Source organism: Mytilus galloprovincialis, chromosome 12 (assembly GCF_965363235.1).
Source record: "Mytilus galloprovincialis chromosome 12, xbMytGall1.hap1.1, whole genome shotgun sequence".
Taxonomy (NCBI): Eukaryota; Metazoa; Mollusca; class Bivalvia; order Mytilida; family Mytilidae; genus Mytilus; species Mytilus galloprovincialis.
The window spans coordinates 25,503,212-25,647,390 of NC_134849.1; the positions used below are offsets into that span (position 1 = coordinate 25,503,212).

Here is a 144,179-nt window from a genome sequence, read left to right on the forward strand (position 1 = left end):
ATTTATGCAATTTTTATTCTGAAATAACTCTATATTTATCAAATGTTCATGAATAGAGAAAAAAACGTCATTTTTTGCTGCATGTTTATTAAAATTAAAAAAATTGCGCTATTTACAGTTTTATAAAATTTGGGTCACATAATCTCCTTGCAAAATGAAACAAATTGCTGTTTTAAAAAATAGGGGTCCATGCACTCGTTTTCAAATTAAATCAGTTTGAATGATAAAAATCAGTCGAAAAATGCATCTTTTCCCGATATGTCATAGTTTGACGTCGCGAAAATAACATTTTACGTTAGCAACGTCATTACCTTCCCTGTAACTGTATCGTATGCCCTTAAGGGCAAAAATACAAGGAATTAATAGATATCACATAGACCATCAAAGACTATTATCTGAAATTCTAAAATATGTAAATGGAGAATAATGGACAAAAAGTATAAAGAATTAAAATTTTTATTGAGAAACTGAGCCTGGCATAAAAAAAAAAAAACTCAGTAAAAAGAATACGAAATCATCATGAAGCCCACCTCCCACCAAAATAAAAAAATCAAAAACAGACCTCTATTACCTTAGCTGTATTTGGCAAAACTTTAAGGGATTTTGGTTCTCAATGCTCTTCAACTTCGTACTTTATTTGGCCTTTTTAACTTTTTTGGATTCGAGCGTCACTGATGAGTCTTTTGTAGACGAAACGCGCGTCTGGCGTATTTGCTAAATATAGTCCTGGTATCTATGATGAGTTTATTTACACTCACTGGCATGATATTCACATACATGTTGTAGAAGTGTCACAGCTACAGATCTGTGACAACTATCATTTATAAAAGAAATCCTGCGTCAAAGTACTTTAAAATCTGACAGTTTAACTCAATGTTATAAAATTCATAGTCTTAGGAAAAATACACTAGACATTTTGTATTGACCTGTATTGTATATCAAGTTTCAACTTTTTCAGTCAAGGTGATAATAAAAAAATTAAAAAATGAAAACAACTAATGTATAAGTCTCATGCATCTGAAGCGCGTTTTTCTGCTTTAACTATGAAATGTTTAACTTCATCGGGACCTTAACAATATTACTCAGTGGAATTTCTACGTTATTCAAGTTCATTATTATTGCTTGGTGGTAGAGTATGCCCCTTTAATCCGAACACATTATGAATATGATTGACAAACACAAAGAACTATTATTTGTCTTTTACAACAAAACGGACTTTGTTTAAAAAGAAGTATATCCGATATATAGCAGATCACAGTACACGATATATATATAGTGTTGCTTACAAGTTCATGCACTGCCAGAACAATTATACTGTTATTTTACTTCATTAAAACGGTAATAATTAAATCTACAAATTACGATTTTTTAAGAAAATCTATGTATTGGTAATTGAATATCATTTATGATTTTAAGACAAATTTCAGGACTTTTTGCCGATTTATATACCCATGTGCATCATCGAGTTTTAAAAGAACTAATTCTATATTGATTAACTGAAAATCGAAAAAAAAAATGAACGCATTCATCTCTTTCGAATTTTTGAAATTCCAAAATTCGAAAGAGATGAATGAATTCATTTTTTTTTTTTTTTTTGATTTTCAGTTATAGTTAAACGAGCCAAAGTTGTATGCAAAGTTTTACAAAAGTTTTGACATAGCTCATTTATTGTATTTGGCAACATGCCACTGGAAACCTTTCTCAAAAATAGTTGTTGCAATGGACATTTTCTTATTTATGTTTTCTTTAACGACCACGAATGGCGATGAAGCCCTCGCATGGTCGGAATGGTAATTTGACGCGGTATAGCTTTGTATTTATACATATTGAACACTAATAGAATGTATTTTAAACTGACAGCGCCGAATATGAAATCCATTTTCTTTTTAAATGTCAAATATAGAATTAATTGGTTGCTGTTGCTCAATATCCAGTGGCAAATCTTTCATGTACGAGAACAGACTAACAATACATTCGATATGAAGGTTCTGCAAAGTGTTTCGATGTGAATGAAGGGCGAGAAATTATACCATTACCGAAAACATAATGAAATAGTGTATCAGGACAGAAATTGCACGTCGCAACAGTTAACGCACAGAGAGCGTTGCTCTCTCATATACGAAGCATATAATTTAAAACCAATTAGGTTGGCACTTGTTTAACGTGCCTATTCCAACCGATTACTGCTGAGCATTTAAATCCACACAATAAATTGGACTCCAATAGGAAATATGAAAATAAATAGAATCTTTCATAAATGTGAAGACGGACATTGATTCCATTCATTTATATCAAATATCGGAATCTCCATAATAAAAAAAAAAAAAAAACGCTGATATTGTCAATATTATGCAGACTATGCACACTTGTCTTTTTAATGAATTTCATCCGAACCAGAGGACTGCAACAAAAAAGAGAAATAACTTGTGTAGTTTCATATGGCATCTTTGTTATTTGGCTGTTTTTAGACCTTTTGTTTCCTAACTGTAAATGTGTCTTATCTATATGCTTTAATTCAATTGTAAGCATGGCTTCTGCCAGTATATTGAATGTATGGCTTATGTCAGTCAACGCCAATGTTTGCATGTTTGTCTTTTAATGAAGTATTCTCTTTTCATATTTAATTGTTCGAAGATTCCAACAGTCAAATTGGGCATATAGTCTTACCCCTATTCAACCGTCGGATTTCTATAGTACTGAAAAGGCCAACGAATGCTTTACAAACGAGTTACCTTTTTCAAATACTGAAAATAATTTAAGGTATTAAAGATATCATGTGATATTTTGGCGATATCATGATATAAATATACTCGTAGAAGATCCACATATACTACTTTAACTTACAGAAGTAACTTGTTTTGAACAAATTATTTTTCTTGAGATTGATAATAAAAACAGCACTTCAACTCTGTGTTTTTATTAGATGTATTTCTATTTGTATCTATCTGATGAGTTAAGCCTTTTTCACCTGATTTTTATAGTTCGTACTTATGTTGTACTATTATACCACTGTCCCAGGTTAGAGGAGGGTTGGGATCTCGCTAACATGTTTAACCCCGTCACATTCTGTATGTATATGCAGGGGCGGATCCAGCCATTTAAAAAAGGGGGGTCCCAATCCAGGACAAACGGGGGTTCCAACTATATGTCCCCATTCAAATGCATTGATCGGCCAAACAAAGGGGTTCCACACCCCGGACCCCCTCCTGGATCCGCCACTGAGGTGCCTGTCCCAAGTCTGGAGCCTGTTATTCAGTGGTTGTCGTTTGTTGATATGTTATTTATTTGTTTTTCGTTCATTTTATGTACATTAATTAGGCCGTTAGTTTTCTCGTTTTAATTGTTTTAAATTTGTCATTTCAAGGCCTTTTATAGCGGACTATGCAGTATGGGCTTTGCTCATTGTTGAAAGCCGTACGGTGACCTATAGTTGTAAATTGCTGTGTCATTTGATCTTTTGTGGAGAAATGTCTCATTGGCAATCATACAACATGTTTTTTTTTTAATATTGAATGAGCATCAACCTATGCTGTCTAAACTCACATTAGACCCATTTTAAAGATCCCTATTATTAATGGAAGTTAACACAATCAAAACATGGAGAACTACCAACTTGTGTTTTGTAATAGTCCAGCGGATATCAGAATAATTGATCACTTTATGGTAAAAACATGAAACTTGGCATAGTGAAAGATTAAGGGGTATAGACAAAATTCAGATATGGAGCCACGAAAAAAAATCCAATATGGCCGCTAAATTCAAGATGGCCGACATAAGTATAACATAATTCACTTGACGAAGTCTTCCAATTTTAATGAGTTCAGAAGATATCACAAACATAAGGAAGTACAATTAAGATATGCCAATTATTTTTTATTTAACCTTATAATACAGAAATCATCAAAATGGCGTCCAAATTCAAATTGGCGTGTCAAAGTGTCTAAGTTTGACAGTATTCATATGTATACACCATCATTGTATGATAGAAAGTCACTTTATCTGTGAAACTGATCATTTGATATCGACAAAGGCCTACAATGTATCATTAATACCTGGGTGCATATATAATATTTCAAAATGGCGGCAATATTCAAAATGACGCCGTTTAACATGTAAAAATTTGACGTTTGTTTTTAAAAATGGTATAAAAATGATTAAAAAAAAATGGATCATTTATTTTAATACAAGCACGTATATACAAACATATTATTATTTAATGTAACAGGTGACATTAACTATGAAATAAAAATGGCCGATACAACTCAAAATGGCGTCTTTGACGAGTTCTTATTTTTTCACAGTTACAGGAAATGACACAATTTCCCTGAAATGAAACAAAAACAACATATGCAGTATTGAATCAGTGCAAAGAGTATTTCTTTTTTAGAAATGAGATAAAAAAAAAATCTCACAAGTAACTATTTAACATAACAACAGATTAAAATTGTAATTAAAATATGATACAAATGCAGGAAAATCAAAAGAAAGCACAGTCTCAATTAGTTTTTCTTTCACAGTCCGGTGAGCAGTTGCATAATGCTGTGCATTTAAATGCTGCTTTCAAGAATTTACATGCTCCTCGACATCCTTTCTTACAGCCACAGTGGATGAGCTCTTGGCGTGACATTGAAGCTTCAGCAAACACAACCCAGAATGGTACCCAAGTACCATCAAGATTTTACCAACCAAATAAATCTGGTGATGGCATACTTGGATTTGCAACTAAACAATTGCCCCAAATAACACTACCTTGGTAAGCTGCACGTTCGTATGTTCAATGAAGAAGTGCATCTCGTGTTGGAGGAATATCGTCAATTGTTCTTGTCTTCTGCGTGAATCACTGTTTTCTTAACTAATTCACCATATAAGCTGTACTAGACCGATCACACAAAAGCACAACTTTTCGTTCTATTACTTTTAACACTTTTAAAATTTCCACTTCATTTGGATTCTCAATAACCTGCAGAAATGCTTCTGGCAACTCCTCATATACAGACCATGTGTCCCAAGCTGATTTCTTACCTTTCCCAGAAAAAGCTGAGACTGTGTCACAACCGGTAAATGAATTGAACAGTGGAAAGACTTTGAATTTCAATGGTCCTAGAGCAAGGCACAATTCATGAATTGAAATATATCGCAAGTTATTTCCAGTGCCAAAACCTATCCACAGCTGTTCAGCCATTTGAATTCCCCTTTTAATGCAACTGGGAATGAGGACATATCAATTGAAATTTAACCTTCAACTAATGGGATATCTGGTTCGCTGAATCTTAGTACAGCTGGTGGAAGATTTGAATAACTCTCTGGTAAAAGAGACACACTCTTTGACTGACATTTCAACATAGGTTCAGATTGGTCAAATGTTTGAACAACGCCTTGAACATCCTCTGAAATATGTTGGAATAAAGATATACCTGTGCCATGGAATGAATCTTTTAACGAGATACTGCTTGGATTGTGATCAATGTTGTCTACAGACGATGATGTAAATATATTTTGTAGTAGACTGGTAGGGCAAACACTATCTTCTTGGACATAACGACGACAATCATCATTGGCCATGGAAGTAGGAATTTCTAACACTCGGTCGTAGGGGACAGACAGTCAAAGTTTGAAGAAAGTATCTACTAGATCACGTTTTCTAGTCTTACATGGATCATGATTCCAAAATAAGCACAAAGCATTGACTAGGGTACAGAAGCTTCCTGAAATCCCTTTGGGAAGGTTCTTTTAAATTCTGAATTTGATGCGAAAATATCTTTACGAACAAACGTAGCTGCTTTTGAAATGTCGACGAACCCATTATCAAAGTCCTTTAAGCAAACTCTCTTCAATGCAGGACCAATGTCATCTTTGAAAGCAAGAATGTTTTCAAGGCCTTGTGTATAAGCATCTAAGTTATGGAAATTGGATACAATTCTGTGTTTCAGTCGTGTACTATTAACTCAAGATGAAACATCTGCACCTAGACATGTTATTCTTTCCGTATAAAGTTTACATAGATCTGACAACTTGTAAATACTTATGGTCTCATTGCATGACCTTGTTTCATTTATATAAGAGACTAGTTCTCATAATACAATACCATGGATTTGTCTTTCCTTCATAGATTCGACATTATCATTTTTCATTTCAATTCGAGATGCACGATTATATAAGGAAACTAATAATTTAGAGTGGTACTTTGCTTCTGTGCAATTAGATCACCTGCACTTAACTTTGCAAGTTACAACGTGTCATTTAATTTTACTGCACATTCTCTCACACGTGTATCTCGTTTGGGATCTATGATAACGCGAATATTCTGTACACACCAGAAAGATTGTAGAAATGTGCAGTGACATGTGTAGTCTTGGTTCAAACGTTTGAATAAAGAAATCATCTAAATACATAACACTTTATAGTAAAATAATTTTCATAAGAACTTTACAGAATAAACTGTATTTTTTATAGATCTAGAAAAATATTCCTATTACTTTAAAGAATATAGAATTTATGGACCCCATCAAGACCCTCATATGTAATTTTGTTGAGATCTTGTACGTTATAGCAATAGCTTTACTCGTTCGAAAATTGGTCGATACTTTAGCAAAGAATATGACAACCGATCAAGCCCAGATGAAAGACCACTTTCATTCAAGATGTGAAAATCGTTTGTTTTTATGGTGTACTGTTACACTTCTGTCCCTGGTTATGGGGAGGATTAGGCCTCGCTTCATTCTGTATGTGCCTGTCCAAAGTCAGTGTAATTCAGTCGATTGTTTATGTATATCATATTTGTTTTTCATTCATTATAAAACATACATCGGGCCCCCGTTTGAATTGTTTTACATTTGATACTTTAGGGACTTATATAGCTGACTATATGCTACAAGAGTTTTATTCGTTGTTGAAGACCGTATGATGATGATGACGTGTAGTTTTTATTTCTTTGTCATTTTGTCTTTTGTGCATGGAGAGTTGTCTCATTTGCAATCATACCACATCTTCTATGCCATAAACTAGATATGAAGATACACTACGAACAATGAAACAATAACTATCGAAGATAAGGAGGACAGTTAAAAATGCACATCGATTTTACAGACAAGACGACGAAAGATGATTATGAAAAGTTCTTTGGACGCATACAATTAAGAAAGATCAGAGGATTATTATCACAAACAAAATACTACAGTTGAGTACATGAGTAATGCATTATGGTGTTTATAAAAGGAGATGAGGGGTTTATGCGGCAATAATAAACAATCAAACAACAAAAAAATCAATCAAAAGTCCCCTAAATATATTTTAACAAGAGAAACACAACGGATATCGTAAATTGGACATGATCTGCTGCATATCCAGGGCACTTGTGATCGACCATGCAGTTAAGGTTGGGTTCGATGTTACTCAGTGTCTTTTTTGTAGTGTTTGATGAATTTATTTGTCTTCTCGTCGTCGTCAATTTTCTTTGTTTTGTCAAGACGTTAGGCAGCAACCATTTGATTTTCTGGGGGGGGCTATGGTTTTTTTTGGAAAAAAAAGTTTGTTTCCAGGTTTTGGTGAAAAAAATAATTTGTTTTGGACCCTGAGTAAAAAAAAATTGTTTGTTTCACCCTCAGCTGCCACTATATGTAATGCTAAAATTGAAAGAAAAAAATTGTCTTCGTTTTGTCGCTAAAAAAATAGATTGTTCTTCGCTGAAGGCGAAAAAAAAAGTTTGCACAGAAAAAAAAACCATAGCCCCCCCCCAGAAAATCAAATGGTTGCTGCCTTAACCATTTATATCGACTTATGAGTTTCAAGTGCTCCTTGGCTTCTTTCCCCTCTTTTTTAAGATCTTTTCCAAATGGGGCATTGTTTTGTGGAGACGTCTTTTAATATTTGACAGATCAGTGAGACATACAATATATATACTTATTTTCCTGATGACGTTACAGATTTGATACACGCTTTCTTTTTTGTTGTTGTTTTGTTTCCTTCCTCTTCTGAACTATTTCAATTTACATGTATATATGTAGAATATTTTTGATTTGTCTACCGCCAGATGTAGCTATAGGTTGTGTTAGCCGTAGTTAATACAACTTTGAGAATCTTTTGTTTTGATTCTCTGCAACTATGTCTTTAATTTAGCCTTTCAATTGTTTTGAATCGAGCGCTACTGATTTGCCTTATGTAAACGGAAAAATTGTACGGCGTACGAATGTAATATCTTAAGGGACGACATCAAAAGTAAATGTAGGATACAAAACTTAATTCACATAGTTTTTTCACTGACCCACCCACTCTCTTAACTTAATTTGGGAAAAATTGATTTACCAATAGGGATATTATATATATAAAATTGATTTTAGATATACAAAACTTGCAGAATTTTACCCCCCCCCCCCCTCCACCCCCAAACTATTTGATTTAAGTTTTTTTTATCCTACATCGATCTTTTGATGTCGTCCCTAAATGAGTTTTTACAAACACTGCGTCGATTACACTGCTGGTGAACATCTCGACGGAAACACCAGCCAAGTAGTCAGCACTTTCGTGTTGACCATAACTATCATTGATTTGCCAATTTCCTGTTAATGTACTGTTATTAAAATGTTTAAATGGGCATCTATGAGAAAACCATGCAGATGGTGCTCCATGCAAAGTTGTTTGATTTTGATGAAACTTTGCTGACATGTTCAGGTTGACCTCATATGAAAGTCATGCAAGTTTGAAGCCCTTACACTGCTGGTAACCATGGCAACGATAGGGATTTAGGGTATTTTCGAGTTTATTTATAAATGCATTTACTGAAATGCATAGATTTCATAAATTTCTCAAATAGAAATAAATACTATAATACTTCTGAGTGTTTAAATAATTTAATAGCACAGATAGGATGTGTATGAAGTCTAAATCACATAATTTTATTAAACATAATGATATATATAGAAAATAAGGGTGTGGCAAAACACATAAAATGATAAAAAATATGGCCTTTTCATCTAATCACACTAAAACAGACACTACAGCCCAAAAGTCGCTTTAATTTACCCTAAATTTCAGAAATGCTTTGCATTTTCTTTGGTTCAAAATATTTTGAAGGGATTTCGGTTGCAAATTTATTTTATAGATTTTATTGATCATTTAGATAGCCTCCCCCCTTTTTTTTTGTATTTTCGCAATAAATTGAGGAAAGTCTCATATTTTAATGAAACCAAGCATTCAAAAATAAATACTTGAATTATACAGATTGTAACATGCAATATAGGTAAATCAAATAGAAAATTCAAAGTGAAATGGATTTTTGTGTCACAAACAATAGTAAGCATAAGGCTTAAAAAAAGGGGGGAGCTGCCAAAGACAATTTTTTTTTTGGTATTTTTTTTTATTCCAAATTCCTTTAGTACACTTGTCCCTATTACTTTAAAGAGTAAAATCCATTCATTTCTTCCTAGTAATCCCATTTTTGGTTATTGCAGCTTGCTAATTACTAAAGTTGTATTCTGGTTACTGAAAAATGATATGAAATTCAATTTTAAGTTCATCATATTGAAAAATCTTAAGTATTGACATTCAGCAGTTGTGTCTGACAGGTAGACAAAATTAAGACAGGTTGCAACCTTTTACTTGCATGCTGGTTACCATATAAGTCATTTTGATCATGAGTACCTGAGACAGTGTGGATAAAATCTGAATTTCTATTGTACAAAGGGAGATAATCCAACAAAAATGCTGATTTTTAAAACCTTAAAATTGCATGTACATATTAATTTAAACTAACATACACTTCATCAATTTAATAAAATATAAACATATATCTATTTGGTTATCTGGAGAGAATTAATAGTGCATTTGAGCATATACTCTTGGTTTGCTTTTGTTGTAGTACTTTCTAAAATTCTCCTAAAAAAAGGTCTAAATTTATAAATTCTCTTTTAGCATTGATACATTTTTAAATATCTCAATCTGTATAAATGATCATAAATGTTATTATTTTTTATAGCATTAGTATTATATTTAACAATCAATGAAGATGATACAATAACACTAAATGGTGCTTACATGCAAGAATAAGATTATTATAAACATACATAAAAGTTAATTCTAATTGACTTAGCAGCACAAGACAATTGTTGCATTAGGTATAGAATTTAGGGAAGTATTAAATTGTTTCCATACTATCTTATAAGAATTTACATACATGTAACTACATGAACTATGAAAGGTAATTTACTAATAATTCAATGAATAAAACTAGTTAGTCAATCTAAGAAACAATTTCTGACAAATGAAAATATTATTATGTTGATCAAATGGCCAAGTACATTTGTAATCTTCTTGATTGTCTTCAATACTGATGACCTTTTAATACAGAAGTAATTTTAGACTTCTTCTTCGCTGATGAGAAAGCCTTGCTGATGGTGAGACAGTGAGAACATTCTATTTCCTAGCAAATATCTCTCTCTTCTCATTTGTGTTGCAAACTTACCAGAACCAACTGAAACTGAAAGTTTTGCTTTTGAAATTTCCGTTGCTAGATTTGGAAGGGTCATGAAAGGATGGCAGCAACTCATTTTGTCTTCTTGTCTACTGCAATCCAACTCCTGTCCATGTTTGCAGCATATGCATTTTAAAATGTGAGTCTGAAACCTAGACATGATAGTGCTAGTCTAGACTCATGAGTCATGTCGAGACTATCTGATCAGGATCAGACTTATCCCAGTGGAAGTGGGAATGTCTTTGCCACATGGTTTGCTATGTCTTTGTTACACTCTTTCAATAAAAATCAGTTTTTGGCTACACCATATTCATCAAAAATATCATTATTTCCTATCCTTCTGCACATTTGTTGATTTCCCTCCTTCTGTTATTGACACTAAATCTACCTTTTATTGTGAAGAGTTTTACAAAGGGAGATAATTTTAGCTATATTTTTCAGTTTTTCATCTTTTATTCAAATAAGCTTATATCAATTTGCAACCAAAATCCCGTTAAGGAATACTAGTTTGTAGTAAACCATAACATTTAACAAAATATTTTTTCAATTTGAGTGACTTTTGAGGTTTTATGGACATTTTCAGTACAGGCTGATTTCAAATTTAAGAAAAACACAATTATGTCAATAAAAATAAAAACAAAAATAAAGGTTGAAATAAGATCCAAATTACAGTTTATTTTAGTAGAAAGTCTGAATTTTAAGGCCAAACAATTTTTTTTGTCATATAATACTTTGAACTATTCAATAAAAAAAAAAACCAAAAATGTCCATTTTCAACCACATTTTCCAGCAAATTTGGTACTAAACTAGAATTGCCCTGGATTCACATAATTTGAGATAAAGTGTCATTTTTTAACCATAGAACTATTAGATGTACTTAATACTTTACTAGGAACCCAAAATCAGCTGAAAATTCCACAACCCCTTTCATAATTTTTTTTGGATTTTGCATGGTTTTCTCGTAGACATCCATTTAATTATTCAAAAGTCCAAGTTTTACTAGTACTACATCAACAAAGGCTTTCTTAGTCCTACCAACAAGTAAAATAACAAACAAAACAAAAAAACGCACTCCGAAGAAAATTCAAAAACTTTAAACAGAACTTTTCAATTTTAATTTGGCCATTTAATGGTTTTGTTTCGAATGCCACGGATAAGTCTAATGTAGACGAAAGTAAAATCACATACTTACCGATCTCTTAGGATAATTCAAAAGGCAAAATCAAAAGCTCAAACACTTTGAACGAATGAATAACAACAGTCATATTCCTATTTAGTACAGAAATTTTCTTATGTAGAAAATGGTGGATTAAACCTTGTTTTATAGCGAGCTAAACCTTTTTATTTACAACGACGTGTGAACAAATAGACATAATATGTTAAAATGTCGAAATAGGGGTACACCAGTCAAAATTGAGTTATAATCATAATCACTATAAAAACAAACACATATATAATAAAGAAACACAAAATACTATTTAGACACATCACATAATTAAAAAGAAATACAACAATACAAAAATTAACTATAGCACAATAACACAATGACGGGATGCACAAGTACCCAGAATCTATACTTCAAGACCATTGTGTATTATTTGTTAAGTTGAAACGGAATATTTATCAACAAGGTCTTGGTTTCATCCGATAAACTTTTTTCTATTAATGCATGTATGGCATACAGAAATAAAAGTCTGGTATCTTTGATGATATTTCATACATGGAATAATGTTCTTGTTATATCAAGCAATCTGATATTTTCATGCTGTCAATTGCCGCATATGGATTATAATAATCGTCATATACAAATGTTGCCTCAAATGTGATCTGAAAACAAAAAAATGTCGAAACATGTAACAACACAACTTTATTTAATATTATTATTGGATGTTAAAGAAATGTGAACACACGGAACAGTCTGAATTTGTTTACCTTTTAACTGAAAATGATAAACCATATTTATAAAAGGACTAGACTTGTTATCCCACATGTTTAACAGGTTTTCTCTCCACTAATCGCGTATTGTGGAAATGTCACTTTTTACGTACAGTTACACAAATTTCCAGTTTAAAAAATAAGTCATTAGTTTCTTTAAAATAACTTTCTTTTATACAGTTCTAAATATTGTACACATTTATTGTACTTTATTTTTTGAACACGGAAGATCAGGTGTCGAAGTAACCCGTTTTTCTTTCTACTTGTAAATTTAGGATAGTAATATGACATTTCAGACAGTTTTAAAACATTTATTTTATCACCTATGATTTTCTCGTTTTGAAATCATATAGAAAAGAAAGCCTATTACCTTTATTCATCACGTACTTCATAAAAACTGCTGAGTTATAGCTGTGAAGCAATTTTTACTACCATGAATGTAGAAAAATTTATAAAAGTATATTTACGGTAACCGTTGTGTTTTGGAAATTTTATAATATAATAAAAAAGGATTTTTAACCGTTATCTATCAATGCAAGCTTAAGATGACTGTTATTGCGGATTTATTTCTTTGGTGCTTCATGGTTTTTTTTTGTATAACGAAGATGATTTTGCTTGATTAAGGCTAGGTTGGCTCATTATTTTCTACCTTAAATTATGAGATAAAAATCTGTTAATGTACTTCATTTTCAAATTTATTTCTTGAAGTTGGAGATCTATATCTATATCAAATTACTGTTTTACCTACCTTGTTAGTCTCGACAGGAACCAAAATGATAGCAAGTCGCCAATAGTTCACAGCTGTATCACCAAACAAGCTAAGCGATATGTTTCTGTTTGTATAAACTTTAAGATGAAGACCATATAGATAGTACTTAAATGATAAACATTTAGCCGAGTCTAGAAACAGAAATCAAAAGGTCATTGTCAAATATTCATAACAGCAGTAGTAACATTCCTAGCAGGATTATGGATAATAAGTACTTATTCTCCCTTTTTGAATTTGTTAGTAGAGGTATTCAAATTTTTTATATAATTTTTCTAGTCATAAGAGGTGGACATTAGAATTTAAGAAATAGACATTAGCCTGTAATTCAGTGGTTGTCGTTTGTTTTATGTGTTACATATTTGTTTTTGTTCATTTTTTTTATATAAATAAGGCCGTTATTTTTCTCGTTTGAATTGTTTTACATTGTCTTATCGGGGCCTTTTATAGCTGACTATGCGGTATGGGCTTTGCTCATTGTTGAAGGCCGTACGGTGACCTATAGTTGTTAATATCTGTGTCATTCTGGTCTCTTGTGGACAGTTGTCTCATTGGCAATCATACCACCTCTTTTTTTTTTTTATATTAAAGGCTATTTTGGTAAAGATGAAATGGATCAACCGAACAGCAAGCTATACAGGGCCCCAAAATGACTAGTGTAAAACCACCCAAACAAGAAAACCAACGGTATAATCTATATAAGAAAACGAGAAACGAGAAACACTTATGAACCACATCGACAAACGACAACCACTGCAAATCAGGTTCCTGATTTAGGACAAATGCAAGCAAATGCAGCGGGTTGAAACGTTTTAATAGGCGTCAACCTTCACCCAACCTGACACAATAATGTAACATCACAACATAGTAAGACACACTATAAACTATCAATCAAAATATGTATATTACATCACAACGCAATCGTATTCAATTAAATAGTAGTCGACACATCAATGTGTAAATTAACCACATACATTCGATAACATTCATTTCCAGCAAAAAAAACAATATACAATTAATACAAGCAAAGACATGATTAAAACTGATAAATAATTGCTTACTGGTAATAGTTTTTGCCATCAAGATATTGGTAGTCCTAGGAGGACAACATACCGATATAATAATCATCTTCCTAGCTGTTTATTGTGAAAATATGTCTTTTGGCTACTAAAAGTTAAGTCAACTAAAAAATTGATAATACTGTCGTTTCCTTGCTTTGACCCATAGTGGTTTATAAATGCACTTTGAAAACTGTTATTTGGATGTTTACCTAAAATTATATTCCTTGAAACAAATCGTACAGGTACAGTGGACGCCGGATTATAATCCGCAAACAAAGAGTTATAATATTTTCCATCAGCAGCTCGAATCGGCACATTTATTCTGGGAATGCTACCCTGAAAACAAATTGCCTGTGGTTCACATTAATTGGAATGTGACAAACTACACTGATTCCAACAAGAAAAAATTAGAACACAATAACTTTTAAATTATAGATTTTTCATGGACAATATATCTTTATAGTAAATTGAATCTGCGAGTGGATATCACAGCAAGAAGGAATTCAAATTGTAGCCAACTAATAGCAGACTTGTATTTATATTCACATAATACACAGTCCATGGGCTAAATCTCAAAGACAATCACAATAATTATCTTCCCGCCCTAGTTCTTTAATGTCTTTAATATCGTGCTGAGATATTGTCTCTCAGTTACCCATATGCCAGCGAGTGTTTGCACCCCATATATCCCAATGGACTTTAATGTATTGGTACTTCTGCTACTAGAAAGTTTTCTTAATACATGTAATATCTAGGTTTTTATTTTGAGATTGAAACAAATAAACGACTTTAATATTACGATTTATGACAGGATAAGTATTTCAAGTATTTGAGTTTCTCCAATCTTAACTTCTTCAGTGCTGTAGTACTGACATGCTGTATAAAAAAGTAAAATCACTAAAAACGGAAAGGCCCTAATCAAATGGCAAAATCAAAAGCCCAAACACATCAAACGAATGAACAACAACTGTTATATTCCTGACTTGGTACAGACATTTTCGTATGAAGAAAATGGTGGATTAAACCTAAATTTATAACACATACCTTTCTTAAATTCATAAAGGTTCAAACGCCTTCCAGAAAAATCGACCCCAAATGATTTCGATTAATATTTGTATGTCTCTTTTTGTCATATAGCTCATAACTTATCCACATGTTAATACACTCTTTGCTTTAACACTGTTGGGTTTGGGGCGTTACTGATTAAGGTTTATATGGAGGATAAATAAATAGTCACCGATACGTTAGCATTATACGAAAATGCAAAAAAAAAATCACCATTCAGCTAGGTAACGAGGTAATCACAAATTGGTTTGCCGATACATTTGCCTGTGTCTTAACCAACGAGAGGGATGTTTCCGAGGTCTTAAATCTTTGAATCGTGATCTCATCAACTAATTAACGTATTTGGTCCATTTTTTAATGCCATTTTTCTGAGAGAGAATTTCAAAGACGAGGAATGTTACACTGTCGACTCACCTTGTCGCGGTCCATTGAAAATTCTTGCGTTTCCTCGTTTTTTTATATTTTTTTTCTCTCAAAACATCGGTATACTACTGTCGTATCTTGCATTCCTGGCATTTGGATCCATACAGAATATAGGACGAATGAATCTATTGTTTTGTTTTACATCAAAATTTAATGTACGATATACTTACTTGTTTGTTGTGATAGTGACGCTGGGTTTCCATAATAATAATCATAACTCCAAAAATATGTTTAAAAGTTTAAAAAACTAAAAAAATCCACAATCTATCAAACGCCACCAGAGCTTACCGGAAGTTAAACATTTTGAATGATTCAACAATGTAGAACAAGTAAGTAAAGACACGCATAATTTTATATTTTAAAGAGCGCCATGGTATAGTGGTTAGTGCATCATACTACTAACACAAAAGTTCCTGGTTCGATTCCCATTTCGGGATGAAAATTTCAGGGACTGAATTTTCGGCTCTCCCTTGACACCGTTTGCGAGTATGGTCTTGAGGAAACGATGATAGTCCGTCGGAAGGGGACGATAAATGGCCAACCCGTGTTAAGAGAGAGCCATATCTCTTGCACGTTAAAGACACCCTTGTAGATTTTGAAAAAGAGCGGACTAAAACCGATACAAGGCAGCACTCGCACCCGCAAAGTGGAAAGGGATTAATATAAGTTGCGAAACTTGTTTCCCAATCCACTATAAATTAATATGTTTAAATTAAAAAATATTTTTAATTTTCCAAAAACTGTCTTTGAAAATATGTAATTGTGATAATTTTAACAGTCACACTTACGGATCTTCTTTGCCACTGGCGGTTATGAGAATATTCTTGTTCAAACACGCACAATTGCGGATCGTTGAGTTCAAAGTCACACATATAATCTGAAACAATGATGTTTACATTAACATTCCAAAAGAGTACGAGAAATGAAATTTAAAAACAATTTTCTTTATTTGTTAAGTAAAGCATCTTCAAAATTTCTAGAAATGGTTAAAAGTATATCTGCCTAATGTTTAATTTAATGCAATTGATTATATAGATTGTCAGTTTTGAACTATAGCTGTTTATATTTTTACAACTTATACATTAGAACTAAACCAAAATGATGCTTTTAGTGATTTTGAACAAATGTGATCGTATCGAGGACAGCATTTACTATTTACTACACCATCGTTTTAGTTGGCCTCTTTGTTAGTATTATTTGTATGTTATTTGTAAGCTAGTTTTAATTAGCTGTGATGTATGTTTACAAAATCAAAACTCAATATATTCTCTGGAAAAAATCTAAACAAAGTCAGGAATATGACAGTTTGTATTTTACTTGTTCCGTCAATTGATAGGGAAAAAGTAAAATAAAAAAAAAAACTATACTCCGAGATTGGCAAAATTTGGACCTTATGAATTATATATATCTGCATTTTTCTCACTAGAGCTCAGATAGACATATATCTGGCGTTCATATACATTACATCATGCATGGTACTTTTATAGCAGTTTATAGCAGGTCCGTAAACTGAAGCATGATACCATTTGTAGAATGATCTACCGTTGTATAGTAGCTAATAAGCTACGACTAAATGACAATCGCCCTTTAGGGAGTAAGTCAAAGTAACGTAAACAAATTAGCTGACAAAACAAAGCGCACTGATATATTGTAGCGACAAACAGTACACGCCATTTTTCGTTTTTGTCATTGCATTGTCTGTTTGTATTTGACTTTGGTATCTTGTTTTAGCTACAATATCTCACTTTAGAGTACAATTCTATTGTGTATAATTGCCCGACATAAATACATGAAGTAACTAAAAGAATGTACTATTTGACTTACCGGTACAGTTTTCTCCCGAAAACCAGTCTACACAAGTACAATTGTACCCGGATTCCAAAATATTACACTTTCCATGGTTTTGACATGGAGAATTGGTGCATGGTGGAACTACAAAGAAAAAAAATAATTGTTATCAAATGTATCAACTAATACCCATTTATGTATGCTTTTGTAATGATTGTTAATTTTATGAAGGAATACTTTCCGGTATTTGATCATCAAAGAACTGGAAAAAACAGAATACATGACAAAATGTTTCTAGGGTTGTCAAACTGTAATTATTACATTGGTTGCAATGAATTACATTGATTTCCCAGTTAGATAAAAACCGATAATTTCACATGTGAAATAAACGTGGTTATTTCACTCTCTGACGTCATACAACAATAGGCGTTGTCAAGACGTCGATAACGTCGGATCAAAACAAATTGTCAATGCGTAGGAAAAATATATAGTTCCTTACATTTTCTACATTAATTTCATAAAGAAAAGGCCATTTGCCAATGTAATAAAAAGAATAACTAATCGCCGTATTTGAATATCAAAAATAAGACAACTTGTGACCGAACGCCGCTATGGATTAAACTCGTGCTGCGCACTCGTTTAATCCATGCGTCGTTCGGTCACGCGTTGTCTTATTTTTGATATTCAAATACTTCGATTAGTTATACTATAATTATTTAACCAACTATACATATACAAGACAATACTTGCATGTTACTGTTTCGATATCTGAAACTTTTCGCAGAATTGATTGTTCATCCTTATATAAATAGTTATTAAAGGTACCAGGATTATAAAATATGACAAGAAAAGCTATATTTCTATGATTGTTTCATTGTACCAAAATCTAACAAAATGAAAGTAAAAATTGACGGCCAATCGTTTCTAAAGCTCAAAACTATCTATGATCTATAAGCTCAAATATTTGTTACAAAAGATACTGGAAAAATATCCATATAAGGAAAATCAAAACACAAATAAATGCTAATAATAAACAACATTAAACCACATTATTTTTATTTTGATTGGTATGGATGTTTCCTACTTTAATAGAAAAACAAGGGTTATGGGGTATTAATCCATTACGCTATATCAGTAAATGCACATCAAAAACTTACAAAAAGCAAAGAAACAGTGCTTTCTTTGCTGGCCTTCATCTCAAAGTCCCAGTGAGACCTGAACACGGAACAGAAAAACCCTCACCTCACTGCATGTTTAAGACGGCCCATAGCACTGGTGATCATTTTAGAGCACACACTTTACTGATATTGATACTAAACGAAAATCAATTATAAGGAGTGGGAACCAAAAACATTCAATGACCAAATGTTCATTGCTTAGAACAAAAGAAGTAAGGATATAACGTGTTTTTCTATGTTTTTGAGCAATTATTCTACCGTCTATATATCTTTTTAAGGAATGCAGCATATGTAATTTGGAATGTCTTATATTTTGATCCATTTTTAAAAGACATAAACCATCAATTTAACTACAAAAGCTTACCTACAGATAAATCTAACATGTAACATCTAACAGAATTAAAAAAAAAGTTAGCCAAAAAACCCTGAAATCTGTAAACTACAAAGTGGTCAAAATGTAGAATACTTACTCTGACAAAATTCTCCAGAAACTCCATCTGGACATTTATTTATTGGTATATCACCAGTTATCAAACAGGTACCACCGTTATCGCAGTTAATGTCCGTTCAAGGCAAACCATTAAGGCAGCTAGAGAGATTTACAAATTAGTATAAAAAGTAAATGGGTAAAAACCCTACTGGTGCATTCAATTACTTGATTTATTATTCAAATGCATAGCTTGGTGAGGTTAACGAAACATTATTACCTTGACAATTATTTCCAGAATAACCATCTCTACATTCACATGATGGTTTCGAACTGTTATTACTGTATGTAAACGTTCCTCTGTTCTGACACGGGTCAACTGTGCATGGTGTTACTGTGAAAGAAATAGACAAAACCTGCTTTGTTCAAACGTTTTTAACCTTGTTTTGAGATCAATATTAGAAAATATATGTACAAATATATATATTGTAACTACCACAACAGTTATATGCGGTTATATAAAAAATAATTTGCGGTTATATAAAAAATGATTTTAAAAAACAAAACACACTTATAAAAATAAGGAGATATGGTATGATTGTCAATTAAACAACTATCCACCAAAGTTTAAATGAAGTGAATATAAGCAATTATAGTCAACCGTACGGACCTGATCGATGAGAAAACCCCTACCATACGGTTGGCTTTAAAATGCCCTGACATGAAGAATATGAAACAATTCTTTTGAGAGAACAAACGGCCTAATTTTTAACAAAACAGTTTACGAAAACCAAATATGACAAACAAGAACCAGCGACAACCACCGAACTAGAGGACACTAACGAAAGACAGACACATACAGAATGTTGTATGGTTAACATGTCTGTGAGCGCTAAACCATCCCCTAACCTAGTACAGTTGTGTAACAGTACAACCAGGGGTAAAGAAATCCACCAGCCCGACGCCCGGGACTACAACATTTAGACCTCGGGCAACCACAACTTGTAACCCAATATGCCCGACGGACTAGTAACAAAAATCTTGGCGTTTCTAAAATAGAAAAGGGGAAGCCCCCTCATCACTTTTCTATCTTAGCCTATCAGATTCGACTACATTATCCGGGATTCCCAGAATTTAAACTGATTTTGTACAAGTTTTTAAATAGAACAAATAACTCTGGGTGGATCCCGTACTTTCAATATCGATGTGTCTGTACAGGGGGTGGTATTATAAATTGCTTATGCAACCTGATTGTACCTCCTTTTGATTAATTTATTGCAATATAAATGTGAATCCCTTTTGACAGAAGAAACCTGACTTTGTCAGATATTAATTTGAAACATGTGTATGGCACGCCGTTATTATATTTATTCAATTTCGAGATATCTTATTTAGTTAATTCTTTTACACAAACGTGATGATGTACAAAATGTATCTGATAAAAACCCCTTCAATCCTTTTATATACACATGTATAGCAGTGGTCAAGACTTGTATCATCTCCGGATTTGGTCAACTTAATATATCAGAATATTCAGTGAATATTCAATTGTCGATTAATTGAATATATCTGCTAATGGGATATTTTTTGCTGACATAAGTTTTTGGTATCCAATTTGCAAAACTCTACGGTACAATGGATAAAAATTGTTAAGTTTATAGAATTCATTGTTATTGCAGCAAACTCTAATTTTGTAAGGCATTCTAGGGCTAGCAGGTCAGTTTTGTTGGGCTAGTAGTTTTTCCAACAGGGATAGCAAAATCCTGCTACCAATAATACTAGTACATCTAACAAAAACACCAAGTAGACTTGAACAGATACTTTTATATCCTTGAAGCAAAATGACACTGGAACACATATTTATAATTCATAATTTATAAGACAAAAATATGAATCACTACACATCCAACATCCAATAGATTAAGTGTACAAACGTCATTAGCACCTAGAAAAAACACATGTATTTATATCCGCATTTTATTTTAAACTAAAGTTTTGCATATTTAGCGTAGTTCCTTTGCTTATAAGACGCGTAACATAACAGAACGAAATGCCAATGTAAATAAAAAAATGTGGTATGCGTGAGAATGACACAACTTTCAATCAACGTCAAAATAAACAATTTTAGGTCACAGTACGCACTTTAAAACGATGCCTTGGCTCGCACGAAAAGCAATATAGTAAGGGGTTCAATATGACTAATGTAAATCAATTCAAACAGGAAAAAATAATAGATAAAAAAAAAACGAGAAGCAAGAGAAACACTTATGAGAGTTACTGATGAGTCTATTTCTACAAAATTTCAAACCTGGTATCTATGATCAGTTTATTTATAAACCACACCAACAAACTACAACCACTGAACAATAAGATCCAGACGTATGATACTTGCATACAAATTACACAGTGTATATAAAGTGCGAATCCAGCTAGTTCATTTTCACTATCATATGCGAGTATGTCTATAGTAGAATAAAGGATCATGGGAAAACTGTATTTGTTTACGTTTCGAAAATACCAAAATAATTGATTTGAAGCTAAGTTTCAACATATGTACAAACATAGCATTAAAGTTCAAATAAGTGTTATAAAAGCAACTTAATAGAGCATATCGATTATTGAAACGGTCCATTATAACTATAGATGCGATGAATTAACATTATTAGCGCTATCATTGATGTAGAATTTTTGAAGATGCGAGGAATTTTTATTGTAGATTTATGTGATAAATGGACTTGCAACAAATGAAAAAACTTAGTTGATGACGTAAGTATTTATGATATTTTCAAATTGAAATACAAACTCCTCATTCATTCTTTATCAAATATATAGCTATTCAAACTGGTAACAGAAACGCTTCTCAAAATGTCATATTGTATTCTTAACATTACATTTTCCTTGATTTTAACAAACATTTAAAAGACCTCTTTTTTATATTTTTTTGCAGTAAAAGATTGAGTTTAAGCGCACTGTTTTTTTTTAGAATTTACTACATTATTTTATTTTTGATCTAATATTGCGTAGACCTACATCTGAATGTGCAAGGCTTTGTCATACTATAAACGAAATGTCAATTTAAAAAAAATGTACTTAAATCAAGGTGAATGTAAATAATGTATACTTGATGCAACTGGCTTAATAATTTCAAATTGAAACACCCCACATTATTTTCTGAGACATCACGAGAAAGCGAAAGAATCATTTTAATTCGACGAGATCAAGAAGTTTTTTTTTATTTTTTCGATATGAAGATATTTAAAACTCCATAGCATATACGGTGGTATTAGATTATCAAAAGTCAAACTTCGCCAGTATTCCTCACAGACAATCTTTATAACATGTATAATGTGTAAAGGACAAACGACTCATGAGTGGCTGTTATCTGCTCTTTGGTTTTGGTTGTTGTCTTTTTGGCATATTCCCCATTTCAATTCTCTAATTTTTTAAAAAAATTCATCGTATTATGAAAACGAACATTTGTAGTGTATTATAGGTAAGGCTCTCAAACATGAACTAAAACTACCGGTAAACCGGTTTATCAGTCGAACGACTACCCGAGTAACCGGTTAGGCAAAATTGTACGATTTGACAAACTAGTATTAAGCCTATTATAAATATATTAGAAAAGCAGTGTGTTTTTTTTTCTTTTCGGTTTGAGCCATAGATACTGAGATATAAGAAGATGTCATATGTGACAATGAGATAAATCTCCATCCGATTCACAATTTATAAAAGTAAAACAATTATAGGTCTAAATACGGTCTTCAACATGTAGTCTTGGCTCACACCGAACAGCAAGTAATAAAGGGCCCCAGTGTAAATTCTTTCAAACGGGAAAACCAGACGGTTTAATCTATATCAAGATGTACGTCATTAGTGATGAAGTGTCATGGAAATGGATAAATAAAACCAAGGATAAAGATCCCTACTACATGTATTTAAAAGAAATTAAATGGTTTATTTGAAATAAATGTTATTTCTATTGAATCTATCAGAGTGTTAAATCAAACTTTCCTCCGCAAGTTAAACTTTATCAAATCCTTCGCTCTTTGAGCAAGTCGGCTAAACTAAGGCTTTAACAGATAAAAAAATAATCATATAGTGAAAATGCACCGCATATACAATACTAATGAATCGCTTTACAGTGAAAATGAAAGTATAGTATCATTATTCGACAGTAAACATGACTCGCATAAAGAAAGCATCATAGTGGAATTTAGTTCAATATGAAGAAACTGAATGACAAAACCTATTCTACGTTATACAACTTTTAATACTTGTTTTGAAATGAATATTTTTCTTCATTAACATCTTACCTGCTATATTTAAATCACCTGCACGATCTGTTTGTGAAATGTCCAAAATATTCACCTATTTCGGTATATATTTCACAGCTGGGTGGCTTTAGACGCGATAAAACCCCGTTCGCATCTCTTACATTTCTTACTAGTATTATCTATTTTTAAACATATATACATTTTAACTCATTTTCTTAATTTTCTTCAAAAATCAAAAAAAAAAAAAATATAATAAAATCGTCTGTTTATTCATCATTCTACATCAGAAATTTATGACATATACAGAAATGATACTTTAGGATCCGCACTTTACATACACTGTTACAGCGATTATTTATTAACAATATTATTAATTAAATAACGTAAAAATATTTTCTCTTACATGTAGACGGGGTCACGGCTACAGATATTAATGCCACAACTAGTATACAACAGATCGTAGCTAAAAGACCAAGTCCTATTCTGAAGTGTCTATAACTGACTTTTTTCGAAGATGAAATGATAGGTAGTTTTGATTCAAGATAGTTGATTTGTTTCATTTCCTGTATTACATCCTGTAATGTCTGATCATTATTTTCATACATGTGATTAGTAGGATCTTGCCTGTCTTTAATTTGAGAATATTCATTCGCCTTCTGATATTTTATTTCAGAAGCTGTGTTGTCAAGCTGCTCATAATAGGGTTGAAGTTTTCCTTCCCATTGAACACATGAAGCCTCTGATGTGTTAACATATATTGTCTTGATAGTAATCTTTTCTGTCGTTATGTTTCTCGTTTTCAAATTTAAAGCCATGCTTACGATATTGTTCATTCGGAAATGTCGGTAAAATATAGAAAAAATCTTTCACTTTATATCCAATTTCTTCTTCCGTGCTCATATTGTTTTATGATTCAAATATGTAAATTACACTTCCGCAACGGATGAGATTAAAAAAATACCACACAATAAAACTTTGAGATGAAATATTTATAACTTTGCTACGTGAATATGCATTTATCATGGCTAACAAAAATCACCGATAGAAGTATAGGATGTAAAGTAGGTATCTTTATATAATTATTACCATACTAACATGATCATAACTCAAAAATGAAAATGGCAATTCGAATGACCATGCATATCATCTACAACTATATCCTATTTGGAAAAAGTCAGATAACAAAAACAACGCACTCTAATGAAAATTTAAAACGGAAAGTCCCTTATCAAATACCCAAACGCATCAAAAGATTGAAAAAAAAACCTGTAATGTTCCTGAATTTGTAGAGGACTTTCCTGCTGTAGGCAATGGTTTATTGAACATGTTTGTATATCTAGCTAAACCTCTTACTTCTATGATAGACGCATATAATTTCTTTATATTGACAACGATGTGTCTAAAAATCCAAAACATACGTAATAAGTAAAAATGTAGAAAATAGGGAACAAAAGTAAAAAATGTGTTATAATCTTAATCACTATAAAACAAAACGACTATGTGGACAAAGAAAATTAAAATGATATTGTAACCTATAGTAATATTGTTAACTTCTATTTCATTTTTATCTCTTGTTGAGAGTAGTCTCATCGACAATCAAACCACTTCTTCCTATATGTATACTCTATAGACAATGCACATAAAACAAGAGACGATATCACAATAACACAATGGCGAGATGTAGAAATACCGAGTCACACCAAAAAGATTATTTTTGAATGTGAGTTTGTTTTTCATATAATTCTTAAAGTGAAGTAACATGATAAAAATATAGAACAGAAAATACGCTTTCATATAAAGTAAATCTAAATAATTTCCGTCGTTGAAGGCTGAATTAATTGAGTTGGCCATAGATTAGCTGCGGAACCGTAGCTCTTATGTCCCTATACTAATTTTTGATAATTTTCGGACCATAGAGCTACGATTTATTCTTATGTTTTAACGTTCGGAATTGCAACTTTTGATTGAAATATTAGTAAATTAATGTCATTCTTTCTATTCTTTCTATCTATCATTTGATAATATATTATTATTTTATTTTGTTGAACAATTGTATAATAAACTTTGTTAAAAACAAGTGCAAAGAAGAAACTATATTGTATTATTTTGTATAAAACATTTCCTAATATTTTGTCTCTTGTAATTTTTAGAAAATTATTGAACCAATGGAATCATATATAATATCATATGTAGTCTGTGAAAGACTTTTAAATTCATAACGAATCTATAACGTATTATCAACTATAATATTTCATTCAGTAATGGTTGGTTGCAAACTAATAAACTTAATGTTGTGTTTGTTGCGAATTTCATCAGATACTGAAATTGCTAAATAATCAGCACAGAAGCAGGAAACACATTACAAGTAAGTGAAGTTATAGAAGAGGGCGAAAGATACCAGAGGGACGGTCTAACTCATAAATCGAAAATAAACCGTCAATTCTCTTTAAAACAAATAAATCTTGTATTTCTGTAAACTTTCCCGGTAATGGGATTTAACATGAAATATTATATTAGTAAATTTCTAAAAGACTGCAATGAAACGCTATTTACAAGAATCTGAGTTTAGTTAATTGTACCCAAACTCTTTTTTAGAACTTGTCCTAAGGAGGACACATTTTAAACAAGAATGTGTCGAAAGTACACGGATTCCCCACTCGCACTATCATTTTCTATGTTCAGTGGACTGTGATATTGGGGTAAAAATTCTAATTTGGCATTAAAATTAGAAAGATCATATCATAAGGAACATGTGTACTAAGTTTCAAGTTGATTGGACTTCAAACTTCATCAAAAACTACCTTGACCAAAAACTTTAACCTGTAGCGGGACAGCTGGACGAACGGACGGACGGACGGAAAAACGAACGGACGCACAGACAAGAAAACATAATGCCCCTCTTCTATCGTAGGTGGGGCATAAAAATGAATGAAGATAACATTTTGAAATTATTAAGGTTCTTTTCCTGCTTTCTTTCTGACTTTGTTGTATGACATGTCTTCAACGCCGATACTGATAAGACTGTTTTATCATAGTCGTCAGAATTGATACTGTTATTTAAATGTTTTATTTTCATCGTACTTCCTTACTTGAGTAATGTAACAGTTGGATTGTTTTGCATTATTTGTCATAAAATCAAGTCAACATCACGCATATTGAACTATTTATTAAAAACTTTTAATAAAATTACTGACCTCCATGGTTATTTCAAAATTGAGGAAATCTATAAAACCTGACAAAAAGCACACCCAATAAATAAATATACCAACCAATTAAACGGCAGGAAAACAACTGTCATATTTTCGACTTTTCTTCTTGTTACAGGAATGTTTCGATGAAAATTTTATGCTTAATAAAATTGAGAATGGAAATGGGGAATGTGCCAAAGAGACAACAACCCGACCATAGAGCAGACAACAACAGAAGGTCACCAACAGGTCTTCAATGCAACGAGAAATTCTCGCACCCGGAGGCGTCCTTCAGCTGACCCCTTAACAAATATATACTGGTTCAGTGATAATGATTAAACTTGTCTATTAGCTAGATTAACCTCCGACCTAATTAAATGCCAGTATTTAAACATTGACACAATTTGGTGAGCACGCCCAACATAAATATTAGGTTAATGTGACACTAATAGGGGAGTCAACACTGCGTTGAAATACACCATATACATACACTAAAACAAACTTAACAATAAGAAGAACAACATACGGATAAATTTAACAAATACTTCAACAAAAATAGGTTTTTCTAGTTGATAGTATAGACGTTTTTAAAATTACACATAATGACATAATTATACACGTTCCTGATGAATTACAATGAAAGTAAAATATGAGTACAAGGCTTTATAAAATGAAAACAACACTATAAAGAAACATCATGCGTTCCCGCAGACCTAAATACATTAGGAAAGCCGTAATCCAAAATCACGAAAGCTGGGTTTTTAAACAACGAGTTACGCCATGATTCATACGACCAAAAGGAACATACTAGTACAAAAGAATGAAGGGATCATTGTAAAGGTAATTATATTATACACACAGCTTCCACCTAAAATCTAGAAAGCAGAATCATTCTGTATTGTTTGTGAAGTATATGATTAATATTTATCTTGTAACTCTTCGTACTTTGTGATGAACATGTTGATAAAAAGGAAAACATTGTTTTTTTTAAAGAACTTAGGAACTTAAGCAATTTCTGTTAAGAATTCTTCTCGAAATTGTGGTATATTTTTTTGCCACTGTCTACAACTTGTACAAATAGTTATTAAAAGTACCAGGATTATAGTTCAGTACGCCAGACAACATCCTGGTTTATTATATGTTTTTATGCCAAAAACAAATGACGTTTTACAAAGTCTGTGTAGCTCTGAAATATCGTATGTCTTTAGAAATATTTTCTCCACTATTGGTTGTTGATAGAATTTTTACATTGACTATTTAAGAAAGGCGTTTATGTTTTTGTAACATGCTACTGAAATACACCTTTTGATAAATGTTAACCTATGTCTTTTAAAAATCGATACTCGGATTATCATCTTGATTTCTTTTTAAATATTGTTTAACTTTTTTTTTACATATATTTACATTTTATACACGAATGAACCTATATCGACATACATTCTGACCACAATTTCATTGAAATCTGAAAATGAAATGGCTCAATTTCGTGTACCTTGTCTACTTCGTGTTATTAGGTGAAACAAGTTTCACAAACAGCTTCGTCCTGGATGTAAGAGTTGTTGACCCATACATAATATGCCGTGAACATATAAACTAAAATATTAAGATTTTTTTTAGAATGGTTTTCAAACACCAAAGTGGTTAAAAGCATTATACGTTTGATCTACCGGTATCAGAAACAAAAGTCGATTAAAACAAACGCTAACATCCTCTTCACTTGTTGCTATTTATGTTTCTCCCTTTTTCGAAAATATGATTCTCATTTTTTCTCAATAATGTATGTCTAAATATTAATATGCAGCTTTTGTAGACTTTTAAATTGACCATTTTGGTGCCCAATGTTTTAATAGAAGTTTTCAAAGAATTAACTTGACTTGTTGGTATTGTCATGGTGTTAATTTAAATTATGATATACATTAAGGCATACGTAGTTTACTTTATGTGAATATCCCAAAAGTCAATGAATGAATGGACAAAATAGACATTTAAACTATTTTTGTCAGATACGATCTATTGTAATAATAAAAAAAGGACTACCAATGTGCTATCGCACCCATGCTTTTTCATATGTGTCAGTGTAATTTAAGAAAATATTCAAGTTTTCATAAAACACAGTCAGAAAAAAAAATCCATTGAAAAGAAAGAAGATTTTATTATTGATAACATATTTTTAGTAACACACATTTTTACATTTCTAGTCATTGTACGCATGATGTGCTGAACAAGTCCATTTCTAAAAAGTAAAATCATAAACAAACAGAAATCCGAGGAAAATTCTAAACGGAAAATTTCTATAATCAATTTGCAAAATATAACGCTAAAACACATCGAACTAATGAAACATATTGTTACAGAAGTGTTATTATGTTTGATTCGTCTATTGTATGGTGAACATTTTAAATGGGTTTATTAAAAAATCAATTCTTACAGAAATAATTACAAAAATAATTACAGAAATAATCAGCTTGAATCATCAATATGCAATAGATGTTTTCAACCTCAGTATTTGGTTAAGACGTTTATTTCTGTAGTGTCAGTAATGTAATGCAATAGGTATGAGTTTCTACTGCAGCTAAACCTCAAGGGTGTTTTAGCATGCGCTTGGAGTAATTGTTATATTGTCAATTGCAATATCACTGTAGATATTAGATCCCTTTTGAGCATGGAAGGTTATCTACAAAAGACAAAAAAAAAAATAATCATAAAAAATGGATTGACGGATATTTTGTGCATGTGTAATATTAAATACCAAAGTTCAAAGTCATTTAAAGTTCAGATCTTTTTAACATCGAATATATAATATTTAATTATGATGAAACATACTTTCTCAATTATAAGCAAAATATACAATATCCTAAGCAATGAGAAACCCCATTCTAATTCATATTTTACACTAAAATGAAAAAAAAATATTCACTGCAGCGTAGCTTCAATTATCTACAACACTCTTTGGTATACTAAGTGAATTTAACATTTAAATTTCAATCACAAAGAGAACATTTGGTGTTAATTTTGGGGACTATATATATTTACAATATTTTTGCAACAAAAGGCTATTATTTTCTGAGAAATCTTCGGATAGTTTTTTTTACATTTCAATGATGTAAAAAAAAGTTTATGTTACTTTGAACAAGCTTAGAAGAATGAATGAACTTAAATGATAAACTTTTACTATCACGCATAACTTTCTGGTGCTGAATATGATTACAAAAAGCAGCAAATTAATTAAATTAAGAATTTTGTCACCTATTGAGACGGGGTGACAATGTTTTCGTTGGTAGGGTTACATGAGATAACAATTGGGGATGTTAGATATAGGGTGTAACAAAAATTGGGATCTTGCAAAAGAAGGAAAACATTGAGAAGTGAAAAAAAAAAAACTAAAACAAAAGCGGGAATCGGAAAAGAAGAAGCCGTGTAGACCTCTCTACAGAGAAATCATATCATCGTTTTCCCGAAATTTATTGCTTGGTGCATAAATCTGTCACTGACTAAATTTTATCTGTGATTGAAAAATTCCTGATCATAATTTTTCTTAGTATTGGTTTATACTGTCTATTGGGGCCGTCATACAGTTGTGTATAGGATGCATTATATTTTTGAAAAGAGTATCTTTTATAGAAAACATATATTGAACAGTACCACTTGGAATAATTGATGCAATAGGTTTTCATGGTTACAGCAGCCCTTTATCAAGAAAATGAACTCGCTGCATTATCATATGAGATATAAACTCCAAATTCAGGCATATCTGAAATGTTGTATATAATGAAGTTCTATGTATTTAAATATAAGTAGTATATCTTATATACTTAAGTTCAGACATAACCAGGGTTGTTTTATTCAAACTCATTATCTGTTTTCCTCAATATAGAGAACTTATGTGCCTACTTTCATCAACATGTCTTTATACCTTTGACACAGAAGACGAAATGGTAAGTGTTTGGAAATACCAAATATTGTTACGATTTCCCGATCTTCCCCAAATATATCTATTGTCTCCATATACATATAATAATCCCATGGTTGATCCATACATGTGGTAGTTAAATGACAAACACTTTGTATAACCTGCAATATAAACAATAATTCTTTGAACTGTAACGAATATTTAATCAAAAAATATTTTCATCAGTTTACCGTTTTAAAAAAATTCAATCAGAAATCTAATGTAGTAAATGAAGAGTAATAGAACAATAATGCCTTAAATAAACGATATAAAAAAAGAAAATGGCTGAATATAAAAAATTATATGAAGTATTGTGATCAATAACTAATAACTGCGATCAAAGAATTTGTTTTTTTTTAAATGTGAAAATGCAAAACCAATAAAATATGAAGATGTTGCATTATTCGTTAATGAGATAACTATTTACCAAAATGACAAAGGAAAATGTCGATTATTTTACACAGGCATTTGACAGTCATCAATAGCAACATTCACAAGTGCATCAATTATCAACCTCTAACAAGATTCATAGAGAAGAAATTTGCTCACCTGAATGGATGTTTGTGCATCTTCAACAATGGCAACTAGGTAAACTTTGTAATATTGTAAACTAGAAATTCTTGACAAGGATATGTTTTCTGTTGACCGTGTCTTGTTGATCTTTTTTTTTTACTGTGTACAGTTTCTGTTTATTATTCATAATCCCCTCGAATCTCCCCTTCCCCCTCCCCTCCAAAAAAAAAAATTTGACATTTAAGGTCAATGACTTTTCCATAAGGAAGTCATTTGAAGAATCCGAGTATGCAATATTATTGACAATCTTGACCTGCTAATATTTTTGATGTTTGTAGTTTTCTTTATCGGGTACTGTTTTCGCTTAATTGCAGACATTGATAAAAACCATCATTAAAGAACAAACACTCACTTAAAGTGTTAAGTACAATTTTGTCTATCGCAACCGATCTGTTCAATTAATTTCAAAGATGTATCTTCCAATTAAAATTTAAAACCCAAATTACTTCTATGAAATGTCGACCAACGATTTCGGTAATGTTATCAATTTGCAGATCTTATCTTGTGAATAATTTTTGCCATTGAAAGATTTACATTTTATTAAAAGGTCAGGTTGTCATATAAATTAATGTTGTTTTGTTTATAAATATTTGCCAATATTAAACGGTTATGTCAGGGTAAAGCAGATTTTCCAAGAAAAATCGACTTGCAAAATGTAGATATTAGAAATGAAATAAAGAAGAATCGGAGTAAATATTTTTTTACGCGTGAAACGTTGGTAATTAAAACTCTAGTATACAAAGCACTAGTTGACAAAGAAGACAGAAGAAATGTTTTAAAATACAGGACATAAAAACCAAAGAAAGACACGATAAAAATCTAAAAGACATTTTATTTCGTAAAACGCAGAATGCTATGTATTTCAAGAACATAAAAATGGGGGACAGAACTGTGCAATATGATGTGCTAGATTATTTACTGAGTAAATGAATATAACACTTAACAATTTTAAAGCGTCCCTTGATTTTCTCTGTATTTTCGTGGAAAGGATAAAACACGACTAACTAAAGGCTAATAAAGGAAACATGTATAGTTCTTGATAATGTTTCTTCCATAGTTCAGTACGAACAAAAGACTGACCATTTCTCTTTTTATTAAACATATATCGTTCCAAAAGAATGTACTAGCTGTGTTATATTTTACAATTCTTTAAGTGATTGAAAATTTCGATTTTTTCCACATTCGCATTTTGGTTCTTTATAATATTTAAAGCATTAGAAAAGATACATCTTGAAGAAAAAAAAAATCATTGTTAGGACACTTTATATTAACGAAGTTGGCTTCTCAGTTTCAAAATAACTAACTTTTCAAAACACTATCATATATTGATAGGGGATTAATAAAGGAATCAAAATAGCAAACAAAATATATAGGTCACCGTGCCTGTTTTCGCGATGTTAGCCATTGAAATTTTGGCGGGAAAATGTTCTCTCTTGACTTTTCATAGCTTTATCATTTTTTCACATTCGCATTTGTTTCTTTATATTATATCAAGAATGACAAAAGAAATATGTAGAAGAAAAGATAATCAGGGTTCGGAAATTTGATTGTGATATTTGTTGCTTTTGAAAAAAAATTATATTGAAATCCAATCATTAGATATGAGAGTGGCATGAGTGCCCATTGGAAAACTCTCCATCCTAGTCAAAATCTACAAAAGCAAATCATTATAGCTAAAGGTACGGTCTTCAACACGGAGCCTTGGCACACATCGAGCAGCAAGCTATAAAGGGCCCCACAAATTACTTGTGTAAAACCAATCAAACGGGAATACCAACGGTAATCTAAATTAAAATAAAACGAGAAACGAGAAACACTTATGAACCACATCAACAAAGGGCAACAACTGAACATCAGATTGAGGACAGGTGCAAACAATTGCAGCGAGTTTAAACGTTTTAATGGTACCAAACCTTTCCCCCTATCTGAAACAATAGTATAACATCACAACATAAAAATAATATATTTATTTGAAACTTCCGAATACAGCTCAATATGTTTTTGAAGAGAAACTAATAAGAGACAAAATATATATTTAAGTATCGATTCAAATTAATTTTGTTAGTGTATTTCCTTAAATTCAATAATGAAAAATACGTTACCAGTTTTCATAGTTCTTGAAATTAATCGTGCTGTCGAACCAGATGAATGTCCTTCGTAATAAAAGTAGTAATTACCCTCTGCAGCTTGTGATGGACCAGTAAACGATGTAGGTGTGCTACCCTTAATATGAACAAAGTTGATAAACAAGGATACACAATTGTAATGCATAATGATCATAATGTACAAGTGGTATCAAAAATTGCAAAAAAAAAAATCTATTTTCATTATAAGTGTTTGGAACTTTTTTTAAGTGTTACTTTGCTGTCTTTTAGTGATTCTATTTTTTCTATTTTCAAATTGATCATTTTGTCAAAATTACATTTCACAAGATTTATTTACTATGAGTAGTCTATTATATAAAATAATAGTATATCTTGATACCGATATGCAGTTCATTATATGTAGAAATATGTTTTCGTTCAATTCCTCTAAAGAAATTATAATTAACAAGCTTACTGATCTGCGAATCCAATCGACATTATCGCTTATGCGATCTTGCTCCAATATACAGTTGAAGTCATTGTTATATTCTGCATTGCATATGTAATCTAAAAAATAATTTTAATCTATTTATTTGTATTTATTTGTTTTTTGTATGATTAAAGTTTTATCAAGACTACCGAGAGATCTATTTTTGGTGCAAGTTCCGCAAATCTGAAAATTTTGAAAATCGACCAAATTGTATGTCAACATTGCAAGTAGATTTTTAATAGGTTGTGTAAAAGAGCTATTGATAAAGTTTATACGCTCGTGAATATTTTGAGCTTGGGATATTATTAAGACACAATTTCTGTGTTCCATGTTTCAATCACAGATCTTTGACCATGAGTACTGATTAAAGTTTTTTTTAACTAAAGCCCTTGATTTCAACGATGACACTTACAACATATTGTGAACACGTTGTTTACTTTACTACTGTTCCATGAAATATTATCCGTACCGCATGGGTTTCTCATACAGTGTCCAAAAAATCCGTAAAGATAAAAAATGTATCCAATAAAACAGCTGATAGTTTATTTGATGCAGAGTTTATATACCATAGACTATGTAGCAGAACGTGGGCTTACGGTCGTGATTAAAATAATTAATCCATCGCCTACTTTCCCATAAACAATTAACTGTACATCATTCTTACAGCCCCGAACCAATTCAATTCATGCTCATCTTTTGTGTATTTCGTAAATGGTTGTAAGTATTTTAACACTGTTAACTTAAATTTCATAAAATTTATATAAATACGAATTCACGCATTCTTATTCTTATCATGTCATTTTTTTCTTAGTCGGTTTGAAAGTCATAAATTATAAAAAAAAATGTACATCAGCGTTTCATTTGTTTTTGAATGATATTTTTGTCGGTAGAATAAGTCAACAATTGATGTTTTTGATGGCAATTGTAAATATTGACATTCTTAAATCCTTAAATCCATGTTAATGACCTAATTAAAGTGTGCATGAATGCGGATTTAAATGGGTTGAATTATTGACTTGTGAGATAATAATATACCATCAATGCTTTTGAGATTTTGTTTGACAACATTGATTTAACAATGACTGCCTTAAGGTTTTTTTTATTCTCAATGTAGCTCTCATAATTGATTGAAAACATGTTATTTCGATTTTTTCTCAATGTCGTAGCTAATGCTCAACCAAACTTTACCTGTACAGTTTTTATTAGCGAAGCCTTCAAGACATACGCAATTGTATGTATATCCGACAACATTGCAGATTCCATTGTTTTGACAGGGAGTGCTACTACATGGTGTTACTAAAATAAAACAAAATTATAAGTATTTAAAATATACAATAAAATGTTACTGTTATTGCATGAACCCAGTATAAACTACTTGTTGCGGTGTATGAACTAGAGGTTCTAAAAGTACAAAACCACTAATTCACGCCCGGTCGGAAAGAAGATACAAGAAAGTATTACATATTTTAAACAAAATAGTTCCTACGCATAGCTGTATCTTTGTCAATAGTGTGAATATTTTGGTAGTTTTGTATCAAATGAAAGTTTGGACACTTGGCATCACTGCAGATCCCTTGTTAAAAATTTTACTTGAATAATAAAGAAGTATATGAAAATTTAATAGGAGAGAACATTTAGCCTGTTGTTCAGATCAGAAGTTCCTGTTTTTGTACTATCAAACTTCGGGGAACCAGTACGCTCTAATATGCAATTAAAGGTATGTTGATTCTATCAGCACAAGTCAGGATAAGGTACAGTTTTGACATGAAATAACTGCCACTTTTTTTGAAATTAAGATAAAGTAGCCATAAATGCTTGAAATTGCAGAATTTAACATAGAAAGCAATGGAGCCTATATGAATAAGTGATTTTATACCTAAAGAGCCTTTGTCGCCCATCTTGGTCTATGTGCATATCTAACGAAGGACATACATTTACTTGTGTCCTTTGTTTAATAAGAAAATAGACCAAGGTGAGCGACATAATTTTGTTATGAATTCTATTCTTGTCTTTAGAATAGAACACATGACAAAATGTTGTTTTGGTGATGGTAACGCGTTTTGTAGATTTTTCTTAACCGAACGTTCTTGATTATTATAATTACCGCTATCTTTAATGAACTTGACCCAGTAGTTTTAGAGGAAAATATGTTCGTAAATATTTACCAAAGTTTTACAAAAACATGTGAAAAATTGACTTTAAAGGGCAATAACTCTGGAATCAATCAACAATTTTGATCATATCGACTTATTTGAAGAGCTTACTTTGATGAACAATTTTGCTGTTTACAGTTTATCTCCATCTATTATTATAATCAAGATAACCACAACAAACTGCAAAATGTCCATAAATCTATCACCTCAGTGCCAGCAACCAAACAAGGGGTAGTTTGATGCGGCTAACAATTTCTTGTCCTGAAGAAAAATGTTCCTCCTGCTCAGATTTGAACTTAATGCTTTATTTTCAAATATTGAGCCAAATTAAGGTCAAGTAACAGTAAATGAACGCCGTCTAGCGGATTACGCGAAGTATTGCGACGTTTTATACGAATTACGTCCCTTTGACCAGATTTTGCAATGTTAAAATTGCACCCGTCGATTTTTCGATGGGACAACGTCAACGGTAAATTTGACGGAAAGTATGTTACTTCTAGGAGAATGAACTTGTTTTTCTAAAATAAAAAAATGAAAATGAATATGAAAACAGTCCTGAAGACGATCTTCAAAATGAAAATCAGGACGTATAGGGTGGTAGATTTTGTATATCTGCCGACCAGTTAAACATGTTAAAACAAGTGTTAAAACTGTTGCTAACTACTATTTCTACATAATTGTGATGAGAAAAAACAGTGTGGTCTCGGAAGTATTCTATATGTAGTATGTCAAAACTGTCCTTTCAAAAAACCATAATTTCACTGGGAAAAGACATCGTCTAGCAGAAAATAAGCAGAAGGGGTGCAAGTTTGGGACATTATTAATACTAAAGTTCAAACTTAGTATTGTACGGCAAGACTATAATATCTCCCATATTTTGAAAATTATCACACCAGTCGGAACAAGTAAAAATATTTTCAAATTAGAGAAAAGGAAATGAACCACATAAACTAATACTGGTCATAAATTCGCGCTGCTGTCAGTCAGTCATAGATGGCACTAAACTATAATACAAATTAATTAACCTTGTTCACGGTTGGAACGATAGTTTAATATTCATACACAGTTTTTAGACTATAACAAATTAAAAATAAGCAAAAATGATGTTTCACGATCATTAATCCATCGCTACATTTTGTAATCTAACGTTGTTTTTTTGTTTTTGTAATGGTGCTCTCTTTCACGTCCGCAATTTCTATGTTAAAAATAGAACACAAATCTTTGAATAGATACATGTATAAATAGTATATGGTTTGAAGATTTATACAGGGCTGAGTATCCTAATAGTATTGATTCGTATGGTTGTCTCCTCAAAGGAAATTGTTATATATATATATATATATATATATATGGGTAAAAATTAACCGAATACAAAAAATTTACCCTAGCTGAAAGTAGCATCTCAAATATACAATAGAACTGTTCTCAATTCTATTTCACTCATAAAACTTAAAGGTTGAGAACCAGATTATATCGATCACCTCTATATCATAGCACTACTATATATACCAACTGAAAAATATGCACAGTGTTACAGACTTTTAGTACCTAAAGTTAAATGTAAATCCCGTAAGTAGTCAGTACTTCAATAAGACAGCAACCAGACAACAACAAAAGGTGAAAAGAAAATTAAAAAGGAAAAGACATCTTATGATATGCATTTGACGGAGGGTTTTTTTTTTTTTTGGGGGGGGGGGGGAGGGGGGGTGCAGGGGTCTTGATCCCGAAATCACGGACTTAAAAACATGAAATCCTGAGGTCCCGAATTTACAGAAATTTCAATCCCGCCATACCGAAATTCGAAAAAAATAGCCGGATCAATAAAGGATCAATCCCGAAATCCCGTGCTGAAAAACACCCGATCCCGGAGTCCCGTGTAAGGTCCCCCCTCATTTGTGTAGATGGACTAAATAACAAAACACAATAATACCAGTCATGTCTCAGCCTGTGTACGATTGTTTTTTTTCTTGTTTTTTTTCGGTTTGGGGGGGGGGGGGGGTGGGGGTGGGTGTAGACATATCAAACATAAATATGTACATCTGTTTTTATGTCATATCTCAACCTCCGTTAATTTGGTTTCCTGATTCTATATATACTTCGAGCATACATATGTACACTTATGGAACAATAACCATTTAGTAAACTTTTTAAAACGTTTTTGTAGACTTGTATACAATAAATTTTATACAGAACAAAAAAGATATTAACAAAGATGTCAGTTTGTCTGCGTGTTTTACTTGTTAACTTGAAGATGTATAAATAACCACACGACACTCTTTCAAGAATTTGTAGAATCATTGATATAATGTTTGTTTATATATGCGATGTTAAGTAGCAGTATATGGACAGAACACGTTCTGTCGTGATATAGTTCCAAAACACAAGCTTTTACATGTTCCGCTGCTACTTTTTCAAAAGTGACCAAATCTTATTTCGGAACGGAAAAAAAGACTTACAAGATAGTCTAAGAGATTTATGAATTGATTACCCAAAAAAGACAAAGTTCAACTATCTCTCTTTGAGCAAATATTAATAAAGATCAAAACCCTGACCACATGCAAGCAGACAGCAAAGTACGTTCTAGGATTCAAACTGTAGATGTTTTGCGGAATAACTATAAACTATAAAGGGGGACGGACGGACGGAAGGACGGACGACCAGACGGAATGACGGATGGACAGACGTACAGGGGTAGTTGAGGGGGCATAAAAAAATATAGCTTCAATAACATCTTTTATTGCGTCAACTTGTAGACAGTAACCCTGATGATTTCTATTTTTAAGATTTTACCATTTTTGCGTTCATGTACTTACAACGTATTTTTGTCTGAATTAGTAATTGTTTTAGATATGTATATTGATAATGAACATACATGTATCACATTTTTTACAACGTATAATTTCTTTTTAAAATGTTCCATATAAGAGGGTCTGATTGAGGTTTACGGAATACAGAATAATGGGTAAAAATTGCAGAATAAAATGCAAAAAAGAAAAAGTGTATAATGATCTCGAGGTGCTAAAATATAAAGAATAAAGAATATTGATAATACTAAATAAAAATTTATGATAATTATCCAGACTCTTATGATAAAAAGAAGGCAGTTGCTATTTGTCCGGCTAGCCGGACGAATAGTACCAGGACTATTTGTCCGGCCAATACAATGCGCATGTCACTATACTATTTGTGTGTGCGTGTAATATTATCTTTAGCATCACCAGGGGGTAGCACATGTTTGAAATCTTTAGTGTTAGGGCCTAATCTTGTTACTGGTAATTGAAATTGTTTTCTTCATACTAGTATATAGTCCAATGTGGATAACGAATAATTAGAATAAAATCATATATATCCCATATTTTTTTATATAAGAAGAGAGAAGAATTTACTTGTAAAACAAACTCGGGTAGTGTTTGACTCGTGCATTTTAAGTTAACGTAAAGGATTTTGTCTAGCTGAAAAGGGTACAAAACTAGTATGTCTGTAGCTGTCAAAGAGAATTATAGACCCCTTGACATAAAGTTATCCATATTTTGAGTGAGGGGATCGGGTGTCACAGTGTACTCCTTTTCTTTTCTTGTCTTGCAAGACTAATTTTGGGTTATAACTAAGCTAAATTTCATTCAGTTAGACCTGCAATTGTAAAGGCCTTTTTCAACTACACTTGCTTTGAGCATCTTTTCCACCTATACACAGCTGTAGCGAATCAAATAGTTTTGTAAAACTAATTCTCCGATCAGTTATATATAATTATCTTTTATTTCCCATTTTCCTTGTGATTTCAATTCTTTAGAGTCCCTTTCATAAGATTATATCATTCTTGGAAGCTCATAATATCGTGTTCCATTGTCAAATTCCGAAAACTGCAAAATTAAACACACATATTTCAGCCATGATCTTAAAATTGAAAATCAGTGATCAGATTACACGCGCCCCCTTGGTGCTATTGAAGATAATGTTACACGCACTTCCGAACGCACATTATATGACATGCGCATTACAATGGCCGGACAAATAGCCCTGGCACTTTTAGCCGGACAAATAGCCACTCCGTAAAAATAATCTATCAACACGAAACACATAATCATCGTGCATAATCAACACGAAGAACGTTGGAAATTAATAGCATGATAACTTGACGTTATAATAAAAATTACGACGTCACGAATTTTAATGTTTTTTTTCTGTCAAAATGTTGGGTTTGCGTCGCTTCTACAGGGAAAACGAAGTCGGTGACCATATTTTTTTTTAATATCATCTAATTCGTAAGACGAAGAGGAAAAACATATTAATTTAAAAAAAATTCTATGGAGCGGTTCTCGTGATTTATACCAGAAACCGAAAATTGTAGAAGAAAAATATAGATTTACCCTATATATTCAATGTAATTTAGTACCCTCTCGGACCATTTTAAAAATGGATTTTTCTTGAAAACGAAGTCGGTGACAACATATACTTTTTTTTACATTTTCTGATGTTTATTTTCAATATCTAATTGAGTTCTAAGTTTTAAAAAAAATCTATGGACTAGTTTATTTACTGATCCTTGACCTTAAGGATGATTTAGGAGAAGTTTGGTGAATATTGACCATGAAGAAAACATGAGAATTATTTTAAAAAAGTTTACGAAAGACGAAGGACGACGAACGATGGACACCAAGTGATAAGAAAAGCTCTCGTGGCCCTGTTGGGCCAAGTGAGCTAATAATACAAGTTTCATGGTATTAAAGTAATTTATTATGTAATAATCAACAATGGTGTATACTTCCATTCCTTCACATAAATGTGATAAAACTGTTATGTGTTAAATTATTAGATTTATTTCACATATCATTCCCCTTAGCATAGCGATAAATCAACAACACTTCAGATTTTTTGTTTCCAAAAATAAGAAGAGGACGATTTCTGCTTAAAACAATCAACGAAAATTTTCGATTTCCTCCTCTAGAAACAAGTCTACGATTATTAGATATGCAGTTGAAATTGTTCTTTTTAAATGATTCTGATTTTAAGCGAACTCAGTGGTTTTAATTTTTTTTTAGAACTGGACATTCGTATAAAGACTGTAGCAGCGCCCAAGTTATCTGCGAAGTGTATCGTATCTTTCTGAGTATAATATATGGTTGCAAGTTAGCATTGCTTCATTCATAGTAAGCATTCCCACAGGTATAATATAAGACTATTATATTACAGCTTGTGGTTCCGAGCATGCCTATAGATCGGTAGTGGAAATATTCATTAAACATGTTTAACAATTTCACAATATATTTACGAATTCCCTTCCTTAACTACTTAGATCTTACGGATACCAGGTAAAAAATGTAAATAGAACTAATGAACATTGTAAAACCACCAAGTTGAACATAAAATAAAAACAAACCAACAAACAAATATAACTGATAGCTTCTAAATATTTCAGTTCATTGATGAATGAGCATTTTTAAATTTTCTACCGCGTTACTTTTGAAGGAACATTTTCCTAATATATACTCACCACATTGCATCTAAAAGTTACGATTGTATCTCTTTTATCAGTGTTTATACCTTGACAGTTTCTACCAGAAAAACCTCTAGGACATGTACAATTGTACAGGTTGCTGTTTGTTGTGTATGTACACACTCCGTTGTTGTTGCATGGATCGCTGGAGCACGGTGTCTCTGATAAAAGATTGATATCAATGACATTAAATGAATAAAGGATAAAGCGATATCTAAACACACATATAAGAACCCCATCCCACCTGAATAATATCAATATGACGTCATTCCTTTGGTTTGTAATGAAAGTCGTATTCCAATTCCAATAAAACAGGTGTTAACTCGTTTTACGCAAATTTTAACATCCATTCAGTAATATTATGGAGGACACTGGAGATATAAATGGAAATATATACTCTGGTATTGTTAGTATAAAAAGTCAATAGAATATTTAAAACGTCTCTTTTAGTTTGTGTACCTAAAATCATATTTGAAAGTAACAAGTTCTGAGTTCATTATGATAATCCTTTATCATTTTTATTTTAGGCTGTATGGTACAACATTTCGGCGTAAACCTGAAAATTTACATAATCTTTAATAACCAGAAGTTAAAACACATTAGGAAAGCAAACCATAATACGTATAACAATATGCATACAATAAAACATACCTTACTGTAAGAAACCTTAATAAGCAAAAAAAAAAAAAAGATAGTTAACCAATATACCAGTTTTCAAAGAAGCTGAACATCTAGTCAGTATGTGGCATTATTATTCCCAATAATATGTATTACGTAATATTCCCTCGTTTTATCACTTGTGAAGCATGTTGGGTTCGTATTGCTTATTCTTTAGTTTTCTATGTTGTGTCGTGTGTACTATTGTGTGTCTGTTTGTCTTTTTCATTTTTATCTAGGCGTTGTCAGTTTATTATCGATTTATGAGTGTGACTGTCCCTCTGGTATCTCTCGTCCATCTTTTAGCATTGACAGTTTAATTTATTATTATGTCTTTTTGTCAATACATTCGGGTTAAATTAAATTTCTTTTGAGCATCGACCGCTATTTTGTTAATCTGAACAGTTAGGCGAGTGATATGAGAGCCAAATTTACATTTTTAATGCACCTACCTAACACACGGCTATATTATATATCACTGGAAACCTAAGAATGTGTACTTTCTAAATATCCCGGTCGTCAAAAGAAATTCTGGTGCATTTTTTTTAAATCGAGGTCAAAGGTCATGGTTGCAATTTCATTTCACGGATACTTTCAGTAGAAAAATCGAGTCAAAACAAATGCAAAAACGAAACATTTTAATAGGAATGCTGTATTACTATTGGGAAAACATATTTCTATCATAGTATTAATTAATTTTGGTTGATTTTAACGGTAACGCATGTTACGTAACGTTTTCACTCGGAGTCTTTGCAAATCAACCATTAGGTCACACAAATGTATCTATAGTCGCCCTTGTATTATCTAAATCTTATAATACCTCCATATTATTTGATTGCACGTATTTACAAACATATATCTGTAAATTTGATATAAATAATCCGAAACAAAATATTTGAAGCAAGGGGAAACTATAACATATGACGTATCTTTAAATTGTTCAGAAAAGTCCCATGATCAGCTGTACATTAAAATTGAGGAAGCGTATGGTCTCCTGTTAGTTTGAAAGCCTGCCAACCGATTCAAGATCAGACAACCACAGGGCAGATTTTTTTTATTATTGTAGTGCAATATTTTGTGTCTGGATCATACCGCAATTTTATTTACATCACTTAATCAGATATGATAAGAGTACTAACTAACATTACTAAAATGAGTAAAGTGCTACTAGTATATGTATATCAACAAATTGACAATTTTTATTAAAAACAACACAAGGAAAATATGACCACTCATTGTACGTCAAACTGTTTTCGATTTTAATTTAGTCGGCCGCCGTGTATCTTGATATATTTAATTAATCAAACAACACTTGGCAAAGTAGTTTGTACTTTTTTTTAAATTACGCTAGTGATGACGTTCAGCTACTTTGGCACTAAGTATTACCTTTTTATATCTTGTTTCACCGCTTCAAACGGAGGACAAGGTTATCCTAATATTGAACCTTTTATTTGGCTTTTTCATGTTAAAATCCCGTTAGCGTATAACCTAAATGATCCAAACGTCGGACCAAGGGGATGTTGGACCATTTAGGTGTCGGAATATTGCGATATCAGATTAATATAGCTTCATTTTAACTTGTAATCTCATCATTCTTATCGGTCAACATATCCATACAAAGACAACTTCCCTGGCATGGGCATATATCAGTACAGCAGAGGTTTTGCTCAAAGCGGACACAAGATCTACAGTATACAGATTTAATTAAAAATTGGGAATGGACATGAGGGGTTTGTCAAAGACACCAACCCGTTCAAAAAGCAGGCAACGGCCGAAGACCACCAATGGGTCATCAATGCAGCAAGAAACTCCCAAATCCGGAGGCGTTCTTCAGCTGGCCCCTAAACAAAAATGTACTAGGTTGAAATGATAATGGACGTCATACTAAGCTTCGGAATATACTCAAGAAATTAAAATAAAAAATCATACAAAACTAAGAAAGACCAGAGGCTCCGGACTTAGGACAGGCGCAAAATTGCGGCGGGGTTTAACATGTTTTTTTAGAAATCTCAACCCTCCCCCTATACCTAAACCAATGCGTAAACAGATCAAATCTTGTAGAAAGTTGGATGACATCATATCGGACCTATGTTGCCTTTTAGCCAACCAAAGTCATACGGAGAACTTTTGTTTCTGTAGTTAGGTCGACATTGTCTTGGATAAAATTTTGACCCCCAGAAGAAAAATAATGCCATGTAGAATGTATGCCCCATTTTCATTTTTTCTAATCTCCTGATCAGTCAAACTTGTTAATAGTTATCAAAGGTGTGTCCATAAATACGGTATACTTGTAATGATAAACCTAAATGAAAAAGAGTAAAAAAAATATTTATAGATAATATACATTCTACTAAAGCCATACATCTAAGAACTTCGTCAATAGGAATATCGTACGCTTTATTACCTGCCGCAGATGCGCCATCATCCAAAAGACAATACAGAAATGTTTTTAAAGCAGGTGGCATAATTTCAATTGAATAGTCCAGTGACATGTTTTTAAATAATGGACATTCATCTGATTGGATTATAACTTTACCCTATATCTGCTTCCCTAAAATACTAGTACCATAAAGTGCTTGCAACCAGTTTCGCAGTCACTGATCAGATCTTTAAATTTGACAGACTGTATATCACAGTCATTTTAAACGGGTAATTTTTTGTCATTACGACATAAGACAAAATTATAGAGCTACTGTATACAATATTGGATGTACCTTGGCCTTGTTGAGGCTGTATACATGTAACTATAAATTGACCATATATTTTTAGTTTTTGTTGAAGCTGATAATATGTTGTGTAGTTTTCTCTTTGGCGATCCTCGGGCAGAAATTAAGCCCGGTTAACTGATCAAGTAATTAAAGTTGTTAACCAGAATACTTCCTTGTGTACAGGCACGTCATCTTTAATCGTCGAAATGTTAGTAAAAGCTGTTTTATGTTCAGAATTAAATATCTCTTTACCATCTGATTTCAAATTTTGTAGCAAATATTTAGCGATGCAAGCTCGATGGTATAAAGATTAAATAGTATAATTATCATGTGTTATTTTGTAAATCAGATCATTGTAGGAGATATATGTAGTAACACTCAATACAGCCTGAGTTTGCTCCTCAGAGGATACCTTATGAAGTTGTGTAACTTGCTTATAGGCTTTATACATTTGCAAAATATACAAACCGAGACAAATCAGAATGAGTTGTAGATCTACTGCCCTCGTTGATATATTAGAAGAGACTGGTCGGTAGAATGTGTACATGTAGTACAAAGTCTTTGTACAGACAAAACAGAAGATGATAGGTTGTGCTTACTTTTGAAGTATTTATAGCTACTCTTATGATATTTTGTATTTTCAAATGGGATGTTTTAATTTTTTTCATATTCATCGACCAGTTTTTATGTAAACTTCATTTTTTTCCCACTGCGGCAATACAACTGTATCTTCATTTACGTGTTTAACTTCATAGTTTCTATGTAGTAAATACATGACAGACTAACATCTGTGTATGGATAGCTTTTGCCTTTTAGCATAGAAAGGGTTTCATTGTGAACTGGACTGTGAAAATTTGACACGACTCGGAAGATTTTCTACAATTTTCCGATACGATTCCTTTTTTAGAAAGGGGTGAATTCTACAGAACTCAAAAACTATGTTTTACTTTGATTTTATCTTAATTTCGGACGATTTTATATCTATTTAAGCTACACTGAAGTTAAAGATAGAAATAGAACCGTTTAAATATGATTTATTGTACTCTAATAGCACTATTAAGTACACGGAAATCGACTAATATATTTAGTAAAAAAAAACGATAACGAAACGGATGAGGGATTCCGGAAACTATAGTGATTTTACCCAACATCATAAAATTACAGAAATTCGTGATTTTAAGAAATGTTGAGATAAAGTCTTGACTTTGAATGAAAAAAAGATAACTGGTGAGTAATTTGGTGTGTTCTAAAACGGATAGAGTGTAAAAGCATTTAATAAAAATTTAATTGTAGTTCCGAAAAGGTCAGGATTATGAAAATTTTCGTACAAAATGTCAAATATTTAGAAGGAATGCAAAAGCATGCGGACTTACAGTTGTAAATATTGTTTTTCATTATTTTAAGAATCTAATTCACTTAATTATTCTGTCTAAAAGAAGAGATACGACTAATTTCCTTTGCTTGAAAAACATGTCGTAATTTTATTATTTTCAACTAATTTCTGAAATAAACGTCAATTTTACAAAAACTGCACCGTACGATTTTGTGACGACTGCGCAAAAATCAAAGTTAAATCATTATTTTTTCATTTAAAAAAGAAATTAGCCGTGTGTTAGGTGGGTGCATTAAAGTCCTTAACTAGACGTCTTTTTCAAATATTAAACTCGCCTAAGTGTCTTATTCATTTAATTTCACCGTCCGGTATCTTTAGAACCGTCGGATACCGCCTGTAATTATGTATATAAGGGGATGCGAGAGATATCAGAGAAGGCATTGAGATAGTTAGTTAGATGAATTGAGAGGATATTTAGAGAATGAAAGGACAGTGAATCAGGATTATTGTTCAGCTGTGTTATTGTGCTAAACTGATATTATGCATTTAACAGATTACATTGTGTGATTTTAATTGAGACTTTGTGTTGTGGTTTGTTTTCTTTTTGCTATTTGAACTTGGATTTTACGTAATTTTGATATGAGCGTCACTGATGAGTCTAAAGTAGACGAAACGCGCGTCTGGCGTACTAAATTATAATCCTGGTACCTTTGATAACTATTTACGCTACCTTAAAATAACACATCGACATACAAGAATTCATAAAAGAACGACGACGCTACACTTGCATGATTATAAATGTGCAATTATAAAGCTTCATGATTTGATTGAATGCAATAATTGTTATTATTACATGTATGTTAAAGTTCTTACCTTGACAATTTGCACCAGTAAAACCTGCTGGACAAGAACATAAATAGTCTGACGTATTGAGACCTAGGGTACACTCTCCAGTATGAAGACATGGATTACTTGAGCAAGGTGTTACTAAACAGAAACGATTAAAAGTTAAGTAATATATTGCAAAATTGGCAAATGCTGTCTGTTTTTCATTTAAAAAAAAAAAAGCTCTTTGGGGTTTTTGCCCTGTAACATTTGATTCCAATCAGGGACCATAACTCCTAAATTAACAAGATACAATGTACCTTACTACCATTGGACATAAAGTAAAATTCATCAACATCAACCTTAACTGTAATTATTCATCAGTAAAACAAAATTAAAGCATTTGTTAAATAGTTCATTTAAGTAATTACAGGTACACGAAATTAATAAAAGCAGTAGAAAAGACGAGAGATAAAGTATTTGATGGCTGTCATGTTGAATTTTACTTATCTGTTTGAAACAGGATTTGTTCTTTATATTTAATGAACCGGTACGTTTACTTCCTGAATATTAAACCTAAATATACATATATATTTATATTGTAGTGCTAAAACCCACAATAACACGTATTTACCACTATATAAACGTCAAAGATATCACAAAACAACTTTAAATTAAAATTAAAAACCAATTGTTCTCTAATTGTTCAGAGAACAATTGAAGGTCTTTCCACATCAAAGAAATTTTGAAAAGAAACTAGTTACTTTATACTGATGCTATACATAACTGGTTTCGATATACTTCTTGAGTGAAAAAAGGGAGATCATTTACTAACTCAGGTGAAGAAAATGTCTCTTCCGGTTTCATATGATCATGATGATATCTTATTTCACACTTATTCCAAAATTATAAAGTTTTTAAAATTCTATAGCCTTTAAGCCACTTCCGGTTGATCGAAAGTAATTTCTAGTCTTAAGTGATAGGTTAATGTCTGAATAACAAAATCTATGAGTTCCCGAGTACTTTTTCATGAAAAATGTGCAAAAATGGCTACTTCCGGTTTAATCAAGGTCACTTCCGGTTGTTATTTTTCAAGGTCAGATGTCACCCAACCTTTTGTAAAAGATCATATTGCTTAATAATGAACCAAGTTGAAGTTATAATAAATTAACCTTATAATTAAACATTTCATAACACCTATAAGATGCCATTGGATTGTTTCAGACCAAATGAAACATATCTTCATTACAATACAGCAAACATTTTACACTTGTTTTTTTATATATATCTTTGAAAGTGTTGGAAAAAATAAAAAAAATAAGCAAAAGTCAACATTTAGAGCTTGACCTTGACCTTTGACCTTGACCTCATTTTTTTAGTTTGGACCAAGGGGCTTCAAATAGAAAAGTTCCAGGTTATACGGTTTAAGGTTTATGAGTTAAAAAAACAAACCGACAAATTTATTGTATGAAGGTAGATAATTCGTATAAAATTTCATCAAATCGCTTCGATCAAAATTAGCCAAAAATGTCTGAGGATGTAATCAACAATTTGTAAAAAGAATTTTGTTGCTATCTCTTTTTGTTACGAAGGAAATGCACACAGATAGTAAACAGTGAATAGGGAGATAACTCTTAAAAAGAAAATGGGTCGGCTTAGCAGGGTAAAATTAAAAAGCGCATAAACTCTACGATACAATATGAGAAATATCTAAGCGACATATTGCGAAACAAACATTTATCACAAGAACAAAATGTGGCGGAAAAAAAAGTAATAATAATCAGAACAAATACAAAAGGTCTTTCCACAGAAAAGTGGAAAGACTTAATAAGATGAATGCTCCTAAAATAGATATGAACCAGTAGACATTGTTACAACCTCTATCCACCCACATTTGTGCTGTCATCAATCACATCATGTCTCAGTTGTTCAGTCTATCAAAAGCATAACACGAGCAAAGATATCACAGATCTTTAAATAATCGATAAACCGTTATATGTGTATACTTAAAATTACTTTATAGTCAAGGCACTTATTTCATTATCCTCAGTAGTCATAAATCAATTTTATAAATATGCACTACACTTCAAAATATTGACTAAATTTTAATAAGACTTTGATATACGATTTTCACAATCGACTTTCTTGATATACCTGTATGTTAGTCGTTTTGCGTTACCACCACTTTTTGTGTGATGGATTTGAAAACAAAAATTTGGCTGATAATAATGGTTGAACTTAACTATGTTTCTACGTAATAGGAAGTGGTACTTAAGACACATACTAAAAAATCATAAAAATCATAAAAATATATGTTTGAAAAATAGAAAAATGTTATTGAACTTGCAAATTAGCTAAATTACTTATATGTGCTGAACATCAATAGCAAACTATGAGAACAATATTAATAAGAAGATACAGATTATTAACGCTATAGTTGTTTATAGGGTGACACATCTTTATTCTTTACACCAAGAGAAGTTGCATGATAAAGGTTTATTCAAGAAGTGTTTTTTTAGAATAGTATACATTTATTTTTATGAATTCTTATTGCATTCATTATTAAAACATAAAGTTGCGGTCTTTTTATCTGGTTATGTCTCATACTTGTATACAAACGCATCATTTTAACCAGGATTTAAATTTTATATTTGCGTCAATTTTACTAAACGTCATGAAAATGCACATCCGTCAGCAAGTCGTTTAAGAACGGATATAATCTGAATAAAAATCATTATATAGGAGCACTATTAAGATAAATTGAAAGTAACATCAAATTTAATATGACGACCAAAACAACATTAGTTCTTTTCATTATATAATTTCTTATTATATGGCATAATAACTTTTAAAAAGAAAAAGCAATCTTACAACACTTAATGTTTTAACAAGACGATATTTATAACTAATTTCAAAATTGAGGCAGGGTTAACCTTACTGATCATGCTTTTGTCTATAATTAGTTTAAAACAAATTGGTAATGTTTTCTTTCTTTGATTTATGATTTAAATTCCTTTGTCAGTTTTTGTTACAAATAACTAACAGAGTGCTATTTTGAAGAAAGAAAAAAAAATATATAGATACATCTGCCAAAGCATTGATTAATATTTTGTTTAGCGTTGGATATTGCGTCTTTCACCATTAACAGTTTTGTATTGACGACTGATGTTTGCAAGGGAAAATTATAAAATATCCCATAACAATGCCGGTAGTTCATGCAGAGAATAATGAACATTTTATGATAAAAGGACGTTAAAACTCTTGTGTATACTCACCGGTACAGTTTTCTCCATCAAATCCGAGTCGACATGAACATTTTGACTGAAAATCATTTAGATAGCACTCCCCTCCGTTTTCGCAAATTTTGGTGTCACATGGGGTAACTGTGTAAAAACACATATTGAATTGAGAAATGTTAAGTCAAAAAGATAAAGTCATTCTCATATATATACAATGGTATAGGAGTAGATCAACATCTCGATGTTAAGGTAATGTTTTTCTCAAGCCTGTTAAACTCACTAGTGAAATGTTTATTTCCTGTTTACACAACTTTGAATTTTTCGAAAAACTAGGGATTTTCTTATCCCAGGCTGGATTACCTTAGCTGTATTTGGCACAACTTTTTGGAAATTTTGGACCTTCAATGCTCTTCAACTTTGAACTAGTTTGGCTTTTTAAATATTTTGATATGAGCTTCACTGATGAGTCTTATGTAGACGAAACGCGCGTCTGCCGTACTAAATTATAATCTTGGTACATTTGATAACTATTTACAAGATCTTTAGATGACAGTAAAGTGGTCTGATCTGTAATGTTACCGATTAAATCAGATTAACGATTTTTATATTTTTACTGAGTGTGAATTGGAATGGTGGTTCGTCTTATTGGAGGAGCTTGTCCCGTTGACGCACACAATCTTGCTCCTTTTATAGCTCATGCAATTCTTTCAGTTTCTGTGTGTATCCTTAGTTTGTCTGAATTTAAGTTATATTATCAAAACGTTACTTAAACATGACGATTCACTTGATGGTCAACATATATCATTTTCAACGATGATCATTGATATGCGCTATATGTCGTAGCTATATTTGTGTTAATGTATAATAATTCGAGTTTTCAGTCAGTTTTTAAGCTGTAACAAACATCATAGACCTATTGAACCATTGTGGATTGTTGTCTCACCGAAAATCATAACACACCTCCTTATGTTTACAATAATTATAGACGTCACTTATATAATAAAAACCTGCTTAACCTTCTCTAGTATCAGGGTAATAATGAAATTGTATTTTTCAAAGAAATGTTTATTAGGATTATTTTTGTCTAATAAAACACATTTTAGTTTGTCTTTAACTTCTAACTCATCGGTGATTCATGGCCGGTTCAAAAAAAGACTTTAAAATTGACATATGGTGCTTCATTGCTTAGCAAGCATAATACTCATAATAATAGAGTAAGGCAAAGACTCAACAACTCAGGGATAGAATTTTGTTTTCAGATATTGTATAAATCTTTAGATTATCAACTTATGAACAAGCATGATTAAAATTAAGGTCTGTCACTTGAACTGAATGTGTTGTCATTGATACATATAACATGAAATCACTCAAGTACTTTACCTTCACATCTTAAACCAACAAAACCCGCTTGGCATTCACAATAAAAGTCTCCGTCGACTACTTTGCATATTCCATTATTTAGGCATCCTCGACCCTCACACGGGGATCCTTTATGTAAAAACATATTTTACTGTAATAAATGTCGCACTTTGATTTTAACCGTTTTATTAATGTGTTTTATGTAGCATTGATGACATTAGATTTTTTTTTCTAAATTAACGAAACCAAAAGCGTCACTTAAGGTTCGAATATCAATTAACGACAATAGGGTCATGAATTGTTTTATCCAAACTGATCACAAAATATTTTTATAAAAATCTGGAAATCCTCCTAATATACAAATTGCAAGATCTTCGATTTATTGCGATACCAAGAAGTGTTAATGACAATTTGTTGAATTTGTATAACTGCATTCCCTTGCAGTTTTGAATCTTTACTTTGTAATTCAGGATGATTAAAATCCAGCAAATTAGGGGGCCTAGTCCACCTAGCCAAATTAAATCTCTTTAATACTAATATATGTAATTACAATTCTTATAGACATTCACTATAAGTCAATTATTTAAACACCGTCGTTTCATCCAATAACACAATTTTAAAGTTTAGAAAAGTTGATATTTCGTTGACTAGTACACTTGCATAGTATAGTGTCGTCTTTTTCTGTTGTGATGTTACACTATTGTTTCAGATAAGGGAGAAGGTTGGTACCTAATATAAAGTATAAACCCGCTGCATTTGTTTGGACCTTTGTAGTGTGTTGATGTGGTTTATAAGTGTTTCTCGTTTCTCTATTTTTATAAAGATCAGACGGATGCTTTTCCCGTTTGAATGGTTTTACACAAGTCATTTTCGGGGCCCTTTATAGCTTGCTGTTTGGTGTGAGCTAGTACTCCGTGTTGAAGACCGCACTTTGACCTATAATAGTTTACTTTTACAGATTGGAATATGGATAGAGAGTTGTCTCATTGGCACTCATCCAACATCTTCTTATATCTATTATTTGTTTTTCAAGAACTTATAAATAGTAAGTCTTACTTGCAGACAGAACTACCGCTACAGATATTAATGCAACAACTAGTATTACACATATCACAGCTAAAACAACAATTCCGATTTTGCAGTGTCTTATACTGGGTTCCTTCGAAGAATGTTGAATAGGCAGTTTTGGTTCCAAATGGTTTATTGCCTTTTGCTGTAAAACTCTGTTGACCGACTGCTCATTATTTTCATATATTTCATCGGCAGAAATCTGCCTGTCTTCCCATTGAGAATATTCGTTTGGTTTCGCTTTTTGATTATTGACTTCGAGATCTTTGTGATCTAGCTGATCATAATATGGTTGATCGTTTTCATCACAATGTACATTACGTGAAACGTCTTTTGTTGTAAATGCTGTGTTCACATAATCATTTTGATCAACTTCATCTTTTCTGTATTTCGCCATTATTTTTTTAGCCTTCACAGTTAATGCCATCCTAACGATGTATTATTCATTTGTAAATATCAGTTAAATCTCCTTGCATATTTTACATTATTTCGTCTTCCTTGTTATCTTTTTATGAGTACATGATTTCAATTACACTTGCCAAAGCAGTAATATAAAATATTGATTAAGCAAACAAACTTAAACTTTGATATATTTATAACATTTCAACATGAGTATGCAAAATTAATGTCTTATTAGAAAAGAACACTAACTTTAATACTAGGAAGCAAAGTTTCGGTTTAGGAGACGTGAATACTAAAATAAACAAAAGCCTCAATTAGGTACTATACAGTTTTTATGACATATATGTATGATGTCAAAACTGATACAATTTATAACATATCATATCATACAATCTTAATTTTATTCTTATTTAAGAAAGTACTTTTGGGTGTGTGTGCTTGTGATATAATTCACAAATTTAGGTTATATCTATTTAATTTTATAGTGTAGTATATTGGGAAGATATTAACGAAATAAAGATATTTGCATTTCATTGAGTTCCTTACCTGGATTTCAAGGATTGGCTGCACAACAATTAAGTCAATGTCAAAAGTTAACTTTTATGTTATTTATACTGGCTTGATTTACTGTGGCTAAAAAAATACAAAAAGGGGATTACTGTCTTGTTCTCAACTTTGTTTCTTAGAGGGTTTGAAAAGTTGTGCAATATAGTTATAGATTTGTTATTCAACTTCATCTGGAAAACTCAAGTGCTAAACATAAGAGTAATTGATACTTAAGTATTTAACTAATTGACGGGATATATGACCACAAAAGCGGACCTAAAGAGAATAGTGAAATCCATCTAACTATGCCTGAGGGATTTAGAAACTTAGTTTTTAGATGGTTTCGATCCTTATCATCAGAGATGTAAAGAACAGACAAATAATGTTAATGTCAGAAACACTGACTTCAGAGCTAAGTATTGCATTGAAGACTAGCAATCAATCCAGCAGAAGCAGTGTCAATTATGTGTTACTAAATCACGTTTTATAAATTTTATACGTGTGCAATGATTTATACTAAAAAAGGGCACAACCCCTCCGTCCCCATAATAAAAACAGTTCCATAAACCTTTGAATACTTGAGGAGATATTTGACAAATAAATTAGATTGAACACCGCTGAAGTTGATGTATCTATTTATAAGTAAGCATACAATTGAGAATGGAAATGGGGAATGTGCTAAAGAGACAACAACCTGACCATATAGCAGACAGCAGCAGAAGGTCACCAACAGGTCTTCAATGCAACGAGAAATTCCTGCACCCGGAGGCGTCCTTTAGCTGGCCTCTAAACAAATATATACTAGTTCAGTGATAATGAACGCCATACTAAACTCCAAATTGTACACAAGAAACTAAAAGTTCAAATAATACAAGACTAACAAAGGCCAAAGGATCCTGACTTGGGACAGTCGCAAAAATGCGGCGGGGTTAAACTTGTTTGTGAGATCTCAACCCTCCCCCTATTCCTCTAGCCAATGCAGAAAAGTAAACGCATAACAATATGCACATTAAAATTCAGTTCAAGAGAAGTCCGAGTCTGATGTCAGAAGATGTAACCAAAGAAAATAAACAAAATGACAATAATACATAAATAACATCAGACTACTAGCAGTTAACTGACATGCCAGCTCCAGACTTCAATTAAACTGATTGAAAAATTATGTCTTCATCATATGAATATCAGGCACAATCCTCCCCGTGAGGGGTTTAGTATCATACCATCATAACATATATGAGAAGAACATAACCCGTGTCATGCCAACAACTTGTTTATTAATAATAAATGTGTTTAGTTCCGATGCAAAGACCCTATAAGTGAATCAATATTAAGCCAAAATATGCAATATTTAATGACCTGACAACAGGATCGTAACTATATCCCTTCTTAAGGTAGCACTACAGTCTAACGATGATTTTTTGAAGATATTTTTTTTATCACATAATTTTGAAGTAAGAACTATTCTGCACAGTTTATAAAAATCCCAGAGTCATTATCATATCACAACAGGGAGTAAATTGATAATGAACTTAATGTAAATAAAAGCACATGGTAATTAATCTCAATATATAGGCATTTGGGAGGGGCTAATATGTCAATCATCTGTTGATACCAGTGTCCAGCTGTTAATCCCTGACCACAAGATAAATATTGTAGTCTTATCTTATTGTTTTGCAACAAAAATAATTAATATAACAATGAAAGTGAACAAAGAAAAAGAAAAAATCTACAAGGAAAAAATCTACAAAAAATGAAATAAAGTTAATATGGTACTATGGAAAAGAGTGGGAAAATATATTTGAATGCCTCTGACTGTCTGTATAAATGTCTTCTCTTTTGTCTTATTCATTTAAATCCAGTTTGATGCATTTTAACTAATTTTCAGTTGAAATGTAATTTAAAAAAAACATGTGGGAAAGTGGATTTTCAAGAATTAAAGAGTGTGGTCTAACTCTTGATCTTTTTATGAACATGTTTTTTGATCAACACTTTTAATGTTCTAGCTTATTTCAGACAGTTTATTTCTTTTTTTAAATTCAAATGAAAGTTATTCTTTATATATAGAGAATAATGATGTTAAACATTGATTATATGCAGCTGGTCAATCATGTTATCTTAGACTGTCTGGAAAGAGGCGGAGCTCTGTCTATATTTAATTACTACATCACAGATGTTGGTCAAATCTGTGACGTCAAACCCCCGCCAAATGCCAAGTTAGTGTTGGACAGTTCACATATAATGCAAAATTTACAGCATTAGAGCATCAAAGACACAAAGTGTGTGGTTCTATTGATATAGTAATGGTATCAGAACACTCCTGGGGTGTTCCCAGTTGAATTTTTGTATTCATATTGTCTTTATAGGGGTTCTAAGGGGGAAATTCAGTTTTTAGGTCATTTCTCAGAACAATTTTTCATGAGAATTGTAAGAAAAAAATGAAAATAGAAACTTAATGATTACCCCCTTTGGCCTGACTTTGATATATATGATTAAAGGGTGTATTTTCTACAATACCGTGTCCCAGTTTTTGGATAATTTGTTTCTAAATGAATTTATAGGTCTTCAAAGATGAAAGGTGAAATGAGTTTTGGAACCCAGCAGTTAAATCAATATATCTTCTTACTGGAGTCATATATCAAAAATCTAAAACACGGTTTTGTTGATTGTATATGGTTGATTTAAGGGATGAAAACAAATTTTTACTACTATTTGACATGAATGAGCCATTTTCATCCAAGTTGGAAGACCACGTTTTGGGCAATTAATGTGCTATATTTTGAAATTATTCAAACCAAAACTAACATTATATATAGATTAAGAAAGAGTTATATTTCAGCTTTAAAATGAGTTAAAGATTTTAAAAATCCATTGAGTAGTTTTGAAGAAATTAATCTTTAAACACTGTTGGTTGGAGTCAGAAAATTTTGACTGTAGTGCTACCTTAATAAGTCTATTTAATGGTTTTGTTAACTTCTGAGGTGAATACTGACAATTTTATGCTTTATAAAGAATATTTACATAAAATATTGGATGTTAAATACCTGAACGTATAAGAAGTCTGCATGTTGAGCTATATTTCCGAATGATGTCCTTATACCGATAATAAAAGTAAGTAAATGTTTTGACTAGTTTGTGAAAACCCTGGTGTTATAATTTTTCAGTAATACATAAATTTCTCTCGTTAAAATCTAAAACATTGTTACATTATTAACAAATTGCTGAGTATCAGTGAATGAAGTCGTGTTGCTTTCTATGCAATTCTCACGTTAAATGAATGTAGGAGGAAATACTAAGGTTGTGAGTTATAATCCCAAACGTTACACAGAGTTTGACTCCGATCTTCATTAATTAGGATTGACAGTTTATCTGTCAGAGAATAGTGGTTCTCTCATACAACTTAGAAGGCTGAAATTGGCTTTAAACATCTGCAATCGAATCAATATATCTGGCTTAATGTCATATTTAATGACAGATTGCGTTCAGAAACCATGAATTGTACATTGTATTAAGATATGATAATTTTCAAGGCTTAATTTGCATTTTATTCAAAATAACACCTACTGTGGATTCATTATTTTTCGTAGGATCCTATTTTCGTGGATGTCGTAGGTAAGGGGGAACCACGACATCGAATGTTCAATGAAGTACTAATCTTCTAAAGAATTGTGTGCAGACTATTGCAAAACCTCGAGACCAAATACCCTAGAAAATACGATTTCCCAAAATACGGAAATTGGTACTAACGAATATATCTGAATGCAGAGTATTCAATATCCAGGACAACCAAAACAGAGCAATTTTCATTGTTTTTTTAGGACGAGAACTATACAAAATATGCGTCGATGAAAATGAATTTGATATTATGTTTGTTTGAACGAAATACATGATTGATCAATCATAAGTTTGTCAAACGCACTATCTTTCCTAAGCCATAATTTGGATTAATCAAACATTGTTTAATTCCTTTTTTAGACGGTAAATGTGAATGCTTGATACAAAACACTCGACAAGAATAGTTGTATGTCATTTTTCCAACATAATGGACCTTATAATCGGGACCTTTCAGGAATACCAATCAACGTTCTTTCAACTGAAACAATATTCATATTTGATAGGAATTGTGTTGTGCACGAAAAGAATCAATACGACTATTATCCATTTATTACTTCTGTAAAGTTTGATTAGAAATTATATGTCTTTTTTGTCGAAATAACTACAGTAAACTGCACTTGTTTCGGCACAAAAGATGGACGTTACAAAAATGAGTTAAGATAAAGTTTACTACACCCGCACTATTTATGAATGACCTTCTATTTTGAAATGCGCCTTTCATTCGGATTTATCTTGCTGCTACAATGTTATTCTACATTTGATTTATTAAATGCTCTACAAATGTTTAATATTGGTTATTTTAATTTGATTCTTAATTTTTGTATTCATTCTTCATAGCTATACGAAGATGTTGTATGAGTGCCAATGAGACAACTCTCCATCCTAGTAACAATTTGTAAAAGTTGTAAATAATAGGTCAAGAACGGTTTGTATATTTAACATATATCCTCAATTCACGCGTAGTTTGTATTTTTTATCAGTATATCGTTTAAATATTGTGCTTTATTATCCTGATTTTATAAGTAGTCAGTTAACTCGACTAGTTGTTTGACAGACTTTATTTTATTCTATTTTATATTTACAGTGTAGCATAACATTATGATATTTTTTTGCTCGGTTTTCTTTGTAACCCATATTGTTTTTTTCTCAATTGATTTATGACTTTGGAACTTTGGTATACTACTGTTGCCTTTATGTATCGAATGCGTCGACAGGGTAAGCATCTCCTGATCTTAGATTTGAAATCAGGTGGAAAGACAGCATTTTGTTGTTGTTTTTTTTATAGTTATATACAAAAATGAACCAAGAGATACAGAATTAGAATAAAAATAAGAGAGAATCTTATAAGACGGAGATAAACTATTATATATCATATATGACAAAAGAGAAAAACCGAAATGACAGTGCACAAACGTCACACATGAAAATTTATTAGGTTGTCGATAGATTTCTTCTAACTGCATGTATCCCTATTGTAATGTAAAATACATTTGTAATTTGGCCATCCAAACGATAATCAAAAGAGAAGTAAAGGACATCAAAGGGCTCTTTTTTATTTCATAATAGACAATAAACTGACAACACTATGAGTGAAAGCGCATAATGACAAAAAGGTAACCAACAATTTATTAAACGCATATTGGAAAAGACTGAGCAATACAAACGCCACCAAAATATAACTGGGAAAAAGGGGGGAGGGTTTTTGTTCCGGAAGGGTATAAACATCTTGTCACGCATTGTTTTGCTCATGTAAATATAAACCCGGTGATAGGTCAAAATCGTATTTTAATAAAAATTATAGGTTATGAGTTTTCTTTATATTTATTTATTAGATATGAGTTTGAACTTAAATTTATCTCAGTGGAGGTGTTGCAAACCTTGTTTGTGAGAATATGTATTATAAAGATCAAACCATCGTTTCAATAATAAGTAGTTAATAATCACTTACTCATTTCATCCTTGAAAAGTATTATTGTGAAACAGGCTTAATATTTGAAATGCAAGCATCTTTTTAAAGAGTCCTGTCAGTATAAGAATAAAAGTTGTGAAAAGGGAAATATGTATAATAATGTTCATATGTCAAATTTAAGCAACATTAGTTTTACGATGCTCAAACCTCATTAATCGAATAAGAAGACATATAAAAAAGGGGACCATGAAAACTTTAAAAGGAGAAAGGAAAGGTCAAATAAACCAAAAGAGGGGCGAAAGATACAAGAGGAACAGTCAAACTCATAAATTGGGAATAAACTAAAACGCCATGGCTGAAAATGAAACAGACAAACAGACAAATAATAGTAAACAAGAAACAACATAGAAAACTAAAGATTGAGCCACACGAACCCCACCAAAAACTAGGGGTGATACATTTTCAAAGTTAAGATGCAGTATTTTTGAGGTAAAATAACATATTAATTTGTTAACCCCTTTGCAATTTTCGATTGCTGAGCGATGACGCAATGTTGTTTTAATGTAGTTTATTATTACTCTGTTGTATATTTACCCTATTGACCACATCAACTTAATGAATATGAAAGGAAAAGTTACAGGAAATACATAGATAAAATCTAAATATAAAAAAAATATAATTCTAAGATTATCATCAACAGAAACCTGCTGTTATTGTTATATTGTCAATAGCTATGTCGCTTTCAGAACCATATCCTGTCAGTGCTTCAAAAGTAATCTGAAAAACAAAGAAAAACATTACAAATAAACAGAAAAACAAACTAGATAATGCAATGATAATGAAAATTAAAAAAGTTTAAAATTAACGTTTAAATTGAACATATACTAGTAATAGATATTATCTTACCTCCTTGACATTTCTAGGAATATGATTGGTTAAAAGCAACCGCGTGGAGACTTTGTATATTTCAAATTAGGTTAATAGGTGGAGCTTATTTCAATACACGATTAGTAGTGGTGTTACATCTCTTTATTAAAACAAAACGGTACTGTGACAAAATCTTAAAGGTTTCAACAGACGAAGCAATTGATGATGAAAGATTAAAATAAATTAATAAAACACATTTTACAGCTAACAAGTTGTTATTGGTGGAATTCGTTCTTATTAATGCTAACGGTTAGGATAACTAGCTCACTATGATAGGTCACTAATACGAATACCACATGCTAAGATTGTCGGTAAGATAAATTTGTTACATAGTCTGCTAGTGACCTTATATGCTCTCACCTCATATAGAATTTACCGTATTAGTTCACTAGCACACTATGTAACTAATGATATTTTTTCTTTTTTGTTCCATGTTCATGATGTTGACGCCTCACTGTGACTTTGAGACGAAGAACAGCAACAGCGCTGTTTCTTTGCTTTTGTTTTGGTTTTTTTTTTTATTTATAAATACTGATTTCGTGTCATGGATAGGTTATATTGATTTGACATACCTTTGTTTGAAAAAAAGAAGATTGCATGACATGTTGTTGAAATTCATACTAGGCATAGGAAGATGTGGCATGAGTACCAATGAGACAACTCTCCATCCGTGTAACAATTTATAAAAGTAAATCATTATAGGTTAAGGTACGGCCTTCAACACGGAGACTTGGCTCACACCGAACAGCAAGCTATAAAGGGCCCAAAAAATTACTAGTGTAAAACCATTCAAACGGGAAACCCAACAGTCTAATCCATATAAAAATGAAAATCACGTATGGACAGACGACAACTACTGTAATCAGATTCCTGATAAATTATTTTAAATAAACTTATTTAAAAAAACAACATTATTCGTTAAAATTGATTTTATTGTGATTATTCCTTAAATGGTCAGTCCATTGATCACATGCAATTGTCTAGGTCGAATTGAATTGAAATACGTAGAAAGATTAAACTCATAGAATTTTAAAAGAAACTATTTTACATTTATATCAACAAAAATGAATACCAAGTTTTTAACAAAATCTTATAATTGGAATAATATCCCGACTATTTTTATTGAATCTCCACTAATGATTCTTGCTGAAACACTACGTGTTTTGAAAACTTATCATTAAGCCTTTGATTTTCATGAATTATTATAGGATAAGTCAGACGAAAGTGTTATTGCAGACATAGAAAAAATAGCTTTGTCTATAAATCAATCTATTACACCATCGCAATACAATAATTAAAATAACTGTCAAGCAACCTTATTATTTGCTGAGGAGTGTTTTCTCCCTTTTTATCCAACAAAATTTAATTGCCGGTTAATGAAGAAGACTGTTTTACCTTGTAAGCCTATGATATATATTAAAATTATTTGAAATAAAAATTTCATACTCTTGAAATATATGGCAGAATAGAAATTTGTTGGAAATGCCATTTGTTGCCTTGATTTTTGGATTTCATCCAATCTTGTTTATTATCCTGATAAACCAATAAACTTCCCATAGTTGATCCATACATGTGATAGTTGAATGACAAACACGTATAATTATCTGAAACGTAAAAAATGCATTTTAATACATTAGAACCAATGAAATAAAGATTGACTCAAGTAAGAAATGCGACGACATGGAGTGTCTTTTTGGCCTTATATCGAAAAAAATCCGATCATTTAGTGGAATGTCGAATTGCTCCACGTGCTGTGATGTGTATAACTTAAACATTCGATACTTTACTTAAAAAATAATTGATGCAAGCTATCTTTATTGTAGTTTTAACATGGGTAGTCATTATATTCGTGTTATTTTAGCTCTCACTATCGATCAGGCAAATATAATCACGAATATAATGTCTACCCGTGTTAAAACTACAATAAAGTATAGCTTGCATCAATTATTTCGATTCTGATTAGGATATTTAAGGTAATTTCTATGTACTATATGTATAAGTGTAGAGCGTCTGTGTAGGCTCTTTCATGAACCTTCCTGTTTTGTTTGTAAAGAAGCAAACGACTGGCAATGTGATTTTTCAGAGGGAGGAATTTTGAACAGCCAACATGAACGGTTGTCGTATCTTGGTCAAATATGTCAATTTCGAATTGCAACACATTACAGTCATAATAATTGAATCTGAACAACATGTGCATCTATAAAGAGTTTGGAAGTGTTTTAAGTTAATGAAGTATATTAATAGTTATCAAAGATACCAGGATTATAATTTAGTACGCCAGACGCGCGTTTCGTCTACATAAGACTCATCAGTGACGCTCATATCAAAATATTTATCAAGCCAAACAAGTACAAAGTTGAAGAGCATTGAGGATTCAAAATTCCAAAAAGTTGTGCCAAATATGGCTAAGGTAATCTATGCCTGGGATAAGAAAATCCTTAGTTTTTCGTAAAATTCAATGTTTTGTAAACAGGCAATTTATAAAAATGACCACATTATTGATATTCATGTCAACACCGAAATGTTGACTACTGGGCTGGTGATACCCTCGGGGACGAAACGTCCACCAGCAGTGGCATCGACCCAGTGGTGTAAATAGTTATCAAAGGTACCAGGATTATAATTTAGTACGCCAGACGCGCGTTTCGTCTACATAAGACTCATCAGTGACGCTCATATCAAAATATTTATCAAGCCAAACAAGTACAAAGTTGAAGAGCATTGAGGATCCAAAATTCCAAAAAGTTGTGCCAAATATGGCTAAGGTAATCTATGCCAATTTGATACAATTAATTATTCTGCAGTAGTCAATATACGCATGTGCAAAAAAATATTATTAGATTAAGAACAAGGGTTTATTCACAAAGCAAAAGAAGCACGTCGTATTAGAATGTTATTTCATTTTAAATTGAGCAATGCTAGAGAGCAGAGCAAGGCGACAGCAATCCAAGTAAAGAACTGATAACAGCAGAACGCAATAAAGAGATATTGCTATCAAGATACAAACACATGTGAAATATTCTTTATTTGGTATCAACCTAACAAATCTCTATTGGGAAACTGTCAACATTAGTATGTTAAATGAACGCGACAGTGCAGCGTGGTTCACAGAAACTAACTGAAATTCGCTAGCATAGTTATTAAAGAAAAAATAAAGAATTTCAATATGTTATTTTGTAAATACGTTTTTCGTTAAAATCCGTAACAATCAGACAAAACACCCATTTTTTGAACTGTCTAAATCAGAGACTCACTAAAGAATAATAACCAGCTGTAATTACATTTTCGTTAAACTGTATCTGATAAAAGCTGTACAATTCTCTATTAAAAGGATTTCAAAATCTCAAACTGTACTTGAAGCTGAAATTTGTGGATGTACCAATACAGGTACCGTATGGCGGGTTATTTTCGCTTATTTTCGCGGATAGAACAAAATTTACCACAATAAATTTCGCCAATTGAAAAGAGCACATGAAAAAAGGTATTGATGAAAGTTTCGAATCCACCAAAATAATAACCGTCAATTTTTTTCGTAAACCTTATTCAATGAAAACCGCGAATTTTACCCCAGCGTAAATAACCCGCTATATGGAATTATAGACCGTGTATAATGCGTTCTTGTATGTCTTTGTCAATGTATGATATTGAAAAGACAAGCTGTATAAATCTATAGGTAATTATTAAGGTTTGTTGACCAGTTCTTATATGTTGGAATAAAACAAAAAAATGAAATGCCACGACTGTCATGTCTAAAAAATCCCTCTATAGTTGTCATTATCATAGTCCTAACAACTGACAATCCCTTTTACAACATGTGGACAGATTAACAATTATATAACACAATACCATTTAATTTATAATACAGGTCTACTACCAGTATTGGAAAATATCAATGGTACGTTACCAGTTTGCAGAGGTTTTGAAACAAATCTTGCTTTTGATGAATTTGGAATACCACTACTTGTAACATAGAAGTAAAATGAGCCCTCTGCAGCCGATGAGGGTCCAGTGAAAGACGATGGTGTTTTATCCTGTAACAGAAAATTTAATTCAAGGGCATTTATAACAAAATTTCATCGAAGGCACCAAGGTCACAATTTGGTTAAAAAAACCTCTCGTTTTCAAAGAATCAACAGCGACGCCCAATTCAAAGCAGTTATAAAATGTAAAATAGTATTCGAAGTTATAGAACTCGCATGATCAAAATATTGAGGATTTGTGCTACACAGTAAATGTTCAACATATTAGGAAATAAATTGAAACAATGTTAGGTGATTCGTGCATGTTTGAGGGACTTTACCATTGCCATATAACACATTATATGGTTTAATTAATGATCTTAATATTTATAAGTATAACATTTTAGTAAGATTAGAAAATACATGTTATATGAGTATTGTTTGTTTATATTTGCAATCTTCAATAGCAACACTGTATATACTTAGAAGCGTTATTTTTGTTTTTTTTTAATTATGTGTCAGTATAATGTGCTGATTTCTGAGATAAAATGATATGTGGATGATCCTATCAGTATGTTTTCTAATATAAAATACCTGCCAACGAATCCAGTCTGTATCATCACACCAGACATCCTGGTCTAGAAAACAGGTCTGGTTAACATAATTGTCAGCATCGCATTTGTAATCTGTAAGGAGTTTAGTATTGCCAATAACTTAGAATTCAAAGGGAAAGTAGGAAATGTTTGAAAATAATATAATATTACTACATATATAAAAATGTTCACAGTCAAATAAGAATCAACTAAATCCAATTAAAATATGTTGGTTTCACATCTTCCATGCAGCAACTGTTTCCCAGACATGAGGAGTAAAATCATGTTGCACAGAGTATTGTTTTGATTTAAATGAACACTAGAAAATAGGAAAAGGATAGGTTCCACATTTTGCATACAAGAAATGTTTTCCAGACATAAAATGTAAACTCGTGTTGTATTGTTTTATTTTAATAAACACTAAAAGAGTAGGAAAAGCAAGGGAAATACAATTGCAAGCATAATAAACCGAAAATGTCACACGTGTAGAATAATTTATTAAATTCGCCATTTTTGCAATACAAAATGTTTCCATTACACAAATGCCAATCAAATACAAATATAATTTGAATCTTAGTATACATGTTTCATGTTTCTCTGCTAATCATTGTCACATGCCCTCGATTCAATCAAGGCTGGCTACTACTAAACAAAACCATTAAATTGGAATTGAAAAATTTGGTGGCACGAGTTGCTTTACCTGAGTAGATACACTTCACAATGATACGTTAAACACTTAATTACTGCAATTAAAAACTACACCACATTAAACATATAGTGTGTTCGTTATGATTTGTACATCAAATCTCAATATCAGTAGATTAACAAAACTACATTAAAGCATTTTAACTAACAGAAACACAACAAGAAAATCAATAGGAACTCTACATTTCTGTTTGACTATTAAAATACTACTGTTTATATGACTATCATCCATGTCATTTTCAATATTAAATAAATACCTGTATAGTCATTTCCGTTACATTCTGTGATACATGTACATATGTACCCAGATCCATTGACTATGCACTTCGAATCGTTCTCACAGGGAGAGCTATCACAAGGTGTCTCTGAAATCAATTATCAATAAAACAAAGACGTGTTGATATTATCGTTAGTATAATTAGATGTTCACACTTATATGACTCATGACTCACTCATCTTTTACGTGATGCAATAAGAAACATCCTTGTATAACAACACCTTTACCTTTAAAGCAAAAGAGGAATTTTATTTTCTTTTGTCTACCGAAATACATATGATAGGTTTTGTTTGAAAGAAGAACTTAGAGTGTACTAACAATATGGTCATCAACGCAGTGTATCAACTGTTTCAAGTAATGATAAGAGTTTAAGCATTTTAATTAGGTAATCACCAAACAAAATTATACACATATATAAAGGACTATATTGTATGCCTTATACATTTTCATAAAGAAGAATGTACGACCTGCGGAACAATTACTATTTTATTCAAATAGTCTTCAAATTATTTTTAACTTTACAAATTCAAAAGTAAATCCATGTACTACAGCCGTTTTGGTATAAATGTCCATTTATCATTGGGTAATGCAGCAGATAAGTTAATTCAGTACAATACATGTATAGTTTTAGAAATAATATGGAGCACACCGGCGCCCGAATAGGGATTGATAACCATAACTGTATTTGATGTTTATCAGTTAACTGACACGAACTATTGTTATTACTTGTAAATGTGTTCTTTGTTCAGTTTCCCAAAAAGTAAGCGTTTATGTGTAAAAATAAATATATATCTCCTGATTCTTGAACATGTGTTTTATTATTATATCCTGCTTGTATTTGTAAAGTAAACTCGGTATTTTTGTGATTTTACATTTTACTGTATCTTTACTGTCACTTTCTCTCAACTTCTTATATTTACCTTCGCAATCTTTTCCAGAGAAACCGTCCAAACATTTGCATTTGTAGTACGGATCATTCAAAGAATATTTACAAATTCCGTTATTTTGACATGGAAAACTTGTACATGAAGTACCTATAAAAAAACGTCGTAAAGAGAGTGTATCTATAGTTGGTATAGTAACATTAATTCCCTGTTGATAAGACACCTAAACATTTAATGAGTGTCGGTATTGTGTTATATGTATTTTTAAAACATTGCAAGGTTGAGGTCAATTCAACTCGAAGTCCTTGTACTAAATTATAACAATGGCAATATTCAATGTATTTTCTTGACTTTTCCAAATACTATGTATATTTTGTTAAACCATGCAAATTTCACCGTTATTTTAAAATATGTAAGAATATAAGCTTATTCAATACTTGGCACTCTTTGGTAACTGTTACTTGTAATGAAGAATTACATATGAATCGATACATGGACAAACAAAAAGATTATAAGAAACAAATTAGCATACAAAATGTTCTTTAATTGGTTTTTTCTTTATTTTGTAAACCTTTGAAAACATTTTCATGATCATGAATATATAAAAAAAACCTAGCTAGTTCAATACTAGTATCTGTCTTGATTTTGCTGTTATCATGTATCATGAGGACAAAGCATATATGCATTAACACAAATTTAAGTTACTACTTTAAATTGAATTTGAATACCTATCTGATGCCAATACTACCTTCACATTCCGGCCCAGAAGAACCACTCTGACAATTACATTGGTAATATGGATATTCAAGAGAATATTCACACTCTCCATGATTAAGACAGGGATTACTTGTGTTACATTGAGTAACTAAAAAATAATGCAAAATGAAATGTTTGGTTGAAAGTCTTTATAACTTAATAGTACATAAAAAAAACTCAATTTGAAAAGATAATAATGAGAATTGTTTTATCATCATTATGGTTTAAGTTATTATTTCTTGTTGGTGCATTTATGCTTTCGAATTTGTTTTGATGAAAGAGCTATGAATATTGTACAAACTTCTGATCAAAACTAATCAACAAGATAATTTATATGTAATTGGAGTTTATAATAGATACACACCAAACTTGCTAAAGGCATTTTTTCAAAATTGGTTAAAACATAAAATCATGTTTGAAACTGCATTCATGTTTAAATCAGCGTATAAGTACAACAAGAGGAATTTATGTTGTATCCATCGTAGACTTCGAACGACATAATTATACGCATCAAACGCAAAACGTAAAGCTCGGAATTTACATCAGATATAACTATGAAAAAGATAAAAACAGAACGTAAATCAGACATTTCTGAATTTATTCGTTTATAGATTGACAAAGATCAGGGCCATTTTCCCCGGAGTTCTTTTCATTCGATTAGGTAGGTAAATCATGTTTTAAATAGCCCGATTGACGCTTAATATAGTACATGATAATATGTCACATCATCTATTTTCATACATTGAACAGGTATTCCTACAAAAAACAAGGCCAAGACCATTTTTCCCGGAGTTCTTTTCATTCGATTAGGTAGGTAAATCATGTTTTAAATAGCCCGATTGACGCTTAATATAGTACATGATAATATGTCACATCATCTATTTTCATACATTGAACAGGTATTCCTACAAAAAACAAGGCCAAGACCATTAATTTTTGTTTAGTGATTTTGTTTAATTGTTAAGACCCCTTATGCGCATAAGGTACCATACCACGTAACTTGTCAGGAAGAAAAAAAATATCGTGCAAATTCAAATGTGATGTTGTTTTTCTCATTCTGAATATATGTATATCTTTATTTGTCCTGGCCACCGTTTCACAAAGCCTTCGTAAGTCTACGTGTCATCGTAAGTCCATCGTAAATAAATCGTAGGATTTACAGCCGTTTCACAAAGCCGTCGTAAGTTAAGATGATCGTAAATAATGCGTAAATCCTGGTGTAACTTACTACAGCTATACCCAGTCGTAACTCCATCGTAGTTTTTTCTACGAAAATGAATTAATCCATCTAACATGGCTGCAGCGTTCTTTATTCTTGGTCAAGATGCCTCAAATGTTAGAAGACGAAGAAGAATCTTCAATATTATAGAACTACACTTAAAGTCTTTCTTCGTTTGTTTATTTGTATATGCAAGCAACTTACTTAATGAAAATCTAAGGTATTAATCATTGTTTACTCATCTTATTTCATACCGGCGTACGTCTTAACAATTTAATAAATAGGCTTTCAAAAACGTCCGCGTTCTGAAATCTATTTATTATTCTATCACTACAGGCACAGTGGTAATCGATAAAACGTTTAAAGAAGGATGTTTTATTCCCATTTTTAAAGTTATGTGTACAATATAAATCTGAAATCAGTGTTTCACAGTCAAACCAGATAATAATAATTTTTTTGTTATTTCGGCCAAAAAAGAAATGTATTTTAATTAGAATATCGAAATGAATATTTGACTGTAATTAGTTTCGTGGTTAATGGAATTTATTGCAACTATTTAGATATGTTACTGTATGCCTTTCTAGTGACTATTTTTGGATCGAATTTAATGTAGATGGGAGGGGTAAGCTGCAGATCAATAAGACTTTGTGTAGATGCGACATGTCTTAAAAAAATAATACAGTAGAAAAAAAATTGGAAGGGGGAGGGGAAGTCGGAGATTGAAAAGTGAAGCATTTTTTTCTGTTTACTTTATATTTTGTTTTTAATTTAGGGACATTGCCACATGCACCTGTTTCTATCAATAGGAAGGTCGACTATCAATATGTGATATATCTATGGATTGTCGACCTTCCCATTGGTAGATCGAAACATGTGCCTGTGCACATCTCTCCTCGGTCCATCTTCTTTTAAGCATATTATTTAGGGAAAGAAAGACAATTATTCTATACACAATAGCCATTTTAGCTATACAAAACTGTTGGAAATGTAGGTTTTACGTTATTAAGACAGCAATCAAATGACAAAGACAAACTAAGGACATCAAGAAGGCAACACAGTATAGCATAATATTCTCATGCACCGACTTTTAAAAGAGACCACCAAAACTCTCTTTGTGGATACTCTTATAGTATTAAGCATCCTATCCCGCTAATAGGCGCTTGAATATCAGATATTTATTTGAAATAACACAAGATATATGAGGTTGTGAATGAGGTTTACAGAATAGAGAATAATGCCCCTCCCCCTCCCCCCCGAAAAAAAGAGAGAATATAAAGTAAAGTTGATTAACAAAATAACTAAACTCTGCGTTTTCTGCATACAAATTAAATATTGATATATAGTGGGAGATATTATGGATATAATTGTGCAAATCGTGATACAAGCATGAAATTTGGTATAAAGGTTGACTAAATGATACTAAAAAAAAATCCGCTGCTGGCCAGAAAAAAAAAATCATTTTTTCAAGATGGCCTCCACACATTTCGGAAATGGCGTCATTACAAATTGACAATAATTCGTTAATCCTTTAAAAGGTGTGTTATATGTAAAATCCAATGTTAGATTTGATAAAAAGTAAATGACAGTTCCTAAATTACGACTAGACAATACATTAATGAAACTAAAGGTGACTTCCGGTTTCAAAATGCCGGCAAAAAAGTCAAAAATTTCAATTTTTATACTTTCAAGCAACTTCACAAGGGATGTATAATCCAATGTAAGTTATGATAAAACGTTAAAAACAAGTTCCTAAGTACGACGAAACAACACATAAATGAAGAAAAATAGTGATTTCCGGTTCCAAAATGGCGGCAAATACGTAGAAAATATTTTTATAATTTCCATCAACTTAACATTAAATGCCTAGTTTGGTTAGAAAGACAGGTTGCTTAGTTTATAATTATCTGATAGTTGCTCATTCAGCAACCCGTACAAGGAAGGCCAGAACGGTAGCATCTACAGTTACCAACACAGCTTGGTTTTCAGCTCCGCATTTCAAAATTCTCTGACACGACGATGGAACGGCAGTCGAAGAAGTCCATTTTGGTTTCCAACTGTCATTGCTTCTTTCTTTCATCCAACCACAGTGTTCATGACTTGGAACATGTACCTGTCGAATACATGAATCAGGCTGAGCCCTAGCAACTCCTCCTTGATATACTTCTCTTTTGATGTGCTCTGGAAAAGAACCTCTTGTAGGTGGAATTGCATCACAATGCCGCTGCTTCCTGGCAAACAATTCACATCGTGCCTCGCTCCATACTTAAGCCTAAAAACATCCTTTACATCTGGAAAACCTTCCATTGTTAGCCAAGCTGACATTTTGCCTTTCTCATGACAATTCGACAAAGTGCCACATCCACTAAATGCATGGACGAAAGGAAAAGCAGCAACACAAGGACCAAACACATTTGATATGTCACGTGCAAGAAGCCATCACAAGTCGTTATTCCTTCCATAACCTATCCGCAAGTTGTTCTACCTAATTTTGCGATTGCTGCAATTACATTTTACAACACTTTTCATAATCATGCCGAACATGGACAAACATTCGTGTATCTGCTTCTTCATGATTACAAGGGGATAGATAGCAAGTATCTTTATTGAAATTGCAAAGAATATTTTCACCATGAGTAACATACACATTTGTATTAGTCTCTTAAGAAGCAATTTTGTCAGCACGAAACTTAACCAATTTCGTTTTGTTGTCATCTTCACAGATAAAACTACTCCATACCCTTGGTGTTCTACCAGAACCAACACCTTTCCATCTGGCACAAGAACCTTGCCTTTGTCTTGTCACAGCCTTTGAATTATTCCTTGAGTAAACATCAAATACAATGTCTACTGTTGAATACTTATCGATGCAAGATTTTACATAAGGCAGTATGACATCATTAGCATAATCATCAAATATGTTTGTCCAACTTTGTGACCTGGAATTAACCATTGCTGCCCCACCAACTATAAATGCGTCCGAATTCGGATCAGCAAGTCGCAGAATGTTTCAAGTAAACCCATTTGCAGCGATTTAATACCAATATTTCAAGTGACATCCTGAGATAAAGACGGAGGAGCAGTTTCGTTTCTATGGATAAAGAAATATTCAAAATAAAACTGTCTACTGTGACAAGAAATGAAAAGTCTAGAAAAGATATCGCAATTACTTTTAAGGTTCTCTAGCTTTGTTTTTGACAAAGACGTTTCCAGTTTCATTTTGCGGCCAAAATAGGAAGTTTTTTTTTTATTTGATTATAAAAAGCAGATTTTCTTTCGTTTTGCATTTGCTTCAAAAGATCTTCGTATTGTTTGGACCAATATCTTGGAGTTTATTTACATATCTTACCTGTTTCCGAATCAACAATTTCCTAAATGAAGTATTTTTTTTTTTACAAATCTGACGACTCTTCTAGAAATGAATTTCCAAACTCATTCATACTTGCAAAGCCTTTAAAGCTGTTTAAAGAAATCTTTTTGTGTTTTCGTAGAGTCTTCATTATGTCGTTCGTCTGTTTTAGAATGACCCAAACCACTAGATATTTCAAATTATTCTTCTAGTATACTGACATCTGGTCCAGCTACCATCCATTTGTCTAAATGGGATCCTCGATTAGTCCTATGGCACCAATATCGCCCTTCACAATTGCATTATTCTGTTTTTGTGCCTGATCAATTGTGTTACAAGAAAGAAATTTACTTGTCTTACGTACAGTGAAATTATAATTTTCAAATTCCATTGCCACCTGTGGGTGATGTTTGGGAAAGGAAGTCATATCTCGGAGATGATTCGATCGATCGAGCATAATTTACACGATCAAGACCTAAAACAATACGCTATCATGCTTTATATGGACTGTCTAACTCATGAAATGAGCATAATACCAAAACCAGAAGAAGTTCTTAATTTATAATTGAACGCCAGGAATTAAACTGTGGTCGAGATGACTCTATTTCCTTACACCAGTCTTTTAAATCAGTGAACGTCACAGAGTCATGGCATAATTATATATTCTGAGTTTAGCTTTCAAAATCTGAAATTAACAACTTTTAAGCAAAATACATGCAGTTGTCTGATGCGCCTGTCTAGTCCTAGGTACATTTGAACATACATAAAAATAATCTGCCGTTCTTGGTGTTGCAATATTGGCTTCAGTAAGACAACATGTCTATCCCCTATCACGCAATATATCACCCAGAGTTTTATAACAAGTCATTTCAATGTGCAATTCACCAAACATGACGATACACTTATATTTTGATTACAAATCAGGCCATTCCCACTGAATTTGCTTAGGCATTTCCAAAAGTGGCTGATCTGTAGTTATATTTGATGTTTCTCCAGATTAACTACATTTTCGCCTTAACCATCGAATACCTGAGAATTGCCTGGTAGGGCATATAAATCGCTCTTGATGTCTATAAATAATTTACACATGCGCAAAAGTGTGAAACACATGTGTATCATAACCTTGAAAAATGTTATTAAACCAATTCATAATATCATTAGAAATCCAAAAACACTAAATATATAGTAAATAGTTCAAATGTTTTTGAAAGAATTTTGTTACATTTTCGCGCATGTGCAAATACTGGATATGTCAAATATTCATTTTTAATAAATTATGATGTAAGGAAGGTAGCCACCAAACCTGGTAATTGGTTTTTACTAAAAGAAGTTCAAAAAAAAGTTTTCCATAAAAAACAGTATTTTCAAACTAAAGAAAACAGCCATTTTAGAAAATGGCCCTGGCCATCTTGAAATTTTTTTTTTAATGGCCAGCAGTTATTTCTTACTAAGTATATAATAATGATGCTTTGTGGTAATTTTCATGCTTGTATCATCATTTGCACAATTCCCTCGATTTTGCTTGCTAATATCTTCCACTAATACGTATATCATTTTGAATGAAATGCTGAACTGGTCCTTATCAGAACTGGTTCAATGATTTTAGCCATGCAACTTATGTTCATTAATAAGCATCGGTATTTTCGTCCACCATTCAGACTTAGTTAACCTTACATCCTTCTCCAACATTGTGACAATAATTATTACAATAATGAAATTTCGTGAAAGAGTGACCTGGTCTTTAAGTGTCTATCGTCTAAAAGATAATATAAATTTTAACCGGACAACACCTTACACCAGTTGGTCATATAACACCTTACGTTACAAACACATGTAATATGGCTTTTTCTAGCATTTTAACTAATGGGCTCTTCGCTGTGATACAGATGCAACAGCTTCTCTTGATGTTTTACCTACAGTCACGATTAGTAGTGTAATTGATTTGTTCTGTGGTGTTGTTTGATTTTCTGATGACTTAGGTACCGGTTCAGGGACGGTGGTAAAAATGTCAGTTCTAGTAGCTACCACTTGGTGAATTGGCGACAAAATTGCTGTTTGCATTAGTTACATATAATACCATATTCAAAAACGTTCTTGTTCAAGGTTTCGAAAAATTGTTATTGTTGTTTTAAAACCTTTCTACAATGGCCTTTTTTAATCATGTGTATATTACACACGCAGCATTGGCGCTGCATTGCTATATAACCAATTCTCGTGTTATAGGTTATGTATAGGCACCTACTTCAGTTTGACGGCAATAGTTCCTTGCATATATATAATAAATATAAACACAAGAATAGAAAGTGAGTCAAGAGTACGGATAGTTACAATAATGCACGCAATAAGCGACTCATTAATTTTTTTTCTCTAATGAAATGATATATAGTCAAAATGATCCATTATGACTTTATGAATTAAGCAAACATCCGAAAAAATATGATAGAAACATTAAAATATAATTAAAGACCAAAAATGCAAAAAATCTCTGCGAGATTTGAACCCTTTCTTCAAAACAATCTTTCATGCAGTTCTATGCTCTACTGAAGGAGCCATGGCGATGCGTGCACATAATATTGATATTAAGGAGCTATGAAGGTACAATTTAGCGTTCCATTTTTCATTAAAAAGTAGTTTTTTTTTTAGGAAATAAGGACAAACTAAACTTATTTTATTTTTTAGGGAAAAGTTGTATAAATTACAACAATAACAAAACACATACTTTTTTTTGGATTGAAATGTCCTTCCTGAAAACACACTAAATTCCGCATATTTGACTTTCATCTTTTTTTGGGAAGTTAAATTAACTATTTATCACACATATAATGATATATAAAATCGAGATATTGATCAAAAAGTATTTTTATATTTTGTTTTTATAATAAATTTTATTCTTTCAGCACTTTTTGAAATTTGCCTTTCTGTGACAAAAATCAGGGGAAATTGGCCCTACCTCATACTCTGAAAACTAAAGTTCCAACTACATTCATCAGACAAAATATCTCAAATTGATTTGGCTTTATTCACAGAGTTCCTTTTTGGCATACAGTTCTTCATTTGTTAGACATTGTAGCTGATAAATATACCAGTTCTATTAGTTTAGATATACATCACAGGAAACAAAGAAAACAAAATCAAACATGTTTCATACATTTCGTTCTAGTTGTAGAACTCAAACACAAAATCTTAAGAAAGATAAATTATAACCTTCACAAATGTCTCCTGAAGATCCATTTAAACATTTGCACAGATGATATGGTTCATTCATAGAATATTCACAATGTCCATAATTTAGGCATGTAATATCATCACACGGAGATTCTACAAAAGTAAAAAAGCACAATTGAGCAGACACAATTTTTTTAAAATCAAAAGTAATACTTACCATCCAGATCCAGTTAGTTGATATCTTTGTCATTTGTTTCAAACACAAAAATGACTTACTATAATGTGTGTCACTGAATAAGAAGGTCTAATTTTGACATGGAAACTTCTATCATAAATAGATTTTATAAATAAATAGTTGAAAACATTGTTTTGTAAGTCTATAATTAATAGCTCCGTTTTCCAACAACAAGTTAGTGCATAATTGTAATTTGGATTTTTTTTTTCTAAAGCAATTACTTATCTGCTACCATTAAAGGGAAATAATTTACATTACTGAAAATCAGCAAAATGTTGTCACAATTTTTGTCTGACAAATATCAACTTTCCTCATTTAATTTGTTTGTAACATTACTTTTATGATTATTAAACTTTTATCCTCTGTTTTGAAAAGAAACAATGAAATTTATTTTTAAGATGATTAAAATTTTGAAAAAAATTGTAGGCAAAATCAGAAGCCAGGTATCATTGATTAATTTTTTAGTGTACAATAACTCAATAAAAATTATTTCCCTTTAATGCCAGCAGATCAGTAATTTGTATAGAAAATATTATACTAATCATAATTACACAATAACTTTGTCTTAGAAGACAAAGCTATAAAATATACATCTACAAAACAATGGTTTGAACTATTTATTTATAAAATCTATTTATGATAGAAGTTTCCATGTCAAAATTAGACCTTCTTATTCAGTGACTCATACTATAGTAAGTCATTTTTGTGTTTGAAACAAATGACAAAGATATCAACTAACTGGATCTGGATGGTAAGTATTACTTTTGATTTCACAGCACTCACTTCATACTAACAACATTTCACTTTAGCAATCTGCTAAAAACATTTTACCAGTTGATCAGTTAGTTGGAGAAGAAATCTAACTGCAATTTGGTAAACTGTTTTGGCCATTGCTATTGTGATACCCCAAAGGTCACTGGATAAGCACTGTAAAATAGGAAAAATATATAGCACGAGCATTTGTAAATATCACCAGACGTCGGATGTAAACGCAATTTTTGACATCCTTCATCATGTAATGTTCACATTAACACCTGATAATTTGTTTTGCATGATTTTGTTTCCTCTAGCATATTGTTATAATAATCACGTAAGTGAGTTATACAATTGATAATGGAAATGGTGAATATAGCTGGCCCCTAAATTCAAAATAATAATAAGTATATTATCAGTAGTAAGTATAAGTATTTCGTTACACGTGTTCCAAGTGTTTTTGTTAGTTCTATTTGTGCTTTGTATCAATTTGATGAGTGTTTGTTGTATACATATCTAAATTAAAAGCAAAAGATCCGAAAGAGTATTCAGACTCATAAATCGAAACCAAACTGACAACGTCATGACAAAACATAAACGCAAACAAGCAAGAGTATACCTAACACAACACAGAAAACTAGAGTTAGAAAATCGAATCGCACCTAAAACACTACGGTGGTGGTGGGGGTGGTGGTGGTGGTGGTGGTGGCGGTGGGGGGGGGGGGGGGGGAGGTTAAGTGGTGTCGAGTTCTCTGGAAGTGGAAGCAGATTCTGTTACATATATGTTGCTCGTTTAGGTCCAAACCCGTACTTGGTCTAATTGTGTTCTCACAAACATATTTGTAGTAGGTAAAATCATGTTCTAAGATGACCTTATATTTTTCATTAGCAGTAAAGAAAGGATGAAATATAAATAAAGTAAGATAAAGTTCCTTATTATGGTTCTTTAATTATATTCTTATGTTTAACTTGAATTGAATTGAAATGAAATTTAAATCTAAAATAATCTTACCGTTGCACCTTCCTCCTGAAAATCCGTTCAAACAGTTGCACTTGTAGAATGGGAAATTTATGGAGTTTTCACACTGCCCGCTGTTTAAACATGGATTAGATTTACATGGAGTTTCTACAATAAAACATATGAAATTATATAGAGAGTGGACTTTTTATTGTTATGTAGCATATGACCATTAGTTAACTGTAAATGGAAACCAAACCTTAGCGCTTTTCATTCATTAGTTTTGAATACCAGACTATTCTTATTGCTTCTAATTATTGTTGTTGACAGTAATACTGGACGGCTTTTCAAAACAAAAAGTTGTGTAATGCTAAAACAAACAAATGAAACATTCACACTTGTAAATATTCATTCCTTGACAATTACTGACGTGTTTTTATTTAATCAAATGTAATTGCTTCTTTAAAGTCTTATTTTGATATACATATTACCTTCACATTTTTCTCCTTTAAAACCGCCGGGGCAATCACACTTGTAGTATGGAGCATTCACAGAATATTCACATTGTCCATTATTAAGACATGGGACACTTGTACAAGGACTAACTGCAAAATTATATATAATAATGCACAAAAAAATTATTGAAACAAAAACCAAAGTATAAGGTTTAACAAGTTAAAATCATTACAATTTAAAAAAAAACCCAACCTAACCTACAAAGATCTAGAATTGCTTAAATTGGAAACATTGAAAAGTGTTAGCGTTAGCCTTTATTTCCCGTGAAAAAATACATATTTATGTTCAAATATAAAGCTCATTGAACCATTCAAGTGAAATGACATAAAATTAGAATTTTTGTCTAAGTGCAAGGATCAGTTTGCTCTATGCAAAGTTTAGCCAAATAAAATATCACAAAGCCCATTCTAATTCAAAAATCCGTTATGCATTAATTACATTGTTATGGACAAAACGATATATATTGTGTAGGATGATTATGATAGTATTCGTTTTGTTAAAATACTACCCTCATACATTAAGACGGAAGTAGTTTATAAGCAAGAGGTTTGAATAGCCATCAAACCAGTTCCAACCTTACATGTTTTTTTTGTATTGAAAATGATCTATACCAAGTCAGGATTATGGCAGCTAGTTGGTATCTTTAGTTCGTTTCTGTGTATGTTGGTGTTTGCTTTTGTTGTATTTCAGGGTTTCTGTTGTTCCGTTGGTTTCCTCTTATAGTTGATGTGTTTCCTAGGTGTTTTATAGTTCGTTACCCGAATTTTCTTTTGTTTGATTTATTCCGGAATTTGAACATCTGTATACTACTGTTACTTTTATTCACCGATATTCAATCAAAGTCGACTATGAAGAGACAAAAGAAAACATTCTTGAATTCAAGCATATTGATATATACTCAGAATTCATCTATTTCGTGATTTCCGATTTTTGTTTTACAATTGTTTTAGTTGTTTGGCCAAATAAAATTTGTTCAATTTCATGGTTTACATATGCCAACAAAATCCATGAAAATTGGATTACAACGAATAGTTAAGAATTACCTTGACAATTTTTTCCGGACAAGCCTGGTTGACACGTACATTCATAGCCGGAACTGTTGACCGTATACACACAACTCCCATTGAGAAGACAGGGGTTACTGGAACAAGGTGTAACTAAACAAAAGTGAAGACATTCAAATAAATATATTTAGATTTTGTTTTTGTTGTTTATCATGTTTTGTTTATAATAAGAGACAATACTAGTGTATACATGTTCAAATTTTGTAAATCAATTATGAATATAAACACCATAACCAAAACCAAGACCAAAAAATAAACGGAAAAACGGAAAAAAATGGCATGAACATAAAACCGAGCGGGACTTACTCGTTTGTCGTAAGTCCCCAAACAAACAGCAAGGTTAAAATCACAAACACATCAACTAAACGAAACCTTAGGGCTCATAATTTATAAGCATTTAATTGAAGATTATTCTTATTGCTTGAAATTATTGTATTTGACGGTAGTAATACTTAAAGTCTTTATAGAAAAAGAACTTGTGTCATGTTAAAAGAATCAAATGATTCATATGAACTTGGAAACATTCATTCCTGAACATTTACTGGACGCCTGTTTTTATTTCAATCCGAAATAATTCACTTTTAAATTTTTTTATGTTTATGAAGAGACAAAAGAAAACAACTTTGAATTTATACATATTAAGATATACTGAGAATTTACCTATTTCGTGAGTTCTTATTCTCCTGGATTTTGGAACAAGTGATTTTTGGTTTTGTTATGTTTTGTTTGCAATAAGAGGCAATACTAGTGTACCTATGTTAAAATTTTGCATTATAAATATACAGACCAATATCAAAACTTAAACCAAAAATATAAACTGAAGAAATCGCATGAACTTAAAAGAGAGCGGGACTTGATGGGACGATATTACATTGCTTCTTCATGCAATGGGAATCTAGACTTGATCGATTGTCACGATAGGAAATTGGACGCATTCGGTAAAATTTAATATCGATTAATTTTCGTTTACCTAAGGTCTAACAAAAAAGTGAATAAATAAATATATTTCCTTTAGCAAAATAAGATATATCTATTTCGCAAACTCACAAGAACCCAATGTTTGTACTGACTATTGTCAAAGACGGTTAACTTCACATTCAAATACCTGATGCTTTTTGTTTTTAATGAAATAAGCCCATATGTTTCCACTTTTGAATTACATTTTGTCATGCCGGATCCTTTGATTACTATTGAAGCACTTTTGATACTGACAAATTGTTCCTTATACCTTCTTATTTAACACTATTTATAAGTATTTAAGACCACGTTTGTCAGTATCATAAAGTAAAATCCCCCCCCCCAAAAAAAAAAAAAAAAAAACACAAAACCAAACTCCAAGTTAAATTTAAAACGGAATGTACTTAACCAAATGTCATAATAAAAATCCCAAACTCATCAAAGGGAGATATGGAATGTATTAAATGACCACCACTTATAACTTGGTATGAATTTCACCATCGCCAGTGATGAAATCTCAAAGATAAATATATGAAATAGATGTTGTCCTAATTACGTACAACATGTTTATACATGCATTATTTTTTGTTTCGTTTTGTCTTTGTTGTTAGGATTAAAATTATAACACAATGTTGCCTACTGTACCCCTAGTGTTGACATTTTTCTTAGTATATCATGTTTTGTTTACTCATCGTTGTCAAAGTAATGGATTTGTATGCAACTGTCATACACGTGAGAGGTTTAGCTAGCTGTAAAACGAGGTTTAATCCACTTTTACCATTTTCTACATAAGTAAATGCCTGTACCTAGTCAGTTATATGACAGTTGTTATCCGTTCGTTTGACGTGTTTGAGCTTCTGATTTTTCCGTTTGGAATATTCCTTTGTATATTTAAATATTTGAGTTCTGTATTTTTGGTATTTGACTTTTTATTTGGGTATGCTTTTTCGTATGTTATAAATCAAATATGAGAATGCGGGTCAAATCGGTAATAATGAATTTGAAAGCTAGTGCCCTTTTAGATTTATGTTTACATGGTATTTCTTTATGCAATTGGAAGCAGGATTTAAGCTTAAGCAAAAGATCTGTATTATTAAGCCTTTAATAAAGTAATACACGTTATGTACCTTAACAAATAAGTGTTATCGTACATCTTTAGAATGTTTTGGTAATACATCAACTTGGAGCTTACATAAATCTCGGGAAGATCAAGGTTTATAATGCTTCTTCGATTATGTGCATGTGACAATACTCACTTGTACAGTTATCTCCGTCAAAACCGTTCGGACAAGCGCATTCCGGTCTAAAAGCGTTCAAATAACACGTTCCACCGTGTTCACATATTTTGTTGTCACACGGAGTAGCTGTGAATATAGAATTCATGAAATTAGTTTTCATATAACAGATATAGGAAGATGTGATATGAGTGCCAATGAGACAACCCTCCAGCCAAATAACAATTTATTAAAGTAAACCATTGTAGGTAAAGGTACGGCCTTCAACACGTAGCATTGGCTTACACCGAACAGCAAGCTATAAGGGCCCAAACAATTAGTAATGTAAAACCATTCATACGGGAAAACCAACGTCTAAACTATATAAAAACGAGAAACGAGAAACACGTATGAACCACATAATCAGACGACAACTACTGTACATCAGAACAAGTCCTCATTTTATCACAATTTAAAAAAATTTCAAAGTAAGCGTATAGTGCATTGAGAAATGACTTATACGGGAATGAACTAAGATTTGTAGATTTATTTTATCACTTGCAATATTAATCCATATACTTCAAATGATTTTACCGTCAGAATTATTAGCCCTATGATCAAGTATTTAAAAGCATCAGATAAAAATCGTCAACATAAAATAAGACCTTTACTAATACCCACTCTCGCATCTTCTTCCACTAAAACCATCGATACATTTACACACAATGTTTTCTTCCGACACAATACATGTTCCATTGTTCAGACAACCAGTTCCTTCACATGGTGAACCTTTAAAGTAGAACATAAATGGTCATAGTTTATTTCATTGCATATTATAATGTTCGAAAAGAAAAAAAGGGTTTCCGGAATCGAAGACAAAGAAATAGCTTAAAAAATCCATTGTTTCCATTATATTGATAAAATAAATGAATTTTGTATTCGCCAACTCAAGTGTCGTTCACATTTATACCGGGTATCAAAGATTGAATTTATACACGAAAATCCAAATGTATTTAAGCAATAATGTTATATTGAAAAAAAAAAAAAAAAAAAAAAAAAAACTTGATAGAAATAAGGATACGGGATATTTATTTGTTTGCTTTTTATTGTTGGCTTGTAATTCTTCCCTGCAAGCTGGTGAGGTTTCAATATTTAACTTGAAACAAAACAAATGAAATAATCATGTTTTAATTACACGAGCAAATTATAATCATCGATAAGTTAAACTTGCCAACAGTGCAACTAGTAGATCTGTGTATCCTTCTCGAGTACCCGAGACTACCCTCGGTGTCGGTGGGGTTTGTGTTGCTCCTTCGTGTGTTTTATATACTTAAGACTTTCGTAAACTTGATAGTCTATTAATTTACATATGTTTGTGTTTGCAATTTATGTTTTTTCTGTCTTATTGGTATACCCCTCCTCTTTCGTTAATTGATACTAATGCTTTTACAAATAAATTGGTAAATTAACATTAGATTTAAATATTCATTGATGAGGTTAACAAATGAATTTTAAATTTGTTCTAAGCACGATGAAATGAAATATATCTTACTTGTAGATTGTGACTTTACAATCACAACATATACCAACGCAGAGGCTATTCCTACCCAGCTTAGGGCTAATATACCAATTCCAATCTTGATCATTTTGCTACTTGATTCGTTAGTAGAGGGTCCACATGTTTGTTCGGAATCACGATGGTCGTTTTCATTCTGTTGCAACTTATAAGTTAGCTGTTTAGTATTTTCATATGTAGGATTGGTTTGATGCGCATCATGTCTTTCGTCCGATTTAGTAGATATTTGTTGTCCCGTCTTCATGTGATTTGTATCCTGCCCAACATTTTTAATTTCTTCATAATTGTGTTCGGATTTTTCGTCAAGATGAACATCAGTATAAGAATCGTTGTTTGTTAGTGATGTGTTAACATAGACGTTCTCTTTCTTGTTTTTCTTCTTGAATATTCTAGTTTTGAAATTAAAAGCCATTCTAAAAACGATTGATTTGTAATGACATTGAGTTAAATTTTAAGGTAAAGTCACCTATTTACGGAATCAAACATTGGTTTAACAGTCTCAAGTCTACTTGGCAGATAGTTTTTATTACTATCACTTTTAAATCGGTGGAATTACACTTGTTAAGAGTAATTGTTTAAAAGTAGTACAAAGCAAACAAACTTGAACCTACATTATTTACAACACGACATCGTGTGTACGAATTTAAGTATGAATAACACTTAGAAGAGCTGCTGTTTGGTGTGGGAAATCACATTACTTAAATTACCTAATACAATGAATGAATTTAAATGACAGCAATAAATATTAAATGCTCCGTGGTGAGTAGGGGATGTTCAAATTTGTCAAATGTTAAGATTGGCAATAAAAACTGAAATGCCACATGATTCACCTTTATATCCTGTTTTACTAAAGTATAAAGTTAGATGGTTCGTTTCTCACATAAAGAAAGGGACAAAACCTAACCATCCGTAAAACCATTCAGTGTTTTTACAAGACCAACACAACGAGTGTTGCAAGTGTAGTAGGATCGAATAACCCTTCCAAATCACCTTGAATCGGGCACGTGTCGCTTATTCTAATGATGTTCTTATCCCCGGCATATATTACCTTAGCCGTATTTAGCATATTTTTTTGAATGTTTGGATCCTTAATGCTCTTCAACTTTGTACTTGTTTTGGCTTTATAAATATTTGGTATGAGCGTCACTGATGAGTCCTATGTAGACGAAACGCGCGTCTGGCGAACTAAATTATAATCATGGTACCTTTGATAACTATTCATTAGTTTAAATGTTTTGTTGTGTCTTGTTATTTATTTGTTCTTCGTTTTTGTCTATTTACGTCATGACATTATTAGTTTGCTTCCGACTAAGATTTTGAATATCTCATTGGCATCATTCGCCTCTCTTTTAACAAAGACACAACGTTTGTTATAATGTATGCGTATTACATCTACTCATCATATGCGCTTAAATGAAAGCTGTTAGAATCTAAAACAATCAAATTCCATACTAGAATATGTTTGGTTGGAAATAGTCCGGTTAGTAACTCATAAACATATTTTATATTAATATTAGAACTGTTGTGATTTCATAACCATGAAGAGATTCGAGATTTCATTTTGACCAATTATGTCTGTTCGTTTTGGTAACATATCGATGTCAATAAAATGTAATTTTATGTGACTGTTATACAGGTGAGATGTTTAGCCATGATATTTTATCAGTGTTCTACATAAGAAAATGCCTGTACCAAGTCAGGAATATGACAAGATGTTTTCCTTTCGTTTGATGTGTTTGATCGTTTGATTTTTTCATTTGATTACGGAACTTTCCAATTTGAATTTTCCTCGGAGTTAGGTACTTTTGTTATTTTACTTTTTACAAAACAAGCTAGATACATATTGACAAATAAGTATTTTTATATATACTTGTTTCTTTCATGATTGAAACGGATATACTATGCTTTAATTTAGATGTAATGAACGACCTCATCATGAATTTAAGCATTACTTCGTGACAATTAAAGGTATAAAGTCAGGTGGCATATCAGATCGTCTAATACTACAACTAACACCACAACAGTAATCCGTGTTGAAATCTTGTAAATGTCAATGTTAATAAATGAAGTTGCCTCGTCAATATATAATCATACATATATAGTTTGATTCAAATGGTGCTCGTGTTGCATGAACATTTAAACGCCAACACATAATCATAATCAGGCTATTGTTTTGTCAGGTCTTCATTGTCATTTGCCCCCAGTCCAGTAATATCGGAAATTTTCGCGTGATTCCATAGTTTGGCAAATTTGATCAGACATGCACAGTTAAATTTTAAACTGGTGTATAGCTGGTATATCATATGAGTTGTAATCAGAATAAAATGGCAGACCTTTAAAATGGGATATCAGCTAAGCATCAAATCTGGTTGCATCTTCCAGAAGGCGCCATATTTGTCATTTATTTTTTATTATCATTTTTCATTTCCTATATTTGTAATAATGGCATTTTTTCAACTCCCTTAAAGCATGTCCTACACGTGAAGTGTCATTATCTCAATTCACGGTACTCACAACTAATATTTATCTCGATAACCAAATTTATCTATTCTAGCAATGACTTTTGCCAAGTAGTAGTTGGCAGTTATTCCTTAAAAGTTTCTTTACTATTTGGTGCTATTTCTGAATTGGAAATAAGTTGTTTTCCAAACAGTTTTTTCGATTTGTCCAATGATTTGTTTATTCTAGCAATGAATTTTGCCAAGTAGTAGTTGGCAGTTATTCCTTAAAAGTTTCTTTACTATTTGGTGCTATTTCTGAATTGGAAATAGGTTGTTTTCCCAAACAGTTTTTTCGATTTGTCCAATGATTTGTTGGTGGTTAAAAATAAATCTGAATTTACTTTTGATGTAGGACTTGAAACTGTATTGTGGGTTATTCAGTGGCTCAGTAGTTAGTTTTCTATTGTCTTTTTCTTTTTTAGCCATTGTGTTGTCAGTTTATTTTCAGTTTATGAGTTTGAATGTATCTTTTGCCTCTCATTTTGAAAAGTAAGCATTATTTCTATTCAGCTTGACTAGAATTTCTTATCTATGTTTATGTACCGGGTCATTCAGTAAATGTTAACCATTCGTAAATTGCGACTAGAAATACCTAAACTATCCCATCCGCTGTTATCAGGGTCGATTAAGTTGGTGTTCTTTGTGACCACATTTATAAATGTATTGTTGTAGTCCTTTAATTTGTCATTTTATAACATGTTTTAGAGTTTTTCGTTGGTCAAAAGTAAAATCACAAAAATACTGAACTCCGGGAAAAATGCGAAACAGAAAGTCCCTGATCAAATGGCAAAATAAAAAGCTTTAATAAATCAAACGAATGGATAACAACTGTCAACCTGTTGATCTTTCTATAGGGTTTTTGTTCATTTGGACATTTCGAGCGTCTTCTATAGGTTCGTTTCGAAGTACAAAAGTTCAAATATTGCTATTAGAATCGAAATAATCGCTAACGCTCGGTATTAAGATATCAACAAATATAATGCCTATCCATGTTAAAATGAGCATAGAGCATGGCATGAAAGAATTATTTCTTTAATAAAAATATTGTTTACTTTAAATTGTAAAGATAGCTCTGCGCCATCAAAATAATTGGATATTCTATCAAGCATTTCATAAAGTCGTTAGAGACATTAGTTTCCCAGTTTGCACCCATTCTAAAATAGTTTCTATGTTTTCTTGACTAAACAATTCGTACCTAAATCTAAAATCATAATCCCACTTGCTAACATAAGCTTAATATTCTTAAAGATAGAAAAAAAAGGTCAAATTGTGTATCAACAGATGAAGTCTCCAATGAGAAAAAGAAACATTTACGGAAACGTTGAAAATATACTGCAGGCTCTTGATTAAAAGCCAAAGATTTTATTATTGAAAATAATCTGCGGACTGATTAAAAGCCGAAGATTTTGCAATTCATAACAATCGGCCGGGGTCTGACTTTTAAAAGCCGAAGATTTTATAGTTGTAAATAATCGGCGGTCATTTGATTAAAAGACGAACATTTTATAATATAATAATCGGCATTGAATTTTGAAAAGCCGAAGATTTTAGAATTAATAATAAACGGCGTGATTCTAAAAGCCGAAGATTTATTTGTATCCATGTATTTCTAAAGGAAAAATAATAATAATCAGGGGGTTCTCATTAGTTGCGTCTACGAATTTCCGAATTAATCAAAAAGGAGAAACTGAAATACGTCACAATTATTGATTTTTGGACCTATATAGTAACTTAGGACACATTTGCAAAAAATCAAAACTGAATGGAAACATTTTGCTTATTTCGTAAATGAATGCAGATGAAAACAACTGTCAACATATGTGCTTAGTTGGCACCCTAACGTTAGACATGTAAGACGATGTGGTATGAGTGCAAATAAGACAACTCCATCCAAGTGACAATGTTTAAAAAGTATGAATGTTTCACAAAAAGCCGTATTTTGTTAGGCAAAAAACAATGGCATTAAAAAAAAATAAACTTTTTCCAAATAGAATGAACAAATCGTGAAAGTGGGTGCTTCCAACGACAATGTCTCAGGAAAACGAATGAAAAGCTAAAAATAACTCATAGTTTCATGTTTGCAGCATAAACATGTCATTAAAAGAATTAATTGCTCCTTTTTGTAATATTATACGGTTGTAAAAGAGTTGATCGTCATTTCGGTCAATGTTTTTACACCCCAATCAAACTATAAAACGAATCTTTAAATTAGTAAATAATTTGATCAATGTCAAAAGTTAAAGGTAAGTAATGTCATCTCAAAATCACGATTTTCTACTTAATTCTATAACACCAAAATATTTATGTCTGTACTAAAACCTTATTTTATTTGTTTAATTATATCATTTTTAAGTTAGTTAAACACTTGACATAGAGCTGATTCGTTCAAGCTATTATAATGTAGTTTATTTACTTTGCCACATTCGCCTTTCCATTATATCTCAATTTTATTTATGTCTGTTACAAAATGAGTTGAGATAATTGGTTCCTATCAATTAAATAGAAACACAACGACAGATATAGTTATATAAAGGAACGTTAAGTTATATAAAATATAAAAGGAGATCTTTATTTAAATATTTAAGGAATGACTGTAATATTTTTTCTGTCATTGAAAAAATAACATAAACAATTTGGTGCACACTGAATAACGCGCGTAGCGTAGGTACGAATTGTTTAGTCAAGAAAACATAGAAACTATTTTAGAATGGGTGCAAATTGGGAAACTAATGTCTCTAACGACTTTATGAAATGCTTGACTAAATTATGTCTATGGGCTGATAGCAAAATAACGTCAGCCAATCAGAAGACGCATTACATCCAAAATTAAATTATATTATTACAGACTGAACTTGTCTTATTGAAAGGTAGTGGTACCATTATGAACATCTCATGAAAATTAAACTGTCATTAACTAAAATACTGTAGGAACCGCTTTTTAAATTTAAGTCACCCTTGGATGTCGGTGATGTTCCTCTTGCTCATTTGTAAGAAATTATGTAAAGAAAGGAGGGCTGTTGTTTATGTTTTCGTTGATTTTCACTTTCGTATATTTAAATGTTCACTTTGATGTCATTTGCCTTATTTTTTTTTAAATTTCTAAATTTAAGAAAACGGACAATTTTAGATAGTATTAAAAGGAAGATGTGGTATGATTGCCAATGAGACAACTATCCACAAAAGACCAAACTGAAACAGACATTAACAACTATAGGTCACCGTACGGCCTTCAACAATTAGCAAAGCCCATACCGAGGTTTGTTATACTAGTATATCATGTCGGTACTGAAGTACTGACAGCTAGACTCATAAAACATTCGACAACTGATAGACAGCAAACAGAAGCAAATGATTGCATGCGTCCGAAGCGTTGTACTGGATTAACCTTTATCATGAAAGCTCAAAGCCAAATATGTCAAGTCGGGAATGCAAGCAAAAAGAAACAGTTGAAGAGCTATATAACAAAAAATACCTAAAATATACATTGATCCATATAAGGTCAACTTTGTCTGAGGGATTTGAAACCTAAATGTCTTTAATATATAAAATTCGTAAAGGGACAATTTAAAAAAAAGTGTTGTTATAAATCATGTCAGTGCCGAAGTACCGACTACTGAGCATACTGTAACAAACATAATTCATACTTGTATCAACAGTACAGTCTTTATCGATTGTAAATCGTTTTTGAATTTATTGCCTTGTATTAAAGACATATAATATAATTTGGACCGTTGGCCATGGTTTCCCCTGTTTGAATAGTTTTACACTAGTAATTTGTGGGGCCCTTTATAGCTTGCTGTTTGGTATGGGCATAGGCTCCGTGTTTGAGACCGTACCTTGACCTATAATGTTTATGTCTATAAATTTTGACTTTGATTGAGAGTTGTCTTATTTGCACTCATGCCACATTTTTCTATATATATCTATATAAATCGAGTTTATTGTAATTCAAAAAATTGAGAATGGAAATGGAGAATGTGTTAAAGAGACAACAAACCAAACAAGGAGCATATTTAGATGGTATATCGGTCTTCAACAAATCTAGAAAATCCCGAAGAGGCATTTAAATGATACGCAACAACTTGGAAAACCACAAATTTAAAAGTTTAATGAGTTATTTCCCTTTGATTGGATTGAGAAGAATGGCAACCCGTTTGTCGGCAAAGTGTAAATCAGGTTATATATTCATATCTAATTTGCATGTTCTATTCCTGTTATGTGTATAGTATTTCTAACTGGACATCGAACACCAATCACCATCATCGTGTTGTGATAAATGCTTGATAAAATGACTCTAAAAGAATCTATTCTTTGATAAATATCCAAGCTAACTCCGATGCCATAAAGTACAAATTACAAATTTGATTTATATCTATATTACAAATATAAATAAGTGGTTGATAAGCAGGATTTAGAATTTTTACTGAACCTTTAATGGGTCATGCACCTAATCACAGTCCACCAGTAAAAATATCTGTTGAGTTACGCCTTGACAGCATATTACTATGATTTTTTTCTTTGCTCTACCAATGATCATAGCTAGGTGATGGTGTTTGGTGCCAGCAGTTAAACTACGCCAAATTCTGAATGTGCACGTCCATAGTCGGGACGTTACGTTAACCAACAGTAAATCTTATTTCTATACATTTGCATTTCAATAACAAATTCAAATTCAAATATGTATTGTCATATAAACTCTGAACAATAAGTTTGTGACAAATAATAGAAACATACACAAAATGAATTTCACAAACAAATCTATATGAAAACATTAGTCATAAAATATAAAAACAAAACAATCTATCTGTATGATGTACAACTATATTTATATGAATAAATCAAGAGTCCCCTGTCCTCAGTTCTAACGCATGTTTAAAAAAGGACCATAAGCTTTCTAATTATTTTGAGGTTGATGTGCAAAGAAGATATTTAATTTTCATAAAATCTGGCATATGTTTAAATACATTTCGTATAAAGTTATCTCTTAGTTTAGATTTTTTGTACAGTATAAAATAAAGGGGCTTTATACTCGCACGTATAACAGGATGTGCATATTCTTTTTCTCTAGGTATTTTAAAATGTCTTCCTTTTTTATCATTAAATTATGGTCGCTAATTCTTATTTTTGTTACTTCTCTTTTCAAAAGATTTACAGTTTAAGTAATATTCCATTTCTAAATTTTGCTTTAGACTTTTATATAAATACAATTTACTTTAAATTTGTGATCTATTTTTTTCCAATTTATATATAGATTTCTAACATGTAAACCAGGTATAGCAACCTGAATCATCTAAATTTTTACCAAATAGTAATGGATCAATTTCAGAATTGAGTAATCTTGATCAGTAAATTATACTCTGAGTTTTTGTTTGATTAACATTTTCTAGGTCCGAGGATATACTTATAGAAAGACATATGCAATTTTTCTAAACATGATTCATGAGTGAAATTAAGGGGGCTCTATATTTGTTTTAGAGATATTTGCACGTCTTTCTGCTCTAAATTTTGAAACATAAGTATCCATATAAGTAATTCCTGAATTATAAGGGGCTATTGGTTTAAATTTAGAGTCACAAAGACTGCAAGCTACTTTAACTGGTAGATTATTCAAATAACCAGTATAAGTTTTAATGGCAAACATCACTTTCCTTGCTTAATTTACAGCTCTTCAGAGCTATGCAATAAGTTTCCATTTGATTTTACAAGGATTCCAAGAAAGGAATACTTTTAATATTTGATAATGTTTTAGTTTTATTAATATTTAAATTCAATAACTTATAAAACTAATAAAACTGAAACAATGATTCTGCAGCAGAATAGTAAAAACGTGGAAACATCTTTTACAAAATATAAAATCTTAGAAAAGCATTGTAAAAAGTGGTTATTATAACCACTTTTCACAATGCTTTTCTAAGTTGGTCAGACTATTTTGTAGGCATTCTTTACTTTCAGATAATATTCAAAGGTCATCAGCAAATTGTAAAGATCCTACTTTAATGTCAAACAGTTCCAATGGACAGAAATTTTCATTTGAAAATCTACATTTAAATCATTTATAAATAAATCAAATAAAGTAGGACTCAATGAATTTCCTTGTTTAACCCCTTGTGTGACCTCAAAATATTCTGAATGCCACTCTTGATGCTTAAAAGTAAGTTTTGTTTTCTCATACTGTCCTTTTATTATCATAAATATTTTGTCCCTGCTCCTGCATTATACAGTTTATATAGTAAGGCTTTTCTTCAAACAGAATGAAAAGCCTGCTTTAATTTTACAGAGCAGGCATATATTTTAGTTTTATTTTTGTGTAAGTATTTGTTTATTAAAGACTTAAGCACAAATATACTATCAGAATTTCTGTGGTTTTTCCCACAGCCAAATTGAGTACTACTGATAGTATTATCCATCCCTTTATTCATAATAAAGTTAAACAGTTTAATAATACTTTTGATAGATACATTCTTAATGAATTTTACTATTTCATTAATAATGGTATTTGGCCCAGGAGCTTTTTCTTTTTAAAGGTTTTAATAACGTTTTTTATTTGACAGTATTCTATTGGAGCATATGTTTTTCTATGGTCCTGAATATGCTTCGTAATTATTTCTTCATCTTTTCAAATTTCGGGCACTTCTTTACCAATAGATTATTTGTTTTTCATTCCTTGAAGTATTTCCCAATAATCTTTAGGTTTCTTATTAAAACTATCTGTCAATGAGATAAATATCTTCTCTCTGTATTGTGTTTTTTCAAACTTTACAATTTTTTAAAAACTGTTTAATAATTCAAAATATTCCTGTTAAAGTTGATCATTTGGACAATTTTTTAAGTGTATTTCTAACCCTGTCTATTTCTTTTTTTTGTCTTATATACACAATTTTCTGACCATACCTGCGTATATTTTTTCTCTTACTTTTAAATCTTTTTTTAATTCTACAAGTAATATCAGAGATAATTTCAAAAATATTAATTAAATTTTCAGTTGCACCATCAACTCCTTTTTGATTTTCCTCAAACTCATTGACTGTCCCTTTGGTATCTTTCGTCCCTCTTTTAATTAAAAATTCATTAAATCATTTTTAATGTGATCTGACGTAAGAGCTTTAAGCAGCAAGTTTTGTGAATTTTCAGTCCACTTATATTTTTTCAACTAATGCCATTTTTTTCTATATGACTTTTAAGGTAAAAAATATGTTTTATATTACAATTTAAAGTTAACTGAATCTGTACATGATCTGACAAGTAAGTATAATCCTCAGTTTTAAAGTATAAAACTGAGACAGGAGACTTCCGCTTAATAATGCATAATCTACAACTCTGTATCTATTTATTGACATATAGGTATAGTAGCTTAGACTTTGCTATAAATCTGCTATTTAATATGCGGAACTTTGAGGCAATACACAATACTCATGGGTATTTACATTGTAAATTTATAACATTATCTTGATTGATTCTAGGGATTTCAGTGTCAACTTCATAATAATTTGGTATTAGATTTTCAGCATCAAAATTATTTATTTGACAAGAATCTCCTGTATTAAAATCAGGACATTTTCCAGTCCTTGCATTCATGTCCCCCATGAAAAGGATTTCCCCTGTCTTGCAAAAGTACTGATCTCATTTTCTAATAAGCTATATTCATTTAAAGAATAGTTTGAATTGTATGGTGGAATGTATATTGCGCATAAAATATAAACCTTTTTTCAAACCAAAGAACTGCTTTTCAAGGTTCAGCCATAATCTATTTTGTGATTTTGTCCTATTTATATTGGTTATACCCTTTGCTATTTCTTTTTTGTAATAAACAAAAATTCATCCACTATGTGGACGTGTTTTTTTTCTTCTTTTTGCGAAAGTATTATAATTTGATATTTTATAATCTTTACACTCCCCTTTCCAGGTTTTAAGTAATATATTTATCTCACTTTGAATTTTATCTATAAAAAATCGTCTTGGATTTTATCCCCAAGGCCACGCCCATTCCAAGCAGAATTGATTAAATAGCGTTTATTCTCATGTGTTCCCATTTTCAAATTTCTTTCTTGTTTTTTGTAAAATATATGTTTTTGTAAAATAAATGAATAAATGGTCTGAAAATAAATCCTTATAAGTTTCATTTTTATAGATTTCATTTGAGTTTTTCTACTGCCAATTATTGACTTAAGAAGAAAACTTTGGTTTATCTTTGAAATATAAAACTCTTCATTGGTATATATGATATATTCAAAACATTTACCATACATTTGTACATATAAAATATACCAAGCAATAACCACTATGTCATAATTTAAACAATATCTGAGGGCAAAGAAAGATAACTCTAAATTGTTGAATAAGCAAGGATTATATTTTTTTCTATTTTCTGTTTTAAAATTATTTCTTTACACTCTAAATATATTGATCATGTTGAACTCAAAATTTTAAAATGATTGATTATGATTTGATTTTGTTATATTAAGTATGGTAAATCTGTATTTGCCTTAAAAACGATATTGTTTAATTTTTTTAAAACTTTTTCTGATTTGTGGTAAAAAACTTTCTCCAAAACTCCTCAATGGATTTTTAAAATCTTTAACTCATTTCAAAGTTGAAATATTACTCCTTCTTAATCTGTAGACAAATTTAATTTTGATATGATTAATCTCAAAATATAGCTCATTAATTGCCAAAAAATGTGGTCTTCCAACTTGGATGAAAATGGCACATTCAGGTCAAATGGTAGTAAAAATTTGTTTTCATCACTTCAATCAACCATTCACAAACTACGAAACCGTGTCTCAGATTTTTGATATATGCCTCCAGTAAGAATACATATTGATTTTACTGCTGGGTGCTAAACCTAATTTCACCTTTCATCTTTGACACCTATAAATAAATTTATCATAGATACCAGGATTAAAATTTTATATTAACGCCAGACGCTATAAATTCATGAAGAAACAAATTATCCAAAATCTGAGACACAGTATTGTAGATCATACTCCCTTTAATTACATATATCAAGGTAAAACTAAAAGGGGTACCCATAAAGTTTCTATTCTATTTTTTGTTTACAATTCTAATGATAAATTGTTTTGAGAAATAACCTAAAAACCGAATTTCCCCCTTGGAAACCTACATGAATACAAAAATTCCACTGAAAACACCCCAGGAGTGTTCTGACACCTTTATTTTTTATCAATAGAACCACACACTTTGTGTCTTTTGGTGCTCAAATACTGTAAATTTTGCATTATGTATAAAATGATCAACACCAACTTGGCATTTGGCGGGAGTTTGACTTCACAGATTTGACCAACATCTGTGATGTAGTGATTAAATATAGACAAAGCTCCACCTTTGTCCAGACAATCTAAGATAAGATAATAACAAGAATGACCAGCTGCATATAATCAATATTTAACATCAATATTATCACTATAAAGAGAGATTTTCATTTGTATTTGAAAACGAACTATACTATGAAATAGTTAGAACATTAAGATTATGCAATAAAAGACATGTTCAGAAAAAAAAATCAAGACCATACCCTTCCTGAAAATAGACTGTTCCACATGATTTTTGAGTTTTATGGAATCAATAAATTTCACATAAACTTAAAATTGGTTAAAATGCCTGAAATCCTAACAGATGATTCAGAGACATATTCTTCTTGTTTGTACTAAGAACATTAAAAGTTTGTCCGCGGCTTTCAAAGATACTTTCACATTCTTATCCATATATATAGTTTTGTTCATTTTTGGTTAAATTTTTTTACTTTAGATTTTCTCCTTTTCATATCTTTCCCCTTTTCTCTGTTAACTTCCATGTAATATAAATAGTTTAATCCACCATTTTCTACATTTGAAAATGCCTGTACCAAGTCCTACAGTTCTTGTCCATTCGTTTTTGATGCGTTTTGTTATTTGATTTTTCTATGTGATTATGGACTTTCCGAATTGATTTTCCTCTAAGTTCAGTATTTTTGTGATTTTACTTTTTACTTTTGTTGCAATACACATGATACAATGAGATAAGACCACACTATCTATATTGTGGTCAGGGATTAACAGCTGGACACTGGTATCAACAGATGATTGACATATTAGCCCCTCCTAAATGACTATATATTTAGATTAATTACCATGTGCTTTTTTTTTTTACATCAATTCATTATCAAATTACCCCCAGTTGTGACGTGATAATGATTTTGGGACTTTTTTAAATGGTGCAGAATAACATTTACTTCAAAATAATATGATAAAAAAATGTCTTCAAAACATCACTGTTAGACTGTAGTGCTACCTTAATAAATCTACATGACCACTATGATACATGTCAAAAACTCAATATCATACAAACATTATTAGGCTTATCTATTTTGCCTATTTTAACCGAAAATCAAAGATTTAAACATTTTCTTTTTATTTCTTATCAATACTGAATAATGTCCATCTCTCATTCCACCCATCATATATATATATTCAAACATTTTATACATGTTGTCCCGATCATTGATCATGTTCAAGTGACTAGTATTTGTATGATCTGTATATCTATTATTTATATTACCTGTATGTCTGTTGTTTGTATTCTCTGTATATCTATTATAAAAGAGGGACGAAATATACCAGAGGGACAGCCAAACTCATAAATCGAAAATAAACTGACAACGCCATGGTTAAAAATGAAAAAGACAAAAAGACAATAGTACAGTAGACACAACAAAGAAAACTTAAGAATAAGCAACACAAATCCCACCAAAAACTAGGGGTGATCTCAGGTGCTCCGGAAGGGTAAGCAGATCCTGCTCCACATGTGGTACCCGTCGTGTTGCTTATGTGATAACAAACCCTATAAATAGTCTAATTCGGTAGGTCACATTCATGAAAGGGAAGGGGATGGTAGTTACGTCGTAAGAAACATATACGATATCATTTGTGAAACGGTTATTCCATGACGGTCAACCAACTCGTGATGGCGTCCGTAAAGTCTACGAAGGGATGATTTCAACTTTACCATTTGGAACTCTTGGTTTATTAGCTTCATTGTTAGCAGCAACCCTTTATCAAGATAATCGTGATAGGAAATTCAAGCATGGGAATATCGTATCAATTGGGAGAAATATACCCCGTATGCAGGTGCTGCTGGAATTTTGCTACTTAGAAATGGAAGTGCACAATAGGAAAGCTGAAATCATCTCTTTTGTCGTAAAGTTTTGTTTTCAACCGACCCTCATTGTTAATTTCTAGATGTAAGTCAAGATATGAGGCCGACTTAACTGTATCTGTAGTATCCTCTATGTCTAGTTCGATGGGATAGATGCGTTCGAAATAGTCACCAAATTTTGAATTATTTATTGACAGAACATCATCTATATAGCGGAAAGAAGAGTTAAAGGATATCGCTAATTTCTTATCTTTCTTCCTAAGAAGTTCCTGTATGAAGTCAGCCTCATAATAATACAGAAACAAATCGGCAAGAAGAGGGACACAATTTGTTCCCATTGGAATGCTCACAGTCTATTGAAAAACACGTCCTCCGAACGTAGATAAGGGCAACAGTAGTATACCGCTGTTCAAAACTCCTAAATCCATGGAAAAAAAAAACAAAATCGGGGTAACAAACTAAAACTGAGGAAAAGGCATTAAATAAAAGAGAAGAACAACGACACAACATTAAAATGTAACACACGCAGAAACGGACTAGGCATTAGACAAAATCATATAAGAATAACAAATAAAACATCAAAACCAAATACATGAATTTGGGATAAATAAGTACCGTGACACGTCTTATAGTAATGTGAATTCACATTAGAAAATAAGAGAAAACAAACGACAAAACGGAAACACAAAGTTAAAATGTAACACACACAGAAACGAACTATAATATAACAATGGCCATATTCCTGACTTGGTACAGGACATTTTTAAAGGAAAAATTGGTGGGTTGAACCTGGTTTTCTGGCACGCCAAAAGTGCATTTTGTCCACAAAAGAATTACTAGTGACGCCCAGATACAAAAGGTTAAAAGCCGAAACAAGTTCAAATTTGAACAGCATCGAGGACCAAAAGTTCAAAAAAGTTGTGCCAAAAACGGTCAGGGTTTTCTGTTAGGTATCAGAACATGCCGATTATTTAAAATAATTTATACTTTTGCAAACCGTAAATATTATAAAATGACTTACAAAAGATATACATGATAAAACTAAAATATTAACTAATTACAGGAAACAACCGAAATACATTACATAATCCCACAAAATGCAACACAAAAAATAGACACATCCGAATAAGTCAAAAACTCAACGCCAAGTGACGTCATATTTGAAATCGTAACAAATATGTTGTCAATCAAGAAATCAAGCATCTTGATTATGTCAGTTTCAGAGATTTTTTTGTTTGAATCAGAGTGATCCTTTACAAAGTAGGATTTATCCCTCCCTAAGACAAGATACTTGTATCTACGTTGGCCATCCTTTTTTTATGAAACAGAGTAATACCAACACTTTCAATTTGTCTTTTAGTTTGGTATGTGGAATACTTGTGTAAGGGTAGACAAGACAAATTGTTTGCTATTACAAGATGAAAGAGAGTTAGATTGTATGTACTTTAAAAGATCTTTGGAATTTTTAAGTATCCATATCTGATTCATGTCCCCTCTAGTATAAGTAGTTTCACAATAACTTTGAAGCCCGTCTTTGATTGCTGAAAAAATAGATGTTAATAATCTAAAAAGAGGTTTCGTGCAACACTTGAAAGACCAAGTAATATACCGTTTTTTATAAGGACACTTATGTAGTTTAAGTATCCAATACAGCACAGCGATGGAAGATCAAGTTCTTTATCTTTGGTTGAAATTCCAAAGGAAAATAGAGCAGACCTATGATTATCGAGGATTTCCTCTTTGGTTATTGTCGTGAGGGTATATGTTGAGTTTCCAAGTGAATTGTCAATACCAAATTCGTTTATCAAGCAGGTAATGTAATAATAATATTATAAGAGTTGTGATTGTCCTGTCTGTAACTCTGGTATCCCTTTTATTGTACCTACTTCTATTCTGGTCATAATTTGACCTCACTGGATAGCCATTGCTGTAGGACCCTGAATATCATTTATCATATCTTACTGGTAACAGTGGATTAAAATATTTGCTTAACACATCTGACATAAAGCCTTACACCTTTGAAATTTGGATCAATATCATCATAGAAATCTGAATGAATCATATTTTCAAGTTGTACATAGTGTAACCCAGTATCAATACAATAATCTCTAAGTAAAACATTGTATAGACCAAAGTTTTCATTATACGCCTCAGATTTGTTTCGGTTACCAGTATAATATTTGGGTAAAAGTTCCACGATCACAAACTGTAGATTCTGGTAGAGTAGATTTAAGCTCTTGAACAAGTAACTCATCCTCCTGTAGAACATTGTCTGGTGTTTTTGTTCCAAATCATTTGATCCAAGTTGTAGCAAAACATGTTTAGCATGTACTGTTCCCAATTTCACAAATTTCGTTGCTCCCTCTACAGTCTTACCGATCTCTCAAAGTTGTGATTTGTACTTCTTTTTACCATCAAGGTCTTTAACATTAGATGATCCTATAACCCATCAAACCACTTGTTGTATGCTTGTGTTTTTGGATTGTTCAATGCTATTTCAAGACTCTTTTTCTATCATACTTTGTGTATCTTAACATATTGTGTAACACTTTGTGTACATCTTGCTTCAAACTGATCTTTCATTTCAGAACATGTCTTGTTTACCTCTTGTATTCTCTCTTATGTCTTGAAATTTGTGCTAACACCTATCCTCAAAATCCATAAAATGTCTATTCATTTCTAACAGGATTTTTTCCTTCATTTCCTTTGTTGAATTTTCTAATTGTTTGAACCCACTGTTTTCTACATGTATGTTCTCATACATTTCCTTTAATTGAGGGTTTATTTCTTCTTTTATCTCGTGCACTTTCTTTTCTATTTGTGCTGTTTTTATATTCAAACTATCTACTGTCTTGCATATTTAACTACCTTGAACCTTGACTTTTTGTATTTCTTGGTAATTTTTCAGCTAATTGTGAATTATTTATAAAATTTTGAGCTTTATTTTCCTTGAAGTTTTCATTTGTCGAAACGAAATGTAGCTTTTCAATTGATAAGTTAATCTTGTGTACTTCTGATTTTATTTGGTCTATATCTTCCAAGTTGATTATGCTTTTTTCACACATAATTGTTAAATCATTTATTTTTTCATCACTAAGAATGCTGATTTAAGTGTTTTTATTTCTTTTTCCTGCAATTCCCTTTCTTTTTTTACCTTAGTGCACCCTCAAGTGTATTGACTGACTTATCTCCCTTTGTACACACTAAAGCATCTATAACCTTCTTGATTCTTGGGAATTTAAATTCTAGCCAATTAGCCGTTAATTGACCCTGTACTACGGTGGTATTTGTTGTATAAAATAAAGTAATAGCATTTCTTTTTAAAATTTATTGCTACATGAGTAACCGATTTGAATAGCTCTTTTTGCGGAATTTTCCATTCATACGTGTCTCGTCGTTGATTATTACTATCCTCGATTTTTCATCGTGGTCTGACAACTTGACATCTGCTTTTGTTTCTTTCCCTAGATCTATAAAACATCTAGTTTATAATGCTCTCCTCCAGACAAGCACACTGTCCTTATTTAATTTAAACGACGCTTGGTTTGAAGCCTATGAAAAATTTATATGTCCGTCTTTATGGGGCGAGTCCCCCCTTTTTGAACTATTAGGCATGATTTTATTGTTTATAGCCGAGGGTTAGATTGACTTCTATTTAATGCCTGTTTGCTTTGTAATATATGTACAATTGACTTATCATTAACTCTCACTCCTCTCTGACCATTTTCAGACCATCTTTTTTATTTTTTTATTCGCAGGGGCTACCTCTCGTGTATGACATGGAGGCCGCCATCTTTTTGTTCTGATAACAATGTTTTAATTCATTTCATTAACTTTGTTATTAAGAATAAAAAAAGTTTTTCATCATAGTAATTTCAAGTACAAAGTGGTGCACATCATGTTAACCATACAACAAAATATTGTCTGTATTTCGTACATTTCGAGCAGTTATATGTTGATATGAAAACTGATTAAGGTGGTATCCAACACCTTGACTAAAATTTATTTGGCTTTTTTAATTTTCATAAAATTTTGACAAAATATTTAATTTGACCAATTTTGATTAATTAGAATCTTAACATTTCCTTCACATCACAACGTGATTAAAACATTTAGCGGATTTTAAAGCATCATAAATAGATGATACCACTGTCGTCGTTCGCGTCGCTAACTTTTACTAAAAAACGGGTTTCTTATCTTACATTAAACTGATTTTACTTCATTAGACTAAACACACCAATTAAACAGTATGAGATCCGATTCAATGGGTTTCAGTCTAATCAGATATTTGGTTAGATCAAATACGAAAATAGAATAACGAAAACTACCATAAAAAATAGAATAAACTGTATATTCATCATAGAAAATTATTAAATGACCCAGAACATTATAAGAAATAAAGGCATTTTCGTTAAACAAAAGAAGTTTTACTTCTCAAAATAATGTTACACTTTCAAACATTCTTTCTAATGAAATCTAGAAATCAATGACATGTGTTTTTTTTGCACTTAATTTTCTATTTATTATTTACTTTATTGTTAATAAAATCCAATGAAGCATGAACCAGATTTTAATTGGTATATGTTTCATTTTCTAAAGAATATGGGGTATCCATCAACGAAACAAATTCAGAACATGCACAACTTAAACTCACGAAAAGTCGCGGAACATATATTATAATATCGGTGCTCTTTATCTCAAATTAACAATGCTGCCCTAACACTGAGCAAAATACTCGCACTGTTGCAGTGTAATGAATGTTGTATATCCAGAGTTCTGGTAACCAATACGTTCTAATGTGAAATAACGGTATATTGACTATCTTATACCAATTTTCATGATCATCAACTAAATCAGTTTGATACATCCATTTAGGTGAAGAAGGGGAAAGAGGATTCCTTCATTTATGTATTCTTTAATTTTACATGTTATGTTGATTTTTTCTTAATCGTTTATCATTTTTTGGTCAATTATTCTTAATTTAGAATTATCATTAGAAGAAGTAGAATCCTTTACATATCTTGGAAGCGTAGTGGATAATCTTGGCGGCTGAGATAAAGATGTAAAGATCCAAATTGGCAAAGCCAGAAATGCATTTAACATGATGGGGTCAATCTGAAAAGCACGAAATACCACGCTTCAGGTGTTTATATCGTATGTCACGTGATGCAAATTTCGACAATCGATGTCTCTTCCATGATACCATAGGGTAGAGTATTTGAAAATCCAAAAACCTTCTTCACATATATACACGACTGAACTTATTATAGTTTGGTAAAGTATTTTTTTTTTCATCTTTCAGATTCTATCTTTCGACAAAATTATGTCCGTTTATATAGCTTCACAGATTACCACCCTTGAAAAACAATTTGGATTTACTAGTACCCAAAGTGGCTTATTAATGAGCTGTAATGACATTCGCTACCTGGCTGTAACTCTGTTTGTCAGCAATTTTGCAAAAAAAGTTCATCCTCCTCTTGTTCTATCCTTTTCAACTATGCTATTTGGTGCTGCTGGATTAATTTGTGCACTACCATATTTCATGTCACCGATGCATTCTAAAACACTTTCGTCAAACTTACGTAAAAGTAATGCCTTAGGAGTTGGGATGTCGTCAGGACAATTGTGCCACGCGTCATCAACGTTCATCCAGTCAAATTCTGCAATGAACTGCAGTTCCAATTCTAATTCCCATGCATCAATTGGTATGGCTAACGACTTTACTCCTGTTGCCATGGCAATTATTAGGAAAAGTGGAAAGACCTTTTGTTTTTCTTCTGATTATTATTTTTTTTTTTTTTTTTTTTTTTTTTTTTTTTTCTTCTGCCGTCTGAGATGTTTTTTTGTCTTACAACATATCGAATGTATTTTTTGGCCAAAGATGTTGTACAGTAATGGGGGTTTCAAAACTCACCCTGTGTGACCGAACACTTATTCTTATAGGAGTTATCTCCCCGCGTCCCTTTTTCTTGTTATCACTATATCTCTAAAACCGTAAAAGTTTTTGCAAACTGTTTTCACCAAATTGTTTGTCTACTCTTGAGAATGATTTGGTTTATTTTGACTTCAGTGATCGGAAGACATCTTATGGGAGTTATTTCCCTTTGAAAATTTAAGATAGGCGATTTGTTGGATCAATTCATACGTTATAAGTCGTAGAGGCCTACAGTCTTTTGATATGAAGTTCTTGGTCCATTTGAAGGAAATTGAGGTCAAGGTTAAAGGTCAAGATCATGTTCTAAATTTTGAATTTTGCTTGTTATCGTTATACCACAGAAACTATGACAGTAAATGATATGATGTGTTTGCCAAATAACTGTTTACAATAAGGCGCAACTTCAACCTATTTCAGTCAAAGTGTTCTGGTTAACCCTTATAGGAGTTTTCTCCCCTTATGTATTTCAAATCAGTATTTCTCCACAACCATACAAGTGATTGACTTCCGGTCTTACGTTTTGTGTTCACTGAACTATGACCTTGAAATTGAGATCAAGGTCGAAGGTCAAGGTCATGTTATAAATTTTGAATTTTGCTTGTTATTGTTATTCAAAAGAAACTGTTACAGTAAATGATATGATTTGTTTGCCAAATTGCTGTTTACAAAAAGGCGCAACTTCAATCTATTTCAGTCAAAGTGTTTTGGTTAACCCTTATAGGAATTTTCTCCCCTTATGTATTTGAAATCAGTATTTCTCCACAACCATACAATTGATTGACCTGGGGTCTTTTGATTTGAGATCACTGACCTATGACCTTGAAATTGAGGTCAAGGTCAAAGGTCAATTTGACATTCTAGATTTTGACCTTTGCTAAAAATTATTTCAAGTCTTATGTATATACCTATTAGTCTTATTTTTTATATCAATTTGAAGAACCAAATAACTTCAACACGGAGTGACATTTTCTAACATCGTTTTTTAAATTTCATTCTTATTATCGAGGTGGAAAGACCTTCAATTGTTCTCTGAAGAATTGGTTTTTAATTGCAATTGGAATGGTAATGCAAGGAATAGGCAAGTCACCAAAACAAGTTTTTGTTACAAGATATATCGACAACAATGTTGACAAAACAAAAACAGCTGTATATGTTGTTAAATTTTTGAAAATGGCTTTTTATGAGTTTTTCAGTTTTCTTATGAAACAAATGGAAGTTCTGGGGCAAAACATTTTACCCTGTATTGATAGGAAAATCTGACACCCATTTCCAGAATCTCATCTAATTACATTCTTAAACTGTAATTATCAGTTACTACCAGTTATTTGTGTTTCACATCTACAAAAAGCGGTTAAATTTCATGATGAAACTCTTTCAAAAGTGGGTTAGAAGAACCAGAAGAGCAACCACGTAAATTATAGACGGTCATGGAATCTAGGAGAACACACAAGTTCAAACGGACAATAAATGTTCCTTTAAATCAAAACGGCTTTTTAAAAAATCAACACTCAACTAAGGTAAAACCATATACGCAACTTTAAATGGTTGAATAATTCCTACATAAACACTGTCGACCTTACGTCCTGGCAACAGTTGTTGTTAAATGACCTTCTACCATGTGATTATTCGTGTGGACTTAAATGTCTTTAAACCCCATTATTTGCAATAGTAATTTTAAAGTATAATGATAATAAAAACAAGCATAAAACATGCGTAAGCATGATCATAAAATTTCCAAAAGATATCAAGACGTTCGTTTTCAATCTTTTACAAGTGTACTCACTACATGTCGAGCTCTTAAGCGGTCCTGTTTTTAGACGTTGTGAATTATGTCAACAGAGAATATCAAAGATATACCATCGACACCTAAGCACTACAGATTATGATGTATAAAAAGACAACCAGCAGTAAGCCTTAGGATCCTAACATGGGACGTAATTTCATATAATTAATGATTCTTTTTGTACGCATGAGTACATTCTGGTTTTACTTTTATTTAACGAATGTGTTGTCATTGCAGGTAAAGGTCGTATCATGACAATATCTATAAGAACTGTTCATTGGTGGATATCTTACGTCAAAAAAGAAGCTTTCACCACTAGGATGTAGTAATTTTATCTTCATCTTGTCATTCCTTACAATTGCAAACTACGCAATAATTATGTTAATTTCTTGGTTGTGAGACTCCAGAAAAAATTTGATATAACAGGTATACTATATAAAAGAAGATGTTATATGGTTGCCAATGAGACAACTCTTCACAAGAGACCAAATCAAAAACTATAGATCACTGTATGGCCTTCAACAATAAGCAAAGCCCATTCCGCATAGTTAGTTATTAACAGTCACTAGTTCTTATCTGACTTTCGTATACAAATATGTGTATTTAAACTCTGCATAGATATCAGGTTTACATAACATTGGTCTGTATCTTGTAACAAATAAATGATTTAAATTCGAAAAACAAGAATAATATTTTCAAAAACATTTAAACGTAAAATATTACAAACAAAAACAAGTAGGCTTATCTATGGAATCAAAAATTAACATAAAAAAAAAAATAATCACCTATCAGTCTGAGTACGTACAACTAGTTATTGAAAGACGTCTTTGATTGGTCAGCTTTTGGACAAATGGTCTAGAAAAGTAATCAGGATACTTTTTGTTGGTAAACAAGTGCATTTAAAATATCTATTTTCGAAACAGTTTATTAATTAGAATATTTTTGACCCATCTAAAAAATTTACAGGTATGACATACCAATATATCATTTCGTGGTGCAAATTCTTGAAGTAAGTACCACATTTACCTTACCCAAAACAATCAATCAGTAATGCGACTTTCTTTTCTTTCTTTTTGGTTTTCAGAAAATTGAGCGATACATCGAACATATGTGTAGATAACTGTAATTGTAATTCGGAAAACTATTTCCCAGTGTGTGGTTCGGATAATAATAACTACTTTTTACCTTGTCATGCTGGGTGTACATCATCTATGAAGGTAAATTCTCATTATAATTCTCTCATCTAACATCAATCATGTAATGCACACTGTATAACACGTGTATCGCATTATTTTAAAGTGTGCACCACATGTTTGAGATTATTGTGTACATCTGATTGTTGACATGAATTTAAACTTTGTATTAAAATAACATCGCCTGAATTATTTCTTTTTCAAATGTAAATTTCTCGCTGTACCTTTAAATATACAAATATACTGTTTTCAAAGGATGGAGTCCTATTTCAACGATAAATTTGTTAAACTTGACAGTCATACGTGTCTTTTTATTAAATTAAATTAAATGACTCAATTATCCAACACTTTTTCACCTCTCTATATTAATAACATAAAACCAAATATCTCAATTACAGTAAAAAAATAAAAATGATAGTTAAAGTATTACTAAGTGACGCCAGACGTCGTAACAAAATACCCATACATTTATCCTTCAACATAATTAAAAATATCGAAGTTAAGATGTGATCTATATGAGTATAGTATTACAAGGAGGGAGGGGTGGTTATGTTTTATTCAAGAAAAAAAAATCTGATTCCCAATTTAAAGAAAAACAATATGGTGGTAAAGCAGATAACACAAAATATTCTGCATCCAGATTTTCTTCAATTCAAATCAAACATCCCCACACCTCTCTTGGAGTTAAATGGTTGCTCCCTCAACATAGGTCAAGATCAAGATGTTGTAAACTTTTAGCAAACCCACCAAGACATTGTCCACCCCTTGTAAGGAAAGTAGAAAGGATGCTGACATTTTATTATCAAAGCTGTTCTGTCCTTGAGTAGAATTTAGGGAAACGAGAATAAGTCATAAATTTCATTATACTCTTATCTGAATAATTGTATAAATACTGTTCACTAGATATTCGTATATCACTTATTTTGAAAAAGATTAAGCCATTAGTAATAAGGGGAATAGTGGGCCAACTTACTAGATATTAACTTTTCAGTTTTCGAAAAGCGTCAACCTTTAAAGCAGAGTATCATGTGGTAGTGGTATGAAATAAATACTAACAGGAGTTCTTAAATTGAAATGATATCGTCTTTTGCCCTCTCATTTTTTAGCAATCAGTTCTATCTGACATTACGGGAAACTATATGATGTGCTACTGTCTACCGCAAGTAAAGAAAATAATAACCATTTTCTTAGTTATACAGAAGAATAAATAACCGTTAAATCAAAGTTAGCAATGCGATTAATACTTTGACATTATTTTTTTTTATTAAAAGGGTTTTACCAACTGTGCATGTATAGGAGTAACAGCGATAGCTAAACCTGGGTTATGCTCTACTGACTGTCCAATGTTTTCCCTTATATAATTGTTGCCTGTTTGTTTGGAATAATCGAATCGTTTCGTAATGCCAAGTTTGATATACATGTTGAGGTGAGTCTATTATGCATCGTATGTCAGGGTATGAATTGGAAAGGGGGGGGGTTTCAAATTCTATATTCTTTCATTGTTAACATCCAAAAATATATTCTATATATTGTGTGTTCTATATTCTATTTTCATTGAGTTTTACCTTCTCTTTTCTCCATTGTTTTGTCCATTTTCTTTATTCCTTAATTGTTCAGTTCATTATTTTCTATGATGTATACCCTACCCATACCATCATTTATGTTGTGTTATATTTTTTCGTTGAATTCCTAATTAATTTATTTGTTGGGGCACTTTTTACTACAGTTTACGCCATTATGAAACAACTAACGTATCGAATAATTATGATACTGAACGGTAAGGTACGTAGAACACACTAAAATATATCCGAGCGAAAATCACTTTGATGAACTAGGATTACTTTGATATTCATCATTATTTACACTTTTATACTATACTTACAGATAATTATGTATAGTATAGTATATCACTGACATATTTTAAGTAATAAAACTATTCGCCGTTCCGAATAACACATTATTGGTAATCATTGTAAAAGCGTACACCACAATGTTGTGATAGGTTTAAAAACGTTCTAAACGATGGAAACTTAACCAATGAGGTAACATTATTTTCATGTTTGTGGACGAACAATGGGAATACTCATAGCCCTTTAATAGATTATGATTGGCAAATGATATAGGTACTGAAGAAACAATTGTAAAGCTTTCTATTTCTTTATTTTAGATCAGTTAAAGAAAAACAGAAAGGAATAGCCGTTGGTTTTTCAGCTTTTATTTCAACATTTAGTAAGAAGTATTTGCATTCTGAAATTCAACAAATATATCAGTAGTAAAACAGCCTGGTGTCAATTGTAACGCAGAATATGCATACCTTAGATTAGAGCCCCATATATCACCCAAATTTTTTAGGGGTACGTTTTGTTCAGTCTTCACTTTTTATAAAGTCTGTGAAAGAAAGGCGAACGATACCAAAGGGACATTCAAACTCATAAGTTGAAAATAAACAAACAACGTCATGGCTAAAAAAGAAAACAGTCAAACAGACAGGCAACAGTACACAACAGTACAAAAAACACACAACAGTACACAACAGTACACAAAACACACAACATTAAAGTCTAAAGTATGAGCAACACGAACACATTTGATAACTAATTACGAACCCCGTCATATATTCAGAGTGGTATCAGGTGTATTAGATGGGTAAGCAGATTTGTTTATCTCTTAATCATGATGACGTAGTCGGTTTTAATTGGCCTTTTTCAAAATCTAAAGGACTATGGGTAATTTCAATTTGACTTACACAGTCATCTCAGTACAAGAATCTATGACAAGCGAGACGATTTTAATTTTGAAATTATAAATTTCCCCCACCTTAGTAGCAATATACCAATTTCAACTGCATATGGGATATATATGTCCCAACTTATTCTATATTCAAGAGCTTGCAGCTCCTACTCGGACTTTGTAAAACGTCATCAGTGTCTGAGTAGAAAGTTGATGAACCAGGAGTATGTCAAAGAACGTCTCGTCCTTTTTCTAAAAAAAGTTCATCGGAAGGTACCAAGACCTTGTTGATCAATATTCCGTATCAACTTCACAAATAATACACGATGGTCTTGATGTATAGATTCTGCGTACTGATGTTGTTTATCATCTTAACAACATGTTTTATAGTTCTTTCATTTGTCTTTTTTCTATTATTAATGTTACTTTTACTGTTGAATGGTTTTATGTGATATCAGTTTGACGTGGCTCGGTACTTGTACATCTCGTCAATGTGTTTGTATTGTTTTTCATTTTTTAGTGGTGTGTTTTGTATATGCGACTTTATGTATTTCATTGGTTCTCATAACGTGACTCTGTACTTTAAAAGATCCCGTCAATATGATATATTTCTATTATGAATTACAATATACGTTGAACCACAAAAGTCAAAATCATTCAATCGCGTAGTGGAATTAACTGTTTGTGGATTCTTATAAATTCTATATATAACGTTTGGACTAGTTTAAATCTCGGTCTATTTCTGAAATTTATTCTTACACACTTTTGATTTTTAAACCCTGTTTGCTAGAATTGCCTAGGTAAATTTTAAAATTGTTTGTATGCACACTGAACGACAAATATATGTAACATATTAAATTTTCTGACGTCAGACACACAAATAAATGAATCTGTATGTAGATAGATGTTTTTGTGTTCTGTTAAATTGTTCATTTTAAAATTATTATACGACCCATATTTTGACTATTCTATTTATTGTGTCTGCTTAGTTAACGCATCAATAGGAAAATATTACGGAATTTGATTAGACTGTCATCAAAGTGAGAGGGTTAGTGCTATTAAACCAGGTTTAATCCACCATTTTCTACATTTAAAAATGCATGTACCAAGTCAGGAATATGACAGTTCTTGTCCATTCATTTGTTATGCGTTTTGTTATTTGATTTTGCCATGTGATTATGGTCTTTCCGAATTGATCTTCCTCTAAGTTCAGTATTTTTGTGATTTTACTTTTCATTGTTCGTACCCCAAAATGAAAATAACATTGGTTGAATTTTCATTGTTTTTGACGTTTTCAACCAATCGCGACGTTTTGGTGTACATTTAAAAATATTACCCAGAATGAATTATATTTTTGAACGGCGAATTACATGGTCCTATTGGGATCTTCTACCGCCTTTTAATCTTCCCATTCATGCTTAAATGATAATGATATGTTGATGTCCGAATGCAAAAATCATTGTAAATCATACATCATGATTTTATTCTGATATTTGTCCGAATATTAAACTCATTGTAAATTATTATACATCATGATTTTATTCTGGTATTTGTCCGAATACAAAACACATTGTAAATTATACATCATCTTTTTATACTGTGTTATAACCACATAGCGGGATGGGATATGAAATTTTTTTTATTGAAATTGTGGCTTTAAAACCCAAACAAAATCTTTTCAGGTTGGTTCCGTGGACCAGTTATATTTGGTGAAGCTATCGATATGTGTTGCGAAATTTGGCGTTCTCGGTGTGGAGTAAAGGGATCATGCGCATTGTACGATGATGTGAACTTCCGGTATGGTATCTTTGGGCTCTGTCTCATATTGAGATGTTTTGTTATAATACTTGACCTTGTTAGCTACTTATATGCAAAGAAAGAAAACAGACTGGAGTATTGGAAACACAGGGGTAAAAATGAACTCGACATGCCCGAAAAACAAGGATTTATTGACGATGGAGGAGATGATGACAAGAAAAACATCAAGACAGTGAACGAGTAAACAGAATTTACAGAAGCAAAGATTTTTCGTTAATGTAGTATTAGCACAAATGTCCTTGTAATACACAAACTTTTTACATGACATATGTCTTCTCTCGATGTTTCGGCATCATTTCACATATGTATGTCAAATATAACAATTGTAACAAAACAAATTATAAAATATTCGTAGTCCACAAATTATTGTTCAGATACAAATGTAGGTAAATGATATATTTTATTGCATAGCATTCCACAGAAAGTAACCAAACGTTAGCGTGCAATAAAATTCCAATATTGCACTAGTGCAATAAATCTTCAAAATTCACGACGTCATCAATGTCCAAATCTTAGCTTGAACCAATTTTTACTTTCAAATATTACAATGCTATACAATAAAAGGGTTACTGTAAGAATTTTGGGGAATATTGTTCCTCGTAGAACATACATTGCATCCGCAAGCTCGTGCTATATCAAATTCTACTCGGGACAATATTCCCCAATATTCATGCAAGAAAATATAGTATCATATGTATCACAGTTATACAGTGGAATATTAGCAGATAATTTAATTGGAAGGTTTTCTTAAATATACTGTCTTATTCTATATATCTGCTATATTCATTTATAACATAAATCTCGTAAGACAGGGAAAGTTAAAAAAGAATGGATATATTAAGTTATATAATCAAGAAAAACAAATCGTTTGTTGCTGTGTTAAGTTTTTTTTTCTTTGTTTTTTTATGGTACATCAGTACAGCTTTAAGTTTTCTAGTTTAAATTGTTATACATTGTGATTGCGGGCCATTTTAAACCTGACTATTCGGTATCGGCATTGCTCATTATTGACGACCATATGGTGTATAGGTGTTAATTTCTGTGTCGTTTAGTCTCTTGAGAAAAATTGTCTCATTACAAATATTACTACATCTTCTTGTTTATACATATATTGAAATAGAAAATGAATCTCATCCTCAAAATAATCAGCGAAATATATGTCAGATATTCTTTTTATATATAGCATATACATGATATACATTGATATTATCAAAAGTTGCTCATTGAGGGTAGAAAAACGTAAACATGCGAGGAAAACTGCCTAATATTGAAAAAAGTTTATAAATTCACAAACCAACCAAAAAGATTCCTCGTACTATATTAAAATATTATATACATTTGTACATAAACAAAATCACTGTGTCCACATTTTTTTTTTATTAAATCTATTTATTCATTCGTTTATTTTAAATTAATTTCGTTATTAATTTTGGATATTTTTTCTTCAATTGCTATTTATTATTGTTAATTGTATGGCCCGTTTTTCAGACTTTGCAATAGCCTCATTTTTTTTTATTACCTTTAAGAAAGATCTATTGAACTGTACATGCTCTGTATAATTGTAATAGTTATATTACGTAAGAAGTTTAAACTTGTGTACGATTCGTTTTTAGCTTTGAGCAAATATAATTGATACACACTTACGATCGTTATCTTCAATATCTCGATTGTATTATGTCAATACCTATTGACAATGGTTAAGAGTCATCATCATCACTTATAGTCGGGTAGCTGTCTCTTTGACACATTCCCGATTTTAATTCATTATTTATTTATTAGATACATTGGTGGACAAGTTGATCAAATCCACACGCATAAATACAATAAGTTGTTGGGTAGCCAGTTTATTGACGTATTTTCTACAAATTTTTACCGTTTTGTAGTTTTTACAAAATTATGATCAAATGTAAAATTCATGTTACACTAAAAAGTCAGTACATACTATATTAAACGAAACTCCAACAAAGGGATAGCGCTTTCGTGTTGCTTACTCAAATTTTCAATAGTATAATGAAATATAAGAACACTCTATATTTTTTTATATAACTGCTTTTGATAGAACCAAACTTGGCCCTTGAATTTGCCTGACTTTGAAGATATAGACTTTGTGAAAAATAATAAAACATAACTACTCACTTAAGACGGGATATGTATTGATGTATATTTTAAATCTTTGAAAAGTAACAACGAATTCCATTTGTAATATATAAACAAGAGGGACGAAAGATAAACGTACCAGAGGGGCAGTCAAACTCGTAGATTGAAAATAAACTGACAACGCCATGGTAAAAAAGGAAAACAGACAAACAAAAGCACAGAAGACAACAGAAAACAATTAAGACTAAGCAACACGAACCCATCAAAAACTGGAGACATGTGGTAAGTTTACAATGAGACAATTTTCCATCAGAGTTAAAATGAAGATGTTTAAGCAACTACATGCCACAATTCGGTCTTCAACAATTAAAACAACCATTACCTCATAGTTGGCTTTAAAATGCCTTGACATGAAACATGTGCAACAGTTCAAACGTAGATGGAATCCATTGGATGATAGATGTGCAAGGACATTTTTATCTAAGTTACGTGACTTTTCTCATTGGTGTATATTGGTGGTTTTGCACTAGCTGTCAGTAATGGCGAATAGTCTCAGAACTGTACTTAATGTCTTATTTTGAGGGAGGGATGTAAAAGTACCAAGCAACGTCTACTTTATGCTTTTGTAAAATGTATTTCTATTTGTACCCATCTGATGAGTTCAGTCATTTTCAATTGATTTTGATAGATTCTTCTTATGTTGTTTTGTTACACCACTGTCTCAGTTGAGGGGAGAGCTGTGCGCTCATAACCATGTTTAACCCCGCCACATTTTTATATGCATCTCCAAAGTCAGTAGTCTGTAGTTCAGTGGTTATCGTTGGTTCGTGTTTGCCATATTTATTAAAGAAATTTCGTAAACTGGTTGGTTATAAATGTTTGTTTTCTCAATGTATTTTTTCATTTTTTCCTGTCGGGTTATTTGAAGCCGACTATCAGGTATGGGTTATTCTCATTTTTGAAATCCTTACAGTTGTCCATAATGAAATGCGAGTCTGGCTTAAACAGAAAACGTATTCTGGAACCTATGATGAGTTTATTCATTTGCATTTTGGCGGAATGTTGTTTCATTAGCAATCATACAACATCTCCTTATTTTTATGTGTAATTTTGTTTTGTTTTATTGATTGTAAACGGGTTTATCAGTCCGCATCTAAAAGTTATAAGCAAGGAAAATATGATGTCCTTAGCGATAATAGTTATCTCTTGAATATCCTATAGCTATAGAATGTTTTTGCTGAATTTTTAACAGTTATAGAGCGTACTTATTTAATTTCGAATAGTTAAAGCAGGTACTTGTTGAATGCCCTATTGCTATAACAGGTAATTGTTTAATAACTTATTGAATATACCTGTTATGTGTATAGTATTTTCCAGATCTTATTAATTTTAGATATAAATACGACCAGATTGCCCGTTTATAATTTGCTTTATAAAAAAACTGTCGCCGGTTAAATAAAATGGTTGACGTAATTGGGATATACGTTTGACTATTCCGCAGCTAAAGTAAGTTTATATTATTTAATGATTTACTTTATAGTCTTCGTAATGTTCTTGCCGGTTGAAACAAGCCTAACGGGAGGCAATGTACCTGATATTCATATGATGAAGACATAATCTTTCAATCGGTTTAATTGAGGTCTTGAGCTGGCATGCCAGTAACTGCTAGTAGTCTGTTGTTATTTGTTTATTATTGTCATTTTGTTTCTTTTCTTTTGTTCCCTGCTCTGATATCGGAATCGGACTTCTCTTGAAATAAATTTTACTGTGCGTATTGTTATGCGTTTACTTTTTTACATTGGCTATAGGTATAGGGGGAGGGTTGAAATCTAAAAAAAAACATGTTTACCGGGCCACGTCCACTTGTATTTTTGTCCATCTGGTGACTTAAGCCTTTTTCAACTGATTTAAGTTTATAGTTCGTTCTAATGTTGTACTGTTATACCACTGTCCCAGGTTAGGGGGAGGGTTGGGATCCCGCTAACATGTTTAACCCCGCCACATTATTTATGTATGTGCCTTCTCAAGTCAGGAACCTGTAATTCAGTGGTTGTCGTTTGTTTATGTGTTTTTCGTTCATTTTTTTTTTACATAAATAAGGCCGTTAGTTTTCTCGTTCGAATTGTTTTACATTGTCTTATCGGGCCCTTTTATAGCTGACTATGAGGTATGGGCTTTGCTCATTGTTGAAGGTCGTACGGTGACCTATAGTTGTTAATGTCTGTGTCATTTTGGTCTTTTGTGGATAGTAGTCACATTGGCAATCATACCACATCTTCTTTTTTATATTAACGCTGCCGCATTTTCCCGCCTGTCCCAAGTCAGGAGCCTCTGGCCTATGCTAGTCCTGTATGATTTTTAATTTTAGTTTCTTGTATATATTTTGGAGTTTAGTATGACGTCCATTACCACTGAACTAGAATAGATATTTGTTTAGGAGCCAGCTGAAGGACGCCTCCAGGTGCGGAGGTTTCTCGCTACATTGAAGACCTATAGCTATTGGTGACCTTCTGCTGTTGTCTGTTCTATGGTCGTGTTATTGTCTCTTTGACATATTTCCCATTTCCATTATCAATTTTATCCCTTTCGATTTAAAAAAAGTATGAATTTTCTTTTCAGTTTTAGACCTTAACCGACAATGATCAAGATGATTGTAAAAAAATATCCTCCTCCAAATGTTTCTTCAGAATCATATACCACCTGCTAGTATAATTCACTTTCATTTGGTTTTTGCAACAATTCGAATGCGTAGACGATAGATGCGTCCTTTCGTTGTCTAAGTTGATCGTTTATGTATCCCAATGCAAATTTTAATATATCTAAACAAGATAGTGATGACAGAACGATTTGTATTACAAAAAAATTTACATATATGTTTTTAACTTGTGTGAAAATAAAATATCTTACATAAGCATCTGCAGGAGTTGACATCACGTCAAATTTATGAAAATTTCATCATATTCAATAATCTAGGGTATAATTTTAAATATAACAACTTTACTTTTATTCATTTTGTCATTCTTCATAAAATTGAGAAAGGAAATGGGGAATGTGTCAAAGCGACAACAACCCGACCATAGAGCAGACAACAGCCGAAGGCCTACAATGGTTCTTCAATGTAGCGAGAAACTCCCGCACCATGTATTATCTTTACAATCAAGCAAGAATTCAAAATTATGGCGATTTGTTTTTCGATATTAAATCAACACATTTACTATGACTTACAAACGGAAATCACTGTACTCAGACTATGGACAGGCAGATATAGAATGTGGCGGGGTCAAACCAGTTGCATTAAAGTATGTACATGTATCTTTTGACTATGTTTGTAAATATCTCACACTGGTACAACTGTTATCAACATAAATATGGAAACGATAAAGGTCGTGTAATACATAAAAATAAGTAGGCGTGCTTTTGTTTTATTTTATTCTACATCAATACATGCTGTCGACAATTTTCTTTTAAGACATAAAAACACACATCTTTTGGATGCATTCGCTCAATCTATTCTGATTAGTCCGAACCTTCTGATCTGTCTGATTCTTCTGATTCGTCTGATTCGTCTGATTCATCAGAATCATCCGATTCATCAGATTCGTCTGATTCCCCCGAATCTTCCGATTCGTCTGAGTCTTCACATTCTTCACCTGATGGATTAGAAGATAAATCCGTTAGATGTATTGATTGATACTTTATTCTGGGAGAATATGAATTATTGATAAGCGTTCAGTGACTGCCAATACTTTAATATCCGTGCTATGTGTCTAATTATAATGCTAGTTGTGTTGTGTCACAAATCTTTAAAGTTAGGTCAATTAAAAGTATTTTTTATCTGTTTTTTCTTATATGAAGCTATTACAACACAGTCCCAGGTAAGGAGATGAAACATGTTAAGTTCCTCGTCATTCTTAATTTGTCTTTCTCAAGTTAAGAACTTGTAAGTAAGTCGTTGGACTGTTTCAAATTTTTCTTCTCATGTCGAGGTCTTTATGGACTCTTGAACACCAGTATATAATACTGCTGTTGCCTTTATTTGCCATCTATACATTATAGGTTTACAGTATGAGTTAATGTGCATGACATAGGGGAGATTGACAGTGAAATAACAGCATTGATTCCCAACTTTTCCCCCGGGAAACAGTGACAGAAGGGCAATGGTTAACAAACGTGTGGGGTTTAATATTTGCAAAGTTTGAGGTGAATTGTAAAAGTTTCGAAACTAGTACTTGAGAACTTGGAGGTGAAATGTAAAGTAATTAAACCGTAACTTGAGACTTGGAGGTGAACAGTAAAGTATCGAAACCGGTACTTAAGAAGTTGGTGATGAACAGTAAAATAATGTATAAAGAACTTAAGAAGTTTGTTGTGAACCGTAAAGTAGCTGTTTATGTAGTTAATTTGCCACATGGCAAAAAACAAAATAATAACGGTATAATTGCAAAAAACGAAAAATCAATGTAGATTTGAAGTTAATAAATAAAGGTCGTCAGCATTCGATTAAACTGGTTGAGCAATGCTATTGTATTACGGGAAACATATTTGTTTAACAGGTTTAATGCTGAACAGGTCCGTTACTAGTAGCCAGAAGTTAAATACGTAATTTACACCCCAAAAAAAGCTGGTGTTTAAAGCAAAATTACTGAGACTAAAGACTAACATTCGGACTTCTATTTCATTTTATAATTTTAATGAGTTTCATTTATGTTGGAACAAACAATACTAAAACAGAAACATAATGATTGAGTTAAATGTATCAAATTAAAGCGTATTACTTCTCAGAACAAAATCATGAACATGCAGGAAAAAGACGAAACAAATTTAAAACTGACATAAATTTCGGTTTATCATATGATCATAGAATAATTTTGTAATAAAGGACTTATTTAATCATGCAACCACTACACATATTCTTAATTCTAAATACCATTACATCCTGACGAACCAGAATCTCCTTTTGGACCAGTGGGTCCAGGTGGACCTGTTTGTCCAGGTTCTCCACGCGATCCACTGTTTCCTTGATCTCCTGTGCGACCAGCATCTCCTTGTGTTCCCGGTTGTCCTGTCATTCCCATATCTCCTTTTGGTCCAGGAGGTCCAGTCGGACCAGATGGTCCAAATTGCCCGGGTTCTCCAGTGGGTCCAGTTTCTCCAGCAGGTCCTGTTTCTCCTTGTTCGCCTTGAATACCATCATCGCCTGGTGATCCCTTTGCTCCATCTATTCCGTTTGTGCCATTGCGTCCATCCATTCCTTTTTCTCCAGTTGGTCCAGCAGGTCCTCTTTCACCAGTTTTACCAGTTTTCCCAGAATCTCCCATATCGCCTTTTGTTCCTGGAGACCCATTGGACCCTCGAGGTCCAGCACGTCCTGTTTTCCCAGGGTCTCCAGCTAGACCAGGATATCCTCTCATTCCTACAAAATTTGAAACACAATTGGAATGAAAACAGTAGCTAGAATTTAGGAAATAATTGTTGCTAGGATTACGTATTTGCTGTCTTAATTGAAAAATACTTGAATACTTTCGTCCAGCCTTTAAAATTTTTAAGACCACAAATGTTTGTAATATACCAACTATACATTCTGAAGTCTTTAAGACTAGAGATCTTCTTTGATTATTTTACAAACGTGGGATAGGACGGATTCCAAAAATTAATAAAACATGTAACTATCGATACAAAACATATATTTACAGTCTGTACATTCATTTCTAGTACTGTGGATTCATTCATTTTCACGACAATCTTTTTTATAGATTGAGGAATACTTTGTGATTGTTTGATCCGCAGTTTTGCTTTAGTTCCTATAGAAAGAAATATTATTATTTTCGTTTGAAATTGTGGTTCCTGGTTATAAATGAACCTACTGCACGTCTTACCTTTAACACCCTGTTTACCAGGAGGACCAGGTACTCCTATTTCTGAAAATGGACAATTTAATTTTTTTTCTATTATTCTTCATTGACATTATCATTTTAATGACTTGAAATGTGTACCTTCCTGGACATTTTATCCATGTCACTTCATATTATTAGTGTTAATATACAATTTAGTTCATTATAAAACACTATGAATTGAAACTGACAGCAATTCTCTTTTGTATATTTTTGCCCTCTTTTCTCTATTATTTTGTCCATTTTTGAATTAAACCTTGATTTTTAAGGATTATTTAGACACGTTAGACGAGACGAAGCAAAATAATTTTAAAGCTATGGCTTGCATTATCGCAGATAGAATTCACAACCGCCAGCAATTGAAGAGACCATAATTAACTAACCATAAAATTTAGATATATAAATCTTATATTTCTCCTAGCATTTCGTCTTCCATTAGTTGCCTTCAATATTTTGTTGAACACTTTTGTCAATAGTACCAGGAAGCGTTAGATATTAAAATCAATTGCTATGTTAGTACAGTATGTATGTAAATTAGAAAGGTTTTATAATAACTTACCAACGACTTCATAAGGTTCAACTGTAAAAATAAACAATAAAACAATTCACGTAAATGTTGGTATATTTCTTGATTCGTTGTAGTCATTTTTCATCATTTCTGTGTGATTTTAATGTTACTAAATTGAAATTGAAATGATCTACCGAATCAGTCTTGTCAACGAGTATGACTGACATGAGCAACCTGTTGCACAGTCTTAAGTTTTCTTCATTGTGTTATGAATACTTTTGTTTGTCTTTTTTCTTTTCGTTTTTCAATGGGGTTGTCAGGTTTTTTTAAAACTCATAAGCGTGAATTCCGTTTGTTATTTTTAGACTTTTTTATATATTCTATCACATTAGCCTTACATAGAGAGAACATTGGTGGGTGCATTTATCTTTACTGGCGAAGATATTTCTGTGAATCAACAATATGATTAATGTCTGTTTTATTTATGTCCAATAGTAGTTATGTGCCTTAATGAATGTTCACTGATATGATAGGGATTGTTTATGGACTGTCATTAAAAATACTAGAAAATTCGAATAGGACAATCATTTAGACTTGAAAAATGCAAATCAAAGAGATGCTGCAATGATTCTTAACGTGTAAGAAGCACAGTGCCCTATCTAAACAATTCAACTCCCGTAATGAACTGACGTGGCTACGTATTTTTAACAAACTGCACTAACAAACGGACGCCTAGGTTAGGCCAATTTGTTATTGCTGATCAGCCGATGACCAGAAGTTACCATTTTTCTATCCCCTATTAGTTCTTTGTGTTGAATAACACGAATGATACTAAATGTACCGTTGTTGTCTATTTGATAATTAAATCTACACGTTCATTATAATTGTAACATTTTTAATAACATGAACAATAACAAAATGCAAATTACCCATTTTGTGTACGACCATTAATCGCGTTTGTTGTAATTTACAAATAAAAACAAACAGAAACATATAGTTGTAAACAAAATCGTTATTATGAAAAATTCAATTTTAGTAAGCTGAAATGATTACAATGTACTTTCTTCACCTTTCAGCAACTTCTAATGAAAATTAACTATCAGCATCGAATTATTTTAGCTAGAAAAACAGATAAAATGCTAAAAACAGATTGAAAAAACTAAAATATCACACACAGATACTTTTGATCTTTCTTATCGCTATTTATATTACAAGAACATGTTAATGTACCTCCTGCAGGAAATAACTCGTTAAAATAAATCAAACGTTAAAGGGTCACAATAGGAACTTGTAAATAGACTATTGTATGAGATATAAAATAATTGCCTTGGTTATGTCCTTGTTCATAATCGACATGTACCTTAGCTGTATTTGGCAAAACTTTTAGGAATTTTGGTCCTCAATGCTCTTCATCTTCGTACTTTATTTGACCTTTTTAACTTTTTTTTGGATTCGCGTCACTGATGAGTCTTTTGTAGACGAAACGCGCGTCTGGCGTATATACTTAATTTAATAGTGTTATCTATAATGAGTTTATTTATATACATAGTCTGCGAAGGAAATAACTCGTTATAATGGATCAAACGTTAAAGGTTCACAACAGGAACTGGTAAATAGTTATTAAAGGTACAAGAATTATAATTTTATACGCTAGACGCGCGTTTTGTCTACATAAGACTCATCAGTGACGCCCAGATACAAAACGTTACAGAGCCATACAAGTACAAAGTTGAATAGCACAGAGGGACAAAATGTTGTGCCAAATACGCCCAAGGCAATCTATTCATGGGATTAGAAAATCCTTAGTTTAAAAAAAAAAAAAAAAAATTTAAAGTTTTGCAATACGAAATTTATAAAAATGACCATATAATTGATATTCATGTCAACACCGAAGTGTAAACTACTGGGCTGGTGATACTCTCGGTGACGAAACGTCCACCAGCAGTGGCTTCGACCCAGTGGTGTTAATAGTTATCACAGATACATGGATTAAAATGTAATACGCCAGACGCGTGTATCGTCTAAACACAGACTCACTAGTGACGCCTAGATCCAAATAGTTACAAAGCGAAACAAGTACAAAGTTGAAGAGCATTGAGGACCCAAAATTCCCAAAAAGTTGTGCCAAAAATGAAAGAAAGAATTTACCTTGGTTATGTCCTTGTCCATCATCGACGTAAACTTCTAAATCGTCTGTATATCTTTTCACACGATCTACAACCTGTTTTAAGATGTAATATTTCATTTCTAAAGATAATTTATAAGTATTAAGTATATTTGTCAAGTTCATTATAAGTATAAATCAATATTTTCAAACTTTCTATCATGAATTCCCCGACTTAGAATCTAACTCGAGACCATTTCCCTGTTTGTACCATGAAAATTATACCACATCATTAGTTTAATTAAAAACGTTTAGGACTTTGTTATCGAATCAACGGATGTAATTATGTATTGCTTTCATTACATATTTATAGTTTCGTAAGAGTAAAATTGTTGTTAAAAGTTTAGAATATAAAAAATTCGCATTTGCTTGACAACAGAAAATTCCATTCTATATGTTAAAAATTAACATTATTAACTAAGAAAAATCATACCTCATCTTTATCTTGTTGTTCTGTTAGTTTGCCTGCAAAAACATCAGAACGTTAACTCTTAATATCAATATTTGTCTATGATGCTATTGAAAAACTTTCACTATGAATGATATTATAGTTAGAGATGCTAAATACAGTAATTATTTGTAAGCATTTCAACTACATGTTATAATTGTAAAATAATGTCGATCAGGTACGCAGTGACCAAGAACATTAGGAAATGTACTCCGTAGCACACTTATCAAATAAGTATACATTATTGATGAGACTCAAATTGAAAAGCTAAAGCCATTTTAAACGAAGGATTTATGCATTTTCTTTGTTTCATGTAGTGGAGTCATTCAATATCTCGTTAATAGTTTGTCATGTTTAGGCCTTTTATAGCCGATTACACATCATTGATTTTGGTCATTGTTAATGGCCTTCGTTGATATAAAGTAGTTGGTTAAATTCCATAATCCAAAGAGAGAACATCAACATAAAGGCAAAAGAAAAAAACAAACACAAAACAAAACGACCGAAAGAAACAACGGTCTACAAAACAATGCAACAGAAAACTTGATCACTTGAAATACGAACTCAACGTCCACATAGTAAACTTTGGTATACAAGTTTAACTTAATTTTCAAAAATTAGAACTTACTGAGTATCTTTTGTGTAGATCTAGCATCAGTCTGAAAAGCAACAAGCGCTGCTAGGCAATACCAAAGACACAAATACATTGACATCTTTCTGTGTGATTGAAAACTATGCAGAATACTTTCAAAGTGATCCGTTTAAATACTTCTTCTAAGCATTAAAATTCTTTTGTTTACACACTTATCCTTTTGAAAAATAATCATTTTAAGTTTTAAGCAACATGCCCCTCTTTGTTTATTCATTGTGAACACATTTTGCAACTTTAATCTTCATTTAACAATATCAAAAAAATTGTAAAGAGAATTTAAACAAAGAAAGTTAAAGCCTTGATAAAAAACCAAGTAAAAAAAATAATTCAAAGGTACCACGTTGTCAAATTAAAGGCATCAACGAGCAAAGTATACATTACGTTATATTTTTAAAATGTGGTTGTATTGGTAAAATCACAAAAACACTGAACTCCAGGGAAAATTCTAAAAGGAAAGTCCCCAATCAAATGGCAAAATCAAAAGTTCAAACACATCAAACGAATGGATAACAACTGTCATATTCCTGACTTGGTACAGTGGGTTTTATACAGGGAGTATTGTAGGTAAATATAACCTTCAAAATGCAGTTGGATCATCAATTAATCGCGGATCCAACATTTTACACTATTTTGTACAGATATTTATTATCACTAAGGCCTTAAATCGAGAATCGTAATTTATCAAAACAACATTTTCCAACATTATGGCTTAGGATTGAAATTGATAACTGTCCCTTTAAGAGTGGAGTAGAAATAGTTTGTTAAACACGACGAGTGTCACATGTGTAATTGGATATGATAACCTTTGGCAGAACCTAAAACCACCCTTGGGTTTGGTGGGGTTCGTGTTGCATAGTTAATATGGTGTGTATCATGTTTTGTGTTTGATTGTTTGTCTTTTGGTTTTTAACGTATTTTTCCCAAGGCCCAATGAATTTTCAGTATTTGTCTACTAGTTTTAACTTATTTAATTTTTATATCGCTTTGGATCAGCCAATTATTTCACTACTCTTTGAAACTCAGAAAATAATATAGATACACACGTCGCGAGTTTTGCCATATCAATAATTTTCCGTTAAGCAGTTGAAAGAATCTAACAGCTTAAATTTAGGAAAAAGTAGATAACTATTGAAAAACAATTACAACAGTCATTTCTGTGTTGGCATGTGTATTTTGAGAACAGATTTTCATTATTTCAATATAAAGTCATGCATTATTTTATTTCAAAAGCTGATTCAGTGGTCTTTAATATTGCGTATTTGCTGTTGTGATGGAAAAAAGACAACGTAAACATTTGAATTCCAAGGAATTAGAAGAAGAACAGAACCTTAGCATATAGATTAAAATAAAAGATAAAGACTTCATTTTTTGTCAAAATCATCAAAAGAATTCCCAAACAATGGCATCAATAATTATAATAAGTTTCTACGTGAAAAATAAAGGTGAATAGTTCAAGGTGGCAATTAGTTCTTTTTAATTATATTTCTTTAAAAAGTACAATAACAAAAACATCAAACTCCAAGAAAAATTCTAAACAGAAAATCCTAAACCGCATATCAAAAATAAAACCGTAAACTAATCAAACGAATGGATAGTAACAGTTTAATGGTATCATTAGACATTATGCAAGAGTATACTACATAGACCGTATGAATCAGTATACAGGACAGTCATTATGTTTCAGTATACAGGACAGTCATTATCTATCGCGATCGGTACACAGGACAGAAATTATGTATCAGTATACAGGACCGTCATTATGTATCCGTAAAAAGGACAGACATGATGTATCAGTATACAAGACAGATATTATGTATCAGTATACAGGACAGTCATTATGTATCAATATACAAACCGTCATTATGTATCCGTATACAGGACAGTCATTATGTATCAGTATCCAGGACTGGCAGTATGAATCAGTATATAGGACAGGCTGTATTGATCAGTATGCAATACATACATTATATATCGTTATACAGGACAGACAGTATTTATCAGTATACAGGATGGATATTTTCACGAGGTGTGATCGTTTCTTCTGCATTTTTTAACAAGGTAATTACAGATACCAAGCATATAATTACATACGCTAGACATTCGTTTCTTCTGCATGTTCAACATACGACTCAAAGGTCATATTCAAGTCAGAACAATAATAAACTAAAATCAATAAAAATGTTTAACAGCATTCATACCAATTGTTTCTTTATACAGGAGACATTATGCATCAGTATACAGGACAAACTGTATGTATCAGTTTACAGGACAGACTGTTTGTATCAGTATACAGGACAGATAGTATCTATCAGTATACAGGATAGAGAGTATGTATCAGTATACAGAACAGATAGTGTGTGTCAGATTACAGGACAGACAGTATATATCAGTATACAGGACAGACTGTATGTATCAATATACAGGATATACAGTATGCATCAGTATACAGAACAGACATTTTTCATTTCTATAGAGAACAGACAGTTATCAGGACGAACATTTGTATCAGTTTACTGGAGAGACATTATCAATTACTATAGAGAACAGACAGTATATATCAGTATACAGGACAGACAGTATTTATCAGTTATTAGGACGAACATTTTGTATAAGTATATAGGACAGGCATTATGTATCAATATACAGAACAAAATGTATGTATCAGTTATAAGGACGAACATTTTGTATCAATATATAGGAGAGACATTATCAATTACTATAGAGAACAGGCAGTATATATTAGTATACAGGACAGACATGTATCATTATACGCGACGGAGATCGGAGAGATATTATGTATCAATTAAAGACAGAAATTTTGCAACAGTGTACAATGCACCCATTTCCTGTATGGCAAGATTTAAATGGTACATGTTTTAACAAATTCATTCCAGATACCCAACCTACATGTATTAGTAAATAAAAGGGATGATAGTTTCTTCTGTATGTTTTAACAAGGTCATTACAGATACCAAACCTACATATGCATTAGTAAATAAAAAAAAAATGGATGACCGTTTCTTTTGCATGTTTTAACAAAGTCTTTCCAGTTACCCAACCTATATATATATATATATATATATATATATATATATATATATATGTATTAGTAAATATGAGGGATGACATTATCTTTTGCATGTTTTAACAAAGTCAATCCAGTTACCCAACCTATATATGTATTAGTAAATAGGAGGAATGACCGTTCCGTCTGCATGTTTTAACAAAGTCATTCCAGTTACCCAACCTATATATGTATTAGTAAAAACGAGGAATGACCGTTCCGTCTGGATGTTTTAACAAAGTCATTCCAGTTACCCATGTCAATATATGTGTGAGTAAATACGAGGGATGACCGGTTCGTCTGCATATTTTAACAAAGTCATTCCAGTTACCCAGCCTATATATGTATTAGTAAATACGAGAGATGACCGTTTCGTCTGCATGTTTTAACAAAGTCATTCCAGATACCCAACCTATACATGCTATATAGGTATTAGTAAATACGAGGGGTGACCGTTTCTTCTGCATGTGTAAACAAAGTCATTCCAGTTACCCCACCTATATATATATTAGTAAATACGAAGGATGACCGTTTCTTTTGCATGTTTAAACAAAGTCATTCCAGTTACCCAACCTACACATGTATTAGTAAATACGAGGGATAACAGTTTCGTCTGCATGTTTTATCACGGTCATTCCAGATACCCAACTTACATACGTAAAAGCAAATACGAGGGATGACCGTTTAGTCTGCATGTTTTAACAAAGTCATTCCAGATACCCAACCTACATATGTATTAGTAAATACGAGGGATGACCGTTTCTTTTGTATGCTTAAACAAAGTCATTCCAGTTAGCCAACCTACATATGTATTAGTAAATACGAGGGATGACCGTTTCTTTTGTATGCTTAAACAAAGTCATTCCAGTTAGCCAACCTACATATGTATTAGTAAATACGAGGGATGACCGTTTCTTTTGTATGCTTAAACAAAGTCATTCCAGTTAGCCAACCTACATATGTATAAGTAAATACGAGTGATGACCGTTTCTTTTGTATGCTTAAACAAGGTCATTCCAGTTAGCCAACCTACATATTTATTAGTAAATACGAGGGGTGACCGTTTCTTTTGTATGCTTAAACAAAGTCATTCCAGTTACCCAACCTATATATGTATTAGTAAATACGAGGGATGACTGTTTCTTTTGTATGCTTAAACAAAGTCATTCCAGTTAGGCAACCTACATATGTATTAGTAAATACGAGGGATAACAGTTTCTTCTGCATGTTTTAACACGGTCATTCCAGATACCCAACTTACATACGTAAAAGCAAATACGAGGGATGACCGTTTAGTCTGCATGTTATAACAACGTCATTCCAGTTACCAAACCTATATATGTATTAGTAAATACGAGGGATGATTGTTTTTTCTGCATGTTTTAACAAGGTCATTATACATGTTACAGATACCCAAACTTCATATGTGTTAGTAAATAAGAGGGATGATTGTTGCTTCTGCATGTTCTAACAAGGTTTTTCAGATACCAAACCTACATATGTATTAGTAAATACGAGGGATGATAGTTTCTTCTGCATGGTTTAACACAGTCATTCCAGATACCAAACCTACATATGTATTAGTAAATACGAGGGATGATAGTTTCTTCTGCATGTTTTAACACAGTCATTCCAGATACCAAACCTACATATGTATTAGTAAATTCTAGGTATGATTGTTTAATTCTGCATGTTTTAACAAGGTCTTTCTTTTAGGCATTAAAATTGTTTTGTTTGAAAATTGATCCTTTTGAAAAATAATTATTTTTAAATTTAAGCAATATGCCCCTCTTTGTTTTTTCATTATAAACATATTGTTCGACTTTTAATGTTCATTTTAAAATATTCAATAAATTGTAAAGAGAATTTAAACATATAACATTATAGCTTTGAAAAATGTCACCAAATAAACAAAATAAATCAAAGGAGGTACCATGTTGACAAATTAAAGGCATCAACGAGCAAAGTATACATTATGTTTTATTAATGTGGTTGTGGTGCTTAGTGGGTGTTACAGGTTTTGTGCAGGAGGTATTGTGGGTCAATGTAACCTATTCAAATGCAGTTGGATCTTCACTTAATCACGGATCCAACATTTTACCTTATTGTGTACAGATATGCATTATCACTAAGGCCTGACATTGAGAATCGTAATTTATTACAACTACATTGTCTGAATCTATGAATGAAATTGATAACCGGCCCTTTAAGATCGAAGTGGAAATAGTTTTTTAAACACAACGGGTGTGACAATTGGAGTATGATATAATAACCCTTCCGGAGAACCTAAAATCACTCTTAGGTTTGGTGGGGTTCGTGTTGCTTAGTATATATAGATTTTATCATGTTATGTATTCGATTGTTTGTCTTTTGGTTGTTTTTTCGTGTTTTTTATCAAGGCCGAAGGCATTTTCAGTATTTTTCTACTACATTGTAGTTTTAATTTAGTTGATTTGAATTTCCATTTGGTATCTCTTGCTTTTGGGTTACAATGGCATTTGATTAAAACATCTGCAAATTATTTCACAACTCAGGAAGAATCCTGCGCATGACTAGATATAGCCGTCGCGAGTTTTGCCAAATCCCTTATTTTCCTTTAAGAACTTGAAAGCATCTAACAGCTTAAACAAAGGAAACAGTAGATACATTACACTTGCCACAGCAGTTTCATTTTTGTGTTGACATGTGTATTTTGTAAACAGATTTTGATTATTTTCATATTGGGTTATGAATTATTTATTTTAAAAGCTGATTCAATTGTCTTCAATATTGCTTATTTTCATTTATGATAATAAAAAAATGAATACCGTAAACATCTGAATTTATAGGAGGTAGAAGAAAAAGGGAAACTTAGCATATAGATAAAATAAAATTATATTATATTATGTACCAGTATACATGACAGCCATTATGTATCAGTATACAGGACAGTCATTATGTATCAGTAAAAAGGACAGACATTATGTATCAGTATACAGGACAGACATAAGCTATCGGTATACAGGACAGCCATTATGTAGCAGTATACAAGACAGGCAGTATTTATCAGTATACAAGACAGACAGTATTTATCAGTATACAGAACAGTCATTATTTATCAGTATACAAGACAGACATTAGCTATCGGTATACAAGACAGACAGTATTTATCAGTATACAGAACAGTCATTATGTATCAGTATACAGGACATCCATTATGTATCAGTATACAGGATAGTCATTATGTATCAGTATACAGGACAGACAGTATTTATCAGTATACAAGACAGACAGTATTTATCAGTATACAAGACAGACAATATTTATCAGTATACAGAACAGTCATTATGTATCAGTATACAGGACAGACAGTATTTATCAGTATACAAGACAGACATTAGCTATCGGTATACAGGACGGCCATTGTGTATTAGTATACAGGACAGACAGTATTTATCAGTATACAAGACAGCCATTGTGTATCAGTATACAGGACAGACAGTATTTATCAATATACAAGACAGACATTAGCTATCGGTATAAAGGACAGCCATTATGTATCAGTATACAGGACAGACAGTATTTATCAGTATACAAGAAATATAAAGTATATCAGTATACGAGGGATGATCGTTGCTTCTGTATGCATACTCAAACAAGGTCATTTTATATACCAAGCATATAAGTAAATACGGTGGACGTTCATGCTCCACTACGACTCAAAGGTGGTGTTTAAGTCAAAACAATAAGACACTAAAATCAATATAAACATCAATATAAACACAGACATTATGTATAAAAAAATGTATGTCATTAATAAATGGGTGTCTGATTTGGTTAAAGAGAGTATTAAACTGATATAACAGCATTACAAAGTCAAAATCATAAAGAAAAGAGAGAAATTAGCAAATGAATAAAGAATAGAAAATATTGAGTTGCTAAAACAGAAATAAAAATAAAGAATAATTGATCAAAAAATGAGACATGATTAAGTAAAATCAACCTTACATGTAAAAACGAAAGAATGCATAATTGAAGTAATCATCTTTCCCCTTCTACACCTTAATGAATGTATCAAACTGACATAGGCCGTGTACAGAAAAACATGTTCCTAATTAGTTTAAAGTAAACTACACTAGTTTTACATCAAATTTGTTCACATCTATTTAATTTGGTCGTGTGGTCTGGCGGGACGGCTACAATGCATGGGTTCGAACTCCGGCGAGGGAAGAACAAAAATTTTGAGAGAGCAAATTTACAGATTTATCATTGTTGGGTTGATGTTTAAGACGAGTTGTATATACATAATGTACACAGCCATGTATCACCATCATTGCTGGTGATCAGATGGATAAATCTGTTGTAGAGTTGTCACAGACTCAGACGTACGTGGTACCTCCTTTGATTTATTTGTTTACTTAGTGACATTTTTCAAAGCTATCACGTTATATATTTAAATTCTCTTTACAATTTATTGAATATTTTAAAATGAACATTAAAAGTACAAAAAATAGTTCATAATGAAAAAACAAAGTGGGGCATGTTGCTTAAACTTAAAAAAATGATTATTTTTCAAAAGGATAAATTTCCAAATCAAACAATTTTAATGCCTAAAAGAAAGACCTTGTTAAAACATGCAGAATTAAACAATCATACGTCGAGTTTACTAATACATATGTAGGTTTGGTATCTGGAATGACTGTGTTAAACCATGCAGAAGAAACTATCATCCCTCATATTTACTAATACATATGTAGGTTTGGTATCTGAATGACATTGTTGGAACAGGCAGAAGAAACAATAATCCCTCGCATTTACTCATACACGTGTAGGTTGGCTATCTGGAATGACCTTGTTAAAACATGCAGAAGAAACAATAATTCCTTTTATTTACTAACACATATGAAGGTCGGGTATCTGTAACATGTATAATGACCTTGTTAAAACATGCAGAAGAAACAATCATCCCCCATATTTCCTAAAACATATGTAGGTTGGGTAACTGGAATGACTTTGTTAAAACCTATATATACTGATACATAATGTCTGTCCTGTATACTGATACATAATGACTGTCCTGTATACTGATACATAATGACTGTCCTGTATACTGATACATAATGACTGTCCTGTATACTGATACACAATGACTGTGATGTATACGAGACATAGTTACTCTCCTGTATACTGATACATAATGTCTGTCCTATATACTGATTCATACTGTCTGTCCTGTATACTGATACATAATGTATGTCCTGTATACTGAAACATAATATCTGTCCTGTATACTGATACATAATATATGTCTTGTATACTGATACATAATGTCTGTTCTGTATACTGAGACATAATATCTGTCCTGAATACTGATACATAATGTCTGTTCTATATACTGAAACATAATGACTGTCCTGTATACTGATACATAATGTCTGTTCTGTATACTGAAACATAATGACTGTCCTGTATACTGATATTTAATGTCTGTTCTGTATATTGAAACATAATGACTGTCCTGTATACTGATACATAATGACTGTTCTGTATACTGAGACATAATATCTTTCCTGTATACTGATACATAATGTCTGTCCTGTATACCGATAGATGATGACTGTCCTATATACTGAAACATAATGACTGTCTTGTATACTGATTCATACGATCTGTGTAGTATACTGTTGCATAATGTCTAATGATACACAATGCCTGTCCTGTATACTGATGCAAAATGTCTGTCTGGATTTTGATCCATAATTTCTGTCCGAATTGTTATTGTATGCTTATCCATTAAACTGTTATTATCCATTCGTTTGATTAGCTTACGGTTTTTATTTTTAATATGTTGTTTAGGACTTTCTGTTTAGAATTTTTCTTGGAGTTTGATGTTTTTGTTATTGTACTTTTTAAAGAAATATAATTACAAAGAACTAATTGCCACCTTGAACTATTAACCTTTATTTTTCACGTAGAAACTTATTATAATTATTGATGCCATTGTTTGGGTATTCTTTTGATGATTTTGACAAAAACTGAAGTCTTTATCTTTTATTAATCTATATGCTAAGGTTCTGTTCTTCTTCTAATTCCTTGGAATTCAAATGTTTTCGTTGGTTTTTTTTCCATCACAACAGCAAATACGCAATATTAAAGACCACAGAAATGACTGTTGCAATTGTAATTTAATAGTTATCTACTTTTTCCTAAATTTGAGCTGTTAAACTCTTTCAACTTCTCAAAGGAAAATTATTGATATGGCAAAACTCGCGACGTGTGTATCTATTTTATTTTCTGAGTTTCAAAGAGTAGTGAAATGATTGGCTGATCCAGAGGGATATAAAAATCAAAAAAGTTAAAACTAGTAGACAAATACTGAAAATTCCTTGGCCCTTGGGAAAAAAACGAACAAAAAAAAAAAAAAAAAACAAAAGACAAACAATCGAACACAAAACATGATAAACACGATATAAACTAAGCAACACGAACCTTACCAAACCCAAGGGTGGTTTTAGGTTCTGCGAAAGGTTATCATATCCAACTCCGCATGTGACACCCGTCGTGTTTAACAAACTATTTCCACTCCACTCTTAAAGGGCCAGCTATCAATTTCAACCTTAAGCCATAATGTTGGACAATGTTGTTTTGAAAAAATTACGATTTTCGATTTCAGGCCTTAGTGATAATACAAATCTGTACAAAATAGTGTAAAATGTTGGATCCACGATTAATTGATGATCCATCTGCATTTTGAAGGTTATATTGACCCACAATACTCCCTGTACAAAACCTATTAAACCCAATGTACCAAGTCAGGAATATGACAGTTGTTATCCATTCGTTTGATGTGTTTGAACTTTTGATTTTGCCCATTTGATTGTGGACTTTCCTTTTTGAGTTTTTCGTGAAGTTCAGTATTTTTGTTATTTTACCTTTTACCAATACAACCTTATTTTAAAAATATAACATAATGTATACTTTGCTCGTTGATGCGTTTGATTTGACGACGTTGTACCTTTGAATTATTTTGTTTACTTGGTTTTTTATGAAGGCATTAACTTTCTTTGTTTAAATTCTCTTTACAATTGTTTTGATATTTTTAAATGAAGATTAAAGTCGAAAAATGTGTCCATAATGAATAAACAAAGAGGGGCATGTTGCTTAAAACTTAAAATGATTATTTGTCAAAAGGATAAATGTGTTAACAAAGGAATTTTAATGCTTAGAAGAAGTATTTGAACGGATCACTTTGAAAGTATTCTGCATAGTATTCAATCACACAGAAAGATGTCAATGTATTTGTGTCTTTGGTATTGCCTAGCAGCGCTTGTTGCTTTTAGACTGATCACATTTGTTTATATCAAAATTTCCAACAAATGAATCCTGAGTTGAAAGAGTTTTAAATAATGTGAAAATAAATTGAGGACAAGTCTAAATTTGTGATAAATTTGTTTAAAAGGAAACAACAATAACTTACGTTTGAGAAGTTAGTAAAACATCATGACTGATAGTTTGATGTCTAATTCCAAACTAAGCAATAGAAACTTCAAGACTTATAAACGGTAAAATATTAAAATGTAAAGCTTTTGTTATGGTGAAACCGATGCGTGTTACCTAAGATACTGGATATTTTATTTTATTTTTTTTTCATCATTTTCCTCATGGTTTTAATGAATTTTATCTTAACTGTACATTAGGTGAATAGAAATATAAAATTGAAATATGACTATCTGATGTGACTTATGTACATGCAAATCTATGTCGTCTGCAAATATACTTTAATCTGCTCTTAGGTCGGGTAGTTGTCTCTTTGACACATTCCCCATTGCCATTCTCAATTTAATTTTATCATTGAAGTTTCGCTTAAAATATTAAACGTAAATACTGTCAATAGAAAGGAAAGCCTGCATGAGTTATATCATTTTTGTAATTTCTAAAGGATTTGTTTCTTCAAGTGTGTATATTCTCTATTCAAACTATATATTCAGAATGTTTGTATGCATTTATTAGCTTTAAAGAATGTCATACTACCCTTTGTAATTTAATGAATTACTGTATACGAATAGAGCTATCAACATAAAATTTTGAAAACTCTTCAAATTGCAGTTTTCTTAATTGATAAAGCATCTCAAATATTCATCATTTGAAGTTCTAACATTTTTGAAATGTTTAAATTTTAATATATAAATGTTTAGAACTCCATTTTGTGTTGAACATTTTTAAGATCACTGTTTATGATGAAAACATGTTTCAATACTGTACCCATGCGATCGTATAGTCGGGATACATATATTAATATATATTTATATAATTACTCCAAATATCTGCACAGCAATGTTAAATCTGCAAATTTGCGGAACCAAATGTTGTTCTACCCTCGCATGGATTCGAACTCGTGCTATTGGGATATAGAGACAACATCGCTTACACTGTGTCCAACGCTCTAGACCCCTCCACCACCTAGACTGAACTAATAGTTCAGCTTTCGGTGGCATAGTGTTACTTTTTCTCGTACGTAGGATCTATAATTGTAACACAGTACATGATATATAAAGCATGAAGATAGGATTAATTGCAGATTAGCTTAATAAATGTAAAGGAACGTAAGAAACAGTCACCAAAAACAATTATTTTGATAAAAGCGTCTAAACAAGTGACATCTCTACAAAAGATCCTATATATATAAATGTATTATACATATAAATGTGTACTCAATGCATTAATTTTTGTTGTGGATATTGGATCTATTTGCGTCTCACATGAATTAAATAATCATAAACACTAAGTGATCAAATGTTATATTTTATGCAGTGAAGTGTTTCAATATGAGATGTTTAAATCTTTTTAACTAAAATAGATTTTGTAAATGTCTTCAATACAATAGAATATAGACACAGAAAATCCTGTGTTTTAGCCGTACTTTGACGTTATAAAAATAAATTTTTAAAAAGGTTCATATCTGCGTTTTATTCCCCATTCCATTCTCAATTTTATATTTTTAAAATACTAATAGTTTTGCATGGATGTGAAGTTAGCAGCCGCGTTTTGTTATTCGATATTCCATATCCAACCGGCTGCTTACTTCAAACACATTGGTTTTGCTGTTGTACGGATTTATACTTTTTTTAAATTGGACTTCAACCTTAGCATTAATCCTTCATTTAAAACGGCGTTAGCTTTTCAATTTGAGTCTCATCAATAATGTATACTTATTTGATTAGTGTGCTAAGGAGTACATTTCCTAATTTTCTTGGTCACTGCGTACCTGATCGACATTCTTTTAAAATTATAACATGTAGTGGAAGTGCTTACAAATAATTACTGTATTATGCATCTCTAACTATAAAATCATTCATAGTGAAAGTTTTTCAATAGCATCATAGACACATATTGATATTAAGAGTTAACGTTCTGATGTTTTTGCAGACAAACTAACAGAACAACAAAATAAAGACTAGGTATGATTTTTCTAAGTTAAAAATGTTAATTTTTAACATATAGAGTGGAATTTTCTGTTGTCAAGCAAATCCGAATTTTTATATTCTAAACTTTTAACAACAATTTTACTCTTAAGAAACTATAAATATGTAATGAAAGCAATACATAATTGCATTCGTTGATTCAAAAAACAAAGCCATAAACGTTTTTAATTAAACTAATGACGTGGTATAATTTTATGGTACAAACAGGGAAATGGTCTCGAGTTAGATTCTGAATCTCCCTCTGGGAATTCATGATAGAAATTTTGAAAATATTGATTTATACTTATAACAGGTCGAGAACTCTAGATTTTCTGACGTCAGAATATATTTGCATAGTAATTTCCAAAACACAAGGCCAATATGGCCTTGAAAAACTGACCAATCGACTCAATGAACTACAATGCATTGTGGGCTACTACGAGTAAACTACTACTTAAAACACGTGGAATTAGTGGGAAAACAGTCAACTAATATATTGTCTGGGACTCTCATTACCAAAGTTTTTATTTTGCAAATATATTTAATGTAAAATATATAACGTAATCTTCAATTTGCATGCTCAGATTAAAAAAATATTGTTTATTGGCTTCACGATTCGACTTTCTTTTTCGCCTTGCAAAAGTAGTTGAAGCGGTTTTGTGCATTGTTATGAATTGAACCTGCATTAATTTCACGACATGACACAGTGAAATATCAAATGAAGTGACCACTGTCCAGTAAGAAAATCATTTGAGCTCTTTTAAACCTGTATAAATTCATTCCAAAATCATTTATGCCTAGAAAAACACGGAAACTTTCATTGAAACATTTTTTTCTGTACTGAATGTGTATCAGGACCTGAACTAATAGTAAGAACATCACGATATTCAGTATGCTAAAAAAATATGTGTTATGAAAGCGGCAGGGGCGGATGCAGCCATTTAAAAAAAAAGGGTGCCTAACCCTGGACAAAAGGGGAGGGGGTTCAAACTACATGTCCCCATCCAAATGCACTGATCGTCCTAAAAAGGGGGTCCATCCACCGGAACCCCCGCCCTTTTGGATCCGCCACTGAGCGGGTACGGTATATAGCTCAATACATATTTTATAGTTTCATCCATCGATAATATCCGTTTGTTGCTATTTTTATCACAAAATATACCTCAGAGGTTTTTTTTGTCGTTCGGCTGCTGTCCTGTTGACATATGTAAAATATCTCCAGTATTAAAAGTCTCTGGATCATAGTGGGTGCCATATCAATTATTATTTTTTTCTTTCTAAAACGTGCTTTGTATATAGAAATAAGAAGATGAGATACGAGTGTCAAATGAGACATCTTTCCAAAAAAGACATAATTTAGTAAAGTAAGCAGTGATAGGTTCAATGCTGAAAAGTAAGCTATTAATGACCCAAAAATTACTTGTGTAAAACAATCCAAACAAAAAAAACCCAAAAAAAACCGGCCCAATTAAATATATAAAAGGACAAGAAATCTATTCCATAAAAAATAATATATTGTATAGGAGCCTGTATTTCAGTGGTTGTTGTTTGTTTATGTGTTACATATTTGCTTTTCGTTCATTTTTTTTTTTTATAAAATTAAGGCCGTTAGTTTTCTCGTTTGATTTTTTTTACATTGTCATACCGGGGCCTTTTATAGTTGACTATGCGGTATAAGCTTTGCTCATTGTTGATGGCTGTACGGTGGTCTATAAATGTTAATTTATGTGTCTTTTTTGTCTCTTGTGGACAGTTGTCTCATTGGCAGTCAATACCACATCTTTTTTATTATAGATCCAACGCCGCAATTTTCACAAAACATATCAAAATTTCAACCTTGTCGAACATACATATACACTGTAGATAAAATCATTACAGCTTATTTCCTAATGCATGTAGAGCAACACTTTGGTTAGCTTGCTTGCTTTGTTTGTATATTGTACAAAATATAAAATATACAAGTTAAATTATGCCTATATACATATATTTTTTAAAGATATCAATCTTATTTTCAAAGCTTGTATAAACAACTATGCAAACAAAGCAAGCAAGCCAACCAAAGTTTTACTTCGCAGGTATGAGAAATCAGCTGTAATATTTTTATTCAGTTTGGCAAATGTCCGAGCCCGTTAAAAAACTAACATACTGAAACTACAGTTGCTGACTTCACTACCTTCAAAACAAAGGGAACAGTTTGGAAGTCCCATATACTGAAATGTGACAAAAAAATACTTATAGATTTTGTTAACACTGCCATGTATGTAAATATTTCTTCGCCTTTTTTACGAACACAAAATTCAAGGATCCCACATTTGCCGCTTTAATTATTTATACGAACATTTCTGTACTCGTGAATATCAGCACCGGCTGTTATCGACGGCTTACTTTACACTATTGAGTTTGTCTCATGGGTAATTGTGTTTTTTCGCTGTTGTTTCGTTGTTGTCTCACTCTGGTAGACAAATACATGAAATCTCTGTGCCATCATCAAACATGTTAATGGCTATATTTCGGGTAATTCAAAACCTTTTTTCTTCGCATAGAAACAACTCTTCTTTAATCTGAGCATGGAAGTAATACTTTATATCACGAACTATGAATGAGGATACATAAAATGAAAAACTAAGCGAAATTGTGAATCCCGCATTGCACGAAAAAATGTGTTGTATTTCAGTAAATAACACGTGTTCTTGGTTGATTGTAAACACGTAGTAGTCCATCATGCATTGTGACTCATTTAGTGGATTGGTCAAAAACCTAGGTAAAAATGAATTGCGTCACATGTAAATAAACAATTACATGTGCGAGAACATAAGTATGCTAATTTATGCATTTCCATATAAGGTAGTGGTCCTGACCTGTATAATGAACTTTACGAATATACTTAATACTTATAAATTGTCTTTACAAATGAAATATTACATAAAAAAAACAGGTTGTAGATCGTGTGAAAAGATATACAAACGATTTCGAAGACTATGTCGATCATGGACAAGGACATAACCAAGGTAAATTCTTTCTTTTATTTTTGGCACAGCTTTTGGGAATTTTGGGTCCTCAATGCTCTTCAACTTTGTACTTGTTTGGCTTTGTAACTATTTGGATCTAGGCGTCACTAGTGAGTCTGTGTAGACGATACGCGCGTCTGGCGTATTACATTTTAATTCATGTATCTTTGATAACTATAAACACCACTGGGTCGAAGCCACTTCTGGTGGACGTTTTGTCCCCGAGAGTATCACCAGTCCAATAGTTAGCACTTCAATGTTGACATGAATATCAATTATATGGTCATTTTTATAAATTTCGTGTTGAAAAACTTTGATTTTTTGGGGAAAAAAATTTAGGATTTTCTAATCCCAGGAATAGTGAATAGATTGCCTTGGCCGTGTTTGGTACAACATTTTGTTCCTCTGTGCTTTTCAACTTTGTACTTGTTTGGCTTTGTAACGTTTTGTATCTACGCGTCACTGATGAGTCTTATGTAGACAAAACGCGCGTCTAGCGTATAAAATGATAATCCTGGTACCTTTGATAACTATTTACCAGTTCCTGTTGAGAACCTTTAACGTTTGATCCATCGTAACGAGTTATTTCCTTCGCAGACTATGTATATGTCGATTATGAAGAAGGACATAACCAAAGTAATTATTTTATTTCTCATACAATAGTCTATTTACAAGTTCCTATTGTGACCCTTTTACGTTTGATTTATTTTAACGAGTTATTTCCTGTAGGAGGTAAATTAATATGTTCTTGTAATATAAATAGCGATAAGAAAGATCAAATTTATCTGTGTGTGATAATTTGGTTTTTTCAATCGGTTTTTAGCATTTAATCTGTTTTTCTAGCTAAAATAATTCGAAGCTGATAGTTAATTTTCATTAGAATTTGCTTAATATTATATTGAATATACCAAATAACCAACGAGTCTGAAATGGTGAAGAAAGTACATTGTAATCATTTCAGCTTACTAGAAATGAATTTTTCTTAATTCATAATAACGATTTTGTTTACAACTATATATTTCTCTTTCTTTATATTTGTAAATTTGTAAATTACCCCAAACGAGAATAATGCTCGTACAAAAAATGAATAATTTGCATTTTGCTATTGTTCATGTTATTAAAAATGTTACAATTATAATGAACGTGTAGCATTTAATTATCGACAACAACGGTACATTTATTAGCGTTCGTGTTATTCAACACAAAGAACTTATAGGGGATAGAAAAATGGTAACTTCTGGCCATCGTCTGATCAGAATATTCATTAAGGCACATACCTACTATTGGACATAGATAAACCAGAAATCAATCATATTATTGATTCACAGAAATATCTTCGCCAGTGAAGATAAGTGCACCCACCAATGTTCTCTCTATGTAAGGCTAATGTGATCGAATATATAAAAAAGTCTAAAAATAACAAACGGAATTTACACTGATGAGTTTTAAAAAAACCTGACAACCCCATTGAAAAACGAAAAGAAAAAAGGCAAACAAAAGTATTCATAACACAATGAAGAAAACTTAAGACTGAGCAACAGTTACCCAATCAAAAACGTTGCTGATCTCAGCTGCTGATTACGAAGATTCTGCTCCAAATGTAACATCCAAGGTGTTGCTCATGTCAGTTCAGACTCGTTGATAGACTGATTCGGCAGATCATTTCAATTTCAATTTAGTAACATTAAAATCGCACAGAAATGATGAAAAATGGCTACAACGAATCAAGAAATATATCAACATTAAAGTGAATTGTTATATTGTTTATTTTTACAGATGAACCTTATGAAGTCGTTGGTGAGATATTATAAAACCTTTCTAATTTACATACGTACAGTACTAACATAGCTATTGATTCGCCGTTTTAAAATCTAATGAGTTACTGGTACTATTGTCAAAAGTGTTCAACAAAATGTTGAAGGTTATTTCAAAGGCAACTAATAAGAGACGAAAAACAAAAAGAAATATTTGATTTACATATTCAAATTTTATGGTTAGTTAATTATGGTCTCTTTAAATGATGGCGGTTATGAATTCTATCTTCGATAATGCAAGCCATAGCTTTGAAATTATTTTGCTTCGTCTCTTCTAACGTGTCTAAATAATCCTTAAAAATTAAGGTTGAAGTCAGAAATTGACAAAGTAATAGAGAAAAAAGGGAAAAATATACAAAACAAAGAATTGCTGTCAGTTTGAAGTTGAAAAAGCATAGTGTTTTATAATGAACTGAATTGTATATGAATACTGATAATATGAAGTGACATGGATAAAATGTCCTGGAAGGTACACATTTCAAGTTGTTAAAATGATAATGTCAATGAAAAATGATAAAAAAAAAAAACAATTTAAATTGTCCATTTTAAGAAATAGGAGTACCTAGTCCTCCTGGTAAACAGGGTGTTGAAGGTAAGACGTACAGTAGGTTCATTGATAATTATCACCAGGAACCACAATGTCAAACGAAAATAATAATATTTCTTTCTATAGGAACTACGGATCAAACAACCACAAAGTATTCCTCAATCCATAAAAATGTTTGCCGTGAAAATGAATAAATCCACAGTACTAGAAATGAATGTACAGACTGTAAATATATGTTTTGTATCGAAAGTTACATGTTTAAGAAATTAAGAAATTAACTACTTAAAGAGCTACTTTACTGTTCACAACAAACTTTTTAAGTTCTTTTTACATTATTTTACTGTTCCTCAACCAACTTCTTAAGTACCAGTTTCGAAACTTTACTGTTCACCTCCAAATTCTCAAGTACCAGTTTCGTTACATTACTGTCCACCTCTAACTTCCTAAGAACCTGTATTGTTACTTAACTGTTTCCCTCCAAAATCGTCCGTACCTGTTTAATTACTTTACTTTTCACCTCCAACTTCTCAAGTACTGGTTTCGATACTTTTACAATTCACCTCAAACTTCGCAAATATTAAACCCCACATGTGTGTTAAGGATGTACTTAGGTGAGGTTTTGGAATTCTCGTAAAATTTTCGGACTCCTTGGTGTTTTTCCATATAAAACAAGGTAAAATATTTTGCCTCATAACACCCATTTATTTTTTCATATAAGACTAAATAGCTTATGAAAGGTAATTTACCAAAATTTTAGAAGATTCTTAATTTTCTTTCTTTTGTTTGGGACCCAAATAATACCAATGCAAACATAAGGTAAAAGTCCAAGTCAGTCTTTTCCCGCCATATTTTAAATCTCAAATATCTCCAAAAGGAGTTCAATATCCTTAAAGAATGCTGTACCAGTTTATAGTTTCAATTTTAAATTCCTGATTTATTAATTTTCACCTAACCTCACCTAAGTACATCCTTAACCATTAACCTTCTGTCACAGTTAATTTTGGGAACCAATGCTGATATTCAACTGTTAACCTCCACTATATCCAATAAACCCATACATTAAACCTATACTGTATAGATGGCAGATAAAGGCAAAAACAGTATTATATATCGGTGTTCAAGAGTCGATAAAGACATCGACATAACAAAATCTGAAACAGTCCAACGACTAACTTAAAAGTTCTTAACGAGAGAAAGACAAATTAGAAATGATGAGGAATTAAACATGTTTGTGAGCGCGTTATCCTATCTTTACCAGGGACATTGATGTAATAGCTTTATGTAAGAAAAAACATCAACAAAATTAGTTATAATTGGCTTAACATAAAAGATTCGTGACACAAAAAACGAAGCATTATAATTAGACACAAAGCACAGATATTAGAGTATTTGCAATCACTGAAAGCTTGTACAAAGGCAATTGTAACTTTTGTAACCCAAAATAAAGTATCAATCAATATATCCAACGGATTTGTCTTCTAATCCTTCAGGTGAGGAAGAATGTGAAAAATCAGAAGGATCGGAAGAATCAGACGAATCGGAAGAATCGGACGGATCAGAAGATTTGGAAGGATCAGAAGAATCGGACGGATCAGAAGAATCAGAAGGATCAGACGGATCAGAAGAATCGGACGGATCAGAAGATTCGTACAGTTCAGAAGAATCGGATGGATCAGAAGAATCGGACGGATCAGAAGATTCGGGAGGATCAGAATGAATTGTGCGAATGCTCCCGCAAGTTGTGTGTTTTTATGTCTTCAAAGAAAATTGCCGACAGCATGTATTGATGTAGAATAAAATAGAACAAGAGCACGCCTACTTATTTTTATGTATTACACGAACTTTGTCGTTTCCTTATTTATGTTGATATTAGTTGTACCAGTGTGAGGTAATTTAGAAACATAGTCAAAAGATACATGTACATACTTTAATGCAACTGGTTTGACCCCGCCAAATTCTACACATTCCTAATTTGTTTTCTCAATTTTATAAAGAATGACGAAATCATTAAAAGTAAAGTTGTTCTATTTAAAATTCGACCCTAGTCTATTGAATATGATGAACTTTTCATAAATTTGACGTGATGTCAACTCCTGTAGGTGCTTATGTAAGATATTCATTTTCACAAAAGTTTAAAACATGTATTTAATTTTTTTGTAATACAAATCGTTCTGTCATCACTATCTTGTTTAGATATATTAAAATTTGCATTGGGATACATAAACGATCAACTTAGACCACGAAAGGACGCTTCTATCGTCAACGCATTCGAATTCTTGCCAAAATAAAAAACCCAATAAAAATGAATTATACTAGAAGATGGTATGTGATTCTGAAGAAAAACTTTCAGGAGGATATCTTTTCACAATTATCTTAATCATTGTCGGTAAAGGTCTATAACTGAGGAAAAGAAAATTCATACTTTTAAATCGAAAGGGATAAATTTGAGAATAGAAATGGGAAATGTGTCAAAGAGACAATAACACGACCATAGAAAAGACAACAGCAGAAGGTAACCAATGGCTATCGGTCTTCAATGCATCGAGAAGCTCCCGTACCTGGAGTCCTCTACAGCTGGCCGCTAAACAAATATCTATTCGAGTTCAGTGGTAACGGACGTCATACTGAACTCCGAGTTATACACAAGTAATTAAAATTAAAATTCATACAAGACAAACAAAGGCCAGAGGCTCCTGACTTGTGAGAGGCGCAAAAATGCGGCGGGGTTAAACATTATTTTTTTTATATTTCAACCCTCCCCCTATACCTCTAGCCAATATAGAAAAGTAAACGCATACCAATACCCACAGTACAGTTTAGTTCAAGATAAGTCCGATCCCGATATCAGAAGAGGTAACAAAAGAAATAAACAAAAAGACAATAATAAACAAATAAAAGCAGACTACTAGCAGTTACTGACATGCCAGCTCGAGACCTCAATTAAACCGATTGACAGATTGTGTCTTCATCATATGAATATCAGATACAATCCCTGCCGTTAGGCTTGTTTTTCAACTAGCAAGAACATTACGAAGACTATAAAGTAAATCACTAATTAATATAAACTTCATTTAGCTGCGGAATAGTCAAACGTATATCCCAATTACGTCAACCATTTTATTTAACCGACGACAGTTTTTATGAAGAAAATAATAAACGGGCAATCAGGTCATATTTATATATAAAATTAATAAGTTATGAAAAATACTATACAAATAACAGGAATATACAATAAGTGATTAAACAATTACCTGTTATAAAAATAGGACATTCAACAATTACCTGCTATAACTATTGGAAATTCAATAAGAACGCTCTATAACTGTAGGAAATTCAACAAAACCTTCTATAGCTATATGATATTCATCAGATACTTATTATAGCTATAGAACATCATATTTTCTTTGTTTATAACTTTTTGACGCGGACTGATAAACCCGTTTACAATCAATAAAACAAAACAAAATTACACATAAAAATAAGGAGATGTGGTTTTATTGCTAAGTATTCAACATTCCGCCAACGTGCAAATGAATAAACTCATCATAGGTTTCAGGATAAGTTTTCTGTTTAAGCCAGATTCGTGTTAGGATTTCAACAATGAGAATAACCCATACCTGATAGTAGGCTTTAAATAGCCCGACATGAAAAAATGAAAAAATACAATTGAGAAAACGAACATTTATAGCTTAGCAGTTTACGAAATTTCTTTAACAAATATGACAAACACGAACCAACGATAACCACTAAACTACAGGTTCCTGACTTGGGAGATGCACATAACGAATATGGGAGGGTTAAACATGGTTATGAACACACAGCTCTTCCCTCACCTGAGACAGTGGTATAACAAACAACATAAGTACAAACTATAAAAATCAATTGAAAATGGCTGAACTCATCAGATGGATACAAATAGAAATACATTTTACAAAAGCATAAAGTAGACGTTGTTTGGAATTTCTACATCCCTCTTCCCCAAAGAAGACACTAAGTACAGATCTAAGACTATTCGCCATTACTGGCAGCTAGTTCCATCCACGTTTGAACTGTTGCACATGCTACATTTCAAGGCTTTTTAAAGCCAACTATGAGGTTATGGTTGGTTTAACTGTGGAAAACCAAATTGTAGCATGAAGTTGCTAATACATATTCATTTTTAACTCTGATGGAAAGTTGTCTCATTGTAAACTTACCACATGTCTTCAGTTTTTGGTGGGGTTCGTGTTGCTTAGTCTTGTTTGTCTGTTTTTTTTTGTTTTTCTTTTGCCATGGCGTTGTCAATTTATTTCCAAACTATGAGTTTGACAGTCCCTCTGGTATCTTTCGCCCCTCTTGTATATAGGTTACAAATGAGACTATGTGGGATTCGTTTTTAAACTTTGAGAAGATTTAAAACCTACATCAATACATGACCAGTTTATCCCGTCGTAAGTGAGAAGCTATGTTTTCTTATATTCCACAACGTCTATTTCGTCAAAGTCAGGCAAATTCAAGGACAAGGTTGTTTTTTTTTCGAAAGAAGTTATAACAAAAAATTATAGAGTGTTCTTATATTTCATAATGTATCATGAATATATAATTCATCAAAATATGAGAAAGCAACATATAAGCGCTATTCCTTTGTTGGTGTTTCGTTTAATATAGTATGTACTGATTTTTTAGTGTGACATGAAATAATATATTTGATCAGTATTTTGTCAATTCAGTATATTACTATAAACTTAAAACTTGTAGAAAATACGTCAATGAACTGGCAACCCAGCAACTCATTTTATTTGTGCGTGTAGATTTGATCAACTTGTCCATCAATGTATCTAACAAACAAATAATAAAATTGAGAATTAAAATCGGGAGACAGCGACCCGACTTAAAGAGAAGATGATGACTCTACAATAGGTATTGCCATATTGAAGTATTAAAGATAACGATCGGAAGTGTATATCAATTTTATTTGCTCAAAAATACAAAAAGAATCGAACAAGATTAAACTCCTTTTCATAATATAACTATTACAATTATACAGAGCATGTACAGTTTAATAGATCTTTCTTAAAGGTAATATAAAATGAGGCTATTGCACAGTCTGAAAAAAAGTGTTACACAATTAACAACAAAAAAAAAAAAAAAAATGTGGACACGGTGATTTTGTTAATGTACAAATGTATATCTTATATTAGTATACTACAAGGAATCTTTTTGACAGGTTTATGAATTTATATACTTCTTTAAATATTTCACAGTTTTCCTGATATGTTATTTTTTTCCATCCCTCAATGAGCAACTCTTATTAAAATCAGTGTATGCTATATAGAAAAATATGTATTACCCTGATCATGTTGAGGATAAAATTCACT

The 144,179-nt window shown here is 31.8% G+C and overlaps 4 protein-coding genes and 2 long non-coding RNA genes across 6 annotated transcripts; 1 reads left to right on the forward strand and 5 right to left on the reverse strand.

Annotated features, from left to right (window-relative positions):
* Positions 1-14,442: 14,442 nt before the first annotated feature.
* LOC143055065 (uncharacterized) lies at positions 14,443-17,612 on the reverse strand. Its single transcript, XR_012971932.1, has 3 exons — positions 17,540-17,612; positions 16,504-16,592; positions 14,443-14,563 (listed from the first exon to the last, which is right to left on the reverse strand). It is a non-coding gene; the product is annotated as an uncharacterized LOC143055065 (long non-coding RNA).
* Positions 17,613-28,793: 11,181 nt separating this feature from the next.
* LOC143054939 (uncharacterized) lies at positions 28,794-52,993 on the reverse strand. The gene is made up of 10 exons (XM_076228037.1): positions 52,494-52,993; positions 51,459-51,566; positions 50,115-50,222; positions 46,888-47,001; positions 41,364-41,477; positions 34,858-34,965; positions 33,655-33,746; positions 33,198-33,318; positions 30,487-30,644; positions 28,794-29,247 (listed from the first exon to the last, which is right to left on the reverse strand). The coding sequence occupies exons 1-10, from the start codon at positions 52,930-52,932 to the stop codon at positions 29,164-29,166; spliced, it is 1,446 nt and encodes a 481-aa protein (XP_076084152.1). The 5' UTR covers positions 52,933-52,993; the 3' UTR covers positions 28,794-29,163.
* Positions 52,994-59,645: 6,652 nt separating this feature from the next.
* LOC143055266 (MAM domain-containing glycosylphosphatidylinositol anchor protein 2-like) lies at positions 59,646-68,330 on the reverse strand. The gene is made up of 6 exons (XM_076228396.1): positions 68,315-68,330; positions 65,416-65,523; positions 64,455-64,546; positions 63,806-63,932; positions 61,348-61,505; positions 59,646-59,751 (listed from the first exon to the last, which is right to left on the reverse strand). The coding sequence occupies exons 1-6, from the start codon at positions 68,328-68,330 to the stop codon at positions 59,668-59,670; spliced, it is 585 nt and encodes a 194-aa protein (XP_076084511.1). The 3' UTR covers positions 59,646-59,667.
* Positions 68,331-74,844: 6,514 nt separating this feature from the next.
* LOC143054913 (uncharacterized) lies at positions 74,845-77,360 on the reverse strand. The gene is made up of 3 exons (XR_012971878.1): positions 77,243-77,360; positions 76,806-76,919; positions 74,845-74,958 (listed from the first exon to the last, which is right to left on the reverse strand). It is a non-coding gene; the product is annotated as an uncharacterized LOC143054913 (long non-coding RNA).
* Positions 77,361-103,697: 26,337 nt separating this feature from the next.
* LOC143055280 (solute carrier organic anion transporter family member 3A1-like) lies at positions 103,698-110,536 on the forward strand. The gene is made up of 5 exons (XM_076228414.1): positions 103,698-103,874; positions 104,533-104,665; positions 105,913-106,067; positions 106,809-106,870; positions 109,054-110,536. Exons 3-5 carry the CDS (start codon positions 106,042-106,044, stop codon positions 109,371-109,373), a joined length of 408 nt encoding a protein of 135 aa, XP_076084529.1. The 5' UTR covers positions 103,698-103,874; positions 104,533-104,665; positions 105,913-106,041; the 3' UTR covers positions 109,374-110,536.
* Positions 110,537-114,802: 4,266 nt separating this feature from the next.
* LOC143055267 (uncharacterized) lies at positions 114,803-116,697 on the reverse strand. The gene is made up of 2 exons (XM_076228398.1): positions 116,214-116,697; positions 114,803-114,936 (listed from the first exon to the last, which is right to left on the reverse strand). Exons 1-2 carry the CDS (start codon positions 116,695-116,697, stop codon positions 114,803-114,805), a joined length of 618 nt encoding a protein of 205 aa, XP_076084513.1.
* Between the last annotated feature and the right edge of the window lie 27,482 nt (positions 116,698-144,179).

Bases quoted from the DNA above. Each gene is read 5' to 3' on its own strand.
- LOC143055266 (XM_076228396.1), bottom strand. The intron at 63,933-64,454 runs GTATTTTATATT...TTTCTGTTACAG, and splicing joins CAGACTGGATTCGTTGGCAG to GATAAAACACCATCGTCTTT. The intron at 59,752-61,347 runs GTATGAAATTTT...TTTGTTTTTCAG, and splicing joins TTCTGCCATATATTTCAAGA to ATTACTTTTGAAGCACTGAC.
- LOC143054939 (XM_076228037.1), bottom strand. From the start codon at position 52,932: ATGGCATTAACTGTGAAGGCTAAAAAAATAATGGCGAAATACAGAAAA. The intron at 34,966-41,363 runs GTATAAACACTG...GTTTTATTTTAG, and splicing joins TTCTGGTAGAAACTGTCAAG to TAACACCATGTAGTAGCACT. The intron at 33,747-34,857 runs GTAAAGTTTGGT...ATTATTTTTTAG, and splicing joins CGCTAATAAAAACTGTACAG to ATTACATATGCAATGCAGAA.
- LOC143055280 (XM_076228414.1), top strand. From the start codon at position 106,042: ATGCCAAGTTTGATATACATGTTGAG. The intron at 106,068-106,808 runs GTGAGTCTATTA...TCTTTATTTTAG, and splicing joins AGTTTGATATACATGTTGAG to ATCAGTTAAAGAAAAACAGA. The intron at 106,871-109,053 runs GTAAGAAGTATT...AAATCTTTTCAG, and splicing joins AGCTTTTATTTCAACATTTA to GTTGGTTCCGTGGACCAGTT.
- LOC143055267 (XM_076228398.1), bottom strand. From the start codon at position 116,697: ATGAGAGGATATCCTGGTCTAGCTGGAGACCCTGGGAAAACAGGACGT. The intron at 114,937-116,213 runs GTATTTAGAATT...CTAATCCATCAG, and splicing joins TGGTTCGTCAGGATGTAATG to GTGAAGAATGTGAAGACTCA.